Here is a 121896-nt window from a genome sequence, read left to right on the forward strand (position 1 = left end):
TGCTTTAAAAATGAAATTAATAATTGTATGAGCTGTGGGAAGATTTCATATAGATGACTTAGAAATTCTTAAAGACACATTATTTTGTCCTTGCAGAAGTTGAATCATTCAGGCTGGTTGAAAGTATCTAAATGGGTAGAGGTTTTACCTCATCCTTTACTCTTGTCAACTTAATATTTTAATATTAAACAAATAGGTTATGATATCAAATATTTTTAAGCATCATTAGTTTTACTTTTCTAATACTATAAGAGGAAGGAAGGAAGGAAGGAAGGAAGGAAGGAAGGAAGGAAGGAAGGAAGGAAGGAAGGAAGATACAGTATGGAGGTCGATACTATTAGAAGATATGCTTTAGTGTTGCCAGTAAATTGGCTGGAATAGTAGGATATAATTTCAAGTGAACAATTTGCCACCTACTACTAAATCAAAAATATATGCCAAGGTCTGATCCAGTGCAGCATAACTGAAAACAAAACAAAGACATATAACTTTATAATTGCATGTTCATTGACTTCCTTGTAATGTACTTTAATTTCTAGATTTCATAATTTCAAGATTCTGTTCATTAAGCCTTGCCATGAAGTAGCTTGTCATGTTTCCTGTCTGGCCTGGGAAGGGCAATATCAATATTGCAAGTCTGAAAGTACAAACATCCCGTTGTCTCCTTTACAGCCCAAGGAACTAGGGAAGTCCCCTCTGAGTCTCTTTCTCCCTCCATTATGCAGCTGTGGGTTACACCCATTCTTTTCCAACTATCCCTTGGACAGTATTTCTTTCCATGATATCTCAAGCTCTTTATCATATAACATTACATTTACTCCTATCGGTCCATGGAGTGACTGGGAGTTAAGCTGGGAGAGTTTATATTTCCAAATTGTGCTCAGAGTATGAATAGCATGCAAATATACAATATATATAATACAATTTGAAAACATAAAAACCATTAATCCATAAATCTATTAGAAATAAAGAGTACCCATCAGGTTAAAATCTACTGCAGCAAACAAGTCAGCTTAAATGTCTATGGAGATTCTCAATTATCCAGGCCATGGTTGTCATAAAAATGCTTTTCAAAAGGCAACTGGTCTTTCTTGGGTTTTTTTTTCCTTGAAAACACTTTACTTCTCATCCAAGAAGCTTCTTCAGTTCTGGCTGAATGGTGGGAAATAGACAGATTTATATTTCTTAGCAGTCATCTGGTCGTTACCCCTTTGAAGATTGGTCATTAGGCTCTTTGAGAGTTGTTGAGCATACTTGGGAGCATATCTGTACCATGTGAGTCACCTGAGTCAGAGTGCAAATGAATGTGGTATATTCTTGGGACTGCTGAAAGAGCTGTGTTATAGATAGGGAATAGGTGGTATCATATTCCTCCCTCTCTGTTGAGAGAAAGCTGTTCAATTTTAATATAGATGACCTCTTTGACCCCTCTTTCAAACCAACGGTTCTCTCTGTCCAGAATATGGACTTTGCTGTCTTCAAAAGAGTAAACTTTTGCCTTTCAGACACAGATGGACTACTGAATCTTGTCCTAATGGGTTTGTTCCAGGGGTGGGATTCAGCTGGTTTAGACCAGTTTGGGCTAATCAGATGTTAATTTTATATCTGGTTCACAGAACCTGTAGTTGCAAGGATAGGCTGGCCCCACCCTGCCCTTCCCTTCCCAGAAGTCCCCATGTGGCCCGTTCATCATGCCAGGTAAATGCAGGGCCCACGCAGAGGCTCTGGGATGGCCTCCGGAGCCCAGGGGAGGTAGTTTTTGCCTTCCTGGGGGCTTGAGGAAAGCCTCCAGAGCCTGGGGAGGGTGAAAATGCCTCCCTGCCATAGTGCAAGAGGCCAATTAGGCCACACCCATCATGACCACGCCCACCGAGCAATCAGGCAAAGAACTAGTTGCTGACATTTTTCAATCCTACTCCTGGCTTGTTCTCCTGTGTTGTGCCATGTGTTTGTGAAGTGCTCAGTGCTTTTTAAAAAAAATCAAATCCAGGGAATGATTCAGCAGGTGCTCCTCCATAACAGATAAAGGAGAGAACAATAAATAAAGCAACAGTTATCATTCTATACATTGCAAGAATATCTGAAAAGCTCCAGAGGACTTTCAACCAACACAACATAAGTGTACATTTTAAACCCAAGAATACATTAAGGCAGAAGCCTGTCCACCCCAAGGATAAAACACCCAAACTGAGCAATGTGGTACATGCTGTGCAACGCAGTAAGAAGTGGGAAGACCTGTACATTGGTGAAACTAAACAAACACTTCACAAACGCATGGCACTGATTAAGTTAATATAAGAACTCAGCCAAAGATGATGGACTTGCAATTACTCATCTTCCTTTTCACCTTCCAGAAAATGAGGAAGTGGAATGATCTTCCAGTCTCCTACACTGATTTTATATACTACATATACATATGCATACAATAATGTATATGTATAAAATGGAAAATCAGGATAGATTTATGCCATCTTCATTAAATGATTTGCTATTTTAAAAAATCAGATAATCATCAAGCTCAGAAATCAATTTTGTCAAAATAAAGGTAACAAGGAGATCCTAGAGGGGAGGAGAGAAGAGGCAAGCATTCTCCTAGGTCTCACTCTGATTTTGTCTGATTGTTCAGTATTAAAAACTGGAGAGGCTTTGGAGCAGGGGTGTCAAACTCAAGGCCTGCAGGCCAGATCTGGCCCACCATGTGGTCAGATCCAGACCACAGGGCCATCTGGAAAATATAAGGGGCCAACCTGCATCACTTCGGCCCAGTCTACCCAATGTGAAGAGGAAACATTGGGCCTGCATCCAGGGGTGGGTTGTATTATACCATAAGCTTTTTATACCCAGAGCTGTCAACGGAGCAGCTAATTGCTATGTGCTAATCTTCCCGCTCTTGCTTCACGTCTCAGCCGATCAGGAACGACTGTGTGCGGACACTTTCTTAAAACGGGGACATAACAGGTTGCTGCTAGTTTCGCCACCAGTTCACAGTGTGTGCGTGTGATATTCAATGTAAATAGTTCTTTGCCCATGTGCACAACAATTTACAGTGAACTGCGCACACACAGTCACTAAAAACCAGAATGGCGACGGCCCAGCGGCAGCGAGGAAACAGGTTCAGGGAAGTGGCAGGCCTGCGTCACTGCCAGTTCTGCGACCCAGGCATGAATTCCACTATCTGTTCAGTCGAACCAGGCCTAACTGGGAGCAACCTACCTCTGCCTGCGTTGCTTCAGCCCCGTCTAACCAATGCGAAGAGGAAACATCGGGCCAGCATGGCTTCAGCCAGACCTACCAAGTGTAAAAATAAAACATGCCAGCAGTTTGGGGAGTGGCATCAAGCTGGCCAAGTCCACCCAGTTGGTCGAGCACACTTAGTCAGCCACGCCCTCCCACCCTTCGCCCAAGATCAACCGCAGCCCTGATGCAGCCCTCAATGAAATTCAGTTTGACACCCATGCTTTGGAGCAAGAGCTATGCAATTCACAATGTACTTCTGTTTGCCCTTGTCATTTTTAAAATAGTACTCCAATGGGAGAAAAAAAGGCTTCCCATATGGACTAGAAAAGCAAGTCAGAAAAGTGGGTGTTTAATCTGGATTTGTTTAAACCGGAATAAAATCAGATAAGGCATTCAGATGAACTGCCAGACACATCCAGGGAGCAGTGTGGAGTCAAACAGTCTAGACAGTGGCTATAACCATAACAGTAAAAAAAACTTTTCCTCTTTTATATTTGCCATGTAGTGTTTTTAATCCTGTGTCTATACATTTGATTTATCCTATCCAGAAGCAGGACTTTACAGGAAGGACTGAAGCTGCGTGAATCTTTCCCATTCAGCAAGCCAATGGCCTTTTAACACTTCCTGTTTTTTGATATAAATCTCAAACCCATTTTGCATTCTTCACCAGCCTTCTCTCATTCTGGACATTAAAAATTAGCAGTTCTGTTATTAGCTCCTCTTTCTATTTCTTATACTGCATATCACCTTTTTACTTCTCAACTTATCTGTGACTCTTGTAATGGGAAGAAGGAATAACCTTGAAGAACAGGAGGAAGAACTGCAATTGAGGCAACAATCTGAAGATATCTGAATCCAAGGCAGAAATGTAATTTGAGAAAGTGCCTCAGGTGTGACCCTCTCTAGTTTTCATGAAGATAAAAGGAAAGGCACATTCAGACTTTCAACATTCTGTTACTATACCCTTATAGTAAAGTGGAATTCACTTGTGTGTCTTTGGCTTTCAAATTTGGTCTCCCTTGAAGGCTGGGAGCTCTCTATCTGACCTTACCAGCCTCTTAACATTTCTTCCCATATTTCCTTCTCATGGAATTTGTACATCTAGCATCTCATTTTTCAGGATCTCTCAATTATATTCAACTTGAATATCCTTCAGGATTTTGAGCATACCCTTTGCTTAAAAATATCACATGTTTGTTTGCCCCCATTCCCAATATCTGATCTACCTGATTAAAATCTGTATTCCTGAAGTCCAAAGGTCATGACTGACTTCTCGACATTTCCTCCCCTAGTTATCTTGAACTTTTCCCGAGATAAGCTTGCTTTCCTTCATGGCATCTGACAACTTTAGTCCATCAATCAATTCCTCTTAGATGGTCAGGATTAGGTCAAGGCTGCCTGACCTCTTGTTCTACCTTCTGAAAAATTAAACTGTCACCAAGAGAGATCAGATGTCTGTTAGATCTAATCCTTTTAGCTGAGTTAATTTTTCAGCAGATCTCAGGGTAGCTGAAGTCTTCCATTACCATTATAGCATCCTTCTTTAAAATCATGGAGAGCAGGAAGACACATTTCACATCCTTTGCTTAAACATATTGCTTTCAGTAAATTCTCCCAGTCGTACTATTTTGTTTACACTCCTTTTCATCTTCCCCAAAAGCTTGGAACCTCTACATTCTGAAATATGAATTACTTAATGGGCAAATGCATATTAAGATTAGAAAGCCAAAGGACTTTCTTTTTACTGAATCTATTTCTTTTGAAAGAATAATATCTGAGTTCTACATTCCAGCTATGATTCTCATCCCACCATGTTTCACGGATACGTAATTTACATTTCCTAGTGAGGTTTTCATTTTCTCCTGTTATTGCCTGGAGATTGGGGATAACACTGCTTGCTGGCCTGTCTATTGCTATGTTGAGGATTTGAGTGCATCCCATCCTCTTGCCTTGTCCACGTCCTTAATGTCCAGCACTTTTCTATCTGTGTCTATGGACCTCTGCCCCTCTTCCTTCTGCTTTAATTTACAATAATTCTGATTAAGATTGCAAAAGACTCCCCCCCCCAAAAAAAATATGCATTTCACTTATATTGTAGAGTGAAGCCATCGTTGCCCAGGAAACCCTTTTATCAGTATTGCATATCATCGTCCAATTTAATGATAGAAAAACTTCTATAGAATAACTATAATTTGACAAGGACTTTGTCAAATAAAAACAAAACAGGAATTAGCCAAATAAGCTAAGGTTACTTTTTCTTATCTGCAAGACAAAGTCCTTGGAGTATCCAATGAAAGGGAGCTCAAATAGGTCAATCTAACAGCCACAATTATGCAATTGAAGTTCTGCCCTCTTTTACCTGCACCACCATACCCAGTTGTGTCCCAGTGGTGGGATTCATTTTTTTTTACTACAGGTTCTGTGGGTGTGGCTTGGCAGGCACAGCTTGGTGGACATGGCAGGGGAAGAATACTGTAAAATCTCCATTACCTCCACACTCCATGGGAATGTTATTGCAAAATCCCCATTTCCTCCTGATCAGCTGGGACTCAGGAGGCAGAGAATAGATGGGGGTGGGACCAATCAGAGGTGGTATTTACCGGTTCTCCGAACTACTCAAAATTTCTACTAACAGTTATCCAGAACTGGTCAGAACCTGCTGAATACCACCACTGTTGTGCCCACCCACCTTATTTGATATCCTGAGGACATCCTGGTAAGGCTATCATACTGCAGTCATAAATGCAGACAGGTTGCGAAGCCCCTGAATTTTGGTCACATGGTTCTGGGGGCAATGCAATAGCAAGATCTTGAGGACTGGTCACAACTACAATTTGTTAAGCAGTGTCATATGTTCAGTCATTGAATGAATGGTTATGAAGCAAAGGCTACTTAATAACATCTGCCAGATTGCAAAGAAAATTAGCTAGTATCAGAAAACTCTTACTCATTGTGGTATTAATAGAATGGAGCATCATCAAAAAGCAGAAGAGTAATAAAATGTCTCCATGAAGGAAATCATGAAAAAGCATTGTAGGAAAATTTGATTATACTAGCAGGCCACATAGAATAAATAGTTTATTCAACTACATTCTCCTATTCTTTTTTCATGCTAAATCAAAATTGACTCCAATTGAAGCAAGCCATAAAACAGTCTATAGTTTATAAGACTCCTACTCTTTTGCCACACTAAACCAAAATTGATGCATAGCCATAAAACAATCCATGGTGTATTTTCCAATCCCTGCCTATCAAACAAAATCTTTCAAAAAATAAATAATAGTTTAGGAAGATGCATTGCATCTTGGAAATAGGAAATAGTATGACTTGAGTTCAGAGTAATATTCCAAGTGAATGTGTCTCCAAATTATTCAGAATGTCCTTCATCACTGAAAATTTTGTCCTTTCTTTGTTCTTCCTGGAGCTCTTAATATCTGCTCCTTAACTTTTGAAGAGTCCCCCAATTTGCTGAAGCAGATTTTCACTGATGTAGGACACACCAACATTGTGGATCTTTTCGTATGCCATTGTTTATTTTAACTTTGAGAAGTATCCCAGAGTTGTTTGGAGTTGGTATAACAATTCAATAACTAAATATTTATTTTTATATTTATCCTCCATAGTGCCCCCATGAATGATGAGAGCCCTTACGATCCTCAGTAAGCCTACAGTTTGAAACACAGAAAGCTAGAAATGTCTGCAGACTTTAACTGTCCAAATTATTCTCTTTATTGAAATAATTTTTAACAAAAGAAAAATCATAAAAGAAAATAGAGATAATAAAGAAAAATAGTACATAGTAAAAGAATGAAAAAGAAAAGATTAGAAAAGAGGTGGCTTCTGATATTCCTGATAGCAATTATACATACATTTATCTATAATTATCTCCCCCACTCACCCCCATCTCTCTTGCTAAGGTTACATCACCGTCTTCTTTCCATAGTCTACCCTTGTAATCTTCAAACTCATAAATCACAACTTTTTTTCTTTCTTCACCAAAAGGTCCATAAGAGGTTTCCTATCACTGATAATGGAGCTATTGATCTTTCTCTAATCAAACAAGTTGATTTTGCCATCTCTGCTAATTCTGTTGTCTTTACCAACCATTTGTCCATTATGGGTATTTCAAAGTCTTTCCCTTTTGCATGTATAATAGTGTAACACAGTGGTGGGTTCTTACTGGTTCAGACCGATTCTGCCGAACTGGTAGTTGTTTGGCGGCCTGAGTCGCTGGAACTGGTAGCAACCAGGTCTGCCACGCCACCAAACTGGTTCTCCTAGCAGCGCCGTAGGTACTGCCATCTTGTTTTTTGCTTCTACACATGCACATAACAATTTTTATTGCACTGCGCATGCGTGCATAGCGCACATCAAGCACACACAGGCAGGACACCGATGAGCGAACTGGAAGTAGTGCCTGCCAGAACCCACCCCTGGTGTAACAGTAGTAATCGTATGTAAAAATAATCTTCCATGGTTATTTTCTAATTGGCTGTCCATTAAACACAGCAAGAAAAGTTCTGCTTTGAATTGAATGCTGATCTTTGTATCATTATGTATATTTAAACTCAGAAATTTCTGGATTTTTTACAAGTTCAACTACCCAAATTAGCTCAACTTCAAGTTATTTAAAGCCTTCTATTTTAGGTCTGATACAAAATATTAAATTCAGCTTATGATTGTAACAGCTAAAGGAACTCTTTAATTAGTAGGTAAACAAAGATCATGAATAGCCCCTTTTTTCAAAACATTGTCCATGTTTATTCTTCTTTAGACAGACATTTAGCTCCTGCATCTCAATCAAGTCTCTACCATAAATAACTCTACATAAGTATGGTTGTACTCAGGGGTGGGCTTCAAAAATTTCAGCAATGGGTTCTCTGCCCAGTGGGATTTGAAGGTTTATAATGTTAGCTAAAGGCTCTCCGGAACCCAGGCAAACCCGTAGCAGCCCACCACTTGTTATACTCAATCCATATCACATCCTCTTAGGTACGGATGCACATTTTTTCCAAGGAACCACATGAGAAACTGGGAATGGGGAGAGCTGAATCAATAGGGCTGTGAAGGTGCACAAGCATATATATATTTTTTAAAAGTAGCAATTATCTTCAAAATAAAAGAAATCTCCACAGGCTAGACAACGACAGCCAAGGGGCTGGATGTGGTTGGAAGAGAGGTTCTAAAATGTCCAAATCTGCTCTTAAAGTCTTAATTCTCTGGTGGTTAGTCAGGTCTTCAAGCCATCTGATTTTAGGAGATTCCAGTATTTCATTTTGTAGAAGATATCCTGACCATTCTCCATTAAACAGATGTAATCATCAGGACCAGCAGCTGCCTGTGCCAGTTTAGCTGCAAGCTTTATTTTTAAACCTTTTCATGCCATGTGTGTGTGTGTGTGTGTGTGTGTGTGTGTAACAATCATTTCATCATATTATCTGATTTTTGCTCCATGTGACAGAACCTGCATCTGCATTTTCTACAGGTTGAAAGCCTTGAACTTGTTACAAAAAAATTTTCGGACTATAAGATAACATCATGTAAAGATAATACTATCTGAATAGTGAGAGTTCAGATGTCAGATTTATATTCTCGTGAGGTCAGAATAGATCCTGCATGTTTAAAATAATAAATCTGCCCCCTCCCCATAAAGAGAATGTATAGAATAACTCAATGAAAAATCATCTATACAACTGGGACCTGCATATTTTATTTAGAGAAGCATAGCTGGTGAAACCTGACAGATTAAGTGTTGTCTCCATGTTTCTGCCTTGAGATGACCTTGGGCTAATGTTGACACTGCGTAATATGAACACATCAATTACCCACAGCAGAAGGAAAAGTCTGCTGAAATCAGCCACTTGTAAAAGGCACTGGCAAAGGCAAAAGGGAGGAGGAAGGTTGAGAGAGAAAGAGAAAGAGAGAGACAGAGACAGAATGTGTTCACCAGAATAGAAATACCCACTGTCACTCACATCACTAAATCATGTCCTTTTCTATGCACACCATTTAGTTGAAATGCCAGCAGTGACTCATTGGAAGGACTATGTGGTGAGAGGTCAGAAATTCCCAGATTATTTGTCGCATTATATCATTCCCTTGAAGTCCTGTTCCAAACAAAACCTTGGTATTTGTGGCATTGTTTCAGAATCCAGCCTTTCAATCACACACTATAAGACCCTCTGCTATGAGTAGAGGAACCGATAGAGGACATTTCATCCTTAGCTGATGTAATATTATGCACTTCACTTGACTTCCAGTTCCAGACACCCTATTCTGTAATTGTTCATTTTGAATAAGAAGTAATTGAGGGGGAAGGGGAGGAAAACAATTTAAGTTAAATTACATTAGCCGGTTTGGTCTAATGGTTAAGGTACCAGGCTAAAAAACTTGAGGCTGTGAGTTCTAGTCTTATCTGAGCCATGAAAGCCAGCTAGTCCAGTCACCCTCTCTTAACCCAACCTGCCTCACGAGGTTGTTGTTGTGGGAAAAATAGGAGCAGGAAGGTGTGTTTGGTATGTTTGCTGCTTTGATTTATAAAAAATAATAAAAAGGCGGGACATCAATAAAATAAATGAATATAAACTAGATTAAAATTGAAATGGGAGGGTATTCTAAGATTTTGGGTTTTTTTTAAAAAAATGGTGGATACTCTACACAACTGCCTTGTGCAGGACAAAGTAAGACTCCCCCACTCTGCTCAAAGTTTTGTTTGATTTAATCTTATCACGAGCTGAATCCATTTCCGTGCACAATAATTGTTTATCAACATTTTAGCTTCTTTTCTTTTTCTCCTCCGAAAAATTATTTACTTAGAGGCTTTTAAAATGGCGCCGAGCAGGCTGGTTTCTCCGGTAATAATGAACACTTTTTGTTAATCCTCACAAGAATTCACAAGAATCCAAAACAAAAGAGATTGCTTATCACATGTTTTGGTTTCACAATAGGCCAGCAGAAGCTTTTTAATTAGCTTTATTTCTACAAGAATGTTACTCCTTCATTAACTTTGCTTATCTGGAAGTTAAATGGTGATGAATCTGCTGAACGGTCTTGTTACAATGTTTACTCACTGAAAGTTTTGCCAAGCCTTAACTTCAAAATAAAAGGGGAATTCAGCCTCTTCACTTAAAGCTGCATATTCAGGCAATAGAGTTTTATTAACTGCAGGCAGATAAATTTTGAAATGGCCTCAAAACCAAATATTAACTTGAAGTTGTAAATTTTTTTTTCTTATTACTATTCAAAATACCAGCTTCAATTTTGTAAAAGGCTTTCTTATCCAGCTGCGTTACAAGATGGCGATTTTATAGCTTCTGCATTTGATATATGACACACTCAATCAGCCCTATTCTCCTGAAGACTTCTCCTTATTAACTGTTAAAAATCTATAAATAGTACCCCATTTAAAACCGAGGGGAGCAGAGACTTTGTTTGTTTGTGCGTTTTTTATAATGGCTCCCAAATCGAAGCAGTCTAAGCGTTTCCTTAATAATACATCTCAAGAAATTGTTACAAAATCGCTGCCCTTGCCTCCCACGCCCTCCACTGGAGATCTCTTAACGCAAGAATTTCTTTTTGAAACCCTTAAAGAGTTCAGACAGGAAATTAAACAACTTTTATCGGACTTATATGATAAACTGGACGCCAAGATTGCTCAAACAAGGGAAGATACGATCAGAGTTATGACTGTTATGACAGGCTATGTTTCTGAAATGGAGGACAAATTGGAACTTTTGGAAAAAACTAATTCTAATTTGACATCTAAAATTCAAACGTTACAACAGGAAGTTGAAAATGCTCAAAAACAACTCGTTATGATAAATTACAATAAGACTGCGTTTGCAATAAGAGTCAGAGGATTGCGTGAAAAGGAACAGGAGAATTTGAAACAGACCTTTTTGAAGCTTTCAGACGTTCGGTGGGAAGTCCGGGATTTAACTTTGATTGGCAGATTCAAAAAATTTATCGCCAGAACTCGTGTGTAGCAAAACAACGACAGCTTCCGAGGGACATAATTATATATTTCACCACAAGAGAATCCAGAAATGCGATAATACAGAAGTTTTACAATAACAGGCTGCGAATCGATGGACAGGACTTGATTGTTTTTAAAGAAATACCATCTCAAATATTAAGAGCAAGGAGAGACTACACTTTCTTAACTGAAAAACTCAGAGATTCTCAGATACAATATAAATGGGAAGTGCCATCTGGTATCACAGTCACATTTGAGAACCAAAAATATCGTCTCAATTCTGTTTGCGAAGCCCGAGATTTTTACTACAAAACCCTGAAGGCGGGACTTCCTGATTCATCCGGACTTGGAGAAAGACAAGGAGAAGGAGAAGATAAGCAGCGGGACACGTGGCTACAAGGCGGCGGGTGTTGCTTTCCCTTTCCAGAAGGGCAGAAGAGTAAAGAATAAAGATCCAGCTATGCCTTTAAAATACTTCTTAAATTTTTAATTTGAATAAAATTTCAGGACTCCTGTCTGGTATAAAATGACAAAGCTGTATACCGATGAAGAGATATTGAGACTGAAAGAAGCGGTGCTGAATTTGGACATATATTATATGGGACTTATATAAGACTTGTTTGAATCTTAATTTAAACTGCGCATGATCTATTCTTTGGGGTGAGGAGAGCGGAGATCATAGTTTTCTTGGATTGTGGTTTGGGATGAATGGAGTCGGGTGCGTGGGGTAGATGGAAGGGTAGTGAAAGTTCAATTAGATTATCTTGATCCAGAATGTAAGCTGATTTTTGTATAAATTGTTATTTGAACACAAGGTTAAGAAAGATTATCTGGAGAGTCTACACGAGGGTGGAGTAAATATGAGAGGAGCAATGGATGAGGATAAAATATATATGCGGACACGGGTAAAGGCAGGATGGGAGGTATAGAATTTATATGCGGAAGCAGGTAAAGACATTGTTTAAAATTTTAAAAATAATGAGAAGCTGAGTTTAATGTTAGAGAGTATATTGACTTCTCTTTCTTGGGGGGGGTTACCCCCCCTCCTTTTTTTTTCTTTTTATTATTCTTTTCTTTTTTTTTCTTTTTTTTATTATTTTTTATTATTTTGTAACTTCTAATCTATTTGGTTTCAATATACTCCAGACTTTGCTTGATAAAGAACGATGCCGGGAATGGGACCTGGGAAGTCGGAAGGGGGTCAGGGAGGGGGGTTCAGGGGGTGGGTGGGGGGGAGGGTGGAAGTATAGACTCAATTTTCAGAACAATGAATGCACTTGGATACTGTTGTTTTTTTTTTCTTTTTTTCTTTTCTTCTTTCTTTTCCTTTTATTTTTCTTTTGTTTTAGTACAAAACAAATAGACCAATGAATACTAGAAATACACCGAAGCGAGGTGTAGAGGGAAAGAAGAGGGGGGAATTAAGAGGGAGTGAGAAGGGAATGTAAGGAGGGTGAGATGGTGGGAAGGGGAGAAAGGAATGGCTGAGGGGGAGGGGAAGTAGAAGAGGGGATTGTTGGAAGGGAGAAATGAAAGTTGGAGGGGTAGAAGGAAGGGTGTATGTAGGATAGAAGTGTTATGAGTTGTTTATTGCTTCTTTTTTTTTTAACTGCACAGTATTTAAGTGATTGTATAAAGGAAAATGAAAATGTAATAAAAGAATCTTTGATTATAAGATTTTGGGTTTTTTTTAAAAAAATGGTGGATACTCTACACAAGTGATGGTGAACCTTTTTTGCCTTGGGTGCCAAAAGCACACATGTGTGCCCACCAGCATAATTTAATGCCCCCCTGCACCATGCCCCTTGCGCATACATGCATGAAACCCCTGCCCCACGCATGCGCACATGGCGTTCTTGGAGCCTGGGGAGGGCAAAAACGTCCCTTTTTCCAACTTCCGTTTTTTTGTCCTCCCCAGGCTGCAGAGGCTTTCTAGGAGCCTGAGGAGGGCGAAAAACCTCCTAACTCACAAACCAGAAGTTCAGGAATGGATTTCCAGTTTGTGCATTGGGCAGTTTTTCACCCTCCAGAGGCTTCTGGAGGCTCCGGAATGCGAAAAAACGGCCAAAAATCAAGGCTGAAAATCAGCTGGGCAGCATGCATGCATGCATGCTGAAGCTGACAGCGTAATGCCTCATGTGCTCTCAGAAATGGCTCCGTGTTCCACCTGTAGCACGCATGTCATAGGTTCACCATCACAACTCTATGCAAATCTACCCCCAAAAAAGTAAACCTTTCTTCCTACATATACATATTCTGATCCCTAAAAATTGGCTTGCATTCTCTGCACTTGTTATTTGCATCATGGAAAAATTATTATTGAAGTGAAGCTACCAGAAGCTTTTTCTTCCTGCAAATGACAGATAACTTCTTCAGAGGGAACCTTTTGAAGCAATATAGCCTCTCTGCATGATTTAAAACTTTAGAAGATCAATCAAGATTTAAATTATACAAGGAAGCCTTCATGGCTAGAGAAAACTCATAACTGCAGAAAGTATCCTCAGCAAAAAGCCACATTGAAATTCCTATTGCATCTTTATGCCAGTTAATAGAGAAGATAATAATAACAACAACAGGATTAAACAAAGTCAGAATATCCTTAGACAAGAAAGATGTATAGAATATACAAAAACCAGGTCAGTACTTGTAATAAAGTAAATATAAAAAGTAAAAATATTTATGGACTATAAAATATTCAACAATCGAGATATTCTCCTGTCGCACGTTTCATTCAAAATGAATAGAGTGAAAGGTGACTGCATATCTTGTCTCTGAAGTATCCCTTTATCCCAAAGTATTAGAATCTGAAGCACAAAGAAATAACTGGAGAACTACCTCCACAGTTGTAAAAACATAATTATTCAGACACAGGTTTAGTAGTGTATTAGCAGTGGCATATTATATCTCATCAGAAACATACACATTTCTTTCATATATGACAAAAAGGCTCATTTGGGAAGGTTTTTGTTCTTAGGGAAATAGAATACCAACATTTGGAAGGAAGAATTGTTCAGGAGGAAAGGTCATGGTTTTCATATATATATTTGCAAAAGGGGGGCATGCAGAGGCTTTGGGAGGCTTGTAGAGTGCTCCTAGGGACTGGTGGGGGCAAAAATGAGAAAAAATGGCCCTCTCCAGCCCCCAGGAGCACTTTGTAAGCCTCCCAAACCCTGTGCACGTCCATTTTTGCAAAGGGGGCAGGGTTTCGGTAGGCCAAAAATGCTGTATTCCCTTGTCACCTCAAGGCTGGATTATTGCAATGCACTCTACATGGGGCTACCCTTGAAAAGCGTTTGGAGACTGCAGCTAGTCCAGAATGCGGCCGCGCGAGCAATATTGGGTGTACCAAGGTACACCCACATTACACCTGTCCTCCGCGAGCTGCACTGGCTACCAATTGATCTCCGGACGCAATTCAAGGTGTTGGTTATTACCTTTAAAACCCTACATGGCTTAGGGCCAGCATACCTACGAGACCGCCTACTGCCACATACCTCCCAAAGGCCGGTAAGATCCCACAGATTGGGCCTCCTTCGGATGCCCTCAGCCAGACAATGTCGGCTGGCGGGCCCCCGGAGGAGAGCCTTCTCTGTGGCTGCTCCAACCCTTTGGAATGAGCTACTCCCAGAGATCCGGACCTTACCCATTCTCATGGCCTTCAGGAAAGCTGTTAAAACCTGGCTATTCCGGCAGGCCTGGGGCTGTTGACCTCATTGTTGAGGTCCAGCCCCAATTAGAACAAATGCATGTGTTGGGATTTTAAATCTGTCCTTTTCTTATTTTTTTTCTTCCTCTTCTTTTTTGTAAGCCACCCGGAGTCCTTCGGGATTGGGCGGCATATAAATTTTAATAATAAATAATAATAAATAAAAGATGCACCCAGATTTTCACCCTTTTTTTTGAGGGAAAAAGGTGTCTTATACTCTGAAAAATAGTGTGTGTGTGTGTGTGTGTGTACGTATGTATGTATGTATATGTATGTATACACACACACTCTCTCCCCCCCCTCTCTCTCTCTTGTGTCCCGCCTTAGAGCTTTCTGTTCCTGTGTAAGGGCAGATATCCTGATTGGTTGTCAGAATCCCATGGGGCCATGCAGGGGTAATTTTATAGGTTGTCTGCATCCCAGGCTTGGTTGAATCTTGCTGGGTGATGATGTAATGAAGAGGATTGTATTCTGAAAGGGTGTTGGGCAATTTTTATTATGGCTTAATGGCTTTTTCCTGGTTTGGATCTTGAGCGATGACTAATCCCATCATGTCTTGAGGGTGAAGGTCTTTTGTTTTGTAGATAAGCTGGCCCAGCCTTTTGCCTTGTAGAAAGGTTGCCACCAAATATCTGCTGGGGGGGGGGGCAGGGAGCTGAGGCTCTGCGTTTATGTCTTTAGAAACACATCTGTTTCTCCTTTAGGGAAAATATAATATTCTCCCTTTTTAATATTTCCTAGAATATTTCATTTTTCTGGGAGAGGGATGGGTGCTAACTTTCTACAAAACTCTGAAAAAAAAATAAGTAGGTAACATGTTAAAGCTTCTTTCTACAGTTTTGATGCATTTCCCCAAGGCCAAGCACTAACAAAAGAGAAGAAACTTTATTATTTATTGACAGGAGATGCATTATACATGAATTATATACATTGCACGGGGAGTTTTGTTCGCAGTTACAATGCTGATGAAAACGTAACTTTGCAATCAATGTCCACATTTATGCCATTCAGTGTATCTCTCAGTGACATGTTTGCAATTGCAGTCAACACAAGTTGTCCTGTGCCTGACCCATTTTTTCACCCCCAACCCCAGCGGACAGATTGCTTAAACAAATTACAGTATCTATTCCTGAACTGCTTTTCCCAGCAACAGCATGCCTATAAAGAGAGCTAACCGCAAGTTAACAAGTTCAGTTTTGTGACCTTAATTAGTTGATTGGAATACTCTGCTGATTGACAAGCTGCTTGCAATTGACCAGACTCTAATCAGTTTCACGTTAAAGGCTTTTGTTTGCCTCCTAAGCAGCTGAGGGCTCAGAGCTGCCAGCTGCTAAGTAAACAGCCAGCATAGCACATTGTTTTTGGTGTATATTCCCCACTATGTACCTGCTTATTCTTGATGAAAGAAATGTCCTTCTGGGTTCAGCTCCAAGTGGGGAAAAAGACACTGGAGACATGGAGGCTCCTTGGAAAGATGGTTTATTGTTGGACAGGGCCACATACTTGAGCCCTGAACAGAAAAGGTGATCACATGCTTCAATATTGGTGGAGAAGAAGAGAAGGGCTGAAGGAGGGGCTTGCTGGGCTTTTTATAACCTGTTTAGTCCCACCTCTCTGTTTCCTGTTCCTGTGTAAGAAATGTATTCTGATTGGTTGTCAGATTCCCATGGGGCCATGCAGGGGCTACTCACTAGGCTGTGTTTTGAATCCAGGTATGGATGAGTTCTCAGATGCCATGTGGTCAGTTGAGTAAAGGGCCAATATTATCATGCTTTCCTGTAGCTGCTGGTGAAGTCTTTATTATGTAAAGTGGACTAGCTTGGCCGTCTTAATGGCCCATTAACAGTGGGGATGGGCAGGAAGCTACAGGCAACTATTCTGTCTTTTAAAACATGTTTCTTTCTTTTCACATGCAGAGAAATATTCTGCCTTTTCAATATTTCCTAGGATATTTCATTTTTCTGGGAGAGGGCTGGATGATAACTTCCCACACTCTCTTGTAATCTCATCTGCCCTGAGGAATATAAATACAAATGCTAATTCCCTGCTTGATAATTGTCCCAGCGCAGAGGTGACCATTCCAAAGGGATGAGAAGTAGGAAAAAGGGGCTATAGAATTTGTCCTCTTACCCAGCTTCCTTGTGAATCAAGTTCTGGAAAGCTTCCCTGCCATTTGGATTACTTGCTGTTTGGGGTCATGGCCTTCTGATGCTGCAAAGTAAAGGAAAGCTGAAGAGCCTCTTTGGCTGACTGATTAAGGTTCTGATCTATGAACTAGGAGATTGGGAGTTCTAGTTCCAGCTTAGGCAAGAAAGCTGGCTGGGTGATCTCGGTCACTCTCTCTTAGCCCAGCCCATCTCATAGGATTGTTGCTTTGGGACTGGTGTGTCAAACCCTCAATGTCATGGCGGGGGTCACATGACGTATCATGATTATTTTCCCCTTTGCTAAACCAGGCGTGGCCAGCACATGATGTATCTGGCCTCCGGGCCTTGAGTTTGACAGCCCTTCTTTGGGAAAAATAGACTGAGAAAGGAGTACTGTGTATATTCACTGATTTGAGTTACATATAAAATAATGGTAGGGTAAACTATTAGATCAGGCCTGTCAAATTGGCGGTGGTGGGCCAGATATGTCGCTTGCAGACCAAACCCATCTGGGTCCGCAAAGGCAAAAAAGTCATGATATGTCACAATCCAGCCCATGACATGATCAAGTTTGACACCCGTATATTAGATCATAAGTAAATCATAATCAAAGTCATGGTTACATGATTTTTCATTCAATGATCACTTCCGGTTCCTGGTGTGCATTGTGGTTGCTAAACAAGAACTATCTTTATTTATTTATTGCTAAATGAGGATCATCATCATTCCTTAAACTATAAGACAGGTGGAAACCAATCTTCTCTCCATAAGAGTGCAAAAATAGCAATATTGCTATTGTGGTCATGACAGCATGATTGAAGCCATGTCCCCGTTCCACGGGAATGCAAAGGAAGTAGAATCTGATTGCCATCTTGCCTTTTTTGAATCCCTTCCCCAGGGTCCCTGCTACAGTCTAACTTGTACTGAGTCATTGCTATTAGTTTACCCTTGTGGTAATTGTAAACAGCATGACTTAAGTAAAGACTTCTTAATTCAAGCTATTTGGGTAGGGGGGAAACACGCCAGTGCTAAACATCTGGGAATTCTCTTCTTTGGCAATTCCAAAATGACACCTAAATTTGAGAGTTGATACCAAAGCCCCATATTAAGCTGGCTTTCTTCCTTTGGCATCAATCTGAGGCATTTAAAGTTACAATGAATGGCAAGGTCAGGATTTAGCAGATTGTTTTGCCTCTTGCAAAAAAAGAAAAGAAAAAAATGTGGAGCGCAAATCTCTGATGCAGTCATTTGTTGTTAAGCAGCTGAAATAGGTCATAGTGCCTAGAGCAGTCAGTAAACTTTTAAAGCTGCATTAGCTTTTACATCAGCCGCATTACATGCTGGGGTAAACAAAAAGCTTTTACGCACATGTACATCCGCTATGTACATCCAAGAGAGTGAAGTTATACTGTAGATTCAAAGTACAATACAAAAATATTTTACATTGTAAACGTTAAAAGGAAATGTTAATGTATACCATTTAGAAGTAGGCAGCATTCAAAATTTTGAAAATTGAGGAATGGAATGCCTTTATTTGTATTTATTTTATTTAGAAAGTTGGGCAAGTTGAATCAATATAGGTTGATGCAGTTTTTCTCAAACTTGAACCGAAACTCTCAGAGCTCACTGGCACATTGAGAAGTAAAAAAGATGATATATAAGAAATGGAAAGAAGGGCTTATAACTACATGGTTGTGGCCACTGTCCAGTGCAGGGTTGTCAAACTCCCAGCCTGTGGGCCGGATACGTCATGTGCTGGCCATGCTCATGCCTGGTTTAATGAAAAGGGGGAAAAGTTGTGATATGTCACGTGATGCCACCGTGACAGTGTGAGTTTGGCACCCCTGGTCTAGTGTATGGCTGACTGGAGAATTCTGGGAGTTGAAACCTCCCCATTTTAAAGTTGCCATGGTTGAGAACCAATGTATTAGTGTCTTTAGTATTTGTGGTTTTGCAATACGACAAGCCAAGACCTTAATTGATATAATAATAATTCTGATTGAATGCGGATAGGAAAATAATTCCATCATTTCCAGATGACATCATCCCATTTGTTTTTTTAAATGAAGGGGAAAAGGAGCAATGCAGAAAAAGATCTTGAGTTACCATACTCTGATTCAAAATAACTCCTCCGTGTTTGTTTTCTTTAAACATTTCCCTTGGCCTAAAAAGACTTATCTTCCTGAGTTAATGAACATTGCAATGCTAATATAAAAATAAATCAGCAATAATTACTGAATACCCTAATAATGTTATATCCTAGACCAGGGGTGTCAAACTGGAGACCCACAGTTCAGATGTGCCATGTGCGGCCATGCCCACCCCAGCTCCTCAAAGGGAAAAAAGATTCTGATATGCAACATGATGGCAGCAGCGAGTTTGACACCTGTGCCCTAGACTACCCTATTTCCCCGAAAATAAAACTTCCCCAGATAATAAGTCCAATCAGGCTTTTGAGTGCATGCACTAAAATAAACCCTCCCCAAAAAAAAGCCCCCGCCCCCAAAAATATTGCAACACAGCCCCAGCCATAAGGTGACAGTGCTTGCCGCTTCCTGCACCTCACAAATAATAAGACCTCCCCCAAAATAAGGTCAAGCACTTATTTTCGGGATCAAAATGTCTTATTTTGGGGAAAACACTGGTATATGTGCAATAAGTCATGTAATTTTACCTACAGTATTACATTATTTTAACAACTGTCTTCTCTTAGTTTGCTTAAATCAATTTCCAAATGTTCTTTCTTCTGTGATTTAGAAAGAAAGCATAACATGACATGTTCTGCTATCATACATATTGTAGGACTGAGAATCTTGAATTCAGTAGAAATACATGTGAAAATATTGCATTTCTTTTTTATAAACAAAAACATCTTCAACAACAGTAACTATATAGGGATGTTGTATGCAGAAGTGCTGCTTAGCAACCACTTGTAGCTGGGAATATCTGTCCTGCTCTATTAAGAAAACAAGGCTGTTTCAAACAACAGCAACTGTAATTATATAGAGCATCATGAAAAGAACTAACCCTTCATATGACTGATATTTTTGCATTCCACCATACTAATTAAGAGTGAGCAGAATTTTGTCTTCTATTTGGACTACAATCAATAGTTAATCTCATTTCTCTCCATGTATTTTATATAGGAGTTTCTAGTGTACTGAGGCAGGATAAGACTTAATCTCCTACAGAGGCGATTCAATATATCTGATTAGATTGATTGCACTAAACTGTTAGGAAAAGCTGATGTGGAGGGATGACCTATATTTTAAGGAGTGTTTGAATCTGTGAGTGCTTTCTACTTGAAATTTCTCATTAAGCATCATCAGTATCATAAATCTCAGCTCATATTTTACATCCAAGAAGAAAGTAGTGCAATATTTGTTTTTAATATTCTTTTGCTGTGGACAAATTTTTTTTGGCTATTTAAGAGCTTTCTTTAAAATACAGGAATTTTTTTTACTGATTTCTTTGAATTAATCAGGTAAACAAAATTACTTAATCAAGTAAACCACATTCCAATGGTTTCTAACATTTCTATAAGGTGCTACCTGTTTATCATCTCTTAATAGATTAAATATATGTGAATTAAGAGCTTGACCCTTTAACTGTTCTCAGGATACATATTATTATAAAATTTTAGGGGTGTCAACACACTACTACTTTCATAATAAATATATGAATTATTTACAAATGAGGTAGTGGTTAAGACCCCAGAATAGAAAGCAGGACTCTGAGTTTTAGTCCCAGCTGGCTGGGTGACATGGAACCAGTCACTCTTTCTCAGTCCCAATATTAATTTACAGTACAGGGTTGTTGTTGTGGGGAAAATAGGAAGAAGGAAGAGTATTGTGTAGGTTTGCCACCTTGAGTTTTTATAAAAATAATAATAAAGATAAGTAATAAATAAATAAAATGCACAACATTAATATTTCCATAGCTCTTCAGCAACTTTTCATATCATAATTTTGAAACAAATTTATTAACTTAGTTCCCACCTTTAGCCACTGAGGGCAAAGGAGCAAAATGATGAATAATTTTTGTTTTTCATCTTCAACCCAAAATATTACCAAAGTGGCATTGGCCATCTGTCAGGTAAAAGCTAATGTTTCAGAACAGCTTTAACAAAATATATATTCTCAAAATTCATTGAGACTCAAAAATCAGGAGTCAAAAATTCTTAAAATAGAAAGGATTCTATGAACTACTGAACAGCTGCAAATTCATAGTACTATGTATGATGACCTAGTTTTAATAAATGGGAAACTTTGCTTCTTAATGCTTCACTGTTTTGTGTTGTTTCGACTGGTCCCAATAAAGGGATATATCCATTATATATTTTGATTTATTTTATTATTTTGTAAAGAATACCAAGGCTAATTCTTTTCCCATTTATTTCATTTAAATTAAATGTCATGGATCTAGTCTAGGTTTCTCTTCAAATGTATTGATAAATTCAGACAATGTAATGTTTTACTGCATCGTTTTGTTGTTGTTCAGTCGCAGCCGACACTTTGCGACCCCAGGGTGGTACAACTGAAATAAGTGAATCCTTTGGGTGCATTTGGATTAATATATAAACATATGGGTCTGCCAGTTGGCCTGGGCACCAAATGGGGGAGTTCCACACTAGAGATGACTGCTAGATTGATGGCAGATTCCATTTCCCCTTCTCCCACTCTCTGCTCTCCATCCATCATTTTGGTTAACATATTGATATATGTATAGCTACTGTGTTCCTTTTTCATTGTTTATTTTATTGTTGCATTATTTTACTTCTGTTTGTATTCCTTTCATTTTTCTTCCTTTTTATTATTGTAAACTGCCTAGAGTAGCCCACGGTGCTACAGGCAGCAAATTTAATAAATAAATAATTTCACTTAGCTTAGTAATACATGAGATATATGAGCCCTTTGTCTACACATGTTTCCCCGTCCAATCCAATCTAAAATATTGCTAATATTTTCAGGTTCCAGGCAAAGACAGTGCAAAAGTCCATGTGAAGGAAAAAGCACAAAAACCAGCTAGGAGAACACAAGCCCACTGGCCCTGTACTATATTACAGTAATAAAATACTATGAGCAACCATCTAAAGTATAAGTTGACAGCAAGGGATTATTTCCAGTATCATGATGTGCCCCTTAACCCTTCAAAATAGTTTTGCTATAATTGTTTATGGAACATACTAGAGCAATGATTATAAATAGGAAGTGGTGATTATTAGATACATTAACTACGCTTTCCTTGATGTAATTGGCTAAGTCATTACATTTTGAGGGGAGAAATGCTAAAATGTTAGGACAGCCAACTGCAGCAATGGATATAAGTAATAAATCTTGCAGTCGTAGAGACTAAGGAAGAGTTGTATTTCAGAATTAAAAGGTGGCTACCACAGAGCAATCATAAAGAGCAGTAATTATTCAATTCAATACACACATTTCTGAATTAAAATTAAAAAGGCAACTCACAGAGTAATGAGACTTAATTGTGATTAACATCTTTACTTGTGTAAGTTATTGTGAATTACAGATCAACATTGTTGTGAAAGAGAAAAGAGCAAGGGAAATTATGAACGGCAGAAAGATGGCATGGCTTTTAAAATGACCAGAGATAATAAAACTTGAAATATATAATATGAATCCTATTCTCTGCTTATATTTTTAAAAAGATCATGTAGATCCAGAATAGCTAGCAATGAACCCAATCTATTTCACTGCAGCAAAGGAAGGAAAAACAAATTAGGTGATTCCAGTGACTTGCTGGGAAGCAGCTGCCTTTGGTTCTCTGTCTTTCATGTCCCTTAGCAGCATCAGATAGCAATGAAACAGACAGAGCCCAGTTCAAGCTGAGACTATACCGAAACACTTGCTATATTTAGCTCTTTATTTACCTCAGCACCAACTCACATTTAAGATGTGGAGTTAGGAGGCATGGCAGCCAAACCTAATTAGCAAGTTACCGTAGTTAATTCTGACATAAGTACAGAAAGAGAGAATGTGACTTTCATGAGGCCTGACACACACAGTCTATCAATGAGAATCCAGGAAATTGACCGCATATTCTGATCAGGAAAACAATGACTAGATTTCAAGAAACACTGCAACAATTACTTTCCCCTAGTCACAGGTTTACTGGGAAGGCTTTCGTTCAAAAGGATACTTAACCTATTCTTGAAAGTTTAATGTAAAATATCACTTTAAAAATTCAGAATCACTAATGCATTGAAGCTAACCTAGAATTGCTTTGATCACTGCACATTTTCTGATCCACCTCCAAATGATTAAAACTGAACTCAGATATCAGATTTTTGACTACTTCTGTATATAAAAAGTCAGATACTATTAAATGACAATGAGCTTAACTATATCTGGGCACAGTCGAGAGTTTTCTGCTGCTCTGTTGTTTACAAACTGGTATCATCCATGGTATAGTCTTAAATAAAAAAGTATTATGCCAAATGCATTCAAGACAACTGGAGCTGTTATAGAGAAAGTTGAATAATCTCTTCAGTTCCATTTTTGTAGCCCTTTTATTGTGTCCAATTCCTCTTCCAGAGCATTTCTAAAACTTAAATCTCAGCTGCTTCCTCTTGACGGGCCTTTAGAAATAGCACTTAGCACAGATGTACATGTTCTTTCACTTTAATGAGCTTAAGAACTGTTTCATATTTTTTGACAAAGGAAAAGAAACATAATACATTTCAATCAATATTATTTCAAACAATATTACATTTATGATGTTTTTAGGGAATTCAATTTTCTACTATTGAGGCAGAGCAGAAAGATGTAAGGAAAACAAGCAAAAGAAATCCTATTGATGACATTAAAATGCCTTCTCAAATCCTGCTCTCATGCATTTCATTATCAGCATCTTTAAGGTTTGCTCTCCTATCCCAATTAACATTCAAACCACTCTAAGATCTTAATTTTTTCTGTCACTAAGAATGCATAGAGTTGTTGATTTAGTCATTAGCTGCTAGATATGAATAGGTTCATTACATTTAAACAAAATATGAATGAAAGCTGCTAAGATGTTAAGTAACACTGAGTTTATCATTCAAAATAATACTGTGTGCTGTTATTTTCATATCATTTCCTTGTTCTGAACTATGAAATTGTGTCAAAGTTCTTTTCTTAAACCTGTAATTCAGGGAGGCAAGCAATTTACTTTGCCCTTTAGAGTCATAACACATGCAAACTGCTTTAGGAGATCTTTAAAATATCCTGCAGAATACAGATAGAAATATACAAATTGTAAATAAAGGATAGATAACCAACTTCTGCCGAACTAAATTTTAAGTAAATAAAGTGCTGGAGTCTTGTTGTAATCCATGAGTGTCAAACTCGTGGCAACCTGCCATCACATGACATTTTGCAACATTTTCCCCAGAGCTGGATAGGCATGGCCTACATGTGATGAATCGGGTCCATGGGCACCCCTATTGTAATTTCATGTGGATGTATAAAATCAATGTTTTTTTAAGCTTGGCAACTTTAAGGTATGCGGACATGCTGGTTGGGGAATACTGGGAATTGAAGTCTACACACCTTAAAGTTACCAGGTCTAGGAAATTGGTTAACACGTGAACTGCAGTTAACTTCTCAGTAACAGTTTATCAGTTTGACTGTTAGAAAGATACATAGGTAGCCATCCAACCCCCATTCCTTTTATACACACTTCCATTAGGATAGACCCCTGGAGCAGTGTTATGTAGAGCAGAAATAATCACCTGGTTGGGATATACCAGTGTTTCTCAACCTTGGCAACTTGGTGAATCTGAAACCCCAATGGACCAACTCCCTTTCTGTAGAAGAAGAAAGTCATTTGCCCCACCCCATCAGTTAAGACTGCTACTAAAAAAATATATTTCTTTTTTGTATCAGACCATACTTGGTATTGTTCAGCCTGGACTATATCTAATTAGAACTGATTTAATAGGATTTGAAGGCTCATATTACATAAGAGATTTAGAACCTAATATTCTATGATTCATCAAATCCCATTAGATCAGCTGTAATTGGATATATTCCAGGTAAAGCAATATTAAATGTGGTCTGCTACTAAAGCTGAAAGTTGTGCCTTCTATTGGCATAAATGGGAGGGGGGAAGAAACATTAAACATGATAAATAATTAAAATTTTGATTTGAAAAACCATTTAGTTTTAGTCATGGCTCTTCTCATTTGTTGGAAGGCAGCTGCTGATTCTAAGTTTAAAGTTGGTCCCTTGGCTCAAAAAAGGCTGTGCATCCTTATGCTAAATACAATTGTTCTGATTCTGAAAATGATCCAGACCTTGGGCAAGCACAGCATCTCTCTTGCTATTCATTAAAAAAAAGTCTTCATATTTTAGATGTCTGCAAAAACCTGGGCAGAAAAGGTGCGGCTGCTTTAAGGAGTCAATTTATTAACATTACTGGGAATTTCAAAGCAGCCACATTTTTTTCCAGGGTAAGAGAAGTTCTCCCAGGCTCTGGTAGTTGGAGTCCCTTGTGAGTTCTGTTGTTTATTTATTTTTTAAATCTCATCTTTAAGCAACTAAAGGTGGCAAACATACCTGATAGTCATTCCTCCTCCTATTTAGACAAAGAAAGAATGGCTGGCCCAAAGTCACCCAACCACATTTATGCCTAAAGTGAGACTAGAACTCACAATCTCCTTGTTTCTGGCTGGTTCCTTAACTATAAGACTAAACTGGTTAAAGGCCATTTTGTTATTTTGCCTTATCTATTTTTATTGGGGTTTTAATAGCATACTTTGCATTTACATTGTGAGCCACCCAAAGTCATTTTGAGTCCAGAAGCAACTAAATCAAATAAATTATATTAAAATTAAATTGAAAGGTGTCTATCTCCTTTACTGAGAAGCAGGCATGTTAGACAGATTCATGTAAAGGTGATGCCACGATTCTATGCCTGTGTGATATTCTTTGATCTTCTTGTACTATCTTTCCATTCATGTTAGTGTATGTGTGTGCACATATATGTGCATCTTTTACATTTAATGTGTTGCATGATAGTATAATTTTTGCAGACATCTATTTTATCGAATTATAAGAAAAAAACACCTACCTAATAAAATCAATAAAACAGTGGAACAGTCTCCCTACAAAGGTCATGAGTGTTCCATCTCTGGAGTTTACAAAGAGGCTGGATACCACCTCTCACAGATGGTTTAAATAGTTTTCTTACACAATAGAGACATTACATTGGATTATCCTTGTGATCCCTTATAACTCTACAGTCCAATGAGTCCATGAAATAATGCACACAACTGATTTTAAATATAGGTAATTTTCTTTTGTTTCCTTTTTTAACTCTAATTTTTATTATGAATTTTATGAAGAATTTTAAGTGCAATAGTTCCCAATTCAACTTGAAGGCCTTAATACAATGTAGAATACAACTAATGTATCTAAAATAAATTTGTGGCACAGTTTTCTTTTTCATTAGTTTTTAACAACCTTGCCTTATTAAGAATTCTTGGAAACTCAAAACCTTGCATGCTGTTTTGAACCTTCAGTTGGCCTAACAGATGAATTGCCATTATGTTGAAGTTGTTTACAATTATGTTACTACTATGACTATTATTACAGTTCAGAACAGAATTTTATGATTTCGTTATTTTTATTACTGTTCAACAGAGAAAAATATAGCTATTCACTTCCAAATGAGTTGTAATTCGTACCCTGTATTCTACATTATCAAGATTGTATATTAAACATTAACTGAATTTAAAGTTGGGTTTTTTTTTTTCTGCCTATGTTCTTTCAAACCAAAACATTTACAAATCTAGAACATATTTTCTCTCTGTTAGATAAGATCCAAATAAGCAGGATTTCAAAGTCAGTCTAAATTGTTTCCAAATTGCTCACAAAATTGATTCACATTTTTTTCTACTAACTCAAGCTTAGCTCATTTAATCAAAGAAGACTCTCCACTGGACTGGGTAAGGAAACCCACAGCTGTTGGGAAGGTAGTTCAGTGCTTAGAGATATGAGAGATGGAAGAAATTCAGCTATGCCTTTCTCACTTCCTCTCTCTCCCCCCCCCCCTCCAATACCTCCATCTTCCTTCTAATGGCATCAACACAAATTACTGGTAGTGTAGCAGCTTCCTTCTGCTGCAGGTTCTCTGGTTTTAAATAGGTTTCTATTGAATAAATTGATGCTTGTTTAAAATGTTGATGCCATCCCATTCAGTGGTGAGTTGCTGCTGGTCCTGGCCGGTAAGGCCATACTGGTAGTGGCCTGGAGCAGCTGAGAGTGTACTGGTACGGTGGCTCATTTGGCCCACCTGCCTGCGCTCTATAGCTGTATTTATGTGCGCACAACGTGCGGAGCCTGACGCGCCCCAACAAGCAGCTGGGTGTCGCAGGGCTGGTGGATTGCACATGCATGCACATCAGGCTCATGTACGGATAGACTGCGATCAGCGTACCAGTAGCGACGGTAAGAGAAACCCACCATTGATCCCATGGCTGTGTTGTTCAAGATATTTCAGTATTATACCTTTGATAAGACAGACAAGATTCAGAAACTGAATATGTAAGAAAGGACAGAAAATTATGTACTCATTATAACAGAAGCAGGTAGTGTAATATGAGAAAACTATAGCCATATTGGCATAGTAAAAAAAAAAACGTGTAGTTCAAACATATAACTATATGCCCTATTTAAAGAAACAGCCACACCAAGTTTTTTTTAAAGAAACAAAGAATATTATTTAATTCAGTAGTAGCAGTTCAGAAGGGGTTGAGAAGCATCATTCTAATTAATGTTTAGAAGATCACTGAAGCAGCAAAAGTGAAGCACTGCTGTAGCTTTTTGTTAATAGTGCTTGTTAAATTGTTTTTCCAAAATATTCCTTTCCCCAGTTTTGAATGTCATTACCCTCCAGCCCAAGAGACTCTTCTTTCACACAAGGGCCTCAGCAGCAGCACTCCCAAACTGGGGGCTCACAAACAAGCAATCACAAATTGCTCCATTACCCACAATATATGCCCAAATTACCCCCTTGGATAATTACCCCCAGTTTAAGAATCACTGTCCAAAAGCTATGTAAAAATACTGCACAACTTGACTTTGTAAAACTGTTTTAGCAGGATTAGTCAACTGAATCACCATCTCATTTAACCAGCCCATTGAAACTCTTTACCTTCCTTACTATTCTCTTTCCCAGATAATATAGGGACATAGAAAAGTTTATGCTCTTGGTACAGACTAGCACGTAGTACAGTATAGATAAGAAATTGCTTAGTTTGTATTTTTCTAATACATGTGCTTATCTTATTATGACTTTATCTATATCCAAGTACAGAGTTTCCTGACACTTTCCCTGTCACCAGTAATGGCTCTGTAATTTAAGTCTCTTTGTCCCTATAAAGTAGATCTGGTTTTGGTGGTAGGATGGGGTTTTTCACTTTTGAAGTCTTGCTAATGTGTCCTTTTTGTAACTTCCAGACTTTGCGGATCCTTCCAGAATCTGATTATAAAGTTGTGTACTTTAATGCAACAGGAAAATGTTGTCTTTTATTTACATATACATTAAACCAATTTTAGTTTTTGTCCTAGGTCAGCCCACTTTTGGGGCATATCAAGAAATTTCTAGGTTTCTACTTAAAACCTAAATGCAACCTTTGCCCTGAAAAAAAAAATTACTCCAGCTGTGGGATCATGTTTAAGGTGACTAGATTTTCAGATTGGTGAAGAGGGACACAATTGACGGGGGGGGGGGGGAAGGAAGCTAGGCCGCGGCGGTTACTGCCAGCTCGCGGCCTCGCTAGAGACGTCTGGTCACCTTAATTATACATATCCCCCCTCTCTCTCTCTCTATCCATCCATCTGTCTGTCTGTCTATCTGCCTGGCTATCTGTCTATCTAGTTATGGTATCTCTATCTCTCTCTCCCTCTGTCTGTCTACCTGCCTGCCTATCTGTCTATCTAGTTATGGTCTCTCTCTCTCTCTCTCTCTCTCTCTCTCTCTCTCTCTCTCTCTCTCTCTCTCTCTCTCTCCTTCTGTCTGTCTATCTGCCTGCCTAACTGTCTATCTAGTTATGGTATCCCTCTCCCTCTCCCCCCTCTCTCTCTCTCCATCTGTCTGTCTGCCTGCCTATCTCTCTCTCTCTTTCTCTCTATCCATCCATCTATCTGCCTGCCTATCTATCTATCTAGTTATGGTATCCCTCTCCCTCTGTCTCTCCCTCCCTCCCCCCTCTCTCTCCGTCTGTCCATCTGCCTGCCTACCTATCTCTCTCTTTTTCTCTCTATCCATCCATCTATCTGCCTGCCTATCTGTCTATCTAGTTATGGTATCTTTCTCTCTCTCTCTCTCTCTCTCCCTCTCCCTCCCTCATCTCATTATCATCCATCTCAGTGTTTCTCCACCTTGAAGACTTGAAAGTATGTGGACTTCAACTCCCAGAATTCTGGGAGTTGAAGTCCACACACTTTCAAGTCTCCAAGGTGGAGAAACACTGATCTATCTAATTAATATAATTATTTCTCCCTCTCTTTTTCACTCTCTCTCTCCCACATAGCAATAGCAATAGCAGTTAGACTTATATACCGCTTCATAGGGCTTTCAGCCCTCTCTAAGCGGTTTACAGAGTCAGCATATTGCCCCAACAACAATCCGGGTCCTCATTTTACCCACCTCGGAAGGATGGAAGGCTGAGTCAACCCTGAGCTGGTGAAATTTGAACAGCCGAACTGCAGAACTGCAGTCAGCTGAAGTACACATGCAAATGCATAGGGCAGGCCATCTCACACACAGGTAACTCTGGGCAGCTTACAACATTATGATGCACACCCAAAGCGAATAGAGTCAGGTGCCTGTGATCCCAACCCTCCTTTCCTGAGGGGGGAGGGCCGTGGAACACTGCAAAACTCTTCTTGGTGGCGTCACTCTATGGGGCTTTCACTTTCGCTTGTCCCCCCCACAACCTTTCCAAAGCCAAGCTTCATCCGATTCTAACCAATCCCAGCGCCTCTCACATCTCTCCTTTGCAAGCGTCACCCTGGCCTTTGAGCATGTGCAGGGATGGGAGCTGGAGTCCAATGCCACTGGCGATTTGGGGCTGCTGTAAGCAGGTGCGGGGCTTCGGGGGAGGGGGGATGCACAAAGCCCCCTCCCCTAATGCTTCCGGCTCTTCTAAAGAAGGGGGTCGGGGGGCTTGTGCAGACCCCCTCCCCCTATTCCCGCATCTCCTTGCAGGAACCCCCAATTGCCATGGGCATCGGACTCCAAATCCCATCGCAGCAGCCCCCAATAGCCAGTGTCTTAAACTCCAAATCCCATTGCATGAATCCCCACCCAGCAGCCAAAAGCCTCTTTCTTGACAGCTTTCTTGACAGCGCTTGTTGGGGCCTGCGAGCAAAAGAGAGCACTTTAATCAGTGGGGTGAAGCGCTTTCTTTCTCCCACCCGAGCTCTGATGCGGGGGAAAGAAAGGACTTTTCTTTTGCCCGCATCAGAGCTCGTGCGGGCGAAAGCAAGCACTTTAATCAGTGCGGTGCGTGCAGGGAGGAATCTCTCCTCTCCTCCCTGCATGCACCCCACTGATTAAAGTGCTTTCTTTCGCCCGCAACAGAGCTCGCCTGCCCGAAAAATCAGGACTTTTTAAAAACGCCTCAGGACATGGGACAAATTGTTAGAAATCGTGACTCTCCCACCAAAAGCGGGACGTCTGGTCACCTTAATCATGTTGAATAGCTTTAAAAACAATGAAACAACTTTAAAAGAATCATATACATCTACCCAAAGCACCCAATGAATTCTGTAAGATTCAAGACATGCTTTGAATCTGAATTTAGTATGAAGAGTTTCAAGAGAGTGTAGAAGCAAAACACAAAGCACAACAAATGGCTACACATGGCATAATTATTCAATATATTACAGTATATGGCTTAATACTGAGACTGTCCTTCCCAAATAGATAGTGCCTGCCTAATTCAGACAGTCAAGAAACAGCTACTTAGGGTCCCCATCTGCAAACTGGTGCTGTGGAAGAAGACCCAACAGTGAATAATCTCTATAGGAAGTTCTTTCCTATGGGACAGCTTTTTTCCAAAGAGAATATGCCCTCCCATTCTTGGGCTCTTCCTGAAGATAGTAAGAACATAGCATTTCTGGAGGATCTTTGGTACTTAGCTGTGAAGCCATCTGCACCTAGTCTAATGACGTATTTCTCTATCTCAGCAATGTACATGTGGACTTCAACTCCCACAATTTTCTAACTGGCTCAGAAAGTTTGGAGTTTAAGTCTAAACATCTTAAAAGTTGCTGAGTTTTGGAAACACTGGTCTAATATATATTTTGGAAATAGTCTGTTATACTTACTGTTTTGTTATTTTATTATTTTTAAAATATATGTTAAATATTAACAAATCGCCTAGATTCCTGCAGGCTGAGGCAAGGATGAATCAGAAAAAATCATTACTGGGTTTTTCTTTTAAGTTGAACCGAAGGAGATAAAAGTGTTCATTTCTTTGGCTAATTCACTAGAATATCTTCGCTTTGTATTTATTTGTCATATTAATTTTTATTAATACTCCTTCCCTGGATTTCCATATTTTACCAGACTCATCACTGTTCACTCATATCAGCAAATCTTGTATTATTGTTTGAGTTGCATTTCTTGTTTCTGATTGCAGCAAAAAAAAATGTAATAAATATGCTTATCATTTCAGATATTGCAGAAAGTGTAAAAAAAAAAGGTGAGATTTAGCCAATTATTTTAATCTGCAAGCAGAAATCGTTATCCTTTTTTTAAAAAAATACCAGGAAAAAGATATAAAGAAACTTCAAGAGGAATAACCATGCAGCAGCATTTTTTATCTCTGGCTGTGGTAATAAAAGATATCATTTGAAAGACTGGTGTAAGCACACAAGTACTTTTTCTTATAGTCTATGTTTAAGAAGTATTTATATAAAATATGATAACTGCTTCATCAGTTGACATGTATGCTGCATTTCTAATATGACTAACAGTTATTGTAAAAAATAATTTCTTATGAAAGCACTTAGTCCATCAGTAAACTGTATACTGCTTAAGTAGTACACAGTATACTGTTTAAGAAGATATTAGTCCTTTCAAGTTCTTTAAAATCTTGCCTACAAATTTATAAGTAAAAGAGGATACATTTAGGTTTCATAATTGTTGGTAACTTGCATCAAAAAGAAATTGGAAGCAAGTGAACAGTCTAAGGAGGCTGCAAGTTTCCTTTGTGAACAGATGTCCACTCTTAATACAACAAGGGCAGGTTATCTTTTTGTGGTTAAGGGCTGCTGGTGCTGGTATTCCAGCTGCTAAGAGGCGTAGAGGTAGGCAGGGATGGGCTTCAAAAATTTTAGCAAGGGCTTCTCTGCCCGGTTGCTGGATGGGCATGGCCATGGTGGGTGTGGCCTAGTTGGCCTCCTGCACCATGGCAGGAGAGGTTTTTGCCTTCCCCAGGCTCTGGACGCTTTCGTTGAGCCTACGGAAGGTCAAAAATGCCTCCTCAGGCTCTGGAGGCCCTCTGGAAGCCAGATACGGACCCATTTCTGTCTTTCTTGAACTTCCGGTAGGCCCATTTTTTTGCCCTATCAGAGTCTCCACATGTGCTCTACACTTACCTGCATCCAAAACAGGATGTATGGGGACTCCTGGGAGAGGCAGGGTGGGGTGGGTGAGGCCATCCAGAAGTGAGATTTGAAGGTTCTCCAAACTGCACAGAATCTTAGCTAGAGGTTCTCCCAAACCTCTGCAAACCCCTAGCAGTCCATCCCTGGGTATATGGTAGTGAGATCATCAGAGGGCTGCAGGTGTTTTTATTTTTTGTAACCTTTTGGGATTCACCCTCCTCACTCTTCTGCCAATAAATAGATGAAGTAAACCTCTCCTGGAGACTGAACCTATTTTTATCTAATGTCCCAAATTGTGGTTCAGTGGCATAATCTTAATTCTAGGGCTACCATATTTTTCGGAGTATAAGACACACCTTTCCTCCCCCCCCCCCAAAAGGTGAAAATCAGGTGCATCTTATACACTGAATACAGCATTTTTGGTTCCCCGAAACCCCGCCCATCACAAAAATTTGATCTTCACATTGGAACAGGTGATATTGACAGAGGACATTAACACTAGACCTTTGCCTTGATCAAATCATGTGTCAAATTACAGATCATAGATAAATTAGACTCTTGCAAGAATAATGGACCTATTACAATGTTGTAAAGTAAATTAAGAGAAGGGAATGTTGTATATGTGCCCCATGAGTGCCGGAGGAAAACTGGGATACAAATAAAATAAATATTGATACCCCAAACTGAGCTAGATATGCTATGGAAAGTTTGAATTAGTTCATTTGCCTATATATGAGAACTATCATCACGTGAGCATTAACATATGATTTTTAAATGGATTTGTTTTTAAATATTTTCCTGTTATTCACTGCCAGGTCTGATTGGGGAAGGATAGAGATTCTGTTAATAAAACAGAAAAAAAATAGCAAGGGACTGTTTAAAAAAGTTTAAAATTTAAAAACATCTTACAATTTTGGAATTTTAAACTAATTTAGAAGTTAGCAACATTTCAAAAATCTCTAGCCTTTGCTCTCCCCTCTCAATGCAAGAGAAAAGTGCTTTTGCCAAAAATGTAACTATATTTGATCAAGGTCACTACTCTATTCGTCCTTTAATTTGGCAAAGTATAAAGAAGATCAAAAAAGCTTCTCTCTGTGATGGAGCATTTTCAAACTTTGCCAGATATTGGCATAGAAAGTATTTCCTCATCATTCCATCTCAGTTCTATGAATATCTTTTACCTAGGTAAAAATTGACATTTTTCATAAATAAATCCTGCTATAGAGGAGAAAAATCTATATTCCTAGTATACTTCAATAGTTTGTTAATGTTTCGTGGGAATCAAGAAGAGAAGGAGCCCACATAGAAGTGGTAACAAAGCATGCGTTTTATGTATCTAGTATATGGCTTGTGATTGGTCTGTAAAAATCCACATATAAAAATACCAAACTCAATGAATGACTACTTGGTACAAAGACTTCAGATCATAATTTTCCATTCAGGTTTTACTTTCTTGGTAGGTCATCATTCAATATGCAATTCAATGTAAGTTATCTAATAAAATGAATGCATTAATTTAGCTTTAAAAGCATATGTTGCCCCTCTCAGAAACTCTTTAAAACAATTAATAATAAAAACTCCAAGCAATGAATTCAATCACTGAAATAACATTTTTGTACAAGACAAGAAATTGATGCACTATAGCTTATATAACTTTTAGAACAATTCTTAAAAATAGTAGGGAAAACATGTGAAATTTGTATTTTCCCACTTTTATCCCATAGAATGTCAGCAATGGGCTGATTATCTTGCCAGAGAACTGACTTAAGAGTTGCAGAGAATTTTAGAAATTAAAATCAAAATTTTAAAAAAATGTTTTTTTCCCCAAGAAAATAGTTCGAAAGTCACAAAGGGAGGCCAATTGTTTACTTTATAAGCAAACTTTATAATAATAAATGTGAGGCTTCTCTTATATGTATTACTATCTCCCAAAATGCGGTTATTCATTGCACACTATAACAAGAACAGATTCATGCATATACCATGGCTATTTGTTTCCAATGGGCAATTTTTTCTCAGATAAAAAGAAAATCACAGAGAAATCTCATTATACAGTGAGCTGCAGGCAAATGCACCTGTTTCTGCTGTTACAATGGCAAGGAAAATGACTAGATTTTAGCAGTCCTCTGTATATTCAATGTGTAGTAGATTCCATGTCATAGTTTCTGAAGTATGTAAACTAAATTCCTTTCGTGTGTCAGGGTCTACAATATATATGAAAATATATAAAATCAATGTAACATTTATAATACACATACATTTTTTTTAGAAAAGAATGTAAAATGATATAATCAGGCAGATTTCCTTTCCTGGTTTTAAAAGAGCAACACATACCAAGGGCCATAGAAAAGTACGGATATCACCCTTTTATTTTCTAGTCAATGTTGCTTCATAGATAAAATTAATTAATGTTTATTATTTATGTTTAATCAATAAATGTAAAAATCCTTTCTTTGGCATTGGACAGTACTCTTCTGTTTACATTAGAAGGCCATGCAAAGTAGTTACTTAGGGAATCATTTTTCACTATAATACAGCAGTGCAACTTGTAAAAATTTCAAGCATCTTCTCAAGTGAAACAAACCTGATCCATAGTTGATGCACTGCCAGTTGAGCACAATTTTTGTACAAGATATCAAAGAAAAGACAACCCTTATGCTTTCAAAGCATATGCTCTCTGTATTCTTTCTTAAGAGACAAGTCTTTTCCAAGTAAATCAAATCTGTGCAAGGAATGGTTTTAAAAAGGCTCGGTTTCATAAACAATTTAAGCATTCCTTACTGTATCCACAAGAATTAAGCTTTCACTTCTAAATAACTTACAGATCAAGAACATAACATGATTGCACACTCTTTCAATAATAAGCAGCATATCTTAAAAGAGAGTAACAATAATAATAAATATTAAAATGTAAAATAGGATTTGTTTGGAGATGATTTACACCAGTACATTTGGAGAAATTAATAATTTAGCTGTAGCCTGAAAGGCTTTTCAAGAAAAACAAAACAAGACAAAGTTAAAATTATCAGTGCTGTAAATAAATTGGAATGTTCCAATGCAGTGCTAAAATGTCATAACAACCTCCCATCATACCTACATGGTACTGTTACTGTAAAATCTAAATGCTGAATATCACAAATGCAAATGCAGTTTTCAGCATTTGTGCATGTATGCATGTGTGCATGTGTGTATGTATATATATATATATATATATATGTGTGTGTGTGTGTATACGTGTGTGTATGTATATATGTATATGTATATTCATACATACAATACACTATAAAGGTTTCTGTGTTAAGATAATTATTTAAAAAACATACAAAATTAAAGTCAGTAATTTTCTTTAAATATTTTTTTCTTCAAAACACATTTTAGGATTTTTTTTTTAAAAAAAAAATCACACTGAAATTAGTTTGAAATCCAAGTAGTAATTCAATTATACATTTAAAAACAGTCAGCTCTAGTAATGTAAGTACTGAGGCTTAATTTCATTAGCATTTTTTTCTTTTGTTGCCAGTGCAAATCCAGATACAGTGAGTACAAACTGGATTATTTTAAAGAACACATGGTTTTAGTGAAACATTTTGTCTTATAATGCAAAACTCATTGCATATGCACGTATGATTAATATTAAATAATATATTTCAGTGCTGATCCATGAGTAAATTCTTACAGCAAGCTCAGTCAGAAACATAATTCACATTACATCAATTTTTGAGTGTTAAAATTGTCATATCAGGTATCCATGTGCAAAACATTTTGTTTTGTTACACTATTCCAAAGAAATTTCTTGTTAGAACTTTTCAGTACTTCCTCTTTCTGTGGTTTCCACACACACATCTGCACACGCACACACATGCACAAACATACACACAAACATACACCTCATCTTCCTATGCTATGGTCTAACAAAACACTTTTCTGATCCAACCAGGTACCAAGTGCATGACTGCCTACATTGTATAGACAATCTTGATGCAGTGAAGAACAAAGGATGGTTTATGTTCATGTGTTGTTCCTAGCAAACATACGGTCCCCTCTCAGGGTGAGGTGCTGGAGCTGATACTGAAGCACTTCTGTATCAGCCGGTTCCTTGATGTTCATTCTGTCTAAATTGAGGTAGTCTAGGGATTTTGAGTGAGCTCTTTTACCTTTGAAAAGGCAGAGAGGCAAAGGACCATGAAATGCCTTGTATGGTTCATAAGGTAGTGGCTTGCTGCATTTATCCCCTGAGCTGGGCATCCGTCGCCTTCTACGGCCATTGATCGCTGGGATCTCATAAGGCTGGTAATATCTGCTTCTGGCTTTGCACACTCGGGAAGAACGAGAAAGTCCTGAATCAAGCTGTTTGGAGCGCAAAGTAGGCCCTATCATTTCAACTTTATTCTGTTCTTCTACAGTGCACTTCTGAGCTAATTTCAGGAGCTCCTCTCCAGTAGTGAAGCCAACCAAGTAATTAGAATCCATGTGGAGGATTTGGTAACCTGAAACAGTCTGGCGCATTGGTGAGCATGGGGTGCTGGAGCAGCGAGGTTTCTCGTTGTCTGTTTTGCTTGTAGCACTCACGTCAGCGATAGGCAAGGGGAGGGGAGCTAGCATAGATCTGGCCTCTCCATTAATGTCAACTTCCATTTTAAGTAAGAATCCAACAACCTAAAAATACAAAAGAGTTGTATTAGCATGACACAAGCACAGATGGAACTGACAAGTGGCAGACTTCTGTCTTTAGATCTCACTTTGCAGAGACTTCATTGTAAACAAGAACATGGTTACAAACAGATGACTGGAGCTCGACTTGCATTCCATTTTTGGCAAAACACTGGTATGTGTCTTTGCCTATCTACCCTTCTTCTTTCCTACCAGGTTCAGCTCCCAACCTTTATCCATAAACTGTAAATAATAATTACCCTCTCAATCCAGGACTACCTGTGGATAGTAAACATAATGATAGTTCTGAGTATAACCATATTTCATTCACCAGATCTTACCCTAATAGTAGAGCCAAAGACAGCAAATTAAAGGGAACCATACAGCTGAAAGAAGTAAAAGCAAAGAATTATCTTCAAGATAAAATTTAAAATGTCGTTTTATTTTCATATGCTACCACCAATTAGGGTCCAAGTCAGTGTTTAATTTTCTTAATTACATGCAGACGAAATCCTTAAACAATAGGAACAGTCGTGTTGGCTTGAATCCTTCTCTATAGAATTCACTGAAAATTGTTTTCCCTAAAGCAACTCTGCCCTTGGTATCTCCTTCCATGTTATACTGAAATGAATCTAATATTCCAAGTACATAGCTAAGCAACAGCTAAAATATCTAGCGTGTTTTTCTAATTACTTTCAGTGGGAGCTCGTTTGTGGGGAATAAGCCCCCAACTCATTTTCTACTCCCTACTCACCCACAGCACACAACCCTTAGAGTACTGAATTTAGCTCAGATAGAAAACAAAGTGATTATGTCTCATATAAATCCCTTAATAAAAACTGGAGTGATCCAGAGATTAGGTTGATGCCCTTTTGTCAGTGGGTTAAGCTGTTCTTATTTACAAAGGGATATTCTTAGTTTGCCACATTTTATAACTTTTTATAATATAACTTTTACAATATAATTCTTGTTTGCAATTATTTGCTTTTGTGATATGGCATTGTCATGTACTGACAATAGAAGGTGTTGTGAAGTTTAGCTGCCTCTAAATGATGCTTGAGAATTTTGGAAGGCAGAACTGTGTTTACTCATGTAACTCTATTCATAAGAAATTAGTATTCATCTATTTTCTGATATGCCGAAAGGTAAATGGATGGATACTGGAGACTCTTCTCCATTCAAAACATTCAGAAAATGAGTAAGACACTATTATCTAACTCCACTTACAATTAACAGGATAACAGAGTTGGAAGGGACCTTGGAGGTCTTCTAGTCCAACTCCCTGCTCAGGAGGAGACCCTATACCATTTCAGACAAATGTTTGTCCAATCTCTTCTTAAAAATCTCCAGTGTTGGAACACCAGAACTTTGGAAGGTAAATTATTCCACTGCATGTTATAAAATTTCTCCTTTGTTCCAGGTTGGTTCTCTCCTTGATTAGTTTCCATCTATTACTTTGTGTTACGCCTTTAGGTGCTTTGGAGAATAAGTTGACTCCTTCTTTGTGGCAACCCCTGAGATATTGGAACACTGCTATCATGTCTCCCCTACTCCTTATTTTAATTAAACTAGACATACTCAAGTCCAGCAACCATTTCTTTCTGATTTCTAGAAATGATAGTAATTTTGATTTTAGACAATCTTGAGCAACCTTAATATTTTGCCCATGTTTAAAGGACTATTTAGGGAGAAAAAAAGCAGCGTGCACCTTCTCACCATCTAGCTTTTTTAAAAAATTGTATGGCATGTGTTAACCAGGGATCACAGAGGTGGCTGGCTGCCTCTGTGAAAGGAATTTTTTCAGGCGGTGTTATCTTTACCCGCGGGATGCCTGAATGCCAGTAGACAATTGGGGGAGGCTCCTTTTTTGTCCCTACACAGTTTATTCGCTCACGGGAATCGACTCATCAATCTCAGCGGTGCGCAGGCCCATGTGAACCACTGTGGCTCCCACTATCTAGCCTATGCCTTATCATTATACATGCATTATATTTGACATTTACATTAAATATACTACCAGGGTCACAAAAATAAAAAAAAATTAAGACATGAGTGCACCTACTGGGATTTGCCAACCTCAAACTAAACAAAAAAGACCAGCAAGTAATAGTAGCAACTTACACCCCCCCCCTATGGTTTACAGAGTCAGCATATTGCCCCCAAGAATCTGGAAAGATGGAAGGCTGAGTCAACTTGAGCCAGCCAGAATCAAACTCCTGGCAGTGAACACGTAAGGCTGCAATACTGCATTCTAACCACTGTGGCAACACAGCTCGTCACTAACTCATCACCATCTCTTGGTTATAACACCCTCATTTACAAAAGGGCTATATGTGATCCTCTACTGGAATCACTTGATAATGTCTATATTTGAACTGATTTTGAATTCTTGATTCTTGGAATGCTTTGTGTAAAACAATCCAAAATGAAACTAACTGAACATGTACTCTCCAAGTGCAGATAATAATGAATAGTAAAAATGGGCACTTTAATAGTTCATTACAGATATGCCCATATACACATACTGGGAACTCTTGAAGTATATTCTTTTATATCTGTATGATTTATTAGGAGTACAATTCATAGAGTATGTATTCAGTCTTTCTAGCCAGAAGTTTATGATTTGTATAGCAAGTATAATTGAAGACCAATGAATTTTAAATCACAACTGAACATTTTACTGAGTGGGTTTGTAGCTGATTCTGGATTTTATTTTTCCTCATTTTTCTGTACCCCAACTGTTCTGGATAGTTGGGGAGAATACTCTGGAATAATTTTTGTAGGGTATTCCCAACAGGTTAATCATTCCCATCTAGTTTTATTAATAGATATTTACCATTAGAATTTGCTCTTTCTTTTAATGTTGTTATTGTAGGCCTCTTTTTGTCAACACTTGAACTAAAAAATAAAATTAGCACAAATAAAGTGCAAGTATTCTTCACAAACTCCCCTGCCCCTCTTCTCTTGTATCACTGCCCTTCAGAATAGTTGTTTAGGTTTTTTTTTAAATTCTGGTATTGATTTGTATGTAGGATAAAACCAGACATCTAAGACTCCTTATATAAGTATGGCACATTGACCTGCAGTTATGATGGATGTACATTAGCAGGTCTCCATAACCTGTGGCCTACCAATCCTCTGATGGCAGGATCCACCACTGCCTAGGTTTTTGCATCACCTTTCATCCCAATAGGCATTCTGCTGAGTACCTGCAGTACCAACACAGCCAGTTCCACTGCTGCTGCACCGCTGAGCAGTTGATCTGCCTGCCAGCTATTCCTTTGTGACCTGTAATTATTTTTAAAGTAAACTTTCCTTTCTACGAGTTATGTGGGTCTGACATTAGCATGGTAATTATATATCTGTTTATGCAATAAATCATGGTGATGCTAATATTGCTGTTAATATGGGCCAATGAACTTGGAAAGCACATTTGCCACATGAAACTGAGTAACACTTGCATTTTCCTTGTAGACTGTGGAATATTACAAAGGACAGCTGGCTGATTCTTTCTTAGCTGTTTTGTACAAATAATTTTGAAGGTCAACAAACTTTTGTTTCCAGTGTAAGGAATAACATTTTAATATCAAGTTCTCTAACGTTCAGCATGATGGCTGAGAAATGTAGAAGAATAGCTAACTTAGCATTACATTTCTCTAAAATGTAATATTTATATCACTTGCTATTCCAGAAAGGCAACAAATCTCAACACAAATTTCATAGACCAAACGCTTTAAGTATTAAAAATGGCAATGTCTGCATGTCCTTACAATTTCCTCATCCAACCCAATGGTCTCCAGTTATGCTGGGGCTACAGTTTTCAGAATTGCCAGTCAACCCAGCTAAATTACCTAAAAATTGTGGATACGTAGTTACAACATATCTGGGAGGAATCATTCAAGTAAAGAATGTCTTATATTAATCAAATAGCATATAAAGGTTACGAACATATGGATTTATTTATTTATTGACTAAAATCTATTATTATTCAACAAAACAAACTCTTCATGGCTGTCAAACTTATATTTTACCCATTGTTCAAAAAACCTTTTAAGTCAGTGAGCTTTAATTCAGTTTTATTAATGTCATTGTTCAAGATGTGCGTGTGTGAGAAGAAGGGTAATAAAAGATATTCTGGGGAGCATCAGCATTTTCTTTTAGAACTCCTCTAGACTCTACATCTGAAAATTACTTCCACGATTAAAGGAACATTTTTAATGCTAACCAAAAAACAAAACTTTTAGAATTTCACAAATTATGAACCCCAACAAAAGAGAAGCAGGATGCATGATTTTCCTGAGCAGTCAGTCAGCTGCATATAGGATCATACTTGATAGGAATAAAGTACTAGCCCTTTAAGGATTCAAGAAATTGTGGCTGGGGTAATGAAGCTATTAATCATAATACTTTAGGTGGAAATTTTTTCTAATGTACAATTTCATAGAACATAACATATACAATATGCAGTAGTTTTACCAACTTGCTTCTCTCCAATTGTAACTGCCAACATTTCAAGAGAGCAAGGATTTTCTCAGAGATCATTTTTATCCAAGAATTCTGTGTGTTTCATTTCATATGCATCCAGTGCCCAATTAGGAAAATTGGTAGTAGTAAAAGGTAGTAAAAAAAAAGAGTAGGGTTGTCATCCTCACTGGACTTATTGTTCTATAGAGAAACTGTAATCAGAGCATGACTCAAACAATCATAAAATCACAGCAGTGGAAGGAGCCATTTAGGCAATCATGTCTATACTTGGTATAAAAATTCAAAGTTAAAAAAAATCATAGAATGTTGTTGTCTCTAGCTCTTCTTTATGTAAGCACTTTTAAACTAATTTATAATATTCAGGTAGTTCTTCCTGCAACTTAAATTATTTCTACTGTGCACTATTAAATGACAAAGCTTTGACCTTCTGTGTGACATTATTTCTGGGACTCAAAGAATGCAGTCATATCCCCTTCCCCCACAAGTCTAAAGTCTAAAGTCTTCTTCCATCTTTTCTTGCAGGATTTTCTTTTTACCCTCTCGTCATCCTTGTGATCTTCTCTTGACCTGTGCAGTTGACCTGAATCCTTCTTAAAATGTGTTTTTTTAAATTGATGTATTGCTGAAAATGGGATTTGACTAACACAGAATAAAATGGCATTTGTGTTATTCTGCAGCTATATTTCATTGCTGACTCATATTGTTTGCAGTTAACGGCTATTCTAAGATCATCTTCACATGTAATGTCATTTAGGCAGGTAACCTGAACTCATGTATGGGATTTCTATTTCCTAAGTGAAAAAGTGCACCTGTCTATATTTAACTTCATTCTATAACTTTCAGCTTCTTTCTTTTAGGATTGGATTATTTTAAATTTTCTAGAGTATTAGCTAAGCCACTAATTTTTTCATGAAATCTGATAAACATTCCATCCCCTTCTTCATCCAAGTCATTAACATGTTAAAGAATATCAATAAAAATGTTTAATATTTCAGTTTAATGAGAACCTACTGAACAACACAGATTTCCTGCAATTTCAAGTCAGCTTTAACCATCAAGCAGAGGATATAATTAAAACATTCTAGAATTTTTGTCCACTCAGCTATAATAGAAAAATATCCACTGATACAAGTCTGTAATTTTCCTAAGAGAGTAATAGTATGAGAAAATGATAAAAGGTGTTTTTTTGCCGTATCACCCATGTAAAATATCACACTCAAATCATTTTTGTTACGGGTGATAATTAAGACTGGTTCATTGTGAAAATGAAATCATATCAACCCATCTTAGTCCCTAGTGATTATTCTCTCCCTAGCAACAGATGTTTCCTAGAAATGTTTTCCGTGTACAGATGTCTGAAAATATTTATGTAGTTCATACATATTATATTTCTTCAGACTTATTCTCCAGAACTTCTATCTTATGTATAATTCAACAGTTCCTTGCATATTCATATATGAAGATTTCTAAAATTTTCAGGCAGTGGATACTTTCAGAATTCATGTAAAGCTTACGACAGAAGAGTTACATGATGTATATGCTTGTTTGTGAAATGGCTAAAACTATAATTATAACCAGTTATTATGCTAATAGGGATATAACTATAAACAGCTGAAGGGAGGGCTTCAAAATAATGATCTTTTAAATCTAGGTTTTTACTTTTACTTTTTTTTTTTTAGAAAAAATAAATCTAAAATCAAACCGAAGAAGTTCAAAGATAAGCAAAACACTACCCAAGGAGAAAATAACACACAGGCAACATATATTTCATTATGAATAAGAGCAGGAAGACAAAAAATAGACTACACAAAAACAAAACCAACAAAACCAGCCAAAAACTAAAAGGCAAGAGTGGCAAAATGAGAGCCAGTTTGTTCTAGTGGTTAAGGCACCAGGCTAGAAAGCAGGAGACCCTGAACTCAAGTTCCACCTTAGCCACGAAAGCTAGCTAGGTAACTTTGGGCCAGTCACTTGCGCTCAGCCCAACCAATCTCACAGGGTTGTTTATGTGAGGAAAATAGGAAGAGGAAGGTGTCCTATGTATGTTTGCTACCTTAAGTTACTTATGAAAATAATAAAAATGGGGAAATGAATGAATGAAGGCATCAGACATGAACAGAACAATGTCTCCCTCCTACATCCTCACCCTTTATTTTTCAAAATTTATCTGGGGTCCACGGAAGTCCCAGAGGTGTTCCTGGATATAAATACGGCACTGGAGACTGGCAGATCCACCATACATTTCCATCTCCTAGATTACAAATAAACATATAAATAACATATATTCATAAATGACTGGAGCCTAATGGATACCAATGAAGATAACTTTGCATATAAATACTTCTACCATATAATTCTATATCATAAAATCATGCATTAGTGTTTAATAAGGATTTTTCCCCCAAACTAGATTCTGGCATGTCTCTCTGATAACTTACATTTGTATGGGATTGTATTAAATCTTACTCTACTGGGCCTGGAATCAGATTAATTTTTAATCTTATTGATCTATTGATGCCTTTTTATGTCTCTCTCTTTGTATGTTTGTGTGTTTGTATGTATATTTATTTTTGTACACACACACACACACACACACACACACACACACACGTCATTACAATAGTAAAAATAATTACACACCAGATTTAGAGAAATAAACATACAGCACATACGCATGTGTACACAAACACACACACCTTCAGGCCTAATCTTAAATATCAAGAGACAAGCTACAAAACTATGATGCTTTGGATATTAACATCCTTCACCCTCTGGCATTCAAAGGGACATAGCATGTATACAATACTCAGATTTTCTGAACCTGTGACGTATATTGTTAGAAGCAGATCTCAGATTTTGCTTGTTAGAAAATTACTTATGGAAATGGCAACAGCAAATCAAAACACAGCAATTTTAGCAATTTTATATCAACACAGCTGACACGCCTAACAGCTGAGCAGCCTAACAGCTGATCCATCGAGCAAGGGCAGCGGCGGCGGCGACACACGGACGATCGGCGTCCTTTAACATCCTGGATACCTGGGTGCCTTAGATGCCCCTGGTGGTCGCCTGCCTGCCCGATCGGGTGAGCCCTGGTCTTGGAAGGTGCCCTAGAGCAGCGGAATGGTGGCAGCGGGAATTGGACGGAAAACGGCTGCCTGAGCTTTTCGCTCTCACGATTGGGTTCCCCCCCACTGTTCTTCCTAGATCTAAACAGCGTGGGGCTTGGAGAGGAACCCTGGTCTTTTCACCTACAGCCAGAAAAAGGAACGGTGAGCTTGGGGGATTTGAAATTGGCTATTACCACCTTCATTATTACCACCACCATTGCGGTAAAGAGGAGGAAATTATCGTGGCTTGAGCGAGCGAATTAAGTGGCGATTTAGCCACTACCATCATAGCTCGCCTGAACGCCCGCCCCTCCCCTATCCTGTATTTTGGTGCCTACCTCTCTCATCGTTGGAGCCTCTCCTTTTACCCCTCTCGTGTCTTGGACAATCTCTTTCCCTGTCTGCCCCCTGCTACTGCGGAGCCATGCTTGCCTGCCTATTTGTTCTTATCTAACACGAGCTTTACTGCCTGGCCTGCGACCATCGGCATTGGCCCGGAACAACTGCCCTTCTCCACCACTTGCTACCACTGCTACTTTGGAACACCCAATATGAACAACGACCATCTGTTTAATATTTGACATCTTGTGGTATATATACTTATGGTGCATTTGGTTTGGGGAAAGGAGCGATAGAGGATGGCAGCTTCAGGGACAGGAACTTGGCATTTTAAAAACTGGGCACTAAGCTGGCACCCCCCCCTTCCCCCTTCTAACTGGTTCCAGTCATCTGTAGACTTTGGATATTTAGACTCTGGCCGTTCCAGGACTTCAGGAGAGGGGGAGGATAAGATACCCCCCTGTATACTACCGTTTTATCTCCTATGGACCGGTATTGTTTATTATTCCACACTTTATCTGGACTTGGAGGGTGTGAGATTGCAAAGCTGGTGCTGGCTGATACCTGGGGCCTGTGCTTTGCCCCCCCTCCATCTACAACTATTTTACAGAATACGGATCATGGACTTTGGCCTCGGATTTCTCTGGAACTGGAGGAAGGGAGGCTGGCTCTTCTGGAACTTATAATTTTTAAATTCTGTGTTGTGCAATTTTAAGCGGGTATGTTGGGTGCGTGGGATTGAATGTGTTAGTATGAAAGACCCACTTTTAATATTATTATTGCTGTATTCTTTTCGTGTTTTAACTATATTGTGGGGACTGTTAGTGTGAGTGTTTGAGTATGTTTGATTCGGAGGACCTGGCGGGGCAAGCGGGGGCCATTGGGGTGGTTGGGGGAATTATGCCCACGGGAGAGAGTCGGAGCATTGCGGTCATAACAGGGAGAGGCAGATATGGCGGGGACTTTAGGGCTGGCCATTACCGGGGAAGGAGGGTTCGCTATATCGCAGAGATCCCTCCTTCCGGCCCTATGAGTCCCACTCCAAGGTCAGATGGCGTGAGCAATCAGGACCCTGGTCTCAGGCTGCTGTCGCTAAATGCCAGGTCTGTTATTCATAAGGCTCCCCTCGTCCGGGACTTGATTGTAGACGAGGGGGCAGACCTGGCATGTATTACTGAGACATGGCTGGGCACGGAGGGAGGAGTCCCCCTCGTAGAGCTGTGCCCAGACGGGTTTCAGGTGCTTCATCAGCCGAGAGCCCAGGGAAGGGGTGGGGGTGTGGCTATTGTAGTCCGGGAGTCTTTAGCTCCTCGTAGGATCCCTGCTCCGGAGCTTGCCGGGTGTGAGTCCCTACTAGTGAAGTTGGACCTCAAGGGTCAAGCGGGTTTGCTGCTAACGTACCTGCCTCCCAACTGCGTTGCAGCGGCCCTCCCTGCGCTCCTCGAGTCAGTAGCCGAGCTAGCAATTGAGTTCCCTAGACTAATGGTTCTGGGGGACTTCAATCTGCCTTCGCTCGGTGAACACTCTGACGGAGCGCAGGAGTTCATGGCTTCCATGACAGCCATGGGCCTGACCCAGGTAATTCGAGGCCCTACCCACTCAGCGGGGCACACACTCGACCTCGTATTCCTCTCGGAGCAGTGGAGTTATGATCTTGGTCTGAGGGGAAATGAGATCATTCCCCTGTCGTGGTCAGACCACTACCTACTGAGGCTAGACTTCCGGAGGCCAAACCCCCACCGTGGGGAGGAGGAACCGACCAGGTGGTTCCGCCCCAGGCGACTGATGGACCCTGTTAGGTTCCAGACGGAGCTTGGGGTCATTCCAGATGCTCTCGCCCACAGTTCGGCGGAGACTATTGCTGCGGCCTGGCACTCGGCGGCATCGGAGTCTCTGGACCGAATTGCGCCACTACGGCCCCTCCGGGTCAGCGGCTCGCGGAGGCCCCCTTGGTTCACCGAGGAGCTCCGCGAGATAAAGCGCCGGAGGAGACGCCTAGAGGACCTGTGGAGGTCCGACAGGTCCGTATCGAACCGGGCACTGTTGACAGCTTGCACCAAGGAGTATATTTGGGCATTGAGAACCGCCAAAAGATCACACATTGCCTCCTTGGTAGCGTCCGCCGAGTCTCGCCCGGCCGCCCTGTTCAGGATAACCCGCTCCCTCCTAAATAGGAGGGAGACGGGGAACCCCCTGCAGGGTAAGGCTGAGGAGTATAGTCAGTTCTTGGCGGACAAAGTTGCTCGGTTTCGATCGGAACTGGACTCCACCCCCGCAGATCCAGCCGAGACACAGGGGAATAACTTGGTAGACCATCTCTGGGTTGAGTTCCAGGATGTTGCCTCCGGGGATGTGGACAAGGCTATGCGAGCTGTGAGTTCCTCCACCTGCATACTGGACCCGTGTCCCTCTTGGCTGACTGCCAACAGCAGAGAGGTGACACGAGGCTGGATCCAGGCGGTTGTTACCGCCTCTCTTCGGGAGGGACACCTCCCCACCGCGCTTAAGGCGGCGGTGGTGAGGCCCCTCCTGAAGAAACCGTCTTTGGATCCAGCAGTTCTTAATAACTATCGTCCAGTCTCCAACCTCCCCTTTGCGGGGAAGGTTGTTGAGAAGGTGGTGGCCTTACAGCTTCAGCGTACCTTGGAGGAAGCTAACTATCTTGACCCCTTCCAGTCTGGCTTCAGGCCCGGTTACAGCACTGAAACCGCTTTGGTCGCATTGACCGATGATCTCTGGAGAGCCAGAGATGGAGGCCACGCGTCCATCCTGGTTCTCCTTGACCTCTCAGCGGCTTTCGATACCATCGACCATGGTATCCTTCTGCGACGACTGCGGGAGGTGGGGGTGGGCGGCACTGTTTTACAGTGGTTCTCCTCCTACCTCTCGGACAGGTCGCAGTCGGTGTTGGTGGGGAGGGAGAGATCGTCCCCGAGGCCCCTAACCTATGGGGTGCAGCAGGGCTCGGTTCTGTCCCCCCTGCTATTTAACATATACATGAAACCGCTGGGCGAGATCATTCGGAGGCACGGGATTAAGTACCACCAATATGCGGATGATACGCAGTTGTATCTGTCCGCCCCGTGCCAACTCAATGAAGCGGTGGACGTGATGAACCGGGGCCTTGAGGCTGTTAAAGACTGGATGAGAGCTAACAAACTGGTGCTCAACCCGGAAAAGACCGAGTGGCTGTTGTGTTTTCCTCCCAAAAATTCGGCTAGCGTTCCATCAATCAGGCTGGGGGGACAAAATTTATACCCCTCAGACAGGGTCCGCAACTTGGGAGTCCTCCTGGACCCACAGCTTAGTTTCGACCATCACTTGTCAGCTGTGACCAGGGGGGCATTTGCCCAGGTTCGCCTGGTGCGCCAGTTGCGGCCCTACCTGAACCGGGAGGCTCTCACAACAGTCACTCGAGCCCTTGTGATCTCTAGGCTGGAATACTGCAATGTGCTCTACATGGGGCTGCCCTTGAAGAGCATCCGACGACTTCAGCTAGTTCAGAACGCGGCCGCGCGAGTGATCATGGGCGCACCACGGTTCGCCCATATAACACCGATCCTCCGTGAGCTGCACTGGCTACCTGTCGATCGTCGGGTGCACTTCAAGGTTTTACTTACCACCTATAAAGCGCTCCATGGTAGTGGATCTGGCTATCTGAGAGACCGCCTCCTGCCAATTACCTCCCTGCGTCCCATCAGATCGCACAGAGTAGGCCTCCTCCGAATTCCATCCGCCAGTCAGTGCCGACTGGCGACTACGCGGAGGAGAGCCTTCTCAGTTGCAGCTCCGACACTATGGAACAACCTCCCCGTGGAGATCCGTACCCTCACCACCGTCCAGGCCTTCCGCACAGCCCTCAAGAACTGGCTATCCCGTCAGGCCTGGGGATAGGATTACTCTCACCCCGCCCGAATGTTGAGTGAATGGTGTGTTTTTATGGTTAATTTCTTTTATTCACGTTTCTTTTTCTTTTTAAGTCTTGTCTTGCACTCCCTTCCCTCCATTGTGGGCGGCATATAAATGTTTAATAAAATCCTAAAAAAATAATAATAATAATAATGTATAATTTTACTGGATTGCTGGGTATGATTTTGGGCTACAATGCTCTTATATTCAGTATTATTGAATACAGTATTATTGTTTGGCTTAATGTTTTAAAGTTAATGTTGCCATTAGTTTTTATGTTACTGTTAACAATTGTTTTAAAAGATAGTTTTGTTACTATATACCTTTTTTTTCTTTTTTTACTCTAAAAGTCAACCACAAAAAACCAAAATTTAAAAGTGAAGCTGCAGAACTAAAAGTCCTGGGATTATCTTTAAAAAAATCAGGTGAGAAATAAAATTACTGCAGGACAGTATTTATTTATAGCATGCTGCCTTTGCTGAAAATATTCAGCAGTCATCTTATCTGCAAAAAAAAAAAAAAGCCTTCAAGCATTGGCATGATTTTTAACAACTTTGCCATTGGTTGAAATGAAAACATTACATTTTTCTTGTCTAAACACCAAATTTTATTTGCAGTCATTCTGCAGAGATTCCTCCTCATTATTTAGATCTGATTTAAGGGAGCAGATCTAGGAAGATACATTTGAAGGCAAGCCAGATGAAAGCAAACTCTCTGTTATGCAGGGAATCTGTAGCTGCCAAGAGCTCTCCATAGTGCTACTTCCTTTTATGGACAATGAGGCAAGGCAGCAGTACCATGGAGAGTCCTTGAAGCACGTGGGCATACATACGCACAGGCTTAAAAACTATGCTTCAGAATCAGCTCTATTCCTCAATGGGAATAGACAGCGGTGCCATGAAGTATATGCTGCAAATAGCAGATGGCAAAATGTCAGAGCTCCACTACCTACTATGAAACTGCAAACAAAGTACATCAAACATCAAAAGCTGTACATAGCCTGAAGCTTGCTCAGATTTATGGCTTTGCTCTCTGGCTTCTTAAAGTCTTATAAAATCAAAGGTTTAATATAGTCAAATGGCTTACACTTAAGAGCCGGAGTGTTCATGAAGGAATCGCACTGCTTTCACATTTGTTTTTCACTGTAAAAATATTGACACCTCCTACAAGGTATATCTCCTACCTATGCAAAGGGTAAGTATATGTAGGATACAGCAAGGATCAAAATGCCACTGAAACCAGCAGCATGTTTAAATAGAGACTGGGCTACTTCTCTGAATGCGAACGTTATTTAATAGTTTTAATCTTAAAACCCGTTCATAAAATAGCTAATAAGCAAAGACTGGCGGTCCAAGAACGAACGTCATACATGTTAAGCCACACCAAGCTTAGGTAAGTATACCCCGAGAGTCAAAAGCACACGTATTCACACGCCCACAACAACCTACACCGGGCACAAAAGTAGGCCAAACGACGGCTCGCACTTTTTATAAACACCGCACGCGCGAATTCGACCTCTACGCATTCCCCGAACGAAACCCCACAACGCGCCGCCTTCGCCGAGCCAGAGACACGCAGACACAATGAAGCTACTGCTGCGTCACGGATGCTCGGGAAGGCAGGCAGGCGCGCGCGCGCAGGGATTTCTGCGCTCGCAGGGGGTCCGACGGGCACCCGCAAACCCAGCCACAGCGTCGGCGAGTGTTTACCTTGCAACCGCGCATATAGGTGACCTCTAGAGAACCGGCCACCTCATCTCCGCCGTCGGGAATCTCAAGAGGCAGCCCCCTCCCCCTCCCGGGCTTCCACCAAGCCGGGCGCGCCCGCTGTGTTTACAAGCACTGGGTTGGCAGCGCCCACCCACCTATCCCTTCCCTCCGCCAAGCACACGCGGGCTTGTGCCACAAGGACGCCCGCACCGCAGTCAGCGGGTGGGAGCGCGCCTGCTCCCTCTTCGCGTCGCCGCTCCTCGTCCGCCCGGCTGCCGCCTCGCCCTCCTGCTCTGCAGCTCTTACGGCTGCCGGGGCCCATCCCGCCCGCAGCCTTCCAAGGGCGGGCCGCAAGCCCTCCACCGGCTCAAGCGCCGTCTTTGGCGTCGCGCCCCCACCCCTCCTCCCTCCACTCCAGGCCTACCGACACCATCCCGGTCTCCTCCTACCTGCGGTCCAGGATGCCGGGGCCTGCGGGCCGCGCTCCCGCCGCCCGCGACGCTGAGCAAGCGAAAGAGCAAGGCGAGAGGCAAGCGGCAGCCCCTCCCCGCTCTCTTATTTTGCCGGCTTGGGGCGGGGATTGGAGTTGGCGTGGCGAGGCGGAGAGCCGCTCCTCCTGCCGCGGTCCCGCCCACCGGTGCCTCCGTTAAGGCCCTGCCTTATTTCCCGGCCTGGCTCTAAGCGTGGGAAATGCGGAGCGCGTAAAGTCGTTTTTGCCTTCTAGCGGCGCCTTTCTCCCCCTACCCGTCCTTACTCCTTTGGTGGCCGCCGCCGCCTTTCGCGCGTTTTTGTTCGGTCAGAGCTGATGGAATTCATGAAGTCATAAAAGAAGGAAAAGAAAGTTCCGGGCACTTGACACTTTTTCGCCTTATCTCAGTCCAGGACATTCGTAGTTGGAAATCAAGCCCATACATTCTCGGGCACCCATAGGCCTTCGTGAGGCTGTAAGCTTTCTTTCATGAAATCTGGGACTACGACAAGGGTGACAAAAGATGTTATGACATCCATTTGCCTCTCAGGTGGCTGACTGGCCTTAGCGCTAAACTGTTAGTACTTGGATGGGAAATTATTAGAGCAATTGGTGGTTGGGGAATTCTGGGAGTTGAAGTCCACGCATCTTAAACGTTTCCAAGTTTCAGAAATATCTAAATATCAGGACGGGTGGACAACGCTGGAAAATCGAAAACATCCTGGAAGAACACAAAATGTTTTTCCCCTGTTAAGAAAGATGGCTGGACAATAAAGACAACAGGATTCAAAGTAAACTGTTTTCCTTTAGAAAGTCCTTCCCAAACCTGAGTAAATTGCCCATAATTGGGTAAAAATGTTTTTTTTCCCCTTTGGGTAACAACACATGAACCCATTACCCAAGAGATAAGTATTTTAAGATTGCCAGATTTTTAATAAATTAAATTTCTCAGTAGACCTGATTTCATCTTGCTGTTGTGTCCTTTTCAGTTTGACTGGTTTAGCTAACAGCTCTTCCTTAGAAATTTTATCCTTTTTTCTCTCCAAATGTTTACCCGTCAGTGGTGGCTTCTGTTGCAATGTCATTTCATTTAACATCATGACATATGAGATAGCTTAGGCTGATAGCAACTAGATATAAAGCAATTAATTCATAAATTTCATGAGATTGTGAGAATTTCAACATAGGAGTCTCCCAGTTCTTTTCCAGGATACAGATTTAAAGTTAATATATCATTGAATACACTAAGTCTTTTATGTTGCAAGTCTTTGAACACTGTGTGCGTGTGTACGTACATACAACAAATACAGAGTACAATACAATAGCAGAGTTGGAAGGGACCTTGGAGGTCTTTTAGTTCAACCCCCTGCGTAGGCAGGAAACCCTATACTATTTCAGACAAATGGCTATCCAACATCTTAAAGACTTCCAGTGTTGGGGCATTCACAACTTCTGGAGGCAAGCTGTTCCACTGATTAATTATTCTAATGGTTAGGAAATTCCTTCTTAGTTCTAGGTTGTTTCCCTCCTTGATTAGTTTCCACCTTGATTAGATAGATAGATAGATAGATAGATAGATAGATAGATAGATAGATAGATAGATAGATAGATAGATAGATAGTCATTATTATCTATTTACCCTTACTAGTAAAATTATTATACACTAAATAAAGGAGAATTGAAAGAATAGAAACTGCAGGAAAAAATACATAAACAAGTTATTTCTAATGTTCATAACAAGTATAAACAGTTTTTCCATTTTTTATTTATTTATTTATATAACATAAAAATTTAATTTCCATCAAACTGTAATCTGAGTACAATTGAAGTATAAACAAATAACTCTTCACCCTTGTAACAGTTATCTCTTATCCCATATTTCATATCTTATCTAAATGCACATCCATAAAATATTTTCTGGATTGGCATCCAGAATTATAGATCCAGTATGAAAACATTTTACAGGTCTTAGTGTATTATTTGTATTTTTCTTTTTTAAAATTTGTCAGTTTCTTTTGTATATCCAGCAAAACATCCTTTTCAAAACCATTCTCTTGGTTGGACATTGATAGAACTACATTCTGTACTTTTTGTCGTCAGATAAAATTAATTCTATATCTGTTATTTCATTTACATCTTTTAGAAATAATCCATTCATAGCTGATATCATTGCTAACTGTTGATATTGTGGTTCTAGCTACATTCTTCAAATATCCCCTTTAATATTTCTGATACTACACAGTTTTGTATCATTCTGTAAATCCCAGTGTTAACTGATATCAGGTTTGCATTTTTCTTCTGCTTTAAATCTTTAGTTCCCTCAGCACTGTTTCTAAAATAATCACTTATCTTTTCTTACAACTTATATTTGATATTATCCTTCTGTTGATGCAGCCTACCACTGCACTGGATTTCTTGGCAGCCCAGGACATTGCTGGCTCATATTTAAATGGTTGTCCACTTAGTTCCCTCTCAGTTACTGCTATTGAGCCTGATACTATACCTGTGCATTTAGTTTTTCTTGCCTAACTCTGTTAGGTAGTGCCCGGTTTTCAACTCTTGTCAAGATCCTTCTGCATCTTGAGTTTATATTCTAAAGCAGAGGTGTCAAACTCGCGTCATCACGGTGGTGCCACATGACATATCAGGACTTTTTTCCCCTTTGCTAAAGTGAACAGGGCCAGTACGTGATGCATCTGGCCTATGGGCCGTGAGTTTGACACCCCTGTTCTAAAGTTTGGATATTTTTCCCAGCTGGGGGTGGTCTGCAAATTTGATACATCATCACATCTAAATTATTTATGAAAACATTGATGAATACTGGTCCTAAGACAGAACCTTAAATTCCACTGCATGCTACATGCAGCATCCCTCCATTTAGATATAGCTCCATTGAAGATTGTTGAGCACAGTTGATCATCTAGTTGCAAATCCACCTGGTGGTGATTCTGCCTAGCCCATATTTTTCTATCTTATATAGAAATGGGCTGTGATCTACTTGGTCAAATACTTACTGAAGACTAGTAAACTATGTCCACAGTATTTCCCTGATCCACTATTTTAGATACTTTGTCAAAGAATGCAATAAGGTTTGCCTGCATGACTTGTTTTTAACAAGTCCATGTTGATTTCTAGTAAATAATTATAATAAACTCCAAAACAACTGAAGCATTACTTGAACACAATCAACATTGACAAAATCATCATCAGTCAATTGCAAAAGGCAGCTTTGCTTGGAACAGCTGATATCCTGTGACTATACCTTTAACAGTATTAAATAACAAATCTGCCTATCCCAGGTCCTCAGGAAGGACTCAATAGGTGAATAAAAATATCAAATCCCATGTAAACATTTGGCTGACTATGCAAACAACCATAATAATAATGAACCATAATTTAAATAATTGTGACAGATGTCCGAGACAAGTTCTAAAGTGCATTCTTTTCCCAATGACTTAATGACACAAGATAATGGTATCATTTTGCATAATGTTTTTGTGGACACTACTATCTTTTTGCTTGATAATTTGTTATATTGCAATTTGTAATTTTGTAATAGCAAATTAATGCAGCAAATTGTGTAATATTACATTTGTCCTATTTTGAACTTTTTGAAAAGAATTTCATATTTAAAGAAAAATCTGATGCAACACACAATTATTATGGCATGTAATGTATGAATGCTGAATAGCAATGCTATATATTGCATTATATTATCTTTCTACCAGTTGCTATTTTTGAAAGAGATCATTCACATACTGCTCTCACTTCTTTACAATTATACTTTTTCGCTTTGTTGTCTAATTCATTTCTTAACTTGGCCTGATTTCTAGAATAGGTCAAACCAAACTCAGATGGATTATTATTTGAGCAGACTGTTTCCATTCAGTGTTTTAAAGATGCTTATTACAATCTTTGGCAAATAAAAATGCCAGCTTTCATAGTGACTTTGGGGTCGTGCAGATTGAGAATATCTACTCAATATTATTAAACTTCATAAAAAATAATGGAAAATGAAAAATAGAGTTCTAGAAACATTTTAGAAATTGTGATTGGCATTTAGAAATTTATTTTTATTTGCAATTCTATGATTAATTTGCAAAACCAGGGCTGTCGTATTGGCAGCTAATTATCCCTCTGTTCTTTTCACGATCATGCGGGAAGCCATTGCCTGCAACCAGCCAGATCCTTTCTAGCCTTCCATGGTTTGGGGTCTTTGTATGGAGTTTTGTGTCTGGGTTTTCACACTCCAAATAATAACTGACACTTGCCATGGACACTTCTCTTCCCTCTTTTCTGCAGCCTTTTCACTCCAGCTTCTCCTTCCACAGCAGCAATAAACCTTTATTCTCCATTCATTTTCTTTTCCAATTTTGGGTTACTCCAGGAGTATGTCCTGCAGCTACTGAGGAGGTTGGTAGTCCCCCAGTCGATAGTTTTTAACACTTATATACCTCCCCCTACCAATGGGATTGCTCACTCAAAATCTCCCCTCCTCACTCCTGGTCAGGTCATCCATAACAGCCCAGTTATCCTTCAAGAATACATTTAAGCTGGAGGTGGGGGGGAGTGGGGGACACTACTTTTTCCTTCACTCCATGTCTGGCTCATACCAGCAAAATCCCAGTCACAACAGGCTTTAGCATCCATATGCCACAGACCTAATCTCTGATTCCTATGCCTTTACAATTGTATAATGGATACCACTAATAATCTGTGGGATACTACATTTACTAAATTTCTTCCTGTCACTCAAATCTAATGTAATTATATACTTGAGCCAAATTTTAAAAAAAGGATTCTTTACTGGTCAGAAATACTTTCCTATGAACAATTTAGTATCCCATCTTTGAAAGTTATACAATCTATCTTATAGTATCTTGAGTTGAGGGCGTGGCAACTCACAATCTAACTGGTATTCTGGACAGCAATAATTCTCATAACAGTATAAACAACAATAAATATATACCTGTTTCATTATGACATCATATTACTTATGCCTCTGTAAATTAAAAGATACCATATTTTCCAAAGTATAAGACACCTTTTTCCCTCTAAAAAGAGGGTGAAAATCTGGGTGTGTCTTATACACTGAATACAGCATTTTTGCCCTCCCGAAACCCTGCCCCCTTTGCAAAAATGGAGGTGCAGAGGGTTTGGGAGGTCTGCAAAGTGCTCCTGGAGGCTGGGGTGGGGGAAAACGAGCAAAAAATGGGCCGTTCACAAAAAACAAGGCATGCAGAGGGTTTGGGAGGCCTTTTTAAATTTTTTTAAAATCTTCAAAATCTTGGTGCACCTTAAACTCTGGTGCATCTTATACTCCAAAAAAATACAGTACGTTTCATTAATAGTTTCAATCATTAACATAGCTAGCTATTGAGCATTTTCTTTAAAGCCATTTCAAAATGTCACCAAAATATAGAATAAGGTAGTATAAATTTGATACAAACTTATTAATGGCTTTAATTCTATTGCAGTGAGTTAATGTAATAAAGTAACAGTAATGAGCAAAGGTGGCTGTACTCTAAAATGAGACTGACTTAAAATGGAATTTCTTTTTCTGAGAAAATTTGAATTTAGTCTATTTTGTGTTGCTAGCAATAGAACTACAGAGCAAGAAAGAATCTTAAAAATATTTCATTTTGATTAATGAATAGGTTAGATGTTCTAATGTTGAAATACTTTATCTATCATATAGTCCTTTTTTACCATTCAAAATTTTATTAATTTTTTTACAAAGCATAAAATACAAAAATATAAAGAGAGATGAAGGTAAAACGAGGAAAAGAGAAATGGGTAGAGTCTTTACAGTCCTGTGGAAAGATCCATATTAGGGATAGAGCAAGAACCATCTGTTGACAATTACAGATTTAAAGGAAACCATTTAACATTGTGAATCTAACTCCCTTGTCACTAACAACATCAAAGCAAACATTCCCAATAGATCATTCCCTAAGCTTTGCTTGAACAGATCCAGGGAACAGAACCCACAACTACTTGATTAATTGGATCTATTGTTAAACTGCTCTAATTTTTAGGAAATGGTGTTCTAATAATCAATCTGCCTTCCTACAATTTCCATCCATTTCTCTGTGTTTGGCACTCTTATGTAATAGTAAACAGATTTTGATCTACAGTGTCACATTCTTTCAGATAGTTGAAGAACAGGATAGCCTGAAAAAGCATCCAGAATATTACATACGGTATATCTGTCAATTAAAAGAGATTATCCCTCTTATATTTTGCACTGTGGCTCAGCGTGACATGTTCCCGGTATTTATTCTCATGCATAAATTTATACCAAAGTATCATATTATTTTGATAACAATATAGAGCAGATGTTTTCAACACACTATTATTGTAGGAAAAGGAATGACAGAATCAAAAGAGGAATCAGCCTAGCGACTCTACATAGCCACAAATGGACTAAGTTCTGAACCTCTTGAATTCTGTTGACCTTTACACAGCACTGTGAAGATTATATTGCACGGATTGATCATAAAGTTACTATTTTATCACTGTTGTAACTGAATTGTTGCTAAATAAGAACTACCTGTAATGATAGCTCTTATACTTACATTTACTTAAGACTGTAGTTCTGTATTCAGTTTCTTAGGAATATTTGTCAAATAGGACAAAAAATCATATTAAAGATCAAGTAGAATGGATGCTGCTTTTTTGAGGACTCTTTTATTTAAGAGCACATTGTATTTTTATGGCAAAGCTTTGGTTGACTGGAATGTTACACATAATTAAACAACATTTTGTATAGAAAAACAGAATATAACATATACATTCATAGGTGAGCAAGACGAACATTGTCCATATTAAAAACCTGTATTTTAGAAGATGAAATGCAATGAGAATTGTGAACCCATCATATATTTGGTATCTTAATAATTGCTTATATAATCCCATATAATAGGCACAGCAATGCAATGGCAAGCTTTATAAGCAATTACACTTTTATGAAAAATTACTGAATGAGAAGTATTTTTATTCTCATAAAGGCACTGAAACCAGGCCTCTTGCAGTATAAACGAAAATATTGCCATTCCTAAATTATAGAGTTACTGCAAAGACTGAAAATATATTAACCATTCAATAATTGAACAGGACATAAGGGAAGTCAAAAGACAACTAATATATAGATGTTGACAAACCTGAATATTTTTTTAAAGCAGAGTTCCAGTTTTGGGATGTCTGATAACGCTGATTATTATCTTTAAACATTATCCACCAATAGGCATTAATGAAAAAAAGAAAAGAATGATATGCCTATTTTCTATATGGGGTTACGCCTAGTGGTGGTAGTCTTCCGGTTTTTACCAGTTCAGGCAAACAAGTAGTGGTGGCGGCTGGAGCACGCGCACATTTGCTAACCAGTAGGGAAGCTAAGTGAATCCCAGCACTGGTTACACCCATACATTCAATGATGAAACAGTAATTTCATAGAATTGGTTTTGTTGCAATTTCTTTTCATTTGAAAATGCAACAAATGACAGCATGTACAGATATATAAAATTACAATCATGAATGTAAACAGACCAGCTGTTTCTGCTTTTATAAAGCCCCGTTCTCCTTCTATAGGACTATACTTTTAAACAGTATTCTGCAGAAACCTATGTGGCAAACATTTTTTTTTAAAAAAAAAACCTTTGGATAGTATGTAAACACAAAATAAATTCATAAATAATGCAATCAAAATTAATTCATGCCCTATACTAAAGCATAGGTTAGAATAGTCTTGCACACATTCCAGATATTGATGTAAACAAAGAATGTGGTAAATCATGTATATACTGTCCATGACTGACTCCCAAAATGTCTCATATTCAAATAGGAAAAAGTAAGAGGTACTTCTACACCAATACTGAGCAGGCCAGGTGTCATCTTAGGGCAAGATACTAATTTATGAGTGTATGACTTTTTGGAGAGTACTTCTTTAGCTATGTAATTACTACAGTGAAATCTCATTAGAAGGTACCTCGATATAATATGAAGGATGTGAGGCTTCCAGAAGCCATATTTAAATTGAAGCATGGAGAGAGATTACAGTGTAAACCTTGCACTTGACAGATGAATGACTAAACGGAATGAACCTAGATTTTGTTCCCTATACAACTACTGCTGACAGAGAAAATAATTGGCATAGAGTGCGAATGAGTTTTTAACTTAGTAGTGAGCATGCATGAATTAGAAATAAAATATTTCCTATGAAACCATTAGCTGTACTACATTAGCATTAAAATGTTTTCTTTTAAATTTGTTTTGATGGCCCTGACTTTTGTCAAGTTAGAATAAATCTTCAGTGAAGCTGATCTGTGAACCGAAACCAAATTTAACTTTTAACAATACAATTGTACAATATTATAGAGATGCTATTAGTGCTTATATGACTCAAAATATATGACACATTAGCTTTAGAGTATTAGTTTCTACAGCAGGTTGTTAAATTTTCTTTGCATTTTCCAAGTCCAAGAATCTAAAGAGTTTTCATCTGTAATTCAAACAACATGCGTGAGTACCAGAAGTAAAGTATAAATTACTAAATTCTAGTTTAGGGATCAGATTTCATAAAAGTAGCCATTAATCGGAGCCATGTTAATATTTCTTGGAAATGAAAAAAGGCCTACTGTAAACTTTAAAAAGGCCTATTGTAAATCTGTCCCCAAATAACGACCTTTTAAAAATCTTTGTCTTTTCTCCCTTTCTAGCTGTATCTGCAATACAATACTACTATGCTAGGCTGTTTTGGTTTTGCATTGTGCGCATATTTTAGACAACAAAGATGGAAATATTTTGTGCAGTTTTTACATTTAAGATATCTGTACCTTAAAATTACAAGTGTAAACTTTGTTGCTTTTTACATTTTAGAAAGGAAGTCACCTTTAACCTGAAAATATGCAACTTATGCATTCCAGAAGTTATTTTATATACAATGAAACACTCTTTGTGGCAAATGTGATTTCAAAAACTGCCTTTTTCTGTAATGGTTTGTTCATTATAGAAGAGGCAATGAAGTGTTCCTTCAAGTTTTGACTGAAGTGCTTAATTCCTTTTCAGAAAGCATTTCACTACTAACATCACACTACTATTATTTAAATCCTTTTTGTCTTCTAATGGTGCAGTCAAATATCAGGAATGGAAGAGGAAGTGGCACCTGTACAGAAACAAAATACTATTTCAGTCAAATTTTAAGATGAATCCCTAATGCCTCATTCTGAGTTCAAAATAATTTCTACAAATGAGTTCAAAAATTTCCATAATACCCAGTCCATTTGAAATTTGCACTGTACTGTAAATAATTGGATTTAAATTCAGAATGGTGCTTTAAAATATATGCTTATGTTTTGTGAACAAAACTAAATTAGAACAGCTGAAAGTTCTCTTAAGGCTTAAAACTAAGTTCCTTGCCAAACCTGATTAGATCAAGAGTTTACTCATTTTTCAATTATTTAAATGTGTACTTATTCACCTCTTTGAATTACTCTTAAAACTAAAACCTCTGGATATGTTTTTTACATCACATATCAGTTTAAAAATTGATAATCTTCCACTAAAGTTAAAATTATAGCTATGCATAACTTACAGAAATGTTTACATATTGGCTTCACATATGGCTTTTAATGTAAACTTGCAATATTTAATAGAATCCCAAGAAAGGAAAGGGGCTGGAAGCAAACTGAACAGTTCTAGCAAATGATAGGTAGTAAGAAAGTCAAGATCTTATGAGCCACAATGTCACACAAAATACTTTCAACTATAGCCGGTTAAAACAAGATCTGCAAAATATGGGGGAACACTAGCATCTGGAGCATTCAAAACAAGAAAAAGACTCGGAAAATGTGCTGAGCTTTATATTAAATATGATTATTATATAATACTTTAAAGGGCATCTCTTTTTTCAGCTTTTTCAAGTCACTGGTGCAAGCAAAAAAATGGTACAGTACTTCACTTTCATAGGTCAAACTATTTTTTCCATTTGTGTATTAATTGATTAAGCACAATTGTAAACAGATAATCCTTGCTTAGTCCTTGCTTAACAAACATTTGTTCAGTGATCATTCAAAATTACCATGCTCCTGAACAGAGACAGCTGTTGCAGTGTGTGGTCACATGATTGCAATCTAGGTGTTGACAACTTTATGACCGATTGTCAAACGCCCGCAACCATGTGATCACCATTTGCAATCTTTCCTGCTGTCTTCCCTAGAAAGTCAATGGGAAGTCATCCGGGAGGTCCCAAGGACTCCCCTCTGGTGTCTGGGGAGATGACCAATTAAAACCTTACTGATATGAGAACAGGTACACCTTTTCAAGCATTACTTACCTGAGGGGCCTCTCTCAACAGATCTCCGCACTGCAAAGTCTTCAAATGTTGTTGGTTGGATTTTAGCAGGGGTATAAGTATTCAAAGAACACTTTCTTTCTGTCATGGATTCAATAAATGATGGAGAACCTAAAAGATTAACAGGGGCAAGATAAGAAGTTCTGTAACAAAACGACATTATTATTTTTTTGAGCATCGCTAGTAAGGAGAAATTTCCTAACAGTGAAAACAATCAACCAGTGGAATGGCTTGCCTTCAGAAGTTGTCGGTGCCCCATCACTAGAGGCTTTCAAGAAGATACTGGACAGCCATTTGCCTGAAATAGACTCTCCTGCTTGAGCAGAGGGTTGGACTAGATGACCTCCAAGGTCCCTTCCAACTCTGTTGTTCTAGTCTATGTAAATCTTTAGGAAATAAAATTACTCAACCTGACTTTGGCATGCCTCTTCTCTTTCAGTCCCTTAGATCATGACACCACTGAAACGTTGGATAGATCATTTTTGGAATGGTAGTGGAAATACACTTTCTAGAATTTTCAGTCATCAGTATGAGCAGCTGGATATTGTTCACTGTTGTATATTTGGGTATAGGTTTCCTCTTTTTTAATTCATTAGATTTATCTCTTGTTATTTCATTATACATTATATATATTACCTTCTAGTGAGTTTCCATGGAATGGAATCTGGGTCTTCCACTGGTAGTCCACACCTTACCCCCTGTATATAGGTAGTCCTTGACCTATGACTATTCATTCAGTGACTGTTCAAAATTACAACCCATGCCTGAAATTACGGCTGCTACAGGGCCTCTACAGTTGTGAACAAAATTTGAGCACTTAGCAATCCACAGACCACAGGGAAGCTTGCAGAACCCTCCACCTATCTCCCCTCCCCCACCCTGTCTCATCTGATAACCACAGGCCTTGGACCTATTTCCAACCCACTAGATCCCACACTTTCCACCCCATCTCCCATCATGGATTGGTCACTCACTTTTTTTTATAGATTTCTGGCAAGCAGCCACTCTTCCACAGGACCTTTCTATACAGTGGAGATCATGTGATATTATCCCTGGAAGTGGGTGCCATTTTGGAACAGCTACAATTCATTGTGGCCACTGCCAAAATGGCAGCCACTTCCAGGCTGATGCCACATGGCTGTCAATGTGTAAAGAGGCCATGTGGCAGAACTGCTGCTTACTGAAGATCTGCCAAAAGATAAATGACTAATCTGTGATATGGTGATGAGAGTGTGACGCCCAGAAGGTCAAGAAGCAGGATCAAGGCCTGCAGGGACTCAGTGAGGTGAGAAAGCAAGTCCAAGGCCTGTAAGAACTCAGTGTGTTGATAAGCAGAGCATGGAGTGCTGCAGGAAGTGGTGAAGGCCTAGGACAGACCACATAAGAGCTGTGAAAATGCTGCAACTGGGATAGGGAGAACAGGGATCATTGTGGTCATTAAGCAAAATGATCACGTAGGAGTTCTCACTTGACAACCATCACAACTTGCAACCGTAATACGTAAGCTTCATTGCGGTCATAAGACTACCTGTATTACAATATCACATAAATTAGCACATGGATAAATTTATAAATTCTGCTGGGACTTTAGAGGCAAGGTGAAACTGATTTAAAAAGTAGTCTTGAACAAGAGAATGTTGAGAAAAGCAATTTAACTTTGGGGATCTTTAGTATTTGTAGAGATGGAAATAACCTTTGTTATTATATATTATATTGTAAACACATAAATCTGGCAATTGCATAGTATCGTTGCTAAGCAAGATTCAGTTGAGTGAATCTATCAAAATGCTAAAGCTAAGGAGAAATAAGAAATGCATGTATGTTTGGAAACTGTCATCTACTAAAGGACTGGTCACCAACAGTTTTTCAACAGGTCTTAGGATGGAATATGTACTCCACATTGTTTGGAATTAAGTATTTTTAAATCTATACAAACAAGCAAATCAATACAATTGTAAACTAGCCCCTTCTGTAATTGGAATTTTATGACCATTTATCTTAGACACTGTTTTGTACCATATTTATGTCTTAGATTCTGTTTTTCTAAATCTTAGGTATATAAAGAGATATGTAAGCAACTCAAAGTGCTAATTCTGATATTTTAATGAATTGTTTACACTTAGCAATGTTTTGCAGTTTGAAAAATAGAACATATAGTAAATAATTACGAAAGGAGGGTGTAGATGTATTTGGAAAATTTTCACACGAGGTTGAGGCTGTAATTGAGGCAAGAAATTCATCCACTTGCTTTAAAGACAAGGAGTTATGGAGAGTCTCTAGAGGACAAATTGAAGGCACCATGGAATATAATTCAAAGCCTAAAAAAGAAAGAAAAAACCCACAGATATTCACCATAAAATCCCAGAAGCACTGAATTATTTTTTGGAGAGCAAAGTGATCTACAGAACTTTAAAGCTACAATAGGAAAAAAAAACAATCGTAGGCTACATGTAATGAAATACTTTTTAACACAGCAAATTTCTGATTTTGACAAATCTTTGTTCTGATCAAAAGTAGTTCCAAAATTTTGCCTGATTCTACAATGTAAATTTTGAGAGATACTGCATGTCAAACATGAGAATAAAGAATGGTCAAAAATCACTCTGACTCTCACTCAAATATGTAAATACATATGCACTGAATATAAATACACTGACCACTTCACAAACTCAAGTAATATTTAGATCAAAGGATTCAGAGGTTATTTCACATGAAGCTCATAATTCTATATAAATGTAATAGAACATGCATTTTTAAACTAGGCAGCAATTTAACCATCACTTACATAGCTGTAGTTACAGTCACATATATATGCATTTTAGCAGAAGCCCTATTTAAGAATTAGTTAAGTTAATGTTGCAATATATCGGAAGACTATTTCTATAACCAATGAAACTGTGTTTCCCACCCAAATAGGAAAATAAATTATACAATTCTGAGTTAAAATTTAAGAAAGGTCCTTTCATAAAACACCAACATGCAAGATTTAACATATATTAAATAATACCGTCCTCATTAATTATACAAAAAATATTTTAGACAAAACTAGAGGTATTCTAGTATTTAATGAGTAAGAAAACTTAACTAAACAAATATTTGATTGTGTGGATATGTATACATACAGACATATATGAGAGATTTGAAGGAGTTTCATGAATTGATTGTGACAGTGCCCCACAAAATGATGTCCATATATTAACATTGTTTAAAGAACGAAACTGTATTTCATTCAATTTAGATTGCCAAATAATTTTTAAGGCATTTATTTCAAAAACAGGATTGCAACTGAAGTAGTTGTTCAAGGACACATTTAAAATGTAATATTAATGTTAACTCATAATCTCTCAATGATTTCAATACCATTTTTGCCTCTGTTTTTTAAACCTATAATATTTCATATGTAAAGTAATATTTATTAAGGATATTTGGGTATTTGGTTTAATTGTAGCAATTAAGTTTCTATGTATAATTCAAATTAATTGTATTTAATACTTGGCAAAATAAACTACAACAGTATACATGCAGGCAAGCGCAAACCCTTTCTTTGCATTACAGTAAATTCCACAAGAACTGCAGCTTTTCTTTTACCAGACAAAAATCTATAAGCACAAGTAACTCCAGGATTACAAGAAGGAATTTTATAGCAAACTATTTTTTTTGTCTTAAAGAGCTCATGCCTATCATCCAAATGTTTAAGATATCAGTACCTTGAAAGAAAATGTATAGGAAAATTTTATTATAATTAGTATCTCTCCTTGGCTCTACAATGGGAACTAAGTAGTCACACATATACTCAACCTTCAGCATTTCTATTATCTAATTATCAAATGCTTTTTAGATATTTCCTAAGAGGCTGTTTCTGTGAAAAAAAAACTTTCCTTCTTAAGTTAATGTCTTTAAAACAAGCCCAGCTTTAATTAAACAATAGTTCTAGGGTAATTTTTATTGCAATATGTATCTGTATCTTAACATGGAAGACAATGAAAGGGTTAGCGCAGCAACAGAAAGCCACCCTGTCATCTTACATTTGAAAGCTATAAAGACATACCACTGGAGCCTAGAAATTCCTCAGAGGAAACCGACCAGCACCTATAGAGGTCTGGATGCTCTGCATAGAGGCCCAGAAAATAAGGTAAAGCACTGTCAGTAGGTACTGATTTCACCATATTTCTTGTACTCAAGATGAGAAAAGGGGAAAGACTGAAAAAAAGGTTAGGGTTACCAAAGTCGAGTGAGAGAGAGAGGCTCCAATGAAAAGGTGAGGAAAAGACAATAAACCACGCCTCTGTCCCTAAGAGTCACTACCAATGAATCGGAGAGTGTCTTTAAAGTTCAAATAAATACCTAAAGCATGCAATAAATTATTAAAGATACTAAGAAACATATTAAATAGATCAGAGAAAGCTCTGTAATGTAGTTGTGCATAATATACAAAGTATATTAGGAACATAATTTAGATGGAATGCATTTAGCTATTAAACAGAATGTTCTTAATTATGCAAATATGTAATAGTTAACATTAAAAATCCAACTTTGTTGCTTTGCATGATCGCACTAAGCTTCTTTCTCTTTTTAGATAGTTTAATTTTAAGAGTTCAAACATGTTTTTAAATTTCTAAATTCATACAATATTTATAATATATAGAAATTGTCTTTATAAATATTTTTCATAATTAAAGGAAATCTGTTATAGGTAGTCCTTGCTTTTTGACTGCTGTTTAACAACCATTTGAAGTTATGATGGACTCAAAAAGTTACAACTGTCCTCAAGTTACTATTGCTGCACACTCTGTGGTTACATGATCAGTTCAGGTGCTTGACAATTTACAACCTGGTACACTATTCTGGGGTCACATGATCATATTTTACCATTTATTTATTTTTTTGCCATTTTCTGGCAAAAACCAACCATTGGATAAGCTTGGAGTTACAAACATGTGATTTGCTTAACCACCATTTAATTTGTTTAGCAGCCACAGTGACTCACTTATCAATCATTGTAAAAACAGTCATAAAATCAAGTAGTCACATGGTGATTCAACTTATGACCACAACGACCTGTGACCAGAATTCCGGCCACAACTGGATCATAAATACTTGCATTTTTAGATTGTTTCTAGTAATCAAATGTATCAAGGAGTTAACTATAGTTCTGTAACTTCAGTAAGAGCCCACATTTCTTTTTACTTTTTGATGTTTCTTACTTAATAGTACTGGAAAGCTTTGAATTAAGGATTGAGGGCAATATTATTATTATGGGGCAGTTAGTTCAGTTTCTGTAATAAAAGGATTGACCCTGGCAAAGTTTGTGCAAATTGTTTCATATGGGAACAGAAAAAGGATATGTTTCCACATCTAATTTTAACAACAAAACCAGTTTTTAATTCGTTCAGTCTTCAAGGGAATGCAGCTATATATTGATTAATATATATTGATTAAATAAAACCTGTTCCATCATAATGGGAAAAAGACTGAAATAAGGGAAACAACTTTGTTATTGTTAGTATAGTGTACCACTTTAACTTTTATTTTAATGCAATGCAGTTTGAAGAAAGATTATTGATCTTTTAAATGACAATTTAAATTAACAGACTGCTCTTATCAATAGCTATTAATGAAATTAAATAAACAGTAGCCCAAGTTTAAAGGCAGTGTAGTTTGGGATGCTTGAGACAAAAAGAAGTAGAAATACCTTTTCTTTTTTGCCTTCTGCAATTCCCAACACCATTTGATGGTTGCTATTGGAAACAAAATGCTTAAGAAAATGCACTTTGACCTGATTTAGCAAGACATTTTTTTATGCTGTGGTACAAAGGTTCATGAAAATATCTAATGCAGCAAGAAGGCAAAGAATATTATGAAGAGAGTCCAAGGAGCTTTAAGATCAGAATTTTTTTAAAAAAAAAACATGTATTAAGATATATTCATTGTGTCAGTCATTTGGATGAATATGTATAATTAGATTTGAATTATTTTTTCATATTATTTCCCCAAAAGATTTGATGTGTGAATTAAAAAAATAAAATTAATATATGAAAAGGGATTAATCAATTGCCATACCTAATAATTGGACAAATGTCTATGTGCTTAAGATGGAATGTAGAAAGATAGTGGGATAATAATATCCATCCCATTTTTGAGGGGGATGAAGCAAGGGAATATTTTTTTTTAAATAAAAGCAAAACATACCATTGGTTGGGTGTCGAGCAAATGTGATAGAAAATCTTTTAACAGCAGAACCACGTGTGGTGTCTGAGAAAGAGAAAAACAGGTACCTGAAATTCAAACCAGCTACCAGAAGAGGGACATTTCAAGAAAAGACAGGAAGGTGGGAAGAAGGGAAATTAAAAAAAAGATTAGAATTAAGTGGCATGCAAAAGATATTTGAAAAAGTGCACAGGCCAAATAAATTTAAAAATAACCTTTGCTTGATATTAACTTGGATTTTAATGGAGTGCATGGACTTAAAGGAGTAACTACAAGTTTGATACACAAAATGATGCGTGATTGGCATTTAATGTTCAGGTAGTGACAGCAGAAAAAAGGTGTATGTGTTTTTTATTCTCAAAACATATTAGAAAATATTGCAATATCATTCAAAATTTGGTGCTATCATTAAATCATAAAGTATGATTTTATAATATATATAATTGTTTTATTCCTGATCAATTTCAAAAATTTCCAAAATATATTTTTCAAAACATTTTTGGTGATACTTCGAAACTTTAATATTTTGTACAGATTATATTTCTTAAAGCTTTTCTTCAGAAGATGATATATTACAGAAGAACTGAAGAAACATTAACCTCAACCTAATGCTGAAAAGGTAGGCAGTGAGAGTCACTGCATTTAATAGTGACAAATAATAACCTAGCCTTCTTCTCAGTCAAAAGATTTAGGCCTTTTTAAAAAGTGTTTCTCAGTGTGCAAGATAGTGGGCATGTATAAATGTAAATGCATGTGCGAAAGTGTGCACATACCATCTATGCAGGCAGAAGTAGTCAGCTTTTTACGATGAGTACGAGCATAATCCTGTAGATTGGGTGCACTTGAAGACCCCCCGAGCACTGAGGTGCTAAACAGGCTCGCACAGTGAGACCCTGATGGGAGTTAGAGAAAATACATACAAAAACCAGGTGTTCTTCTATTCACATTGGGATGCATGCAGCATGCAAGCATTTTGCTCTTACCACGCAAAAGGCACCTTGTGGCATTGCCTTGGATAGATTTGCATTATGCTTGTAGCATCTTAGTGATATTTACAGTAATTTCCTATAAAAATTTGTGTTTATAAAGTTTTTACCAAAGATAAGGCTGTCCTTAAATGAAGGATAAACAAACTTGGCAAAGGAAAAAGATGGCAGTATAAAATCAAAAAGACTGGAATTATAAAGGTTAGATTTCGGAAACTGTACTTAAACTGAAAAAAAAAATGAAGACAGAATTCTAGATTCAGCAGAACTGAACACATGTTCATATGCAAATTTTCCTGGAGTTTTTAAGCAGTTCTCAAACAATCTGCTTGTGGCTTACATCCATTTGGGTCTTTGGTAGATGGATCCCATGAAATATTCCTGGTAGCTTAAGTTCACTCTACTTGTATTAAAATATATTAATTTCAAATTAATATTGAAATTGTATAAACAACTGTGTTTTTGCTAATAATTAAAAAATCTTACTTACAAAAAGTAATATTAATATATATTTACAAGTTTATTTTTCAGTGGCATATTTATCACTATCTAATTCACATTTAAAAGTTACAAAAGTGGCTAATGTAGCTTTATTTTTTCAACTATTGATAAAATGTGTTTCTCAATGGAACTTGTAATAGGAGAAATTTCCTATTTAAAAACTGATCTATATTATTTTAACCATGTGCCCCTAACAGCAATGAGTAGCAGTAGCTACCGTGTTTCCCCGAAAATACAACATGTCCTGATAATAAGGCCATGCCACATTTTTCTGATGGGCAAAAATATAAGCCCTCCCCCGCAAATAAGCCCCCTGGACAATCCCCCACCTCCAGCCAGGCAAAGCGTCGCTTACCAATCTAGCGGTGTCCTGAACGTGCCAAGCCACAGGAACCGGGGGGGGGGGGAGGCAAAAGTGATCGCGTTGCTTGGTGCCTTCGGGATACCGCTAGGTTGGTGAGCAGCATTGTGCCCAGTTGAAGAGGAGGGTTGCCGGGTGGCTACTCTCTTGCGAGGGGGCTCCCAAAGAGCCAGGCACAGACTCATGGGCAAATGGCTGTGTTGCACTGTTGCAGCAGCACAACACAACAGCCATGAAGCGATCATGCTCACGAGCAGCCACCCGGCAAACCCCCTTTCCAGCCGGGCACAGGGCCATTCACTGACCTAGGGATATCACCAAGCCGCGTGAGGTGTCCTGGCTCTGCAGGGAGAGCTGGGCCAGGGCATTGTGAGGCTGGGAGGCACGTGAGCAAGAGCGGATTTGTCACTCGGACAACCCCTTTCCAGCTGTGCAGAGCGCCATTCACTGGCATTTCAAAGGCGCCAAGCCACGGGAGCTGGGCGGCGTCGAACAGGCGCTCACGCGGCTTGGCAATACCCCTAGGTCACTGAATAGTGCTGTGCCTGGCTGGAAAGGGGGTTTGCCGGGTGGCTGCTTGTGAACATGGTCACTTCATGGCTGTTGTGTTGCACTGCTGCGATAGTGCAACACAGCCATTCGCCCATGAGGCTGTGCCCGGCTCTTTGGGAGCCCTCTCGCAAGAGCACAGCTGCCCAGCAACCCCAAAACAATAAACACTCCCCTCATAATAAGGCCCAAGCCATATTTTGTGAGTAAAAAGAAAACACAGTATTAATGACCTAACAAAAAGCAAAACATTACTAGCACCTCTGATGATGAAACTCATCCAATGTTGAGTGCCACAGCTATAGCAAAACTTTTTGAAGCAAAGTTATACCTTTACTTATAGACATAAGTAGATCAGGCTCTTTTCCCACTGATAATGTGATATAGCATATAGATGAAGATTGAAAATTAGAAAAAGTAAATTACAAAAACCAAGAGCACCTGTTGTATATGCATTTTTCTAAGGAAACTTCTGATATGATTAATACCAATTAAAGGCTGTATTGAAGGAGTACAGAATTTAGCAGAGAAATACATAATTTTTTTATCAGGTTACATGTCAAGTTATTTGACAATATTTATAATTTTGTATGTTCTGAAAGTGTTATACAAACTGGATCATCTATATCTAACAACACAAATCACTAACAATGTACTATTGACAAATTAGGTTGCAGAAAGTGAATGCTGAGCCTGAAAACCCTCTACATTTGCTGTGTTAGAAGACCAGCTCCACTGAGCTGGTTCTTATTTCCATTCAAAAGAGTGCATAAAAAGAGTTTTAGCCTTGAAAACCGGTAACTTGCGATGACTTTTTCCTCTCTTCCTTCAACAACCCTTTTTGGCTTTGTGAAACCTTTTATTATAAATATGTAAAGCACAAATGTTTTTTGGGGGGGGGGTTCTGATTTTATTGCAACCCACCCTGGAAAACATTTTAGATGAAGAAGGCGGCAATAATGCTTTCAATAATGTTGATAAATACAGTAAAGTATTTTAATAAAGAATCCTTTTGCAGTACTATTTAGAAAACAATATTTGGACTAAAATAAAATGTGCTATAAGAGTAGTTATAATAGCTATTTATATTTATACACTGAAAGCTGTAGTTGATGGAATTTGGGGTAGTGCAAAGAACTTTTACTATTGTTTTAAAAGAAAAGTGAAGATAGCAAATAAGAAAAATAAAAGGAATGGCTTGATTTTCAAGAGCATCTTAACTGATACAAAGGAATATCAACCTAGTAATCTTAGTTTGGTTTTAGTATTGATCCAATATTCAGTTGGTATTAAAATTACTGTGATGCCAAATTGCAAACCTATAAAGTTATCAGAACAAAATTAAAAACAGGATGCTTCCATTTCAAAGAATCAGGATTTTATTAGATATACATACCTATAGTACTGGTCTTTTGTTCCACAATTGTTCTTGGAGGTCGAAAGAGAGTATTATTTTCTGTTGGTGCCTGGACATAAGAGAGAGATAAATAAGGAAAGCAGTCTAATGGGTTGGTTGAATCCATTAAACTTGAAACAGCCGCCTGCTAAGACAGACAAGTATTAAAAAGCCATACAATGGGTTAGTAGAAGTATCAACATAATATGAAAGATCATGCAATTATTGCTGAAGGCGTTCCATTTCACTCATGAGATCCTTGCAATGAAGTGGTGCAAGCAGGCATTCATGATAAAACAGAACAGACACCAAGAAAATTATGAAACACAGATAATTGTATCGTTTTAGTTTAGTTTACCAAATGAATACTCCTAAACTGCGCCTGTATTGGAAGGGGAAAAAAAGAGGAAATACAGACAGGCTGATGAAGTCACCATACAATCACTGAACCATACGCAGCCCCTACCAGAATGAATTTCTGATGTTCAAAATTAACACTTATTCTCACTTATCAAAAATATTTTAAAAAGTCAAGAACAAACAGAAACAATGTAGTTTCTAAAGAAAAGTTTTCACAACAGAACACCATCCATTGTTTAGTATAAACCATACAACTGCTTTAGCCTTTTGAGTAACATATTTAACTAAATATACGATGTTATATTCATTTTCCCATTTCAGCATGTTTTACATGACAATGGGTGAAGTACTGTGGGAAGAATGAGGAGGAGGGGAAGAAAAAAAAGTACATCCAGCTAAGGTGTGGAGAAAATAATGATTAGTATTAATGATTTTTTCCTGCACAGTTAATGGCAACTGAAAGTATTATCTATTTCTAACCCCAAATATAATCCAATTATTTCCAATGTCAGCAAAAAAAAATTAATAATCATTCAGATTTGCCTGCCACCAAATTAGATGCTACTGCTTTTATTTCTTTAGGGGAAAAAAGCCTTGAATGACAGCTAAGCCAGAGCTTAGGCCTGTTTCATTAGGCTACAACCCATAATAATCCATATAGTGTTGGAAGCAACCAATTCTATAACCAAATACATTCAGTGAAAATTGTGTAGGAAAAAAAAACAAACAAAATTAAAACATGCACTTGCTTTTTTCCCCCCAGGCATTTTTGGAAGTAATTATTATTTTTAAAATCATATTTTAATGACAGGTGAAGTAATTTACTTTGAACAAAATCCAGAACAAGGGATTAGATGTCCTTAAAGACAATTGGTTCCTGCTTGGAATGCACAGTAACGTTTAATGAAGTAAAGTTTAAAAACCTGTTGCCATGAGCCAAAAATACTGGATGTGAAAGCCAATGATTTAGGGGAGACAGGGGAAGAAGTGATTTGTTCCCCTGATCTGCGTCTTCGACGCCCAGTACCCACACCACTGGTATAATGCAGCCACTCTGGGCTAGACACACTCAGGGGGCTCTCTTCCTGGAAATGAGAAAGGGGGCAAAAAAACAGCAAAGCATGCAACGTTAGAGTCAGAGCTAAATGGTAAGAAAATAAAATATAGTTGCACTCTTTTCTAGATAGCTCGATTCTAACCAAACAAAACCCACCAGCAACTGCAACTATTCAGCTACTGGTTTTGCTACAGGTACAGTACGTCAGCAATATTAATGGTGATTTTTAAATTCTACAACGGAAATGAGTAAAATTGTGTGTGTATGTGTGTGTGTATTTCAGAGACACAAATGTATTGCTTGTAAACATACATACAAACACATACATACATACACTTTTGCTGCATCTTGTATCATTAATGCAGTATTCTTATGAAATAAAATTAAAAATTCTTTGGAAATTATATAGCTGAACTTTGATAGCAGTAGCAGGTAATTTCTTAATGCTGAAGATATATTTCACGAACTTTTCCTAATGTCAGTGAAATTTAGCCACACGGATTGTCAGGTTAAGCCTCATTCTTCCTTTTAGTTCTAAGTGTACATAAGTGAACCAAACCAGCCACCAGTTAAAAAAAAAATCCACATCAACAATGCTCAATATACACAAATCTCAATACAGTACTGAAAGATATTAACTTTCTTAACACCAAGACAAAGTTCAGAAGGAATATATTTTTTAAAAAAATAACAATTTTTGTTTATAAATGACAAAATTACAGATAATATATGTTGACACAAACTGACAGTAATTTAATATAAGCATCTATAGAGAGAGTAAAAATCTTTTTATCAAAAAAAAATTCGTAACCAAAATCTTTTATTTTAAATGAGTTTTCAATATTTTTCTTTGAGATAAAAATAATTTGACAATGTTCCTTTAAATATATACAAATAATGGCTTCAAATGAAATGTAATATAGTATAACAGTATTTTCAAGCTTCCCATATTTAAATTTCAAATAACTATGTTCAGTAAATTAAGATTTTAACTGGTATAGAACTAATAGAACTCACATGTATAAATCAAAAGCTAGAGAGGATAGGTATAATACTGTTATAGCAGATCTTTTTGAATCCTGAAAGAAAGCATGTTTCAAAAATATTCATATGTCATTAAAAATTATACGCTGTTGAAATTTAATAAAAGTATTTATGCTATTATAGTAATACATGTTTCCATTATTGTAAGTGACAAACGTTACGGAAATATAGTAAAGCAAAGACAGATTACAGAATTTGCTTTCAACAGACCAGCTAATTCAGAAGCGTCGTGTCAAAAGAATTCAGTGCAAATGCTAGATGATGAAAGATGGGAGGGCTCAAAATAACAAGACATACATTATATACAGCAATTGTTGGGAAACAGAAGTTTATGTAAAAAGATTTCACACTAAGTGATCTGTGAATTCTGATTCCCTGGAGCCAACACTGAATTGTTAATTGACGGAAGGAAGAAACCCTACAATAAGGATTTGGAGACGTCTGCAGCAATAGTTACTGGCTTTAAAATGGATGTGTGCAAAGCACGTTAAAAGAAGGCAGGGCTTTCATTTTGAAGCCAGTCACTGTCACCATGGATCCCAAGGAAGGTAGCTTACCTGACTACCAAAGACAGGATAGTTTAACAATAAGTGCAAAGAGGAACATCAATTCTTCATATTTTTGTTACATTTAAGTATCATTTAAGCAACTATATCTCTGCCAAACTTGAGATATATATATATATATATATATATATATATATATATATATATATATATATATATATATATATATATATATATATATATATATATATATATATATATATATATAAACACTGAGAGCAATGTTAAGATCTATAGGAGACAAAGGAAGATTTTCTATAGTTCAAGTAATGCCAAAAGAAATACCCGTGGATAATTTGGAATGCTAAACACTTCTGCTGTAGAGTACAAAGCAGAAGCAAAGAGATTTGCTGTCAAACCACTATTTCCAGATCATCTAATGCAGTGGTTCACAACCTTTTTTTGGCCATGCCCCACCTAAGCATCTCTAAAATCCTACCCCCCCCCCCTGCCCCGGGATATATTATTCTTTCTTTATTCAAAAAGTGAGCTCTACTCACATGGAGGAAGCCTAAAAGGCCATTAACTTGGTTTAAACAAGGTTCAAATTTCCCCCATTAAAAGTCAAATTGCTCCCCTGTGGGGCATCAGCCCCACGTCCAGAACCCCTGATCTAATGCCTTAGTTTTTCATAGATAAACAATGCTAATTACTTTTAGCTGTTTGGGGGTTTTTTCCTCTTGAAGTCAGTTTTTGACCACTTGCAACTACCTAGTCTGGTCCCTGCAGTTTTCTTGGCAAGATTTTTCAGAAGTGGTTCGCTAATGCCTGTTTCCATGGGCTGAGAGAGAAGGACTGGCCTAGGTCAGCCAGCTGGCTTTGGGCCTAAAGTGGAAGTAGAATTCATAAACTCTGGCTTTCTAGCCTGATGCCTTAACCATTGCACCAAACACAGCATTCCTACTGAAACCACTTAAAAATATTAAAATTCAGTTATATAAAGTTGCCAAATGTTTTGGAATTATTGTTGTACTAGTATTACTCCTTCCTTAGAATAAAATGTAAAATATATGGGGTATCTTGTTCTTTAAGTCTTTTTCTTCTGTCACTGAAATATTAATTATAGCAAATCTTTCTTCCTGAGTCAGACCACCTCATGTTGCGATTTTTGCTAATCCACATTCCAAATGTCTAGAAGCATCTCAATTTTTTATTGCATATAGAATCAGGATTTGGTTCTCTATAGGTTCTATAGAGAATAGAAATATATATAGAACATATACAGTTCTATAAATTATGGCTGAAATGTATTTTCATTTGTGGCTTGCTTGTCTCTCTGATTTGCTGGATACATTTCTGTCGAAGAAACTGAGATAGGTATATATTTGGCAATGATTACCAGAAAAAAAAATAGAACATCATCCAAAAACTATGATAGTAGTCTGTTGGGAAGAACTTTCAGTCTATTAATACTGCATTTCTCACTAGAGAGTACTTAATTTGGCCAGATAAAATGCTGTGCCATCTCTATTTGATATGTTACACATTGTAGTTCAAAGATTCTCAGCAGGTGTCATTAAAACATCCAAGCTACAAAAATAAATTAAGCAATTGTAAATAATCTTGTTTAAACCCCAAAAATAAAAATAGTACAAATAATCAAACAAGCAACCAAGAAAGGTGACATCATCTCAACATAAAAGACTTCTGAATTAATTTTTAAAAACCTAATTAGGGACAGAAATTGAAAAGGAGCATAACCTTCCTGTGGAAGAGTATTCATGCCATACCTGGTGAAGAAAATTGAACAAGTTATGCATGTATTGCAGTGTCTCCCATTTTATACAGTCAGAAACACTGGTGTAATATTCCCACTTTATCTAATGGTTCTAATAGGGCTCATGGCTGATTAGTTTCCAGAAATCTACAAAAGGTTCACTAATTCTGTTTTATAAATATTGTTCAGAGATGTGTAGACTTTTTCTACATAAACTTGATTTTGTCTTTGTTCCTTGACTGCCTTCCTGATTAAGTATAATATTATAATTAAGTAAATTGTATACAAGATTAATGTGGGAATGTGTGCACCCTTGGAACACCTCAAAAGCCAGGTTACGGAAACACTGTAATGGAGTAAATCTATCTTTATGGTTGCTAGGAGTTGTCAGTGATTTAATGGTTGATAATCAATCAACTAATCACTATAATACTAGTATGTTTTGTAATTTTTCAGTATCACCAAAATCAATTATATTGATTACTTGGGAAAGAATTCTATTTTTTTTTTAAATGGGATATCTAAACTTACTTCTGTTGAACCCATTTTTCTGGGTCTGGAAAGGGGTGACTTCCTGTGTATATGAATTGGATCTGACACCATTGGCTTGAACATCATTATTGAACGATCAGTCTCATCTCTTTTATAAGAATGGGGTTCCTCATCATTCTCATTTCTATGGGATGTTTGCTTTGAATCATCATTCTAGAGGAAAACAGATATTTCATGTAATATAACATTTTGTCAAGCAAACTAAAAGCATAATTCCCTTGAATATTACATATCATGGTCTTAACTAGAAATGTGCATGGTTGTGACTATGACGCACTTACGCTGTTATTCTCATTCAGTTATTAATTAATTGATGTTAAGAGACATCACATGACTACCATTTGTGATTTTATTGACAGCTTCTCCATTGACTCTGCTTTTTGGAAGCCAGTTGCAAAACACACAAATGGAAATCACACGACTGCAGGACACTGTGATGGTAAATGCCCATCAGTTGTAAAGTGCCCAAATCTCAATTATTTTACCATGGGGACTTTGTAAATGTGAAGACCAGTCAGGAAATTACTTTTTCAGTGCCATTATAACTTCTAATGCTCAGAAAACATGACAGTTGTTAATCTATTATGCCTTCTCCATATCAAAAAGTACACTAAACCAAACATGCCTAATACCAAAGGTATCAATTCTGTTATAAGAGCACTCTAATTCAATTTGTAATGCAAGTCCTTGCTAATTATCACTTAATAGACTGGCTTCTATTTTACTTATAATTACATGGAAAGAGTATAATACTGTCTGATTTAAAGTAGTTAAATACATCTCTAAGTATATTTAGGAAGTTTCTAAAATTAAACAAAACCTGGAGATTTTTATTTAAGCAACCAAATACTGTGAAATAACATGAAAAGTGCTCTTTAAGTTTCATATGAGAAACATTTCTAGAAGCATTTACCTCCCGTGAAGCAGGTCTGTAGCCAAAACCGGATGGTAAGTTTTTATCTTCTTCACAGCCTTTAGCTCCTGGACTAAAATGTAACTCTACATGGAAGCGTTCTTCTGATGAGACCTCCTAAATAAATGGATAAGTCAGGTCATATTCTGACTATATGTAATTGGCTTTTCTCTTAAATTATTGTTTATTCTTTCCTTACCTTATTTGGATCTTCATACAACATGATAACTATTTGGGTCATGTAATTGAGTTCACTGACAACATTAAGGTAATCCATAGCTCTCTTCCACTGTTCATCTTTTGATGCCTTAGATGAAAAATGTAAATACCACTTGTTTAGTATTCTCTGTGTGCTTATCCCCCTTTTTATTCTAATTGTAAGTTGCAATCTTAAATGTATTTACAATATAGGCACTCTGAATGTATCTTCAGTTGATATATTTTATAATTCAGTGTTGACAAGTAAAACACCAAAAAAATAAAGATACATTGCCAGACAGAAATTAATCCTAAAGCATTTATTTTGCATATTATTTTTAACTTATTATCAAATCCATTAACATGTAAACTAGGCTATTAAACCTGTTCAACAAAACATGGCTTTAAAACTTAGTTTAGTTTTATATATTAACTAGTATTTTCATATGTTTTAGAGCACAATGAAATCACAAAAAGGTAACACAGTTTTTGCAAAGTAATCAGTCAGTGTTTCCCTTACTGAAACGATTAGAAGTCAACTATGATGACTCTTTAGATAATCTTTCAGGTTATTTGTGAAAGAAAAATTATTACTGAAGAAGTAGTGTATTCAGTTGGTTATGAAATGAATCTTCTTATCTTTGGTGATTCTGAAAAGGATTGCCACTGAAATACTTACATCGCATAAAGAACCGTAGCGAAGAGTTGAAAGCAATGAATGGACATGACTCTCACTGGTGAAGTACAGCCTAGTTCTCACGTGACGTTCAGGAGACATAACCCCACTAGAATACCTAAAAATAAAATTGCATAAGCGAGTAAAGAGAACCATACATTGTATACACTATTCAACAGATCTAAAAATCTAAAATTTCTAGATCTAAAATCTAAACATTTCCACAGTTTTCTACTAATAATAAGGAATTAGGCACACCGTTTAAGCTTCTGTATCAATTTTCTCCTGTTCATGATTAATTAACCTAGGCATAAAACAATATATTTTTGTTTTTGTGCTTACATTTTATGCAGCCTTTATGAATCCATATTTATTTTGGACCTAAATCTCAAATTGGAGGAACTCTGAAATCTTAATCAGTGCTACATTTATGTTTAATAAAAAATATACTTCACACTCTGAATTGTCTGAAGTTGAACCCTTGTTTTAAACTGCAGAATATAATGTTGTCTGCATTTAATAATCTGTGCATCCTTGACCAAAAATAAAACCAGAATCTTATCAGAACCTTTACCTAGAAGCTAAACTGTGAGTGCAACATGTGAGAAACTAAAATTACCTTTGAAAATAACAGAAATCAAGTTCAAGTGCCTAAATTTACCATGTTTGTGATCACATATAGATAAAGACCATAGATTTTTTTAATGCTAAAATTATATAGACTCCATAGGACTGGAGGCTCCCATTTTAATGAAATGTTTATCTAAATTTATTGTTATATAAAGGCTTTAATAATGTTGAAAAAATAGTTAAAAAAAACTTACAGTGGATGGAGTTTGTTAACAGTATCATCATCCTGAGTTCTCTGAAGATCAGACCGAATTTTCCTCAGTAGTGGATTACAGTAACCTTTAGCAATCTCTAATTTTTCAGCCTCAGTAATACCATATTCCTTAAATGCAAAAAAATAAAAATAAAAAAACAAAAAAACTTGGATACTCCTAAAAATTCCCACTCAATCTATAAGTCAATTTGTTAGATAAATACCTATTTCTACCTAAGCCCTAATGAAGTAATTTAACTTGCAGATAATATGTATGAGTACTTTCAGACATGCGGCTCTAATCCTTGTCCTGCTGCTAGATCTGCCCCTGGACTCAAAAAACCAACAACATTGCAATTCTTTGCCAAGTTGTAAATGGCTATTTTTCCTGAAGATAGGAAGGCATGTCAACTGAGAGAGCAATTAATCCATAGGATTAACCTACCCATAACACAGAATGGGACCTAAGCAATGACAGCAGCAGTAGAGAACTTGTTTCAACCTGAGTCCAGATAGCCTTGAGCAGGGGCCGTATGCTAGTTAGTAGGATATGATATGAACAAGTGCCCCCAAGCATATTTTTTGATACAGATTCCTCCAGAAAATGCATTCACTGGATTCACTAGATATATTTTTAAAGCCTTATTTTATTGCAGGGACAAAAGGTAAAGGATACAATATTCAGTGGAGGGAGAATAAGTTATTTCCTCCTTAACTCTATATTACAATAAGGCTTTAAATCACCATTTGTTGCAGCTGAGTTATTTAAAATGGAGATTCTCTGTAATAAAGATGTTGTGACAAGCTCATTTTTTGCTGACATTATGCCATTTTTTGGCTTCCTGGTGCAAAAACCACCCTTTTTGTTTTGGATTATCATATTGCCTATATGCTAAGGTCCGAATATATTGTATTTACATTGTTCCTTAAAAATTATTTTATTTTGTTATTTTGTATTGTTATTTTATTTATAATAACAAAAATATTATTATTGTCATTGTCGTTATGATTTTGTACTGTTGTTTTGTATTCTGTATGAATCAAATAGCTATTTGTAATAAATAAATAATTCTCTTTTCAAAATGTAATTTAAAATCATACGTTTAGGTTATCTTCTACGTGACTGCATTAACCTAATTCAAATTCATTTATAATTCCAATTCCTCCATTTCATTGATCGTTTGCATCCCAATCACCCATTAGTACTTTTATATGCTTTCTAGATGCTGTATTTAGCAACCCTTGCACTTTGCCAAATATTTTTTTCAATGTCTTCCACAACTTGTTAACATTGATGGTTATAACTTCATTAATTCTAATCTAGATGATCCTGTTGTTTACTGTATATTACTAAAGTATCTACTTAGCAATATTCTTTGAGTATCATTATAATTCTATTTCCTTCTATGGGCTCATAATCTGAATAGTGTATCATGTAATCCTCATATTTTAATTTTGTGAACCGTGTTTTTGCTCCTTCTTAGGGAGTAGATCTGAGTTAATCATAGGTCACAAACAATATGCCCCATGATTCTATTGGAAGCCACATTAAAATAAACTAATTATTGGATACAAGACTACATCTAGAAGAAAAATCTAATGAACTGTACAGCATTCACAACTGAATAAACAAATACAGAATTGCACCATTATTCTGGATGCAGTCTAATGTCAACAAGATATGTGTCATGTATATATAAATATCAGACTCAATTTAATAAGGTAAAGAGGTACTGCTCTTCAATTTGTGAAAAACTGCTTTATGAACTACAAATGCAGATTTGAGACAGTAAATTTAGTCATTTCTATAATAGTTAGCCCTAACCCTAACAATATTATCTGGAGAACATAGCCATTTTATTATAATGAGAGTACTATGTAAGTGGCAATGTACATACCTGAGGGATCACAATATCAGCCAATGCCTTTGACAGTCTGTACAATTCCATTGTATTTTCTAGCTTTAAGGAGACATTATGCTGAACATCGTATTTTATGCAGTCATAGATATCTGGGATTTTACTTATATCATATTTTCCATTCTTTGTTTTAAAGTCTTTTTCAAGCTTGGCCCACCTACGCAGCATTAGGTCCAATGTTTCACTGTGATAAAGTTGAATATCTAGTTGGACAATTATTAAAAAGTAATAATTACACACAGACTAAAATAGTTTATACTTCTGCAATTCTGGTATGTAACTAAGCCTATTGTTATCTTCTTTCCTGCGCAAGGTTACTGCTATTTTAGTTACATAGCAATCTACATTAGTGAAGTTAATTTGCTATTAATATATTAGAGTAACTAGCAGTCATTGGGCAAACTATTACAATTTCTTATTCTGAAAGTTGTTCCTGAATTAATAAAAAGATTGTCCCAACAGTTAATTACAAAATAAATATGCGTAATTAATATTATCAATCCAGCCCGATCAAGCAAACTGTTTACCTGCAAACTTAGGATCTTCCATTCGTTGTTTGATTTGAGATGTCAAACTCTGGATTAAGGAATATACCTTATCACATGTCTTAATAGGATTTTTTATCACTTGCATTGATTTTATCAGAGAAATGCTGCCAGATGGTGTCAGCTGTAGTACCAAACCAAAAAGAAACATGTAAGCTATAATACTTAAAGTCTACATCAGGGCTGTCAAACTCAAGGATCCAGCCCACGGGAGTCCTTAGATCTGGCCCATGGGGTCACCCTGGAAACAGCAAAGGACCGCAGTGCCTCTACCAACATAAACAGAGCTCATGGGCAGCCCTCCTGCATTCCATTTATGCTGGCAGAGGGTTGCAGGAAGCTGTTGCAGGTGAAAACGGAGCTCCGGGGCACATTTTTGCAGTGCAGTCGGGTCACCACAAGTGCCCTCAGCACGAGTGACATTGAACTGGCCATGCCCACCCTCCCACTCCCCGAGGTGAAACAGAACCCTGATGCGGCCCTCATTGAAATCGAGTTTGACACCCCTGGTCTATATATATAGCATCTGATATCCAAATCCCTGAAAAATATATATTTTTAAAATGTGCTGTCCTATATGAGAAAAACTTATAAATAAAAAAAACATTTTTACTTATCTTTTAAATACAGGTAGCCCTTGACTTACATTTAGTGACTGTTCAAAGTTACAATGGCACTGAAAAAGTGACTTATGACCATTTTCACACTTATGACCTTTGCAGCAGCACCATTATCATGTGATCAAAATCCGGACACTTGGAATTGCCACATATTTATGACGGTTGCGGTGTTCTGGGGTGATGTAATCCCCTTTTGCAATCTTCTGATAAGCAAAGGCAATGTGTAAACCAGATTCACTTCACAACCATGATAGTAATTTAACAGCTTCAGTGAGTTACTTAACAATTGTGACAAGAAAAGATGTAAAACTGAGTAAAACTCACTTAACAAATGTCTCATTTAGCAACAGAAATTTTGGGCTCAACTATGGTCGTATATCAAGGACTACTTGTATACCACTAAAAAACCTTGGCTAAAAGAAACACTAATTTAAAATAATGACTATATGAACAATTATGTTTATTAGTTCTAGTTGACAATATCCGATTTAACTGATGTCCATCTTTGCCTTATTTTCCATTAATGCTCCTACTTTATTATTTCAAATCATGTAACTACAGCTACATATTAAATTATATATATATATTATGTTTAAAAACTCCAAAAGGCCCCAAGAAGGACCAGACAACTAGGCTTTTAGATTAAGGCATATCATGGAATTTGTATTCCTCGTGTTAATGAATGATCTTTGGAGAGACCAAGATCAGAGAGTACAGCCTTTTTAGTTTCCTGATGTCTCAACAGCTTTCCATATGATCAACCACTTCTGGACTGTCTCCAGAGGATTGGGGGGAGGGGGTTCTCCTTCTTCCTGAGGGCAGTTTATATTTCTTTTTTTCTCTCCCTCCCTCCCTTCTTCCATTTACACAGCCACACATCTCAAGTACATGACTCTGGATGTCTTACAATTTACAAACAACCACATAAGTAAATAAAATACCATATAAAAAAGACATGAAAGTAGATAAAGCATCCATGTAAACAAAATATTAAACCAAATCAGCAATCAGATTTCAGAAATATGGATTCAGAAGGATACCATAGTTGATGGTATCAAAGGCTACCAAGAGGTCCAAGAATGAATGCAGAAGTCATCCAAAAGTGACAACAGTGCTGTTTTAATCCCATATCCAGGTCTGAAACTTGACTGGAAGAGGTCCAGATAATCCTCTTCTTCCAAGGTTCTCGGAAGCTGTTGTACAACTACCTTCTCTAAACATGTAAGGCTGGAGACTGAACAAAAATTGTCTAGTATGATTGGGTCTAATGGATGGCTTGTTGGGTGAGTGAGCCAGCATTTCTTAAAGAAGACTTCACCACAACGAAGACTTGGCTAAATGTCACCTCTAAGATGCAGCAACCTAGGGACATGAATCTAATATGCAGGCAGGGATATTCACACTAATGAGAAATCTGTCCATTTCATAAGGTCCAACAGGTTCACACTTCCATCAGATAACACAGCAAGACTGCACCTAGATCTGTATAAAGGCTGTCCAACTGGGAGCGGATTCAAGGAGCTCTGTCCAACAGATGCCTGACATATTCCTCTAAACAGCCTTGTACAACCTTTCCTTGTCTTTCACAATTTCAATTTATCTGTAGAGTATTTTCTAACCTTTTCATAGTCCTCAGAAGTAAAGTCTCTATCTCTCTGGAGAATTTCATTAAGGCGTGCCTTCACACGATGTTGGCAGCTGCTAAGAGAGTCACTGTCACTGTCCAACAGACCATTCATATTAGCACTTTTGACCATCTGCACAAGTATAGGTGTGAGTTCCCCTTCCAATGCCAATAGACCCTGGGGAAATAAAGTTACTGAATAGAATTAAGTATATTAATTCTCAAACTAAACAGAATATATAAATTCCAAAAATAAGTGATTGTCTTACCCACTATGAATTTGTCAGAAAAGATGCATTGCAACTTACACACAGATAAAATAATTCTAAAACTGCCCAAATTCAAGTCCATCACAACATGTGATACCAAATATCATATTTATATTTGCAGTGAGGAAATATTGTTTTAATCCATTATAGATTTATCATCTCTTCTTTTTATATGATGATTCTAAGCTTGTATTATGATAGATAGGGGGAGAATCCTGTTCAGTTTTTCAACACTATTTTTTATTTCAGGTTCCCTTACAACTTCTTTTTTATATTTTTAATAAGTTAAAATGCTATAAACATTATGTTTTGTCATAGAACCATTTGCTTCAGCTCCATATCATTTTTGTTTCTGGGCACCATTTTCAACTGTTTAATTTGGTTTGGGATCTGATTACCAAAATGAGGGGCAATACTTCAAGCAGTTCAAACTGATGGAAGACTATTCAAACTTACAAACTGTTACACAATAAAAGCAGCATTAAGCAAAACAAAAACAATCAATCGCAATTCTGTTTGACAATCTGCCACACTCATTATATTCATGTGCTAAACAATAAGATTGTCAAGTTTGGGGGTAACATATAGCATGAACTTAGCCATTGTGGTTTGTAAAATAAGGTTTGTAGCTTGCCATGATGTATGAATTCAGCCAATTGTAACACAAATTAATAGACAGTATACATGTTGAATGAACAGCCATTGAAATTTTCACTATCACTTCTAAATCACTTCAGTTTGATCAAAAGGCATTTTCTGAACTTGATTGGATGTTCAAGTATTAATTTTCATTTATGAATAGATCATCGCAGATTGAAATTTTTTGAAATGAATTACAGTAGTTCATACAGGAGAGCCAGTTTAGTTAGTGGCTAAGATGCTGGAGTATAAACTTTTAGTTTTAGTACTCCCTTAGGCATGGAAATTGGCTGGGTGACTAAGTCAATTACACTCTTTCAGCTCAATCCACCTTACAAGGTGGTTCTTTTAGAGAAAATAGGGGAAGGAAAATCACACACACACACATGCTACATTAACTAGAAAGGGATATGTCATGTTACATGATCCATTGTGAAGTTTGTGCAAAGGATTTTGCATGAATTAAAATTTCAATCTGGTGGGTTCGAAGTTTGAGAAAGGTTGGTTGAGAATATCTACAACTCATTCTCTAATTTCAATTCAAAATATATTGTTAATAAAGATGGTATGTAGATCAAATAAAAAATCTTGATAGAATTGCTACCTAATTAGACTCAAATTAACTAGGCTGAGAGAAATACATGCATGCAATTTTTATTTTTTAGATCTATTTTTGTATCATATTGCATGCAATTCTTTATGCATACTTATATTTTTCTATCCAATAAACTAGCAATTTATACATTTCATGCAAATGTGCTGAAAAATGTTGATGCTGATTAAGTACTGATGAAGTAGTCTATTTTGCATTGAAAGATTGTAAGAAATTATCTTTTCTATGTATAAATATAAAAATGCAAAGAAGCGGAACTCTTCCTGCAAGTAACCAATACACATTTCATATTTTCTGCTGATATTATACTACCTTTGCAAAAGCTGCCGCTGTCATTTGAACTCTTCCTTCATCAGATGCATAGATTTTGAGATCATGCCGATAGGTACTATGCAATCTAAGTAGACCACATCCTGGAAATCCTGCATAATCACCTACCAAAGAAAAAGACTGAAGTTTCTCGTTTGTTTCTGTAGATCTTCTCTTTTCATAGATATGGCTTCCAGCTATTACAAAAAATTATTTTATTTATTTATAAAATTTATATGCCGCCCAATCCCGAAGGACTCCGGGAGGCTTACAAAAAAGAGGGGGGAAAAAGACACATAACGAGAAAAAAAAAAAGGTTTAAAATAATAAATAAGATACCTTGTCCACCGGGATACATACATCGGAATGCTCTTCCTAGTTCCTCTGCCTGAACTCTACCTGCAGGTGTCAATTCTCCTCCCCATTTGAGAACTAAGAGTAGAGATGGCTCTTGTTTGTGGTTATCTAAATACATACAAGACGGGTAAAAAGATTTTTTTTAACTTATGTTCAAAAGTCAAGATGAAACCAATGTTATTTTTCTACAGGGACAATCCAAAGAATATTGTTACTAATTCTGTATGTTGTAGTGAACTGAATTTGATTTTGAAACAGCAGTACTTTAAGGTATATGGCAAATTATTCTGAAATAAAGGAATGAAGGGATGTTATCTGATGCATGCAGAAATAAGTAAAAAGCAATACTGAAAATCCTATATAGGATATATATTATAAACTGAATTAATGTATTGATATTAATCAATTCAATAAACCTATTGATCAATTCAAGAATAATCAGATCGACCTTAGCTCTGTTGACCTTTCACAAAGTTCTAACGGCATAACTGTGTTCCTAGAATTAAATAAATAAACTAATTAATGCAAATTAGTTTCTAAAAATAATCAAAATACCTTCTTCTTCACTAGATGTTTTAGGACAACCATGAGGAAGATACGTCAGTTGTACTTTGCGATTTATGCCAGAAAAATGTCCATACCTAAAAACAGCAGTGAAGATATTAAAAATCACACAATACTGGTAAAGGAAATACAACAGATCAGATGAACTGATAAAATATTGCAATACACCAGATTTTGGAAATATCATGATTACTCCAAAAGAAAGGCTACCGTGAAATGAAATTAAGAGGTTGACCCTGATCCTTTAAAGGATCCACAACATTTGCAGCCTAGCGGCCCAGATGAGGGTGGGAAAAAGGCAACTAGGCTGAATAAGTGGAGGGCCAGCACACACATGTGCTCACACAGCTCTGCTTGCACGAGTGGAGTTAAGCTGCTTACTCACTCATGAGAGTGGAGCTGCACACACACATGCATGCCAGTCCACCTCTCATGTGGCCCAGTTCTGAATATGCCACGGCCCGAAGGTGAGAACCCCTGCTTTAAAGGAACACCAGAACAAAAAAATAATAATAATTCTGTTTTCTTTATCATTGTCTCAGTCAATCTAATGCAACCAACTTCCTTTCAGACAAATAAAGCAACAGTCAGAATTAGGTTTAAATTAGCAACTGATCTGACAAAGTAAATTAAGACTAGTTCCAAAGTTACAGATGTATCTATGAAGAAGATCAGGTAATCTTTACATAGTTGTCTTAAAAGGTATTTTTATTATATCAAAAAACTTGAAATAAAATACTTACATCTCCAACACAGTCTTTAACTGTTCAAGTTTAGATTTGTTTTCTTCAATTTCAGAGTCATTATTCTGTCCAAGTTCGATTAAGAGCTGTCTTGCAATATCAAGTACTTCCTAAAAACAGTGGTAATACAAGCAGTTCATGAAAATGGATAATTATGCAAATACATAGAAAAGAATTTTTTTTAAAAAAAGAAACCTTACCTGTAGTTGCCTAGGCTTCTTCAGCTTTAACTTCCCAGACTTATACCCATTGCATTTTTCAAAAAGATCAAAAAACCTTTAAAGAAACAGAGAATGACGAATTTATTTCACAATATAAGCAGATATACATTCTAGCATTAGCTAGTGATAATGGCACAAATATCAACTTCCCATGGATTGATAGAACTTGTATTCGTTTCATTAAAAAAAAAAACACAGGTATTTGCTGAATATTATCTCATAACAGAATTTGGATTACCTGAAAATTCAGTGAGGTTTATATTTACAAATTTTTAAAGAAAAGTTCATTTTTTATGTAAAAAACTGTTTGTTTGTTTGTTTATTTATTTATTACAATGTATATGGAAGTCCATCTCATGATGACAACTTTTAACCATAATGAAACACAGTGTTATAACATAGTAAGCACATAATCCAGCAGCCACATTCTGATCCCCATTCCCAATAATATAGCCAACTCTTCAAGGCTTATAAAAAGTAAACAGGCTTAGGGCTAATCTATGCCAAATCTGGGGGAAGATATGCCAAAGTGTGTGAGCCATCACAGAAAAGGGTCTTTACCTGGATCCCACCAGATGTAACACTTTAAAATGGAGTCACAGCATGCCTCTTCAATCAGATTTGATAGGAAAGATAAACACAAATGGTGATAGGTGGTCCTCCAAATAACCTATCCCATGCTATGAACTTGATAGATAACTACCACCACCCTTATGTGAACCCAGAAGCAAAATGGTAACCAACAAAACTCATAGAACAAAAGTGTACCAGTCAAGGAGCACACATAACTACAAATGAAGATGAATATACGTGTCCCAGGATTCAATCTGGATCCATCACCGGGATCAGAGATTTTGTCTTCTGATCTTGATGGAGTCCATTGAGAGTGATCCATATTGAATCCAACACATAATTGCCCACACTGCATTATGAACCAACAGAGTTTCCAGATGCTCTTCAAGAGCAGCTCAAAGTAAAGTGCCTTGCAGTAGTCTATTTGGGAGACAACTATGGTATGCATCACTGTGAGCAAAACATCTCAGTCCAATAATGATTACAGGCTGTGCATAATATAAAGCTGAATAAAAGCTCTCCTGTCTGCAGCTGCCACCTATTCCTCAAACAGGAAACCCAGAAAGACACCCAAATTGCATTACATCTGTTTGGGGGTACTGCGATACCTTCCAGAATTAAAGATGGAAAACAAGAGCCAGTCAGTGTGCTACGTTGAGTTGAAGCTTGTCCTTCCTCATCCAGATCACATCATTTCCAAATATGGTTTCAAACATGAATCTCCAGGGTACTGTTTGGTCAGCATGGGTAGAGATAACTGATGTGATACATATAACTGCATAACTGATGATACCCATGCTATCAGGTGACCTTAACCAGTAGTTTCATGTAGATGTTAAAAGGAGCAATCTGACCATGACAGAAGAGCAATAAAAGTCTCCCCCAACTCTAGTTCATGTTGCTACTGCTTCATCAAGGAATTCACAGCAGATGTGCGACCACTGCCATGAATTGGGTCCTTGATGACTTGTATCATCCCTACAGCTATCATAGTGACCATGAACTACTATGCTACCTCATACTCCATCCCCAGGTTTTTTTTTTATTTAAATCAAGCAGGTAAGGTAGGAAGATTGGTCCATAGCATGGAAACTGGTATATCAACAATCCCTAATGATCCCTAGAACCCAATAAACAGAGCCTTCTATTCAATAATTTATGAATGCCACCAATCTTGGGATAACCATAGCCCCTCCTCCACCTTCTGTCCATGACTGATAGCGCAAAGTAAAATCTGTATGGGTGCATCTTCAAGAAAGGAACACTTCCCTCAGATCCCATCCAGATTCTAATATTAAACACCATGTCATTCCTCTTATTCGTGATAGATTCTGAAGTCTGATTCAGAAACAGCAACCAATCCATGACCTCTGAAGGCCTGTTGACCAGAAAATGGAGTCAAACACAGTGTTATAATATAACACCAGTGAAAAGCATCAGGGCTGTTTCCCAAGTGGGGCCCCTCCCACTACACCTTCCTCATCCATTACTACAGACATGTTCTAGCTTACCATTAACACACATACCCCAGACCTTCCTCCTCTCCCAATTCACTGGGCCATCTCTAGATGAAAGAGTTCCAACTATGCCACAAACCAGAAAGTCCATCCTCCAGGACACTTCTATTCATGCCATCAGCTTCTCCAGCAGCCCTAGACCACACACTTTACCCCTACAAACTTCCAAGTTGTATCCTATTGTACTTTAATATCATAAGAATTTCATCAAATTTAGAAATAAATACCTAGGAGGATTTTCCCGATGTGAGGCCCCTTAGTTATGTTTAAAGTATAATCCCTAGAATTCCAAGTCAGCAAGCAGAAGTAAGAGTCCCAACATTCGTGGAAGACACTTGTTGTATAATGCCTCTTAGTTCAAACCCTAATACTAAATTGCAAAAAAAGTATTCAACTTAAATATTTCACTGTTTCTTTTTATCACCAAGATGCATACTTTTGGTTTTTAACTTCCATTTTCATTTTTTGCTTTGGTGTCCGATCTCCATGCCGTATTACAGCAATCACACACCTAAGCTCCATCCTGCAAGTATAAAAGGAATATGATTAACTATATGCTTCTATTTATTATTGAAATTAAACAATATGATTTAATCATAAGCAAAATATATATTTAATTGTGGAAGACACCAAAACGCAAAATCTAAAAAGACTTAGTAAGCAACTTCCTAAATTGGAATAAAGAGTCAATGGCAACTTGTTCCATAAAACAACTACTATGGAATAATTATCCAGAAAAATGATGGGCTTACTTGTTGCAATTTGATTCTGAACATAAAGTGTTCCTTTTGTGAATAGAAGACTGTGTTCATAATACTGCAGGGTTTTGAGCTTTGTGTTAAGATAGTAAAACATTCAATTTGACTGAGGCATTGCTTTTGATCATGTATGGAGGTGGATTACCTATCATCTGGAGATAGCAAAATTTACACTCCTTTTTAACAAAGGGAGAAAGAACTGAAAGACCATGAATCGTAGGGGAAATGTTTGGATTCTGTCTTTCTGTTCAGCAGCCTTGAGCTCTGAGGAATATGAGTAACTACTACTTTCAAAATGATAGGTGAAATGATTAAGCGTGTTATGTTAAATGTAATCTTGGCTTTACTATACTTTACTAAAGTGGTCATGTCACGCCGGTCATCATCTGCCCAATTTTATCTTTTTTGGGGTGATAGCTGTTACGCAATCACCAAGTTTGTTAAACAAACCCATTGGCCACAATGGGTGGGTTCTTTTTGGTGAAAACTGGAACACCAGTTCCTGGCCAAAATTTTAAAAAAATCATAAAATGCAATCATGTGACTATGGAATATGGCAGGTGGTCATAAATGTGGACTAACTGATAAGTGCCCAAAATGTGATCCCATGACCATAAGGAGTGGCTACTGAAACTTCAAATCCAGATTTTAAGTCCCTTTTGTAGGATCCATTGCAACTTCAAAAGGTCAGTAAGCAACCAATCGTAAGCCAAGGGTTAACTGTTATTTCAGGCTGCATTCATGACTTTATCATTAGAAAGTATTATTTTTGCTTAGAATTTTACGGTCTAGGTTCTGAACATAGAGTTTTTCTTTTTCCAATAAAATTTCATTTATCTCCTGTAAGAATAGTTTATTTTCTATAGAGGGAACAAAATGAAAGAGTGCACCATCTAGCGTGATATATGTACATCACACAGGGGCAGATTATATTATCAACATCATTTATTTTTTGCCATTTTTAAGATGTAGTTGCCAAAAACACAATATAGGTCAGGGGTGTCAAACTCGCATCATCATGTGATGTATCACAACTTTTTTCCCCTTCGCTAAATCGGGCATGGGTGTGGCCAGTGCGTAACGCATTCGGCCCACGGGCCGCAAGCTTTGAACCACTGGTATAGGTTGTGAGAGAATCACAAGCCCATAACCTAAACCAAAATGTGAAGTCCACAGGCTTACTGGGGGAAAAGGACTGGAGATATCTAGCTTTCCATTTGATAGGCTCAGCTGTTCTGTTATAGTTATGTGGTGGAATGTGGTGGAGTGTTGTATGAGAAGGGGATCTTTCCCAAGGACCAAAGAGGTGTCAGCGTGGAATCTTTGACATGGAGGAAGAGGCCAGAGAGGATTCTCCCCAACCTTTCATAAGGTTTATCTAATAGTTATGCAGAGTGTGCGTCAGTTTGTCAAAATTCCTGGTTATTGGTGAGCAATAAAGAAACTACTCTGAGAAAGATCCCTGTGTTGTTCTTGGTTTCTAGATAGACAAGTTACTATCTATGGAATATGTATATTAACAGAACCTAACATGGATAAAGAAAAAAAAAATTGGTGCAATTGTATGCAAATATGTTCTTCTTACATTGTTCCTGAGGTGGTTGGCACAATAGGAATATCTTCTGCTTCCAAAGGTATAGACCAAGGGATCTGAAATTGTGGAGCAAGTTCTCTCATAACTATATTTCTGAAAGAGGAAAAGTAAATTATTTCTTGAATTAAATAATAAATAATAATTAATTTAATTAAATAAATATTTATATACCATGAAATAAATAATTTGTAGCAATAACCTACAATTTTAATAATTAAATGTACTAGTTTTTTTTACACCCAGTAAAGAAAATTCCTCTGAACAATTTTGAGAATTGACCATCATTATTATTTGACAAATTAAGACTTCTGGTTTAACATGATTATGTGAGCACATATTTATTAAGGCTGTCAGAAAATCAAAAGCTATAAGCTATGAAAGTTGCTTATTTGGCAAAAATCACTTTCAAAGTTAGACTTCTAAAATGTGCAAGTTTCTTAACTAGGGCATTTATGTGCTCCATATACCGTATTTTTCAGAGTATAAGAAGCTCCAGAGTAAAAGACACAGTTTAGTTTCTGGGGAGGAAACTAAGAAGAAGAAAAAATCTGCATGGTATTCAGCAGGTTCACTTCCTGACTTAGAACACATTAACAAGGTCAATGAATAGGCATAGCAACTAAGTCAGCCAATGAGGGCTATTTGGAATCTGAAATAAGATTTGCCACATGAGCAACAAGGAGACAGGCTTAGCTGAGGAATGAAAGTGAAACTGCTTGTGTTTTGCTTGTATTTACTGCTACCTTGGAAAGCCTACTTTTGGTATTGTATTGTATATTATTATTATTTTGAATCCTGCTTACTTGTGTGTGCTTTCTGAATGTGATTACTGCTGCAAACTCTGACCAGCCAGGTCAGCTTCAGAACTTCTTGCAGCCTGATTCAGCACAGCTAATTGGTGAGTGGATTGGACTGCCGGAATACCCCAAAACAGCTGTTCCGACTGCAGGGATTGCCAGGGAATGTTGCTGCCTCCATGCCTTACATTTTTGGCCTCTGGTGGGTGGGTGGGTAGCTACATTAGGTGTATAAGAGGCACCCAAATTTTCACCCTCTTTTTGGGGGAGAAAAAGGTGCATCTTACACTCACAAAATACGGTAGCTAGTATAAATAAATAAATAAATAAATAAATAAATAAATAAATAAATAAATAAATAAATAATTTTTTTAGTAACTCCTGAACAGCAAAACCTACTTTTGCACAAAGTAAGCTTATCTTAATAACTCGCTTAAAAAGTTAACTTCCTGAGATTTTATCCATTATTGTTCCCCCAAAGCACTACTAGGAAAGTATTTCTTTTATTAATTAAGATTTTATAGCACAAAAATGACAAACATGGAAAATGGAGAAATCTGGTATTCAAGTCAAACAAAAGATCATTATGGGTCAATAATAGTGTCCCAAAGCCCATTCAAGTTCTTTAAACTCTTACCCAAGGATTTTAGCGCAATCATCATAATACTTCATAGAATTCTTCACAAAACTGAAGCCATTGACATCACAGACATAAGACTGTCCATTTGCACGCAACAAGTCAAATCCACAAACTGTTTGCTATCAGAGAAATCAACAACATGCTCAAAACTTGTAAATATCATGTACAGACATGTAAAACTCAAAAAATATATGTAGCAGAAACAAAACATTCCACATATTATTAATCTAAAATATTACATGATAGTGTTCTGTTTTCTTGTATCTCTTTAAATGTTTATCTGTCTTAATCTATGTTTAAAAGGGACATTTGGAGAGGCATCTTTTTGAATTTAACTTTCATATAAACTCTTGTCCTATTCTTTCTAAAATTCCCAAAACAGGCTAACAGTACAAACAGCCCTAAGAAATGCAAAACATCTATTTATAGGGGCTTACTCCCATGTTGATGCAAATAAATTTCAATTATAGATTTTCTTAAGATTTTCTCAGCTGATCAAAGCAGGAGAAAAAAACCACAGAAAAAAAATCTGTAATAATTGGAAAGCAGGAGATCCTCTATATTAAAAACAACAAAAACTATTTTCTGCACATTTTTGATGCAAGGGGTCAGCAGTATGATCTTATCAATGCCGAGCTGCTTGCTATAGCATAATTTTGCTATTTTGCAAAACTGAACAAATTTTTTAATTATTTTTTTAATGGCCTTATCTTATGAGATTAGCATTCTCATTTTAAACTTCATGACATTTGACCATTTTTTTTTGGGGGGGGGGGGAGGGTTATCTGGCCCATCACATGAAATCACTCCATGGTATCCAAGGCCTGAAAAAGGTTCTGACCCCTGGAATAGGCAATACTTTCAGAAAATAATTTGCTCTGAGATATATGTTATTGTAATCTTGTTACCTTAAATGCCAGGCATACTTTCCAAGCTATTAGCTTTTCCCTTGCATTAAGTATCACTGGATACCTCACTTCTTTGCCTTCACTATCACGCTCCACCTTGCCATCCAGAGCAGGGGATTTACGTGCTTCTGCATGTGCATAATCTGGACCTACAGTGTACACCTATATTTGAGTGTAAAAGGAAAAGACAAAGCAAGTAAAATCTTCTTGGTTAAATACATGGCATTAGGTGTAGTTTCACTTCCTAGCCAGTTCCATTTCCAGCTTTCCTGATTTAGAATTTTACATTTCCATGGAGATAAAAGAGACAAATTAAAACACAATAGAATGTACCCAGAACTGCCAGATCAGGCATGGTAAGAGAGCCCTTAGATAGAGAAGGCTATAGTGTATCCTATATTCCTTGACCAGAAGAAGGAATTAAAGAACAGAAGATCAAGCAATATCAAAGGCCAGACAGATTCCAAAACTTATTCTGGAGTATTTAGACAAAACCATTCACTTTATAAAGCAACTATGCTCCAAAGATGTCCAAAGAGGAGCAAGGTAAACAAATCATTCAAGTAATTGGAAGAAAAATAAGTAATTCAGAGAGGCAACCAAGTGTAGAAAGTTATCAAATCACTGAGATTACTGTACAAGTATTTGATAATAGAAAGGTCATCTTTTTTCTCTCCTTTTTAAAATTCTGCACTCTTGTCCCTTTTCATCTTTATTTACATTGTATTTAATTATATAATAAACCTTGATTTTAAAAAAAATTACAAACCGGGGAGCAGGTTATATGCAGCTGTGCAACACAGGGAAAAATATAACTATGTCAACAATTCAAACAACATACTTCATTTGCACTCTCATGCTCTTTAAAATATATTTTAAATTTTCTTTAAAAACAATTAATTTTCACTGAATAAAACAAAGAATGTTAACTATTTCACATTTAACTACAGCAATACTTCAGCAATAGTAAACATTTCACAGAGTTGCTAGGTTCCTTAATCATTTGACTGTTCCAAAATTAAATCTAAATATGCAATTATACCTTCACATCAGTACCATCTGTAGGCATGAATTCCTCATAGATGTATGAACCAGTTTTTCTCACGTTGCTTTCAGGAGAGTAAACACTGCTTCTGCTACCAATCTGAAATACATTATTTCCATCAATGTTAATATATGCTAAAAAATACTCACAAACACATTTTTCCTTCTTAAAAATTCCTCTGAGGAGAGTAAATTGTATTTATAAAGATTTATAAAAACAAAATACAACATTCTTACCATACTATACCGTGACAGGGTAGGAAAATACCCTGGCTGCACGGACTGAAAAAAAATCTCTTCTAGGAAGGTTTCCTGAGATATATAAATTTATAAAAGAGAATATTTTTTAATCTCTCCTTTTGAAAAAGATCACTGCTCACTCTTCAATCCTAACTTAATTAATAAATTGAAAGAGATAATTATAAAATTGTTTGACTTTATCTTTGATTGAAGGCATTTTAAGTGGCTTAGCAATAGATATGAGAGCAGAGAGGTTATTTGGATAAAAGGCAGGATCTCAAATACTATTTGGTTTTTTTTAGTAATCCTTTTATTGGATTGAAGGGTTGACCTTGGCTGATTCTTCCCACCAACAATCAACTCCCAGATGAGCACAGATTAACACCAAAATTGACATCAGACCACCAATCAAGCATTAAACAATACCACAAACAAGCTAACAGTAAACAATCCAATAAAGAATCTCCAAAACCACTCCCACCAACACTGAGAGGAAAGGCCATGGAGTATAAAATGAGACTAAACCCTACCCCCTATTAGCATTGATGATGCTACTTGGTTTGGGTAATGAAACATCTGTAAGAAAACAATGAAGCTTAGAGCACCAGTGACCCTGTCATTACAACCTTAAGTTATGAATATTCTCCTCTATCAGTATTATTGAATTGACTTTTAATGTCATTCTTCATTACATACAATATAATGAATATTCTACTTTTTACCCTATTGTTAACATTATCCTTTATTTTTATTTCATTTTTGTGAATAAAACAATATCACTATTCTTAAAAAGAAACTCACTCTTTTCCCCCCTCCCTTTTCAGCTCAGACTCAAGGAAACCCTGCTCCTTGGGAGCTGTGAAACCTTAAAAACCATTTGGAAATGTTCAGATGAAGAAAAGAAATTGAGAATAGCATATTCTATATCATGAAGAGAGAATTTACTTAAAATTTATTTCTTCATCTTGAACCTGTTATGGGAGAAAGGTAAAAAAGCACTCACTCATCAGGCTGACAGGAATACTATAATTCAGTAGTTCTCAACATTTTCTTCACAGATCCCCTTAAAAACCATATGTGACCACAGATCATGGCCAGGGACCACCAAAACTTAACTCAAGATTTAAACCATATTTCTTCAAGCCTTCACAGACCTCTGCGATGACATCAAAGCCCTCCAGGGGTCAGCAGACCACAGGTTGAGAATCAAGCTATAATTGATGTATTCCTAATCTTTATTTATATGGTGGGGAGGGGAATACATTCAATAAAATTTCTTTTTGCAGAAAGAAGGGCAGCAAAATGAAATCTAAATTAAGATGTAATCTAATCACTTGTTTACAGATCAAATCTACCTTGTGGTATTTAGCAGCCATTTTTTATATCCACTATTTCTGCTTCATTCTATCCCACCTCTAATTATGAAACCCAGATATACAAATTACCTGTAATTCTTCAGATAATGCAATCTGCAAGATAACTCTCAGAATGGAATGCTATTCTTTTCAATCTAATTACCACCACCACCATCAGCACAGAATATTTACAAGAAGGAGCAAACTAGATTATTCTTGTGTAATTTACATTAGTCTTACTTTCCGAAAGAGCCTCTGACTTCCCCCACCGGCAGATGTTGGATAATAAATATATACATTGTGGTCCTCTGCACTAACTGGTTTTTCCACAAATGGCTTTTGGAAAACTTCCCCATTCACTTCCACGTGATCTTCTCCTTCAATCAAATTGCATTCTGGAAAAAGAACATAAAAAATGCAGACTTCAGGCTTCAATCACAGTCACAGATTTAAAAAAATCATTATAAATTAAGACAAGACAACTGGCTATAATCTGTAAAGAATCTTCTAAAGAATATATGAACTTTAGCAATTTTGAAAGTTAACTAAGCCAGGGATATGCAAACTTTTTTTTTCTTATTGAGGCCTTACATGGGGATTTACAGAATATGTATATAGTTATAAATATATGTACAGATTATCTTTTTACTCGGTTTCCCTAGTTATTATCATAAATCAATTTCCTAGTGCAAATAAATATTTCTTCCCAGCTTTAGAGTGTGCTATTATTATCACTATCATAAAAATCAAGCAAACAAACAGAAAAAGTAAGTGGGAAGTCACAAGGTAGAACAAATGGATACTGAAAGAGGCAGTTTGGGACAGAAATAGGACCATGATAATGCCTGGGAAGGAGAGGCAAATCAGAATTGAAGCAAGAGCAAAAGCAAAGCAGGGAGGTTGTGGAAGAAAATGGCAATAGGACCTGTTAAGCATTTATTGAATCTTAGCTGATTCTTCATATGCTATGATACAGTAACTCATTAAACCAGCCATAGCTCTTTTTTTCAGAATTTCAGAGAAGTCTGAAAAAAGATGTGGTTATTTTTCAGAGATGCTACAGTAGTTTTGCTGTGCAAATGAAAGCATCTTTTCAAAATAATTTCAAAAGCATGAATAGCTCTAGAAATGATGTCTAGTAGTAAATGGAATGGAAGAGCAAGATTAGGAAGATGATATTAAAAAGAGAAGGCAGAATCGTCTAAATTTCCTGCACTGCCAAATGTTACTTCACAAAGAACACATCTGGACAACAATCAGTGTGTCAAAATTTCTCTTTCCAGCAACAACATGGATACATCTACTGACTACTTTTAGATTGCTATGTTATTTGAATACAGTAATAGCATTTTTGGCCACAAGCCAGAAAAAGAAAATCAGAAGAAGTCAGAGGTTCCTTCTCTTGTTACATTTAAAAGGAACACCAAGATTGAATGATATGACAACCTAAAAAAGCCCCATAATTTATGGTTTTCAGCTTCAGTGTTCATAAAGAACAGGCTGTTGATAAAATGCAGTTGGCTTGTGACCAATAATGCAGCTGAGTGTTGTGGATAAAATGCACCTGATTGTAGCTACATTGCTTTAAGTTCTTTGGGAAACGGTAATATTTTAACTGAGTCCCTCTTCCCCAGAACAGAAATTAAGGCTATCTGCAAACATAAACAAACAAACAAAACATTAAGAGTGTTGAGGGCCAAAATAAATAAGTGCCTAAAAACAAAAACAAAATGGCAAATACGATCCGAACATATTATCTTTTCTGTACTTGACCTAGGTATTATAGGAAACTAAACATTGGAGGATATAAAAGGAGCAATGGAACCAATTTTTCCTAACTAAAGGAACGTTTAGTCTATGGAAAAGAAGGATCAAAGAATATACCCATAAAATATGAATCATTTTAACAAAAGAATCTACTTCTAAAGTTTTCTGAAATAAAGAAACCATTGTACTGAAATGACAGCTTTTTTAGCAAGTCTAGCAAAAGAAAATGAAATTAAATATTTTTATGAAGTAAATTCCTATAGAACTTTATTTTGAAGTTCCATTGGGTCCAGTGGATGGTTTAAAAAAAAATTATTACATAGTTTTCTGAGTTTAACCTTGTAACAAAGGCATCCATGTGATCTTCCACTCCTAATTCCTAGGTTGATTATAGCCACAAAAATAACATTTTATTAAACAGACAAGAACAACTGTTTGTAGATGAGTACTTTGAAATGCCAATATAATAATTACCTTGGGGATTATTTGGATCCCGGTTTAGGACTGCATAACGAGGAAGTAAAATGCCTTCATCTTTAAGGATGCCATAAACCTCTCTCCTGAAAAGAAATAATATATCCCACACAAAACACTGCAATTACTGGAAAAACATGAAAATAATTCCCAATTAAAATCACAGAATAGACAGACAATTTTGTGTAAAGTTGCAAAGCACATCTAATTAGAAAGTTACATTATTAAAAATGGCAGCTGGAACAAAATGTTGCATAGTATAGAACATCTATTCCTAGACACAGTATACCTCTAATAAAGTTTTAAAGTAATATATGTGCCTATTTGCACAAGAGAAAGAAAACGTGATGGTGGGAATTAGAACAAAAACCTCTTCTTCCAAGTTACTGTGCATTTTGGTTCAGGACAATCAAATTAGAGGATAATTGTTCAACTGAATTTGAGCACTTATTTCTTCAGGTTAGCATTTCTGATGTCAAATTCTCACTGAAGATAATTGCTGCATTTTGTCTGCAACAGCTTGATGCTGATAGTAGGAATAATGCAGTGATATGGCTTTGTCAAGGGCATTCATATGAATGTGTACAATCAAAAGAAAAAAGAGGAGAAAATACTGAAGATCCTTGAGAAAGAAGAGTTTAATAAATAAACAGCAACATGTTAACAAAATATAAAGACAAACAAAACACATAATTTGAAAAATGAAAACTTGAAAATTAAACATTTTCAGATGTACTTTAAATAGAGGACATTCTTTGCAAATATAGTAACTAATGTTCCATCTTGATCATACTGGTACACTAGAAGTACACTTGCAGGTTTGCAGTTAACAAAATGCAAGGAAAATACCAAAACAGGAATTTACATCTAGGAGGCAACAGTTATCTATTTACCTGTCTTGTATATGATACTGCATATTCAAATCATTAATAACAAATGGATTCCTGAGTTTAGAATAGGCAACTGCTTTGTCCAATGGAAATCCTACACAAAATGTAGCAAAGAAAATGTATATTTATTTTTTACATAGTTCTTAAATGCATAAGAATTACAACTTATAATAGGAATTTCACAATTGATAAATTTTATAAATTATTTTAAATTCCTTCATCTGTATGATCACTCAGGTTACAGTTTCATAGTTTCATCCATCCTATTTTAAAAGCTTTCCTCTTTATTTTGTTTACCCATTTTGTTCAACTGAAATATTAGGTATCCTATATCAGTTAACTATCAATTCAAATACAGCAGTTAAGTTAGCAATCTAGTATTTCATTAACATCCTTTTTAAGTCAAGAAGAAAATAACATTACAATCATTAACAATAAATTTCACTAAATTGGACTCATTTCTGACAAAAATGAGTGTGATTAAACATTAGTGTGATTAAGCATTCATTGGGATTCCAATACTTTTTAAATAACAAAATAATGGGGAAATTGAGAATAGCAGAAACATTAATTTAAAATAAAGGAAGGCTCAAAAGGTTTTGTTATGCATGTTTCCATGCACTGTGTACTTCTTTCCAAAATTAGCATTAGCATAATTTGACATATATTGTTTCCAAGATTAAATGTTTTTAACTGTTGTGTAAAGTGAACCAATGACACTATATATCATTGGAATAATGTGAATCAGTCCATACTGTATTTATATTGAAACATTTGACTCCATCTATTCTTGCATATCACTAGATAATCCCAATACATTAATCTTTAAATAGTTTAATATAAGAAAGATTTCAATAACACTATTCAATATCATTAAAAATATTCATAAAATTGTAACCAAATGTTTCACAGTGTGTAAAATTTTACATTCTTCTGAATAAACAGCAATCACCTTTAGAATGAAAAGAAATGAGACAATCACATAAAGGCCAGTTTTCTACCGGTTCATTCAAAATAACATCTTCTTCAAATATCACTACTGTGATGTATTTAAACATGGAAAGCCGTTCAAGGATTTCATTCATTGGTTTTGATTTTGATTTTTTTGCCATAGAACATATTCCAACCATGATTTGTCTTTCCGGTGGCTAAGAAAAATAATAATTGTTAAGATCAATTATGCTATCAATTAAGGGAATGTTTCTATCCTTGTTTGATAAACAAATTTCCTGGTTATATTATCAGGTTCATTTATTAAGAATACAATATGAATTGGAAATCAGTGCTTAATTCTGCATAAGGTACACAGTAACATTAGTATAAAGAAAAAATGCTTTAATACTACTTGCATAAAGAAAAAAACAATCATGCCCATTCCACAAGATTTAAAAGAATATATATAAATTTGAAGCTACCATTTGAAAGTGAAAACATCTTTCAGTGTATTAGGTTATTAAATTATAGAAAGCACAATAGAACCATCTTTTAATGGGACTTGTAATGAGTTAAAATTCAGTTATGGTGAGAAGTATTGTTGAATAGGAGCTACATAGCTTGTATTTATAGATGCCAGTTGCACTATTCAACTCCACAAATGGAAGAGAAATCTCTGAAATACTTGCAACAGAAAGGAAATTATTCTTATGCAAAGTATTAGTAACGTTTTGATATTATAAGAGATGAATTTTAGATACTAGATTTTACTTTCTGTGACATAACCAAAAGTCCATTTAAAAAAACCCCTTAATTTAAAAAAAGTCTTCCAAACTCTGATGCATAAGTTACTTGTAGCACATCACTAAAATCCCTAGATAACCCCAGATAATAAAGTCTAAGGACAAAACTATGGGAAGCTATATAAATGTTTTAAATAATAAAAATAAAATAAACACAATACATACAGAATCATATTCATCATCATCATCATCCTGATCATAGAAAGAGACAAAATCAGAAGCTCTGGAACAATCCAAAAATTCGTCTCCATCTTCATCGCCCACAAAAAATCTAGGAATGTCACTCTCTGTGGCATGAACAGACATTATTATAATTCCTAGTGATCTACATAGAAACTGTAGTTACTCCGAGTACTCAGGCACTGCACATAATTCCCAGTGCCTGTAATAGTAAAAATCCTTGCGGTCTGATTGCAGTTGCTTACGTAGTTGCTTGCTGTCTGATAGTCAGCTGCCAAAAGCAGTTTAACTGATATCATCTGCCCATTGTTTTTGTTACATTAGTGAAAAAGAATCCAGCAGATTATTTCCCTGAGATAAAGTAGAAACTTTCTATCCTAGAAAAGAAAGAAAGTTATTTAGCATATTCCATTACCAAGAGATAGTTGAAATAACATTTTGAAAATATTTACATTACTATAACTCCAAAAGCTATTCTGTATGTTATAATAAAAAAAGTACTACATGAGGCAAATAAACATGTAAAGGAAGACTGGATTTATGTATCATATTAAACCACACTGTGATTTGTTTAGTTTCACTAATGTGCTAACTCAGCCACAGTGCTTTATAAACCATGGTTTGGCACTTAGCATTATCTGAGTCAGGTTGATCTGGTTTTGGTTTTTCAAACCACATTTAAAACAAATCCTGGCAGAGTGTGGAGTGGACAACCTATGGCTCTTGACTGAACAACAGGACAAATAAATGTTGCACAGAGTATTAGTTTTTTTGGTATTTTTTTCTGCCTCCCAGTATCAGTCCAGATTTTTGCAATTCAGTTCTAATGGTCTTACTAAATAAAATGAGGAACTAATAAGTTTTAATAATGAAGCAATAGCTTAAATAGTTTAGATACATAATGCAAAGGCAAACATAGTTGGAGAAAATCTTACTACTTGGAAAAATTGAAATCATGTAAGAGACTGAAAAGGGAAAAGATCACTTATATGAAGTCATTGTTGACACAATCAAGAGGTTACAAGAACTCAAAGAAGTTACTGACAGAAACTCATGGTGAAATGATGATATATACCAAAGAGTCAGGAAAAAAAATAAGTAAAAAGAAATGTGGGAATGGAAAAATGAAAGCAATGCACTTTTCCCACAGTAACGGACAAACATGCTTTTTCTCAAATTTTCAAAACAGTATATATATATATGTGTGTGTGTGTGTGTGTGTGTGTGTATAAACTTTTTTCTTATACTTTTTAATTTCATATATTCCATATATTATACCTTCCAGGTTTTAACTCACCACTCTTCATCAACAATTATTACAATGGAGAGTATCAGAATATATTATTAGCAAGCATAGCAAACATATTAAGATATGAGCTGCGGTGGCACAGTGATTAGAGTGCAGTACTACAGGCTACTTCTGCTGATTGCTGTCTGCCTGTAATTTGGCAGTTCAAATCTCACCAGGCTCAAAGTTGACTCAGCCTTCCATCCTTCTGAGGTGGGTAAAATGAGGATCCACATTGCTGGGGGCAATATGTTGACTCTGTAAACCACTTAGGGAGGGCTATAAAGCACTGTGAAGCGGTATGTAAATCTAAGTGCTATTGCTATAAAAAGCAATATATATATATATATATATATATATATATATATATATATATATATATATATATATATATACACACACACACACACACACACACACACACACACATACATACACATACATACATACACACACACAGTGTGTGTGTGTGTGTGTGTGTGTGTGTGTGTGTGTGTGTGTGTGTATGTATGTATGTATGTATGTATGTATGTATGATGTATGTGTATAAAATGCAAAAAAAGCCTGATAAAAGACTAAAGTAAAATATTAAAGTCTTAAACATAGGGCTTTGTTATATGTGCACCCAACTTAACAACAAAAATATGGTTAAAAGTCCAATCAATAAAACAATACAAAAGCAGAAAAAGTTAATTTAATTTCATTTTAAATTTTTCATTAAGCAGAATTACATTGCTATATAGTCACTATAGAATCTAAAAGTATTAATATTGTAAGCTAAAAATAAATGGTTATTATTCAAATGGCTTTAACAACTTTGGATTTATTTATAACCAAATAAGAGAATTGTTTCTAGAGAAAATATACATTAACAATGTGTCTTTTAAAAACAGAATTTGATATATGTAGGTGCTTGATCTTGAACTAATAAACTGATGGCATAATTTTCAATATAAATTAGACAGTAATATTTGTGAACAAAACTTTTTGCAAGGAAGCTTCAAAGATGAAAAGAAGCTATATTGGATTCAATATTTTATGAAAAATTTTGTGTAATCTCTACTATTTACTATGTATTATAATAAATCTTGAGGGCAGTTGGACTTGTCAAAAACATTTCATATTATTTCACTTTTTATTTTATATCTTGATTATAGAAGTCAATATTGTTTCTCTTTAGTTTATATATAAACTAAAGGATCAAAGGATAATTATCTATTTGAAAAAATAGATAAAAAGTGCCATTATCTATAATCCACAGGATTAACTTTTTTTCTCCTCTGTACTTACTAAACTTTACAAACATTTTGTTAATTTAGTAGACCTAGCATTGGAACAAGGAGAAGGAATTAGAAACATCAAGTTACCCAGATAAATGTAACATACATGAGTAGAATTGAACATAAAGTTAGGTGTTCTTAGCCAATGGTTTGTATGCCCTTTGCCTCAAAGTAAGCTACCACATCATCCAATCTGCCAATGTACTTAAATACGCACTGCTCCTAGGATTAATATTATAGTTGCAATGTCAGTATTATTATTTAGCACCAAGAAAGCTTCTATAGCATCAAACAAAATCTATAATCCAAACAAAACAATATAAAATGTGTCCACAGAAAAAACTAAAGACGGGCAACAATAAAAAAAAAATCATGTATTACAGATGCTTCCAGTGTTAAGTATAAAAGCATGGAACATAGTGGGCTATATTTTAATACAGCATTAATAATTTATTTTTTTAATCTCTAATACTTTTTCCTATCACTTTTGAAAGTCCATAGTTGGAAAACTGAGCCCAAAGTCAGTATCAAGCATTTAGCCTAACCCAATGATGATATCAACAAGCTCAAAGGGCAGTATTTATTACCACGCTGTTAATATCTAACCAACAAGAAGCAGCATTGCAAGAAAATGGTTATAATAATCAGATGACGTATAAGGTAATATTTTGCATTTGTGCCAACTGACTATCTATGGCCACTACATATTGCCGATATCAACAGCAGAAAACAATATTCAATTTACTTTATTTCTCTTTCTCTACTTCCAACATAAATAATTCCAAGTTTACCACAGCATTCATCTATTCATCTGCTAGTTTGCATGCAGACAAAAATTAAAATACGAATACAATGCCTTCATTTTGTTTTTGTTTTTTTTAAATGGAGATCTGATGGAATTCCACATTTAGATACTGTTTTTCATGCAGTTCTACATTTGCATTCTGGATCCCTAAACAATGAGGTGTTAAGATATTCAATCTCCCCTGCCCTCTCTTTTCCACCAGGCACAGCAGATGGGGTGGGTGGAGGATTCTCACACTATGATCACTGGCGGCCAAGGGCAGCGAGTTCAGGATCCATTTACTGTTCAGGACTACTAATAGACAGGAAGGAGAAGTCAGTATTTTTCTTGGTACCTCCAGGCAGCTGTTGTATATCAGCAAGTAAAAAGATCCAAAATGTTAAGATTCACATGACAGAGGTAGGCTCAGAATCCATGATGGCCATCCTTTCCAGTCATGCATCACAAGCTGTATGATTTTGACATTCTGAATTAAGTTTTTCACTATGGAATTTGGAGTATATTAAATAACCAGCACTGTTTCTAGGAAAAAATGGCTCTTAGATTTCTGAACAAAATTGCTAGAATACACTTATCTGTTTAATTCAATAGGCAACATGCTTTTTTCCTCTTCACATAAAGCTATCATTTCGCCCTCTTTTTCTATCATTCTCTCCTTCATTCACACACAATCTTCTTGTTTCCTTACCCTCCACCCTCAGAAGTCCCCCCCACTAAACAGGACTACAAATCTCTTTGTTGCCAATCTCATGGTTGCATATAAAGGCCTGCAGATATGCCTCCATGTCACGTCTCATCCAAGAGGTCACGCTCTTCAGGAGCCACCATTACATCTACTACTAGCATAACCTGCCTTGTTTCTCTTTCACTGGTTAACTCACAATTTCTCAACCCTAGCAACATTTAAGAAGTGCGGACTTCAATTCCCAGAATTACACTGAAATAATATTGTGATATTTTGTTATTATACAGAAAATATTTTAAGTGTAGCTAAAGATATAGTATTTCTCACAATGAAAAAATGGATGGGAAAAAATTGAGATGGCTATGTAAACTTTTTTAAAAGAAAGAGAAGATTTTATTCAGTCCTGTTTCCATTGGGAAATCACTTCTGGGTTTTATTCTCAAAATAGAAAACCGAACTTAGACTTTAGTTTGAAGATTGAATAATTGTGTAGTTATAGAAATATTTTTTAATAACTAAACAATTATGGCAATTATGGAAAATGTTGATGCTGTAATGTAACAGTGGGAAGTCAATGGTTCCTCCCTCTCCCCTGCCCCTGTCCGCCCTATTTTTAAATCTTAATTTTCATTGTATTTTGCACTATAATAAATCTTAATAAAACATTTGGAAGAGAACAATACTTCTCTAGCTTGATGCATTTAGGAAAGAATGCTGTCGTATGCAGTTTGTAGCTCAGCCAGGAATGTAGCAGGTACAAGACAAAAGACTGGCAGAGCTGTATGCCAAAGAAAGGGAGTGTGATGTGGATAGAGTATTTGCTCAAGCAACTATTCCTTTTTCCTGGGGCTGTGTGCAGCTGTATGTACTGTGAACCATGCAGAATATGCTGGAGTTCACAGACCCATTCACGTGGAAACCCAGGCAAATTAAAATATGATTGCTGACTAAATGGATATAAAAGATATAACTGGCTACTTTCACACTAATGAAAGTATACAACATGATAAGGCAATATAAAATACAAATTAGTCATCTCTAGGAATACAAACATTGTGTGAATTCAGATTCTTTAAAAATGAGAAAAAGAACAATGGATATAGGGATTATTTTTTTTTGCCAACTACATGACATTAGCCTGTTCCATTGTGAAATGATTAACAAAATATTTCTTGTATAAGTAAAAAATAATTAATTACATATAACATTAATCACATTGAACTTTAAGCCAAAGGGAGAGGATTGAGATAAAGAAAAAGTGAAAAGTATGAACATGTATGTTGAAAGAATGTGGAACAGGTTAAGAAGTAGTTAGACAAGTTGTAAAAATATATGTCAGTTTTAATGATTGATACTTACCTAGATTCACAAAGACCCTATCTTATTTTAAAAAATAGCCACCTACATGCTTTAAAATGATTTTTTTAATGTTATTTTGTTAATCAGAAATAATTTTCATAAAGTTGATGTGCAACCAATGATATTTTCAGGTGCAATCTGTAAGACATTTGCTAATAATGAAGCCAAACTTAATGCAGTATTTTAAAAAGATGTTTCTATGAGTTTTAATTACCAATTGAAACTTTTTTACTGGTAGGAAAATTGAAATATTTCTCTTTTCTTCTTCTCTTACATGACTTCCAAGTCATGCTTCTTACATTTTTTGCAATTAAACAAACCTTTAAAAATATTAGCAATTTATCATCCATAAAATAAAAAATCTACAATGCTGTTTTTAATAACTAGCTTTATTTCTCCAGCAACATCTTAATTATTCCATAATACTCAAATTCTGAATGAACATACACATCTTTATTATCTTAGGAAGGGATTGTACAGATTCAAGGAATGGGAAACATTTTTGTATTCTTGGTTTTATAACTGATTCATACTATCCTGAAAGCACATGATGTTTGGTCCTTTTATTTTTAATGATCATGTAATTGTCTTGTGACTCCTATATTATCTCCAAAGTAACATGTGGTTTCAAAAATGACCTCTTCCAAATTTCAGTAGCCAATATACAGGTAGTCCTTGACTTACAACCACTCATTCAGTAACCTTCAGAAATTACAACGGCACTGAAAAAAATGACTTATGACCAATTTTCACACTTACGACCATTGCAACATCCTTGTGGTCATGTGATCAAAATTTGGACCCTTGACAACTGGCATGTATTTATGATGGCTGCAGTGTCCCAGGGTCACATTTTGCAACCTTCTGACAAGCAAAATCAATGGGGAAGTTAGATTCACTTAACAACCATGTTGTTAAGTTAACAATTGCAGTGATATATCGAACTGTGACAAAAAGGTCATAAAATGGAACAAAACTCATTTAACTGTCTTGCTTAGCAACAGAAATTTTGTGCTCAATTGTGGTTAAGTTGAAGACTATCTGTAGGTCAAAATACTGGGAAGATAAATGTATATAGAAGAAAAAGAGATGTAGATATAAAAACATCTGGAATTACAAAAATGGAAAAAGCAACAAGCTCAAAGTTACAAAGAACCAGACGTACAGTTGAAGCTGTAGTTGAAGTAGAGACAAAACAATGAGAAACATTTGAGCTGCATTCAGTTTAGTAACCTAATGAATAACTTAAGGAGACTTTATACTGGACATGGTCCTGATGTTGTCAGTGGTAAAGCACTGTCTTTAAAAAGGCACCTAAAATCAAACTACCTTACAACTTGTCTCCTCAGCCTCAAAACCCCTCAAAATTCTCAGCAGTGTACATGGTGACTGGAATATTAATTAGTTATGCACCTAGAGATAAATTTAAGAAAGTATACTGAAAATTTATGATTTCACAAATAAATAATAATTGCACATATTTTCTTACCAGGAATTTAAAAGGAAAGCTGAAAAAAGTAGAAAAAAACATATGAAATAGCATACTGGCTCAGCTCCTTAGATGCAAAAGCAGTACAGGTAACCGTAGATTTACAGCAGTTAGCTTAGTGCAGTGTTTTTCAACCTTTTTTGTGCAAAGGCACACTTTTTTCATGAAAAAAATCACGAGGCACACCACCATTAGAAAATGTTAAAAATTTTTAACTCTGTGCCTATATTGACTATATATAAAGTAATTTTCCCACGGCACACCTTACACTATGTCACGGCACACTAGTGTGCCACGGCACAGTGGTTGAAAAACACTGGCTTAGTGACCCTTCAAAGTTACAACGGCACAAAAAAGTGACCTAGGACCATTTTTCACACTTATGACCTTTGTAGAATCCCCATGGTCACATGATCAAAATTTGGACACTTGGTAATTGGTTCATACTTATGATTATTGCTGGGTCCCATGGTAATAAGATCTCCCTTTCCAACCTTCTGACAAGCAAAAGATTCACTTAATAACCATGTTACTAATTTAAGAACTAGGGACGCAATGGCTCAGTGGCTAAGACACTGAGCTTGTCGATTGGAAAGGTCGGCAGTTCGGCGGTTTGAATCCCTAGCACCACGTAACCGAGTGAGTTCCCATTACTTGTCCCAGCTTCTGCAAACCTAGCAGTTCGAAAGCATGTAAAAATGCAAGTAGAAAAAGGTACCACCTTTGGTGAGAAGGTAACAGCGTTCCGTGCGCCTTCGGCATTTAGTCATGCCGGCCACATGATCATGGAGATGTCTTTGGATAGGGCTGGCTCTTCGGCTTTGAAACTCAGATGGGCGCCACCCTCTAGAGTCGGGAACAACTAGCACATATGTGCGAGGGGAACCTTTATCTTTACCTTTACTTTATTTAAGAACTACAGTGTTTCACTTAACAAATGTGGCGAGAAAAGGTATAAAATGTGACAAAACACACTTCACAAATTTCTCACTTAACAACATAAATTTTGGGCTCATCTGTGGTCGTAAGTTGAGAATACCTGTATATTCATCTTTTAGTTATATACTTGGCCCTGCTTTTCATCAGATAATTTCCTAAGACAGAGGAAATAATCAAATATAAATAAATTCTAATGTATTGATGGAGGAGTTAAATCATTTTTAACTTCTTTCATTCATAAGAGATGTTTATTATGTCCATTGTTATATACTGTACTTCTGAAGTAATAGAAGTATTTTCATTGCTCCAAGTCCTTATAAAAAACTAATAGCCTGCAAGTCTACTGGTTAATTCTTTCAGTTACGCTTAAAATAGCTAACATATAAGTGACCTGACAGGAGCATACACTAAGAATATCCTGAACATATATAGTTAAGTTATTTATTTTGATTAACTTCCAATTATTTAAAACAAATTGTTTATTTAAAAAGTTATGCTTATCTAGGTACCACTAAAGAAGTGGAATAAACTGGTTTTTTTTTTTTGCTATTTTTGGTAGTTGGGATTTTTTTATGTATTTTCCTGCATTTTTTTTTAAAAAGCATGCAATATATATAAGCAATTATAGACCCATACTTAAAGAATTATTTCATTATAGGATAATATTAGGAGCTATTAATTTTTACCATATTAAGATATAAATTCTTTTTGGAACAGTTATGATTGTTTTTAATTTAACATTATAGAAAAAATACATTAGAACAAGACAGGTAACAGTACTGCAATTTTTTTTTGAAATTCCAAAATAAAGAAGTAATAATCAAAAGTTATCTCAAACCAACTAGTGAACAATATCACATCACAACTAAGGAAAAAACTGACAAAAACATAACCAAAGCAATGTAGACTTTTTCTATTAACACAGGCAAACTTCAAAAGAACTACGGTAAATTGGGGATTCTACTATAGTTTCTGAGAATTTACAAATAAATGTTTATATAACATTTTATCTTAATTATCTTATCTTAAATAACATTCCCAAAATATCAATGATGTATCTTCAAGTCTATTTCAACTACAGATATTCAGTTCATTTATACAGCATTATGTTACCTAAAACTCATTATCACACCATTGTTATTATATTGTGCTAAGACAAATACATTCAATGCCAATAGAATTTAAATTTTAGTAAACTCTATTGGCGTATTGCTTATTTCTTTCTGCCTTTTTTGATTTAGCTACTAATTAATGTGCAGCAAAAGTGTAAATTTAAGTATTGATATTTTCGGTTTATTCTTTAGGTTTTACAAAAAGCGATTTTTAAAAAAATATCAGAAAGTGCAAAAAAGGAAGAAACCAAGAATGAAATGCTTGGGTATTTCCTGCAGATGGCAAATGTGCACTTTTAGCCTGAGCTATGCAGGAAAGCAAGATCAAAAGTAGTGCTTTTAAATGTACTGAGGTTGCAAAAAGGGAAGGAAACCATAAAGCATCGGTAAGTGTTCACCCAACACACTAAATCATACACCGAGATTCCAAAACTAGCACCTGAAAATCAAACCTTTTTGGCTTTATATTTTAGCACAGGGGTCCCCAAACTTGGCAGTTTTAAGACTTGTGGACTGCAATTCCCAGAATTCTCTTCTAAAAATTGAAGTTCACAAGTCTTAAAACTGCCAAATTTGAAGACCTCTGTTTTAGATACATGCAGCAAGCCATCATAAGATGTCATTTTTTTTTAAGTATTGCTTCCTTCAACTCCTCACGTTAAAACTTGTAATCATAAGTTCATATACATTCCAGCTTCCTATGTTAGGGCAAATACAAGCCAGCAGGATTTGTTAACTGCAGCGTTGCTGGGAAGAAGCAGCGGTTGCAAAAACGACCCGGGATCCCAAATAAACCCATGCTGCCCCGTGACATTGCCCGAAACCGTATTAAAAACCGGCAGCCGCTCGTTCTTCGAAAAGAGCAAAAGATTCAACCTCCCGGATCCCTCCGAGCAACGGACGGCTTGTTAACGAGGGAGGTGGCAGCCACGGCTACTGCACTCTCTCCCACCCGGAGTCAGGGAGGCCGAAATGCATGAACGGCGGAAGTTTATTCTGCACTCCGGTTGAGGGAAGGAAAAGCACCTGAACGCAGCAAGAAGCACCTTCGGGTTTTCTCCTCGGCTGCGCCCGGCAACACAGCAAGAGCCAAAACTCGCAGCAGCAGCAGCAGCAGCAGCAGCAGCAGCAGCAGCGCGCGCTTTTTCCCGGGGCGGGGGCAGCGAGGATAGAGCGCGCGCGCGCGCCCCATTCACCTTTTATCCAACGTTCCATACCTGACACGCTCGCGCCCTGGACCCGCCCCCTGCTTCATTGGCGCCCTCCGAGGGAGCAAGAGCTGCAAGGCGGGAGCGGTTGGCGTTCACCCACCGGCGGAAGGAAACAAGACAAAAAAAAAACACCCCGCCCCACTCTAGACCAGCAAGACAGGCCCTCTCACCTGCTCCTCCGGCGGCTGCCATAGCGTGTCCGCATCGTGCTTTACTTCCTTCCCAATAGAGGGGGAAAAGCCGAGGCTACCGTGGTTACCGCCACCACGCCCCTTCTTACCCTTGACCCGCTGTTCTTTCTCCGCCGCCCCTCCTTCTTCTGCGTCATAATGTCGGTCGTAAGGATTGTTGGGAAGACTGACGCCTCTATCGGGCGCATCAGGGACTTCCGGGTTCCTTTCGAGGTGGTTTTTTTTTCACCCCCCTTTCTGGGTGGCGGAGAAACTTCGGGGTGTCATTCTGAAACTCTTAACTGGACTCAATCCAAGTGGCCGCGCTTAGTCGACCTTGCCTAAGGTCAAAAATGTAACTCGGATCATAGCTTGAAGGCAAGACGATTCCAAAATGTCAGTGCTGGACTGCGAGGACGATAAAAACTTTACAAGGAAAGATTTTTTTTTCTTTCTTGTCAAGAAAAACGTTGTCATGATGTCCCCAGTTTGGGGGGGGGGGGTCAGCCAAAGGAATCTTATCTCTTTAAAGCCAGGACAAAGAATTGGCATGCTTCCTCGTCTCTATTACTTTAGTTTACTTTATTGTCATTGCACATGGTACAACGAAATTCAATGCCTTTAACTGTTCATTTAAGACAATTAAATGTTCTTCACTGAACATTATAATTATAAAAATAAAAACGCAAACGTGCATCCTTTACTTCCTATATAATTGAAATTCAAAATTAGAAGAATAAAAATATGTACATTTTACATCTGGATTTCATTCTATATTGCAGGCTGAGAAAGGGCACCTTGCAACTGTTCACCAAAACAATGTAAGGAACGTTGATAGTGGCCTGCCTGAAGGTTATTTATAAAGGAGCTCATATCTTTTCTAGGATGATCAGGCTGGGATTGTAAAAATCCAAAGGGTCACTAGAGTTTTCTTTGCTGACACCTAGTAATTTGTTGGTCTTTTTCAGTCTAAATCTGGTAGTCCTTAATTTGCTCTTAACCTATAGATCAGTGATGGCAAACCTTATTTTTATGGCGTGCCAGAATTACCACACACCCCCGTGTGCCCACTCAATTCCCCACCCAACTGTGCATGCGCAAGTGACTCCCCCCCCCCACGCATGCGCATGCACGCCGTTCCCAGGCTCCTGAGGCTTTCCTGAAGCCTGGGGAGGGCAAAAATGGTCTCCCCCACTCCCCCTAGAGGCCCTCTGGAAGTCTGAAACGGATCGTCTCTGAACTTCTGGTTGGCCCATTGGGGCCGTTTTTTGTCCTCTCCAGCCCTCGGAGGCTTTCCTGAAGCCATTTCCGGCTTCTGGGGAGGCTGTTTTTGCTTCAGGAGATGGTGATTGTGAGCGCTGGGCTGGCTCCGGTTGCAAAATGTCAGAAAATTCCCCATTTTGCAAGGTGGCTCTCAAAAGAGAATGAAGCAGGTGTGGGTGCTTCTTCCAAAACCCGAGGGCCTGGTTCCTCTTCCTCGGCTGTTGGGAGAGCGCTGCGCCTGTTTCATTCTCTTTGAGAGCCATCTTGCTTGCTGTGGCGCAAGATGAGCACTACCAGAGAGAAATCACCAGAAGGGGGAGAAGAACAAACTTCTGCTAGGGATGGCCTTCTCCTCCCTCTCCCCCTGATTTCTTCCTGGCAGCACTCGCCTTGCACTGCGGCAAGCAAGGTGGCTCTCAAAGAGAATGAGAGTAGTTGTGGCTGTTGTGCTGCTGCTTCCAGCTGAGATATATTCTGCCAGGCCCTCAGCGGCGTCCTGGTGCCGAGGGCGAAGGAGTGGCAATGGTGACGACAAGCGAGCCCAGGCTTCCCTTCCTCCCTCCCCCACCTGAGCAGGCTTCTTGCACAGCTCCAGACGGCAGCTCTGATGAGGATCTGCGGTCTGCAGTGCTGCCGCTCCCAGCCAGGATATGTTCTGCCAGAACCTCGGTGGCATCTTTATGCGGGTAGCTCGCCTCCCGCCAGCAGATTCACCATCAGCATCCCGGCTGGATGAAGGGGAAGGGATAAGGGGTGGCAATCGTCCGTTCTCGACACTGCCACCCCCTTCGCCCCTGGTAATGACAACTGTTGCGCTGCTGCTTCCAGCTGGGACGCTGGAGGAGCTGCTGGCAGGGAGACGAGCTACCCGCATAAAGACGCCGCCAAGGGCCTGTCTCGCTGATGGAGCAGCTGCAGTGGCTTCCTGGTCCTTCCTTCCCTTCCCCCTGGGGCTACCACTGCCGCTGCTTTTCTAGGATGCCTGATCCGGCCAGGCCGTGGATGCACATCAGTACCGCGGGCTGGAGCTGTGCAAATATCCCGCTCTGGTGGGGAGGGAGGAAAGCCCTTACCTGTCCTTGCCGCTGCAACCCCCTTGCCCCTGGCGGCTGTCCTAGTGTCGCTTCGGCTAGTGTGGGAGTGGCTGCAGGGGCCGGTGAGCCACTCCTGCTCTTCCCCTTGTAGCTTGTTTGTTTGTTGTTTGTTTATTGGATTTATATGCCGCCCTTCTCCCAAAGGACTCAGGGCGGCATACAACATAAAAAACATATTACAAAAGTTAAAGAGGAAATTAAATAAAGTATCCAAAAGCAAACCCAATTAATATTAACAATAAAAATTTAAAAATTAGATTAAAATTAACAATTAAATTAATCATTTATTTTACTCTGTTCAGGCCAGGCTGGCTTGCTGGAAAAGCTAACTTTTTAGGGCGCGTCGGAAGGACCGGAGGTTGGAGATTATACGAAACTCTGGGGTCAGCTCATTCCAGAGGGAAGGCGCTCCCACAGAGAAAGCTCTCCCCCTGGGCGTCACTAGCCGATACTGTCTGGCCGATGGCGCCCTAAGGAGGCCAACTCTGTGGGATCGCACTGGACGGGGGAGGCTACTGGTGGCAGTAGGTGGTCTCGCAGGTAGCCTGGGTCTAAGCCATGGAGCGCTTTAAATGTCATAATTAGTACCTTGAATCGCACCCGGAAAACAACCCGCAACCAGTGCAGGCTGCCTAAAACGGGTGTAACATGGGAACACCTAGGTACCCCCATGATAACCCGTGTGGCCGCATTCTGGACCAGCTGAAGCCTCCAGGTGCTCTTCAAGGGCAGCCCCTTTTAAAGAGCGTTGCAGTAGTCCAGGCGAGAAAGGACGAGGCATGAGTGACTGTGCACAGAGCATCCCGATCCAGGAAGGGGCGCAACTGATGAACCAGGCAAACATGGTAAAAGCCCCCTCTGGTAACGGCCATCAGGTGTTCTTCTAAACTAAGCCGCATATCCAGGAGGATGCCCAGATTGCGGGCCCTCTCTAAGGGGGCTAAAATTTCTCCCCTTTCATCAAAGATTGAACAAGATGCACAAATCGGGATGATGGAAACCACAGCCACTCAGTCTTGAAAGGACTGAGCTTGAGCCTGTTCCTCCCCACCCAGATTCACACAGCCTCCAGGCATCGGGACATCACGTCGAGGGCATCATTTGGGTGGTTTGGGGTAGAGATGAAAAGTTGGGTATCATCAGCATATTGATGATACCGTAACCCAAAACCACGGATGATCTCACCCAGTGGTTTCATATATATGTTGAACAGGAGGGGTGAGAGAACCCACTCCTGCAGCACCCCACAAGTGATGCGCCTCGGGGTCGATCCCTGTCCTCCAGTCAACACAACTGTGACCGATCCGACAGATAGGAGGAAAACCACCGTAAAACGATGCCCCCCACTCCCAACCCCCCTGAGTCATCGCAGGATACCATGGTCGAAAGCAGCCGAGAGGTCTAATAGGACCAGGACAGAGGAGCAGCCCCTGTCCTGGGCCCGCCAGAGGTCATCAACCAATGTGACCAATGCTGTCTCTGTGCTGTACCCGGGCCTGAAACCCGACTGAAACAGATCCAGGTAGGCAGCTTCATCCAGGTACTGGGGGAGCTGACATGCTACCGCACTCTCAACAACCTTCACTACAAAGTGAAGATTGGAGACCGGGCAATAGTTGGCTAAAGAAGCTAGACCCAGGGAAGGCTTCTTAAGAAGGGGCCTCACCACCGCCTCCTTCAAGACAGTGGGAAAGAACCCCTCTCTCGACGAAGTGTTGGTAATTGCCTGGAGCCAGCCTCGTGTCACCCCCCAGGAAGCCGAGACTAACCAAGAGGGATACGGGTCCAGCACACGAGTGGCAGCACTGAGTCTCCCCATAATCCTGTCCATGCCCTCGGGGATCACAGGGTCAAACTCATCCCAGATGGTCCCCACTAGATTCAGCCCCGTCGACTCACCCGAATCTACCCAGTCAGAGTCCAAGCCTGTCCGGATCTGAGCGATTTTATCCTGCAGATACTGAACAAATTCTTCAGCCCTATCCTGCAAGGGGTCTTTCCCAGTTCCTTGGTTGAGTAAGGAGCGGGTCACTCTAAACAGGGCGGTTGGGCAGTTATCTGCAGACGCAATAAGAGCGGAAAAACGTTGCCGTTTTGCCGCTTTTATCGCCACTAAGTAGGATTTAATATGAATTCTTACTAGTGTTCAATCAGATTCGGACCGTCTGGCCCTCCAACCACTCTCTGGGCATTTTTTCCGGTGTTTTATCTCCCGGAGCTCCTTGGTAAACCAGGAAGCTACCCAGGATCAACACCGGGTCGGAGGCCGCAAATGCACCATACGATCCAAGGCCCCCATGGCCGCCCTATCCCAGGTTTCCACTAGGGCTTTGGTCGAGTTGTGAGCAAGGGATTCAGGAAAAGTCCCAAGCTCCATCAGGAACCTTTCAGGGTCCATCAGGTGCCTGGGGCGGAACCATCTAGTCGGTTCCGCCTCCCTGCGGTGCGGGGTAGCAGTATGGAAGTCAAGCCTGATGAGGAATTGATGCGACCATGACAAGGGTTGGATAGAAATATCCCCTAAATCTAGATCATCCATCCACTGCCCAGAGACAAAAATCAGGTCGAGTTGTGCCCCCCATTATGAGTGGGGTCTTGAATTAACTGAGTTAGGTCCATAGCCGTCATAGAAGCCATGAACTCCCGAGATGACTCTGATATCTCGCCAATGGAAGGCAGATTGAAATCCCCCAGGATCATAAGTCTGGGGAAATCACCCGCCAATCCAGCTAACACATCCAGCAGCGCCGATGAAACGTAGCAGGGAAACAGGTACGTAACAAAAAGGCCCACCTGAACTCCAAGGCCCCATTTCACAAAAAGGGACTCACACTCGCCTATCTGAGGCACAGTGACCTCCTGAGGTCCAAGACTTTCCCTAATAACCACCGCCACCCCTGCCTTGGGCTCTCGGCTGGTGAAACGCCTGGAAGCCTGGTGGGCATAATTCACTAAGGGGAACACCCCCCTCATGGCCCAACCAGGTCTCTGTAATGCACGTCAATTCCGCTTTACCCTCTTGTATGAGGTCATAAATGAGGGGCGTATGAGGTTGTAAATGGCTGCCGCTGCTGCTGCTTTTCTGGGGCACCCAAGCCGGCTGGCACTTCAGACCACAGATGAGCTACAGGCTGGAGGGCTGGGGCCACGCAAGAAGCCCACTCGGGCAGGGAGAGAGGTAAGCCCCGACCACAGCTCTGCTCTGCTAAGAAGCGATGGCCGGGAGCCGCTCTCCGTGTCTTTTGGCATGCACGACCGTTGCTCTTCCTGTTGCTGGTTTTTGCATGAGCGCCAGAAATCAGATCACCAGATGGCCGACGCGCATGTGCATCCTGGAAACAAAAAGATCATTTTCCTAGCGTGCGCATGTGTACCTGGTGGCTCCTCTTCTGCTTTCTGTCACTCCAATGCATGTGAAGACCAGCTGGCTGCTGCGCCCGAACCCGGAAGAGCAACTGGTGATGGCTCCATGTGCCAGGAGAAATAGCTCCAGTGCCACTTCTGGCATGAGTGCCATAGGTTCACCATCACGGCAATGCTAATAGGTTATTATCATTCTTAAATATTGTTATGCCTTTCAGGCTAAAAATCTTCTGAAGATATCTTACTGATTTCACATTTTAAATGTATTTACTTTTATTTATTTAGTTTGTTACTCGTGTACAAGATAACAGGAATAAGAATAAACATGAATAAGAACACAGGAAATGGGGACAAATAAATGGGGACAGTAGGACAGGGGCGTTAGGCATGCTGGTGCACTTATGTACACCCCTACATTAATACATAAATTATTGTGATGTACTTATTCTTTTATTGTATGTACTTCTCAGTCCCACAATCACTTTGCAATGCAATGTTGCAGGTACACTTTGGAACATTTCATATCGTATCATAATTCCTTTGCTTAATCAGATTGTTCAAGAGTGGCCTAGCCAGTTTTAATTTCAAAACAATAACAAACCTGTGATGCATCAAGGCTGGAACAAGGGCTGTCATACCTGAAATGCAAAAATCAAGACAACCTCTAGATGCACCAAAGTGATACAGAAAATATTCTTTTTAAATATCTAAATGGTTCAGTGGAATTTTGCAGCTAATACTGGAAGAGATGCATTGATGTAGTAAGATACACCTGTTCTAGAGGAACTTGTTTCTATGCAGGATTTTTCTCTAGTGGTGTTGACCATCTCTAATTATGGGTGATTGGTGAATTACATTGGCTGTGTTTAATTAAGAGATGGTTTTTCTTCTTCCCTGTATGGGCATAAAGGATTGACAAAAACAAACTCATTTAGTTACTTCTGTCTGCCTCTTCAAGCAAGTTTAGATGATCTACAATGTACAAAACTTAAGCAAAGTCAAAATCAGGACAAAACAATTTACCATTTTAAAGGAAATATTGTTAAATAAAAACTACTGCAACCTTAAAGAAATTCTTCCTCCCCAAATACCTTCCCAAAGAAAAGGAGATGGACAGCTGCATTGAGTTCGCAGCAACTTCCGAGTAACCTTCAAGAGCAGCCCCATAGAATGTGAATTGCAGTAATCTACCCGAGAGATAGCAAAGACTTGAGCCTCATCTTTGGCACCTTTTGCTCTAGGAAAGAATTCACATTTCTGACCATTGTCCCAAAGGTGCTTTTTCAGGAGGCAAATGGACTTTCTTGTTTTTTCTTTGAAGACATTTTGCTTCTCATCCAAGAAGCTACTTCAGCTCTGACTGGGTGTTGAGGAATGGAAGGATTTACACTCCTTGCAGACAGCTGATCATTTGCATCCATTTTGAGGATAGATGAAGCACTTGGAGGTTTATCTGTGTCCTCAGAATCACCCTAGTGTTAATGACGCTTCTAGCCTGCATTTTTTCTGGAAATTCATACTCCCACACCATCCATCCCAAATTGCATCACTAAAAGTCTGTAGAGATTCTCAGTCATCCAAATCATGGTTGGCCCAAAGGTGCTTTTTCAAAAGGCAACTGGACTTTGTTTTTCCTTGAAGACGTTTCGCTTCTCATCCAAGAAGCTTCTTTAGTTGAAGAAGCTTTTTGGATGATGAAAAGAAACGTCTTCAAGAGAAAACAAAGTCCAGTTGCCTTTTGAAAAAGCACCTTTGGAAATCAATTTTTTCTCCCAAGCCATCTCGCTTTTGCATTCTTTCTGCACTATCTCCTGCGTAATCCTCTCCCAGAGGATTAATATAATAACTATATAACTAATATATTTCCTCCCTTTTCCTTTTCAAAAGCCATGTTCTGTCCTTGTTGGAAAATGAAGTCTTCGCTTACTTTAAAGCCAACCAGGACAGGAAAGCATTGCTCTATATTTTTATCTCTCTGATTTCGACGGAGTCCGCCCTTTCTTCGACGTCACTTCCGTAGCGCCAGAAATGTGTTGAATCGCTGCAGTGGTTCCCGTCTATGCATTAAAGAGCTGAGCGTTGCGGCACCAAGCTGCATGGGAGCTTTCTCCCGGCTTGGGGAGGGGAGGATCGGTGACTCAGTCGCCGGAGAAGCGCCCTCTTTGCCGCGGCGAAGCAGAGTCCGAGGTCGCGAAGAAGGAATCTGCGCCGGTTTCTAGTTCAATATTTTTCAATCTTGACAACTTTTTAAGATTTATGGACTTCCAATTCCTAGAATTCGCCCTAAATATTAACTTCTAAAAGTTACGGAGGTTGGAAAAACAATACTGGGCGAAAGCGACAGTTGCCGGTCACCACCAGCCAAAATGAGCCGCATTTCATGGTGCAATGTATTTCAAATATAATAAAATGACGTCCACATACTTGGGGAGGCTTTGGGCGAAGAGTCGTGTTATGAAAACGAAGGGGTGCAAAAAAAAAAATATCGGGGAAAACATTCTTAATATTTTGTTTGTTCGTTTATATTTTGCAATGATCAAGATGGTCAATAACTGACAACCTTTGCCTGGGCTTTTAATAACGGGTTTCTACATGTGGAAAGGAAGGCTGAGGTTAAAAATCCACTTTCCTGTGATATGCTTTTCTGTTAAGAAAAAAAAAATTAATTGGCAATGAATCCTGATTTTTTTTTTGAAGCAGCGGTATTCCGTTGCATCTTCCTTCCTAATATAAGAACTCTTGTCATAATTTATTTTTAGATGAGATTGTAATCTGCATTTGTTTCATCTTCCTCCCTAGATTTTTTTTGTTCCTCATACATAATTCTGATTCACCTCTCAAGTGTATCCAAGCACTCATTTTCTGCTGAATTTGTTATCAGCATGTGATAAATTGCATCCATTTGTTATGGTTGCTATTTATATAATGACCTTGTTATTTTGAATAATATGCAACCTAAGCATTTGTGTAGGGTTTTTTTTTAATGGAAAATTTTCTAAGGTGCTAAATTGAAGGCTGTACTCCATATTTTAATATTTGGTTACTACACACATTAGTATAGTATTGTTCTTTTTATTTAATACTACACCAGATCACACCAGATCTTGAAGATGTATAATATCAATACACTATACACTATATAAAGACATTCTCTTTTTTCCTATCAAATATATTCTATATATTGCAACATCAGCAGGCGTTTTTCTTCTGCCTTCTTTCTTTTAGGGGCAGTTACTATTCCTGACTATTTCTTGCTTTTTTTTATAGATAAAGCTTTCTTTTCTGAAAAAAAATCACGATTCCCAGAAAAATGTGAAGATGACACCCTA

At 37.7% G+C, this 121896-nt stretch overlaps 2 protein-coding genes across 12 annotated transcripts; both read right to left on the reverse strand.

Annotated features, from left to right (window-relative positions):
* Positions 1-35921: 35921 nt before the first annotated feature.
* On the reverse strand, positions 35922-51417 carry MACIR (macrophage immunometabolism regulator). The gene is made up of 2 exons (XM_032212676.1): positions 51337-51417; positions 35922-37341 (listed from the first exon to the last, which is right to left on the reverse strand). The coding sequence occupies exon 2, from the start codon at positions 37318-37320 to the stop codon at positions 36694-36696; it is 627 nt and encodes a 208-aa protein (XP_032068567.1). The 5' UTR covers positions 37321-37341; positions 51337-51417; the 3' UTR covers positions 35922-36693.
* Positions 51418-58024: 6607 nt separating this feature from the next.
* PPIP5K2 (diphosphoinositol pentakisphosphate kinase 2) lies at positions 58025-112976 on the reverse strand. 11 transcript variants are annotated; one of them, XM_032212553.1, is made up of 32 exons: positions 112848-112976; positions 102495-102886; positions 101546-101741; positions 100597-100687; positions 99704-99789; positions 97703-97857; positions 95866-95967; positions 94824-94985; positions 93913-94034; positions 92470-92571; positions 90563-90649; positions 88016-88091; positions 87816-87925; positions 87064-87149; positions 86491-86616; positions 86155-86276; positions 84317-84499; positions 82060-82201; positions 81512-81735; positions 79615-79742; positions 78794-78908; positions 78116-78223; positions 77917-78033; positions 76983-77156; positions 72991-73152; positions 71708-71777; positions 68688-68807; positions 67897-67959; positions 65756-65815; positions 63876-64025; positions 61690-61818; positions 58025-60519 (listed from the first exon to the last, which is right to left on the reverse strand). In XM_032212553.1, the coding sequence occupies exons 2-32, from the start codon at positions 102633-102635 to the stop codon at positions 60488-60490; spliced, it is 3741 nt and encodes a 1246-aa protein (XP_032068444.1). In that variant the 5' UTR covers positions 102636-102886; positions 112848-112976; the 3' UTR covers positions 58025-60487. The 11 variants fall into 11 exon arrangements, with proteins under 11 accessions (XP_032068444.1, XP_032068435.1, XP_032068433.1 ...); XM_032212544.1 differs by lacking the exon at positions 65756-65815 and having other exon boundaries at positions 86512-86616; XM_032212542.1 differs by lacking the exon at positions 65756-65815 and having other exon boundaries at positions 112848-112975.
* Positions 112977-121896: the final 8920 nt, after the last annotated feature.

This window comes from Thamnophis elegans, chromosome 3, assembly GCF_009769535.1.
Source record: "Thamnophis elegans isolate rThaEle1 chromosome 3, rThaEle1.pri, whole genome shotgun sequence".
Classification (NCBI taxonomy): domain Eukaryota; kingdom Metazoa; phylum Chordata; class Lepidosauria; order Squamata; family Colubridae; genus Thamnophis; species Thamnophis elegans.

Excerpts from the sequence above, each read along its gene's own strand:
- MACIR (XM_032212676.1), bottom strand. The coding sequence starts at position 37,320 with ATGGAAGTTGACATTAATGGAGAGGCCAGATCTATGCTAGCTCCCCTC.
- PPIP5K2 (XM_032212553.1), bottom strand. The coding sequence starts at position 102,635 with ATGTCTGTTCATGCCACAGAGAGTGACATTCCTAGATTTTTTGTGGGC. Across the intron at positions 87,926-88,015 it reads AGAAGCCTAGGCAACTACAG|GAAGTACTTGATATTGCAAG; the intron begins GTAAGGTTTCTT and ends CACTGTTTTTAG. Across the intron at positions 65,816-67,896 it reads TGCTCGACACCCAACCAATG|AGCATCCAGACCTCTATAGG; the intron begins GTATGTTTTGCT and ends GCCTCTATGCAG.